General features: G+C 47.5%; 5 protein-coding genes across 25 annotated transcripts in view; 3 read left to right on the forward strand and 2 right to left on the reverse strand.

Annotated features, from left to right (window-relative positions):
- Nucleotides 1-4,450, forward strand: part of LOC118716398 (retinol dehydrogenase 11) — a 13,630-nt gene extending 9,180 nt beyond the window's left edge. For all 3 annotated transcript variants that reach the window (XM_045579472.1, XM_036433543.2, XM_036433553.2), the window contains one exon: nt 3,083-4,450. In XM_045579472.1, the coding sequence (XP_045435428.1) occupies nt 3,083-3,185 (103 nt within the window). In that variant the 3' untranslated portion in view covers nt 3,186-4,450. The remainder of the gene's footprint in view (nt 1-3,082) is intronic.
- Nucleotides 4,451-6,702: 2,252 nt separating this feature from the next.
- On the forward strand, nt 6,703-36,751 carry VTI1B (vesicle transport through interaction with t-SNAREs 1B). Of its 11 annotated transcripts, XR_006741167.1 has the most exons (8): nt 6,711-7,197; nt 10,620-10,678; nt 11,826-12,017; nt 15,017-15,190; nt 16,929-16,990; nt 18,657-18,950; nt 19,272-19,513; nt 24,831-24,981. XR_006741167.1 is itself a non-coding variant. In XM_036433582.2 (6 exons), exons 1-5 carry the CDS (start codon nt 7,083-7,085, stop codon nt 16,207-16,209), a joined length of 645 nt encoding a protein of 214 aa, XP_036289475.1. In that variant the 5' UTR covers nt 6,703-7,082; the 3' UTR covers nt 16,210-16,220; nt 16,929-16,990. The 11 variants fall into 11 exon arrangements, 3 of the variants coding, with proteins under 3 accessions (XP_036289475.1, XP_036289468.1, XP_036289459.1); XR_006741169.1 differs by lacking the exons at nt 19,272-19,513; nt 24,831-24,981 and adding an exon at nt 35,674-36,751; XR_006741173.1 differs by lacking the exons at nt 19,272-19,513; nt 24,831-24,981 and adding an exon at nt 32,218-32,438.
- ARG2 (arginase 2) lies at nt 18,945-52,289 on the reverse strand. The gene is made up of 8 exons (XM_036433448.2): nt 52,102-52,289; nt 50,814-50,886; nt 29,917-30,094; nt 25,610-25,769; nt 24,651-24,745; nt 24,368-24,472; nt 22,509-22,645; nt 18,945-19,424 (listed from the first exon to the last, which is right to left on the reverse strand). Exons 1-8 carry the CDS (start codon nt 52,207-52,209, stop codon nt 19,219-19,221), a joined length of 1,062 nt encoding a protein of 353 aa, XP_036289341.1. The 5' UTR covers nt 52,210-52,289; the 3' UTR covers nt 18,945-19,218.
- Nucleotides 52,290-57,343: 5,054 nt separating this feature from the next.
- Nucleotides 57,344-65,480, forward strand: PIGH (phosphatidylinositol glycan anchor biosynthesis class H). Of its 8 annotated transcripts, XM_036433639.2 has the most exons (5): nt 57,351-57,631; nt 61,058-61,372; nt 62,004-62,087; nt 63,803-63,927; nt 65,375-65,480. In XM_036433639.2, the coding sequence occupies exons 1-4, from the start codon at nt 57,452-57,454 to the stop codon at nt 63,893-63,895; spliced, it is 672 nt and encodes a 223-aa protein (XP_036289532.1). In that variant the 5' UTR covers nt 57,351-57,451; the 3' UTR covers nt 63,896-63,927; nt 65,375-65,480. The 8 variants fall into 8 exon arrangements, with proteins under 8 accessions (XP_036289570.1, XP_045435491.1, XP_036289550.1 ...); XM_036433677.2 differs by lacking the exon at nt 65,375-65,480 and having other exon boundaries at nt 57,344-57,631; nt 61,163-61,372; nt 62,007-62,087; nt 63,803-64,414; XM_045579535.1 differs by lacking the exon at nt 62,004-62,087 and having other exon boundaries at nt 57,345-57,631.
- A 63-nt stretch (nt 65,481-65,543) lies between these two features.
- PLEKHH1 (pleckstrin homology, MyTH4 and FERM domain containing H1) lies at nt 65,544-119,792 on the reverse strand. 2 transcript variants are annotated; one of them, XM_045579515.1, is made up of 29 exons: nt 119,598-119,792; nt 110,462-110,619; nt 96,323-96,385; nt 95,276-95,425; nt 91,964-92,047; nt 89,665-89,746; nt 88,209-88,972; nt 85,107-85,185; nt 84,443-84,534; nt 82,882-83,032; nt 82,548-82,639; nt 81,716-81,826; nt 80,117-80,203; nt 79,619-79,780; nt 78,659-78,739; nt 78,168-78,350; nt 77,718-77,826; nt 76,965-77,077; nt 76,215-76,391; nt 75,774-75,871; nt 75,145-75,322; nt 74,470-74,625; nt 73,204-73,304; nt 72,389-72,530; nt 69,768-69,910; nt 69,514-69,643; nt 68,058-68,144; nt 67,831-67,977; nt 65,544-66,860 (listed from the first exon to the last, which is right to left on the reverse strand). In XM_045579515.1, the coding sequence occupies exons 2-29, from the start codon at nt 110,585-110,587 to the stop codon at nt 66,702-66,704; spliced, it is 4,047 nt and encodes a 1,348-aa protein (XP_045435471.1). In that variant the 5' UTR covers nt 110,588-110,619; nt 119,598-119,792; the 3' UTR covers nt 65,544-66,701. The 2 variants fall into 2 exon arrangements, with proteins under 2 accessions (XP_045435471.1, XP_036289510.1); XM_036433617.2 differs by having other exon boundaries at nt 82,548-82,690.
- Nucleotides 119,793-138,956: the final 19,164 nt, after the last annotated feature.

Consider the following 138,956-nt stretch of genomic DNA (forward strand, 5'->3'; position numbering starts at 1 on the left):
AGAATCCTAGATTTATTTATTTATTTATTCATTCATTCATTTTTAAAGAATTTAAACCTGTTTTTCTTTATTGTCTTCAGGACTGAAATATTATCCGTGGATTCATTTCTTTTTCTTTTTTTTTAAATATATGTTTTATTGATTTTTTACAGAGAGGAAGAGAGAGGGATAGAGAGTTAGAAACATTGATGAGAGAGAACCATCGATCAGCTGCCTTTTGCACACTCCCTACTGGGGATGTGCCCACAACCAAGGTACATGCCCTTGACTGGAATTGAACCCGGGACCTTTCAGTCCACAGGCTGACGCTCTATCCACTGAGCCAAACTGGTTTCGGCAGTGGACTCATTTCTTAAATAAGAAAAGACTTTTTAAAACTTTTTGTTAGTTTTGAATATACACAGTATTAGACAAAATAGCATGTTGAATTCTCGTATGCCCATAATCCAGCCTCAAAAACCATTACCCATGGTCAATCCTGCCCCATCCCAACCTAAAACCCCTCATGAAACAAATACCCTTCCCATATTTTTCTTAACCCATATTATTTTGAAGAAAATCCCAGATATTACATAGGATCAAATTCTTAGGGTGTTTTTACCTCTACCTTCAAGATTTTATGGAAATGACCTGAAATTTTAGAGAGTGGTCTATAAGTAAATTAAGATTGGGTTTGGAGGTAGGAAGTCAGATCATGAAAGGCCTATAATGCCAGACTGAGAAGAGCCACGGTTTTCAGTAGAGACAGACATCATCTGGTCTGTGCTTTAAAAAAAAAAAAAAATCCCTGGTGACTTTTAATGAATTATAAGTATCCCAAGTGAGAGATAATGAGTTTCTAATTTAGGGTAATGACAATTGGAATGAAAAGAGTGGTTAGATGAGAAAGGCAGAATTTTTGTCTCTTGTTGACTTAACTGAGTGAGAGAGTAGGGGAAGATTTGGTGACTTGGGTTCAAGCATGAGTTATTAGGAGATTGATGGTGATGTTCACTGAGACAGCATACATGAAAAATAGTGTGTATAGCTTCGGGTTCTTTGATTCCACAGCAATGGAATTGAATTCTAGCTAGCAAAAGCAAGAAGGGAATTTACTAAAATCTGAGGATGCTCCCTGGTCCGAAGAGAAGACGGAGGAGCCAGGCTGTAGTATTTGAATCATTTTTATAGCATATCGTAGCTTCCAAGGCACTTTCAGGCCTAGTGTGTCCTTTGCCCTTCACCGCGAACGATGAAGAGCGGGAGGCACAGTGCAGTGGAGGCTGCAGAGGCCAAGTCATTCCCAGAGGCCTTTGCTTCTCAGTGATGAGCTTTTTACTTAGAAATGGCAGGTGGTGCTGGTGAGTTCCTTAAACCTAAGCACTTTATTTGTAAGGCTTGTTTTTAAAAGCAGAGATTTATTTAAGGCATTTTTCTCAAACTTTGGTGCATTTAAGAACCATCTGGAGAACTGGTGAAGAACAGGTTCTGGGCCTCTCCCCAGAGATTCCGATTCAGTAGGTCTGGCGTGGGGCCCGAGAATTGGCATTCCTCACGGGTTTCCAGGTGACGCTCCTGCGGCTGCTCCACAGCCCGCACGGTCGTATTGGACATAGTGTCAGGGGCTTGCTTCACGTCATGATTTCAGATTTAGCAATTCAGCTTTTTACCTTTGGAATTTGCTTAGTATGTCCAGGAAGCAGTTTTCTTGAGGTTGTTAGTTTTAAAATTTGCTTTTTATGTTATTTCAAAGATTGTGATCTGTTTACTCAATCATTAAAATAAAACAAAAAACAGCCGAAACTGGTTTGGCTCAGTGGATAGAGCGTCGGCCTGTGGACTGAAAGGTCCCGGGTTCGATTCCCTAGGGCATGTGCCTTAGTTGCGGGGCACATCCCTGATGGGGGGTGTGCAAAAGGCAGTTGATCAATGATAATCTCTCATTGATGTTTCTAACTCTCTTTTCCTCTCTGTAAAATATCAATAAATATATTACAAAAAACAAACGGTTTTCAGAAATGTCCATTCTAGCCATAACGGCCTTTAAAAACAAAAAAAAAAACAAACAAAAAAAACAAACAAAAAAAACAAACAAAAAAAAACACCTTCATTGAATATCTACTGTGTTCCAGATGCAGAAAATACAAAACTGAATAAAAGTGTTATCTGTGAAAAAATTTTCTGGGTGGTGCAAAGTTGGGATATCGCCCTGCATTTAATGGAGACTTAAAATAACTAGAATTACAGCCATGAAGAGAAGGTGTATGAAACTCGGGGTGCCTTGCTACCATTTCTTTTCTGCTGTCCTCTTTTTCTTCTTTCATTATTTATGAAGCTGACTTTACTTTTTTTTTTTAGTTTAAAAATAGTTGGAGCAGAAATAAGTGTTTAGTGTTGTTTTATTTACCATTCTAAGTATCTGTGATCAATGTAAATAGCAGGTCTCAAGGTCCATGACACTGTACAAGATCCTATAGAATGGACCTTAGAGATTTATTGGAACAAAATGGGCATACATATCAAGCAGGCACTGATATTACAATTAAATATATACATACAAAGGAGAATATTAAGACTAAATGATAGGCATTTATATTCTGATCAGAGGTGGTCTAATGAGATCTAAAATGGTAATTACAGCCCGGCTGCTGTTGGCTCAGTGGTTGAGTGTAGACCCATGAACCAGGAGGTCACAGTTCAATTCCGTTTGATTTCTGGTCAGGGCACTTGCCGGGTTGTGGGCTTGAGGTGAGCGGGAGGCAACTGATCAATGATTCTCATCATTGATGTTTCTCTCTCTCTCTCTCTCTCTCTCTCTCTCTCTCTCTCTCTCTCTCTCTCTCTCTCCCTTCCTCTCTAAAATCAATTTAAAAATCTCAATGGGTTGAGATAATGCTCCAGAGAATGGTAGTTAAAAAAAAAAATAAATAAAATGGTAATTACATTGTCTCTGGGGTAAAGATTGGAGGATGAAGAGCTAGGACAAACACTGGATCTGTGAAGGGCCTAGAGGACAGGTCATCCCTGGGTTGTTTTTCTGTCCTATTCCTTATTCCCAGGCAGAGGACAGACTCCATTCTTAACCTCTCTCTTTCCCTTCTAGTGACTGCCGTGTGACGTGGGTCACTGCCCAGGCTCGGAATATGACAGTCGCAAGGCGGCTATGGGATGTCAGCTGTGACCTGCTGGGCATCCCTATGGATTAACAGGTGGTGGCAGCTGGACCCGAGAAGTGTGCAGCCGACTACTCAGTGCTCCCTGCCAAAATGATCCTCCTTCAGGGCGGCCAAAACCTGGAGCACAAAGGGAGCACACCTTCCAGACTTGGCAGCTTTCTGCCACAGCCATTGAAACGCCTTGCATTTGCCCAGATTGACTTTGCTCCCGTCCTTGCCAATTACTAGAGATATCACAGGACAAGTACCCCCTCAGGACCTGCAAGCTCATATTTTCCTTCTGAGACGTACTACCTAGGAGAACTAAGCTATGGCAGGGTTGATTTGTGGCAGTTTGGACTCGTTTCTACCCTCTCTGTTCACAGTGTATTGTCTCCCAATCAAACAACCTTCACCTGGAGCTGAACTCCAGGAGTCACAGTGGCTTGTCCCTCGCCTCTTAAGAAAACCATCATAGTGCCAACATCTGGATTCTTTCAGAAAATGTGACTGAATCTGGAATGTGGCTACTGCTCAGACATGTTCCCATGCCTAGACTGTGGAAGAGCTTTCTTTTCTAAGACGTTTGGGGGTTTGAGAGGATGGCAGAAATATGGGAGAAGGCAGAAATAAAAATGAAGCTTAAACTCTCATTTTCCTGCTATTTCTCTTACCAGCAAGGCGGTAATGAAAGGCTCCATTTAAGGAGGTAGGCCTCCTGGCATCAGTGACTGCCCCAGACCCATGGAGGCCCCCCTTTTGTGCCGAACTTTCTCTTTGGTGATTGTGGTTGAATGTTTGTGTTCTTATGTACTTTTGCAGTAGGGAGTGTTTTCACAAAATCTGAAATAGCCACAAAGGAACAGTATTAAACTGGACCCTGATGCAGGTAAATGATTAGAGATGGAGCAAGCCAGTGCCATCCAATCTTTGGTACAAATGGGTAGAGCTGCCAGGGAAAGCAGATTCTGTTATGTTGGTAACTACCCACCAAGAAGCACATGGATAGCAGGAAAGAAATTCAAAAATAATAGGCCTGGAAGGTAATGAAGGGACTAAAGGACTTTTTTTTTTTTTTTTTTTTTTTTTAAGTTGTTGATGGTAATATCCCACTCTAGAATTAAGGATGAGCACCCAAGTTAGCAAGGCTGATAGGGCACTGTCTTAAGCACTAGCCAACCAATGTGCAGAAAAAAATACCCTCAATTCCTTATTTAGCAAAATTACCTTAAGGACTGATATTGGTAGTTACGGTCAATTTAATACTCTTTTAGGATATCTCCTTACATATCTTAAGCTTAAAATGACTATTTGCTTAGAAAAAAAAAATCTACATTGCATTTTTTGTAGAACTTTTTAAAATGTGTTTTTGAATTTTTTAGAGAGAGAGGAAGGGAGAGAGACATTAATGTGAGAAACATTGATTGGATGCCTCCCTTTCGGTGCACGGGATGACTCTCAAGCAACTGAGCCACACTGGCCAGGGCTTATTTGGGGAACTTTTTATCAAAAGTAATGTTGCCAGCCGAAGCCGGTTTGGCTCAGTGGTAGAGCGTCGGTCTGTGGACTGAAAGGTCCCAGGTTCGATTCCGGTCAAGGGCATGTACATTGGTTGCGGGCACATCCCCGATGGGGGGTGTGCAGGAGGCGGCTGGTTGATGTTTCTCTCTCATCGACATTTCTGGCTCTCTATCTCTCTCCCTTCCTCTCTGTAAAAAATCAATAAAATATATTAAATAAATAAATAAAAAAAGTAATGTTGCCAGCCCTAACCAGTTTGGTTCAGTGGTTTGGCTCAGTAGATAGAACGTCAGCCTATGGACTGAAGGGTCCCTGGTTCAATTCTGGTAAAGGACACATGCCTGGGTTGCCAGATCGATCTCCCTGGGGAGCGGTAGTGGGGTTGGGAGGAGGAGATGTGTATGTGCAGGAGGCAGCTGATGTTTATATCTCCCTCTCTTTTCCTCTCTGAAATGAATGAAAATACATTTTTTTAAAAAAGTAATGTTGCCAAAGGAAATCTGAAGAATTGCTACTGTTTTCATCACTTGTTTATAGTATGTTATTCTAGTAAGATTTTGAGATTTTCTTGGACCAACAATTATATATATACTTTGGTGGGGAAAAGCGTTATAGGACCAAGTCTTCTCATATTTGTAAATTAATAATCTTTTTTTAAAATTAATAATCTTTTGTTGAAATTGTTTTGACTATATTTAGAAGTGGCCATTTTATGGAAAAATTGGAAAACTTTTTGTAATAGTGCAGTAAAATAACTGAATTAATATTTTACTTAATTTATATTGATGTCAATGACAAATAAAAAATTTTGATTATTTAAAAATTATGTTTTAATTTACCAGAATTAAAACTGTAAGAATTTAAAAGAAAGTTTAATTAGAGTCAACAGAAGAAAACAAAGTTTAATTATAGTTGAAAAAAGAAACACTTCATTATTACAGGTATGCAATCATTCTCATTCTAAGAATAATTCAAAGAATAATTTGTCCCAGAGTCTATCATACAGTCTCAATTGAAATGCCATTAACTTCAGTTGTGTGATAATTTGATCGTTCATTCACCCATTTCTACTTTTCTTTGGTGATGCTGTTCAAAGATTACTTTTTCCGCCCCAGGTTAGCTCTCCTTTTTGTATTGCCCCTTGTGTAACTGTGGGATATTATAGCACACTGCAGCTGACAATCTCAGGCTTTGCTCTGTCTAAATGCTTAATTTTAGGAAATGAACAAGTTTCTTGAATCAATGATTAATGAACTCAATCTAATCAAAATAAGGGTCCATCGCTTCTCGGCCTTTTGACTAAGATCAAGTGCAAAATAAGGGTCCAGGAGGTTAAAATTACCAAATCATCCTCCTGAACAAACGTTGATATTGTGGGCAGTTTTAAATATTGGACTCTGCCAAACATTTCATAACCGACTCCATAGGCAAACCATGAAATAGGTGAAAATAGGAATTTCCTTCCATGAAACCATGAAAAATCCTTGGAGTGCAGGAAAGGACTTGAACACGTGACACTTAGTAGGAATGAGACTTGAAGCCGCTTCCCCCTTGCTCACCATGTTATAAATTACCCAGGCGCAGAATGAATCTTTTAATCACCCACGAATGGCCTTGACCCTGCACAGTGACTATTAACATTAAACATCTGCTGAGTGCATATTTTGGGGGTCACAATGCCCGGTGACCACTTCGGAAAGTAGGTGTTCTCTGATTGCTTGACACACACACACACCCACACACACACACACACACACACACACACACACACACACACACACACACGCACGGCCACCTTTCAAGGGCTGGAAACTAACATTCGGTCAGTCAGGGGGGCCAAAGGTGCGACGACAAGATAACGTTAGTCCAGTCGCACGCCGACACCAAACCAATACGCTCAGCGTCACCCCTGGGCAGCAGAGGCGCCCAGGAAAGCACCGCGACCCTCAGCTCGTGATCTCCGGGTGGGCCCGCCCTCCCTGCCGAACTACAACCCCCAGCATGCACTGCAGCGTGCGCCCTACGCCGGAGGCCGGGCCCTGAGAGGGGCGGCCGCGCTGCCGGATCCGCGGTCCCCGCAGCCCCTCCGCTGTGACGCTGTCCCCGGGCCCAAACCGGGTGTCCCCGGAGGTCTGAGACTCCCGCCAGCTCAGACGCGCAGCCGGCTTCACAGGAGCCTCCCGGGCAGCGCAGCCCGCCCGCCTTTCCGTCAGGCTTTTACGCCCGGCGGCCCCTCAGGGATGGTGTGAAGAGGGTGGGCGTTCCGGCCCGGAGGCCCCTGCCGCGGCCCGGAAACGTCTCTTCCGGGGCGGCCCAGGCGGAGGTGGTCGCCGTGATGCCCGCGGGGCTGGGTGGCTGACCACCCACCGCGGGTGAAGCGGGCCCGGGCCCCGAATCTCGGCAGCCGCTGCTCGAGCGGCCTGCGCCATGGCCACCTCCGCCGCCTCCTCGGAGCATTTCGAGAAGCTGCACGAGATCTTCCGCGGCCTCCATGAAGACCTCCGGGGGGTGCCGGAGCGGCTCCTGGGGACTGGAGGCACAGGTGAGGGGGCCGGGGACTGGGGGGACAGGTGACGGGGCCGGGACTGGGGGGGACAGGGAGGGGAGCGGGGACTGGGGGCACAGGTGAGGGGGCCGGGGACTGGGGGCACAGGTGAGGGGCCGGGGACTGGGGGCACAGGTGAGGGGGCCGGGACTGGGGGGGACAGGAAGGGGGCGGGGACTGGGGGGCACAGGTGAGGGGGCGGGGACTGAGGGGACAGGTGACGGGGCCGGGACTAGGGGGGACAGGGAGGGGGGTGGGGACTGGGGGCACAGGTGAGGGGGCGGGGACTGGGGGCGGACAGGTGAGGGGGCGGGGACTGGGGGGACAGGTGAGGGGGCGGGGACTGGGGGGCACAGGTGAGGGGGCGGGGACTGGGGGCGGACAGGTGAGGGGGGCGGGGACTGGGGGGACAGGTGACAGGGCCGGGACTGGGGGGGACAGAGAGGGGCGGGGACTTGGGGGGACAGGTGACAGGGCCGGGACTGGGGGCGGACAGGTGAGGGGGGCGGGGACTGGGGGCGGACAGTTGAAGGGGGCGGGGACTGGGGGACAGGGAGGCGTGGGGGGGGGGACTGGGGGACAGGGAGGCGGGCGGGGACTGGGGGGACAGGAAGGGGGGGCGGGCGGAGCACTGGGAACTGGCCCCCGTGCTCCGGGAGAAGCCCGGAGTCCTCCTCGCTGCTCTCCTGGTGTTCCAGTTCCCCGTGTAGGGCTGACGGGGCCCAGGACCTCCCGCTGCCATGTAGGGTGCTCAGTGGTGGACCTCAGAGTGTGGTTTCCTTGGGATTCTTCATCCTCCAAATTTTTCTCATCTCACTTTCACTGTGACAAGTATCGGAGACTTCAAAGATTGGGTTTTGTATTTCAGTAAAATTGATTGTCCTCTGTATTTTGTTTTACATATTTAAATGATTATTTTCAAAAGAGGTCCATAGTTTTCAACAGACTGGCAGAGGGTCCGTAGCACCAAAAGGGTTAAGAACACCCAAAGGAATCATTGTTTTGGGGGTTGGTAAATATCAGTTTTGGAGGGGTTGGTCTTTAAAATCAGGATAGTGGCATGTAGGTGTGTGTCCTCTTAGGAACTTTTCGCTAGAGACTGTTTCCTGTCCCATTATTTCAAAATTCAGGTTGCTGCAAGCTTTGCCTGGAGGAGCTAGAGTTCTGTAAAATCTGGTGGAAGCACAGTTCTTTGTCTGGTGGATAAGTTCAGTGTCAGAGTTTGTGTTAGCTATGTGAGTTACCCGAAGGCAAATGAGTTGAATAGTGAGAGTGAAATTCATGCATTTGTTTAACTTGTATTTATTGGGAGAGGTTATTGGGTGCCTGGTTCAGCTCCAGATGCTGTTAATATTGCAAATTGCAGGGAAAAGATTTACAATCCCCATTTTAGTGGGTGGATGGTAATATACAATATAAATACTAGAGGCATGGGGGGAAAACCCTCCTTAGCCCGGCCTGAGCCCTCTCAGTCTGGGACTCCCAGTGGGCAATTGGACATCCTTAGCTTTGCCTGGAAGGCGGGGTTCCCACCACTGCCACTGCGCTGCCAGCTGTGAGCCCAGCTTCTGGCTGAGCTGCTCCCCTTGTGGAAGCAAACTGACCACCTGGGGGCAACTTCTGTGTTGAGCATCTGCCTCCTGGTGGTCAGTGTGCGTCATAACTCAGTTGTTCTGCCCTTAGGTTAATTTGCATATTAGCCTATTATTATACAGGACTGGAGGCCCAGTGCATGAAATTTGTGCGGTGGGGGGGGGGGGGGGGAGGCTCAACCCAGCCTGCACCCTCTCCAGTCCGGGGCCCTTGGGGGATATCTGACTGCAGGTTTAGGTCCAATCCCCGGATTGGGCCTAAACTGGCAGTCGGACATCCCTCTCACAATCTGGGATCACTGGCTCCTAACTGCTCACCTGCCTGTTTGCCTGATTGCCCCTAACTGCCCCCCCCATCTCCCAACCCCCTTTCCCCCCTCTGGCCTGGTCACCCCCAACTGCCCTCCCTGCAGGCCTGCTCACCCCATGCAGCCTGCTGCTCAGTCATTTGACCTCCCCTCGCTAACCCCCCTGCCAGCCTGGCAGGCCCATACAGCCTGTTTGGTGGTCTGTTCAGTTGCGATGGTCACTTAGACTTTTATATTTATATATATATATATATATATATATATATATATATATATATATATATATATATATATATAGGATAGGCTAAAGAGACCCTGTTAAGGGCAACACCGGCATACCTCGTGTTATTGCAGTTCTCCTATTGTGTTTATCAGGACTCCCTTCATCCTTTCTGCCATGTTCAATACCATTTTTACTATTGCTTAATTGCTTTCTTTATATTAACTTATTTCATGTAAAATATATTTTTTAATACATGAAGTTATTTAAAATAAAATTTTATATCACTACTTTAAATGGGAAATCTGTAGAACCTATCTACACGGTCAGAAAAATATAAGGAAGGCAAAACAATGCTAAGTTCGATGTCAATTGCTTTGAAGCTGAAGCCTCTAAAGACATACTAGCACCAAAAAGACGTGGTACAAAGGATTGAAAGAATCAATAGGGGTGACTTTCTCACTGAGTTGGTTTCATGCCACCACCAGTGGGTATGGCAGAGAAACAAGTGCTATAATGTGCTGCTTCCCCAATGAACAGAATAGGTGGGCTTTTATTGTATTTATTTACTTATTTATTTATTTAAAATATATTTTATTGATTTTTTTACAGAGAGAAAGGGAGAGGGATAGAGAGTTAGAAATATCGATGAGAGAGAAATATCCATCAGCTGCCTCCTGCATACCCCCCCACTGGGGATGTGCCCACAACCAAGGCACATGCCCTTGATCAGAATCGAACCTGGGAACCCTCAGTCCTCAGACTGACACTCTATGCACTGAGCTAAACTGGCCTTGGCTAGGTGGGTTTTTAATTTGTTTTGCAGAAAAGCAGTGGATGAGGGTTAAATAGAGAAGTACTTTATGGTGTGCATGAAGATGGGGACCCAGATTTCAGAAGCAGTATGGTTAAGCATTCTCATTGATGATATTGTGACTGGTCTTTCTGTTAGAATTGGGTAACAGTGATTAACTTAGACCTACTAGTATAGTGCTTCTTAACAGGGACACTATTGGCCTTTGGGGCCAGGTCATTGCTATGCAGGACTGTTGCAAGCATGGATATTCTTGTTCCCTGGGCACTAACTAAATGCCGGTACTAATATTCTTCCTTTCCCCTTCCCCCAGTCACTTTCATAAGAAGTTCCATACTTTCCTAAATGCCTTTTAGAAGTGATTAAAAACTATTACCCCCAACAAGGAAGGAATGGGGAGTTTATTCTACTCGGAGGGAATGGGATTTACAAATGTATGGAAGGAAGCAGGACTGAGCATTTGAGACTGGTGTTATCTTTTTCAGAAGAGAAGAAGAAATTGATCAGAGATTTTGATGAAAAGCAACAGGAAGCAAATGAAACGGTGAGAACAGAGAACAGGTTCTTGTTTCTTTTATCTGGTGTTCATCTTTTCCAAAACTATTGCTTATGACCTGGTCACAGATTAATTGCTCCTGCTTATTGATCCTGATTTTGATTATTTTTTTATTAAATGAGACCAGTTGATGGGAATGGGTATTGGGGGAAAGGGTTAAAAACACAAAATGGATAAAGCTGGAAGACTATCCCAAAGTGAGGTTTTGATAATACATTAAAAAAAAAATGTCCACCAAGATCATTCATTTTCTTTGTTAAACACACTGTCACAAAATATAGCTCACAGGTGGTTCTAAGTCACTTTCCTTTCCCTTTTAAAAGAGCACTGTGACTGGATTTGGCATCTTGGGTAAAACCTGCAAGGACGGGATGAGTTCCCAATCAGAACCCAAAGTTGTCAGAAGTTGGCCCGAGTTACTAAGCAGTGTAACAACTGCTTCTCTCTTAATCTGAGGCTTTAAATATAATAATAAAGCTTTGCTCTAACCAATTAGAAGAATCTTCTGTCTCCATTATGCTGTAGCTTTAGCAGACCCTTTAGAAGGTTGGGGCTAAAATCTAGGCCCCTAGTAGTACTTGGCAAAAATAGTGGCCCCTAGTTTTTGATACCCCAGCATAGACTGAGAAGAAAAATTCTTTTTAAACCAGAGAACTTCCTTATTGCTTGAAGAACAACTTCCCTATTTCAGTGAAGTTGTGAGAAGTTAAGTTTATCTGCATCCTTTTCTTTGTTACACATCTATTATTCTGGGAATCGAACTCTTGACCCTTCAGTCTGCAGGCTGATGCTGTAGCCACTGAGCAAATTGGCCAGGGCAGTTTTTTCAAGTCTTATATATGAAATAGAAATAATATTTCCTGCCTTGTTGATTTGCTATGAGGATTAAATGAATGCATATAAAAATGTTTAATAAGCTATAAGGTACTTGTTCATTTTTTCACTCATTCATCACATACTTTTTGAATACTTATTCTGTGCTTGATAGGCACTGGGCAGACAGCAGAGCAGTGGAGTGAGTGTGCCGCATGTGGTCCCTGCCCCCATGGAGCATATCATTGAGTACTTACTTTGGGTTGTCTGGAGTTGGATTAGTCCGAACCAGGCTGTCCTCTCACTGTTTTCTGCCTTCCAGCTGGCAGAGATGGAAGAGGAACTACGTTACGCACCCCTCTCTTTTCGTAACCCTATGATGTCTAAGCTTCGAAACTACCGGAAGGATCTTGCCAAACTGCACCGGGAAGTGAGAAGCACGCCTTTGACAGCCACACCTGGGGGCCGAGGAGACATGAAATATGGCACCTACACTGTAGAGAATGAGCACATGGTAAGCTTCAGTTGTCTTTTTCCCCTTTGGGCCTGTATACAAGAATTAACCATATTGTGAAGTACAGTTCATGTTACAGTGTATACTGCACCACACTCATTTCCCCACCGTCCTCTTTCCTGCATCCAGTTCTCCTTTTCTTGGGTGTTTATCCTACTGTATTTAATGTAGATATTTCCTCACCATATGCTTATTTACTTTTCTTTGCATCCTTTATATATAAAACAGGGCTTGGTATGTATCGGTGGTACGCAAGTGTTACCTAATCTTATTATATCTGAACTCTGTATTCTGACCCATTGATCTAGTTTCTTTCTCACATGTGCCCAGAAAATTCAGTTAGATTTTTAATTTATCAGAGTATTGTTACAAAATTAACACAAGCTTTCTTTTACATTTATATGATGACCCAGTAGCCCAGATACAGTAGAGAAGGCAGGATGCTTCTTAAGGAGGGGCTAATGCCTTGCTCTGTTGCAATAGGAAGAGAGCCAGATTGCCTCTTGCCTCAGAATTCTGATTTATTAAGTTAGACTGACTGGATAGAAAAATCGATATTCTGTAACTATCCGGAGAAGCTAGAGAGTTAAATTAATAAAACTTCACAAAGCTTAAACAATGTGTTGCTTTTGGGGTTGTATTCCATAGTGCAAAGTTGAAATGGCCTGGCAAGTAGCATAGGAGAGAAATGGAAGTGCAGCTTGCACATATGTAGAAAAGCTGATAGTACCATTTTAAACAAATCCCATTTCTTGATGCATCCTTATTATAGTTGAAGAGACATTCAGATGCTGCTGGCCTGACATTGCTGATGTCAAAACTAGAGTATTTGAGAATGGTGTAAAGTTTTTAGAGTTCACTTGTGAAAGGAGGGACTGGAAAAAGGCAAGCAAGGCAGGTGGAGCTTGTTAAAGAGAGACGAGAGGTGAAAGTAACTTTGGTCATTTATTTTACACACACACACACACAACAAAAAAGGGGGAGATAAGTCCAGAGAATAATTTTGCTTTAAAATGATGTTTCAGAAATTATAAACACAATTTAGATATATACCACTTTCAGTAGAATTATCTGAGATTGATTTATATCATCTTACCATCTTTTCCTATTCTTTCTCAACCTAATCAGTTGAAAACCCCTATCTTTTATTTTTAAAAAGCCTTATTCCTGCTTCTTTTAAGCTAAAGTACCTGAGGGTTAGTTTAACCTCATTCAGTAGTTTCCTCATTCACTGGTTCATATACCATGTATGAGGAATTTTTGTTACTTCTGATCTGGGAACCTGTTTTTGAATTTTTTTTTTTTAATGTTTATAGATTAGAGAGAGGGAGGGTAGGAGGAAAGACATCAATGTGAGAGAGAAACATTAATTGATTGCCTCCTGTAGATTGAGTCTGCAAGCTAGGTATGTGTCCTGACCCGGAATCGATCCCATGGCCTTTTGGTTATCGGGACAATGCTCCAACTAACTGAGCCACACCAACCAGGGCCCATTGTTAGTTTCTTGATGGTGGGATCTAGTGCTCAGAAATAAGCCCTGTGAACTGACCCCTTTTTAATGTGTGTGTGTGTGTGTGTATATATATATATATACACATGTATGCTTTAAAAAATATTTTAATTATTTAAAAGTATTTTTAATTACTTTTAATAATTTAATATTTGTATTTATAATTTTGAGAGAGAGAGAGATCTATCCATTGTTCCAATTATTTATGCATTCATTGGTTGACCCTGTATGTGCCCTGACCAGGATTAAACCCAAAACCTTGGAGTATTGGGACGGCGCTCTAACCAACCGAGATACCTAGCCATAGCTACACCCATTTCTGTCAGTGGTTAATTCCGGCCTGGGCATTTCCTCATGTCTTCTGTGCTTAGGATTATAGGTGGAGTAAAACTTTGATGGGGATTTGGGAAATTAGGGCAGCCAGGCCACTTTACTTGGCCCTAAATACCTTCTTCCCTGAAAGCAAGTCACCAGTGTGACCACTTAAGTTTTTTCAGTTTTTGTTTTCTGTTTGGCTTGAAGTGAAATTCTTTGGGGGCTTACCAAGAGTGTGGCCATAATGTGGCAGTGTCCCACCTAGACTTCTAATATGATTAGCTTATGCATGGTCCCTTAATCCTCAGTACCAATCAGGTAGGGCTATTCAGTGAATTTATATGTTCTAAGGCTGTAGAGTTTAGTTGGCTTGGTTGCTGCCCATCAGTTATAAGCTATTTGCATTTTTAAGTAGCTCCTACACCCCAAATCTGGGCCACTGTTTCTCAGAAGTTGCTAGTTCAGGAAACACATGAACCAGTTTAAACTGGTTTAAACTCATTACAAACAAGGGAAAATGCTCTGATGTTTTTAATCCTCCTTACCTTGCCTCACTTAAGTATAACAGGCAGTGCAGTGAGAGGTATGGTGATCCTGATTGGATTCCAAGTCCTGCTTTAGTCTGACCTTGAATAGGATCTTAGAGTTCATTACCATCCTTATATGTCTTAAAGAAAATTAGCCTAGTCAGCGTGGCTCAAATGTTGAGTGTCGACCTAGAAACTGGGAAGTCACTCTTTGATTCCTCGTCAGGGCACCTGCCCGGTTTTGGGCTCAATCCCAAGTAGGTGGCAAGGAGGCAGCCAAACAATAAAAATATATTTTAAAAATGATAGTAATGAAAATTAGTCGTGGCCAATGTGGCTCAGTAGGTTGAGTGTCCTCCTGTACACCAAGAGGTCACTGGTTGGATTCCTAGTCGGGGCACATGCCCAGGTTTCAGCTCTATCTCCAGTAGGAGGCATGCAGGAGGCAGCCAGTTGCTGTTTTTCTCTCATTAGTGTTTCTAACTCTCCCTTCTTCTCTCTCTAAAATCAATGAAAACATATTTTAAAAAATAATGAAACTTATTGCACACTATATCCCTTCTTACTGAAGAGTGTTCATAAGGATTGTGCTGGCAATTACTTTATAGTGGAAGAAGTCTAACATTTCTCTTTCATAATCCTGTCAGAATCAACTACAGTCTCAGAGGGTATTGCTTTTGCAAGGCACTGACAGCCTGAACCGGGCCACCCAGAGTATTGAGCGTTCTCATCGGATTGCCGCAGAAACTGATCAGATTGGCTCAGAAATTATAGAAGAGCTGGGGGAGCAACGGGAGCAGTTGGAACGTACCAAAAATAGAGTAAGTACGGGCGAATGGGGGAAGGGGCAAGAGTGGGTAAAGCAGGAGGGCCCATGAAACCATGCTGGCTTTTCCTGCCCAAAGCTTCAGCAATTCTGAATTCAGAGTAAATGCCCTCTTAGGGCATTATGCTTTTCTCAGTTTTTAATTTGCATGGCCGAGAGATCTCCCTTGGAAATAATTTTAGCTCTAAGATTTAGAGATCATTGGGGGCGGGGGGGAGAAAGACTGAAGAAACTTGATTTCTGCATTTCTATTCAAATAAACATAAGATTGCAGCCACTCCATCATTTTATTCCTGCATTACCACTCTGAGGTGTTGATTTCTCTTACATCTAGTGGGATATTCTGCTATTCTTATGAAAGTATCATCTGACAAGATCCTAGCTTTCCTGTCATTTAGAACCAAGGCTATCTTCCACATGTCATAAATAGTACCACTGACAATTTGTAGAGGTTCAGTCCTGGACTGTAGCTCTGTACTGTTACCTAAGGTAAGCTGGATCCCTGTGGGAAGCAAATGGAAATAGGCCAACGTTGGCTGTATTGGGGCCTCTAATCTATCACTCTAAAAGGCTCTGAAAACTAACATTCCTTTTCATACATCTGTATGGAAATTTTGGAAATAGTACAACTTGCCAGTAGAATGCTGTGCTCTTAACAGCACGAGGCAAATCTAGACGGAAAAACAGATACTGTGGATAAAATTTAAATGGGAAAATATGGTTCATTGTGGGGGTTCGAGATAATTTTCTCAAACTTCTTAATAGCTCTAATTTTCCATTCTTAAAATGGGTCAGAATGATGCCCTTCCCTCTGTGAAAATTCACAACAAAGTAGAAAATTTAAGGTAAACTCTAGAAAAGGTAGCTTACTTACAGACAGTTTTGATATTTTACTTTTGTACATACCAGGTGAATTGGCTGAATTCAAAAGCCAAGGAATGGTCTGAGATCAGCTTACCAAAGCCATTGGGGATTGGAGACAGATGGCAAGTGAAATATCCTCCAGCTATATAGATTAGTACCATGCAAGCAAAAGGGAAAGGTTTAAAAAAAAAAAAAAAAAAAAAGGCTTAAAAGGATTAATTCCTTTCAAGCCTTTCACAATTCAATGTAAGTATCTCTTAAACTTTAAGACTTAAAGGGATAAAGAAAAAAATAACCATATCCCAGGCGTGGTAATCCACCAGCCTGTGAAAATAGACTATAACTCAAGAGGCTCTCCTGGAGTTAGACTGCTGAAATTCAAATCTTAGATTGCTTCAGTTACTGGCAAGGTGTACACTTGAAGCCTTTCTGTTTTTGAATAGCCAAGCACGAGCTCTGTCCCAGAATTCCCTCACACAGCCTTGGGATATAATTCCTAAACCTACTTGAGAAGTTCTAGCAGGGGTCCTCAAACTTTTTAAAGTGGGGGCCAGATCACGGTCCCTCAGAGAGCTGGAGGGCCGGACTATATGAACTACTAATTCCTACTGTAACACCTCGGCTGCGCTCACTGCCCAAAAAACCTGGCAGGCCGGATCAGACTCCTCTGCGGGCCGCAGTTTGAAGACGCCTGTAACTAAAGTATCTTGTCCTCTCCAGTTTCTTCTAATTATACTCGGAGGCCATCTTTTAAATTGGTTTGATTTCAACATATCCTCCTTTATGCCCACTGTCAGTTTTGGAGTTCAAATTCTAGAATGTATACTTTTAAAAAGAAGGGGACAATAATCGCTATTTTCTCTTTTCAGCTGGTAAACACAAATGAAAACTTGAGCAAAAGTAGAAAGATTCTCCGGTCAATGTCCAGAAAGTAAGTTTTAAAAAATAGTCACAAAATTAATTTCCCTTAACTCTTATGCCTGTCAACCAAGAGTGTAAAAGCTTTAAACTGTGACTTGCAAAGGTTCTAATAAAGCTGAAGAAATAAGGAATATTGTCTTGTGTAGTTAAATATCCCAAGACAAAATCTTTTGATTTGGAACAGTGTAAACTTTGTCCTTTGAAAGTATATATATATATATATATATATATATATATATATATATATATATAAAATTTTAGAGAGGAAGGGAGAAACATAAATGATGAGAGTCATTGATGTGCTGCCTCCTGCACACCCTCTAGCTGGCAACCCAGGCATGTGCCCTGACCAGAAATCAAACTGTGACCTCCTTGTTCATAGGTTGTCATTCAACCACTGAGCCACACTGGCTGGGCCACTGAAAGTACTTTTATTCCCAACATTCCTTAGAGAAAACAGCACATAGGAGTAATACAGCTTCATATTTGTAAAAAGTTGATTTAATATTTTTTAGAAATATTTTTTTAGAAAATATTTATTAGAAAATATTTTCACTGCTACTGCTTAATACTTACTTTTGGCTCTGCTTGCTCTTCATGGGAGTCAATCCCTTACCTGGGAATTCTGTCTTGTTAGCAAAAAGTTGTTTTAAAAAAAACCCTTGAAATAAGTGCTGATAACAAAATGTATTTGGAGTAAGTGGTAGTATGCATGGTTCAAAATCACAATTGAGTCATGGAATTATCAGAAGAGTGAGATTTTCCTAAACAGTTGTAAATTCCTTATGGAATAGGGGGAAACCTTCAGTTTAGAGTGAACATGAGAACCAGAGATTGGATTCTTTGTATTAACAAAAGACAGTGGATTTTTCTATGAAGCTCCTATATTGCCTTTGTAGAGATACCCATGGGAAAAGAGAAAGTAAGAGAGATGCTACCCAGCTTCTGGTTACTTGGCACCTGTCCCTGTGCTGCACATCAGCCCTGGCGAGTCTGCCACAAATACTCCTCTAACATGCTCTCAACTGTAGTATGTAACTGATATGGCTCTATATATTAGATGTTGCTAACTTTGAAATATGAGTTAGCCTGGTTTCAGAATAGGTATATTTTTTCATATTATATTTAATATACTATTTTCCTAACTAGACCCTCCTAGAAAAGCTAGTTCTCAAGTGAAGAAGTAGCCCTGGTTGGAGCATCATCCTGTACACCAAAAAGTTGCATGGTTTGATCCTTGGGTTGGGTTGCGTTATTGGAGGCAATCTCTCACATTGATGTTTCTCTCTCCCCCTTCCCTTCCCTTCCCTTCCACTCTCCCCATTCCCCCCCCCCCTCTTGTCAATAAAAACATGTCCTCAGGTGAGGTTTTTAAAAAAATAAAGTGAGGTAGTAACTACTATTTGAAGACATTTTAGAATAAAAAAAACATTTTTACCTTTGATATAATCCCAGTTGTGGGCTCAGATCTCCAGTGTGGGGCATGCAGGAGGCAGATCGCCAGTGTGGGACGTGCAGGAGGCAGCTGATAAATGATTCTCTCTCATCATTGGTATTTCTATTTCTCCCTATCTATCCCTCTCTGAAATAAAAAATAGATTTTTTTTTTTTTTTTAAAGAATAGAAAGTAATAAGGTTATCCAGACTTCTGACTGTTCACTTGTTTCTGTTTGTAGAGTGACAACCAACAAGCTGCTACTTTCCATTGTCATCTTACTCGAGATAGCCATCCTGGGAGGCCTGGTTTATTACAAATTCTTTCGCAAGCATTGAACTTCCTGCGTGGAAGTGTTTGTGGACCAGAACTTTGACCCTGAGGGTGAATAGTGTTACAGATGTGGAATAAGTGTATTGCTGCTGTGAGCTAACGGTTCAGGATGCACTGTGTAGCCAGACTGTGGGAAGAGGGAGGGAAGATGGAAAACCAGCTAATGTGAAGAAACAGCAACAAGACCAGTGTGATAACCAAGGTAATAAATGCTGTTTATGACTTCTTTAAATTTACATGTACTCCAACATATTAATACCCCATGATTGCAAAAAAACCCACAAATACATTTACATTATTATCATTGGTCACCAAAATGGAGAGGGAAAGGAAAATTTACAATTGTGAGAATATGCAAATGTTCTTATTAAGGCAGTATTGACCCAGATGACCATGTAGTATCTGCCCCCTCAAACACCTCACAACTCTGGAATGCCCATTGTGATGAATGTGTCAGCATACAGTATTTCCTAAATTCTCACACGTTCTTCATTTTCTGATTCATGTGGTGAACTGGGAGTAGGAAGTTGGTCATAGACATTGTGCCCTCCTTCCCTTGTCTGACCAAAACTTGAAGCAATCACATCCACTGCCAGGCCAGCTGTAGCCTTGGCTTCTTCATCTGAAGCAGCTAATTCAGGATTAACTTCAACAAGATCCAGTGCCGACAGCAACCCTGAAAGAACAAAGTGTGACAAATCCTCAGAAAATCCCCTAGCTGCTGCTTTCAGTAAGGGTTGTACCCCCTGGACAGAATAAACGAAGGTAAAAAACCAACCATTTTCTACTATAACAGCCACTGTCAGGAAGCCCCTTATACCTTATTAAAACACTGCTATAATGCCCTGGCCAGTGTGGTTGGGTATTGTCCTATGCACCAAGAATTCACCAGTTCAATTCCCTATCAGGGCACATGCCCAAGTTGCAGGTTCAATCCCCAGTAGGGGGCGTGCAGAAGGCAGCTGATCATTCTCTCCCTTTCTCAACAAAACAAAACAAAACATTTAAACACACACACACACACACACACACACACACACACACACAATACCAGCCCTAACCTTCTGTGAATCAAAGTGTTACAGGTTCAATTCTGATCCTGGGTTGCAGGTTCCCTACCCTCACTGGTAGGGGAGGCAACCAATTGATGTGACTCACATCGAGGTTTCTCTCTCCCCCTTCTGCCTTCTCATTCTCTCTAAAATCAATGGAGGGAAAATATCCTCTAGTGAGGATTAACAAACAAACAAACAAAAAAACAGCCGAAACCAGTTTGGCCTCAGTGGATAGAGCATTGGCCTGCAGACTGAAAGGTCCCAGGTTCGATTCTGGTCAAGGGCATGTACCTTGGTTGCAGGCACATCCCCAGTAGGGGGTGTGCAAGAGCCAGCTGATCGATGATTCTCTCTCATCGATGTTTCTAACTCTATCCCTCTCTCTTCCTCTCTGTAAAAAAATCAAAATATAATTCAAAACAAAACAAAAAAGCATCAAACTACTGCTATATTAGAGTAGAATTGAAAGAAACCTTTAAGGTAATAAAATCAATCATCCCTCTTCAACTGACATACAAGACATAGCTGTCAAGCTTTGTGAAAGGAATAAAGAAAGGGCTTGGGAGGTTGTGGGTTAAGGAGTTCCCAACAAGTAGGGAAAATGTGTGCCATTTCCAATATTAAGGAACTTTCCAGATGCCTGCCTGCATGTAGCCAGAGCTCTATTTCCTCTTTTGACTCTGATGCTGTATCCACATACTTAAGGAACCATGTGCCCTGAAATATAGTTACTACTGCAGATCTTACTCACTCCTGCAGGTCTGAGCCTGAGGGCAGATTCTACACTTATTTCCCTGCCACCACCACCACCACTCCCTCACCCTCACTTCTCTGGGGTAGTTAACTTTTTAGTTGGGTATTCTGAGTGAAGTTAATCTACCTTTTCAAGAGTTATCTGAACAAACTAGTATTTGAGAATACAAGTATCTGAGAATATTTAGAGTGGCCATAAAGCCTGGAAACATGAGTGAATATTGCTAATGGTTTATTGGTATTACATTATAGTACACTAGAGGTCCAGTGCATGAAATTCACAGCCCTGGTTTCATCAGGAAGGATGTCCAGAAGGTTGTTCAGCTGTCCAGTCTAATTAGCATATTAAGCATTTATTATTATAAATGATATGCTCATTGCCATTATACCTATTCAGTGTTAGCAATGTATAGTTCAATGCACTGTGCAGAATTTTGGTGAGCAGCACATTACTGTACCACTTCAACCAATTCTTGCACATGCATATGCTTCTCTGATCATTTGTGTGTCCAAATTCCACCGACTAAAGCTGGGCCTTCAGCAGAGCCCAGAAGTATAAATATTATCTTAAAAAATATAAATATATATATATATATATATATATATATATATATATATACCCATGTTTCTATATTATTGCCACCCTGTAAATTATTTAAACAAACTACTTTATGTGTCATGATAGACAGTCATTTAGAATAGAGTAACACGATAACAGGAGAGAGGGTGTCAAGGTTTGACCATCGCCCATTCTAAGTATTAGCTGTTACTAAGCCCTGGCTCTAGTAGTGTCATTGGGAACCAAAACGGAGGTTTGAACTCCCAGGTTCATTTGCCACCAACCCAAGGATGATTAACGTCTAAGATTGTGAGCCTGAAAATGAGACTACCTTGCCTCTGTCAGATCTGATAGATAAGCATTATTTTCCTTTTTGTAGTGCCTAAGAGTCTAGTTGGCTCCAGAGCCAGGGAGACAATTTCTCAATTCCCACATCTATCCCAATGATCAAGGGTTTTCTATCGCCCTGGCTAGACCTTTCAGTCTGAGGCTTTATGCTATTTAAACCCTATTTTCATGAGATAATATTGAAGTATCATGTGGGAGTTGTTTAAATTTTGCAATTAAAAGTCATTTAAAATAACCTTAAAACCAAGAAGCTTTCAGACAAATGGAAACAGCTACCCTGCCTGGTGTTGGTTAGGGCCTCAGCCTGCTCACCAAAGAGTCTTGGGTTCAATTTCCGGTCAAGGGCAGGTACCTGGGTTTCAGGTTTGATTCCCTCAACCCTGCTTTTGGGGTGCGCATAGGAGGCAACTAACCGATGTGACTCTCTCACATAGATCTTTCTCTTTCTCTCCCTCCTTCCCTTCTACTCTATGAAAAGCAGTGGAAAAAATATTCTCAGGTGAGGATTAACAAAACAAACAAAAAAATTATTTTTTAAAGAAAGAAATAGTTTTGGGACAGTAATTCCTTGGTAGCCACTCTTGATAACCTAGCATTCATTATATTAATCTTTCTGTCAGCCATTTATTTTCCACTGTTCCTGTATTAAAGCTCCTATTAAACAAGCTCCAATATAAGACTTGCTCTACGTGTAGCTTTGAAATATCTCCAAGAGAAGCTTTAACTCCGCATTCCTAACTCCCAGCAAACCAACTTCTTAATTTAAGGTAAAAATTATAGCTAGTTGGTGTTGGCTTTTAATCTTAATGGGCCTTTGGACAGTTCAGATGCAAAGAACTGCATTAGTTTGGCAGGTTATTCTTGTGTATACTAAGTGTTTAAGAAGACAACTTTTTATTCACTATTACCTTAGCATATTTTGGTATGAGCCATATACAAACATGCAAAAACAGTGTTTACAATGACATGAAAAGTAGAAAAGACTCCTGGCAGACAAGAGGCTTCACATATTTACCTATATAGTGAACAGTTAATCACTACTTACCTGTGTTGTGTATTTCCTCAGTAATATACATGCCTTCTCGATAGGTCAGTCCCCCCATAACAGGAGTTCCTGTGGCTGGAGCCAGTGCAGGGTCAAATGCATCAATATCAAAGCTCAGATGGATTGGCCTTTGTCTTCTTGAAAGGAGAAGAATAAGAGAATAGTCATTTGCTTGTGCCTGAACATTCATGCTCCCTGCAGATGCAACTTCTTGATTTTGTTGCTGTTAGTCCTGGTACTTTGTTAATGCGTCAGATTTCCAGGTTTTCTATTTTTGAAGTTACTGAGTATTTGCCTATTAATTTTTATACTTCATTCGATCATAATTTTGCCATGTTCTGTGTGCCTCAGACTAATTCCACTATATATATATATATAATCAATAAAATACATATATATATGTATTTTATTGATTTTTTGAAAATCAATAAAATATATTTTATTGATTTTTTTACAGAGAGGAAGAGAGGGATAGAGTTAGAAACATCGATGAGAGAGAATCATTGATCAGCTGCCTCTTGCACACCCCCTACTGGGGATGTACATGCCCTTGACCGGAATCGAACCCGGGACCTTTCAGTCTTCAGGCTGACGCTCTATCCACTGAGCCAAACTGGTTTCGGCTCCAATTTATATTTTTGACTTAGCCTGAGAATTAAAGCCTCCTACATAACAATTGTCAGTAGAGAGAATTCTTCACTTTCATATAACCTTGGGCTCTGATAGATTCTAATTTCATTTGTATTACATTTGCTTTTATTCAGAGTGTAACAGCAGCTGAACTTAACTCTGACTTTAGATTTGAAATCTTTTTTTAAAATATGCTTTTATTAATTTTGGAGAGAGGAAGGAGAAGGAAAGGGAGAGAGAGAGAGAAACATCAATCAGCTGCCTCCTGCCCTCCTCCTACTGGGGATCAAGCCCAAAACTTGGGCATGTGTCCTGACTGGGAGTCGAATTGGTGACCTCTTGGCACATGAGACAATGCTCAACCAACTGAGCCACAACAGCCAGGGCTAGATCTGCAATCTTATCTCCCAATTCTAACTTTAATTTATCCCAGGTGTCCAATGACTGAAACTACATATGACACCTATATGCTCAACAACTAAATTTCTTAGCAGATGCACTGAGAAAATGCTCTTACTAGCATTTGATCAGCATTCACCTGCCATCTTTATCCACCCCCAAGTTTTGCTTAATATAAAACTTCTTTCAGTTGGCCATGACTAGTGTGGGTCAGTTGGAGCATCATCCTGTACATTGAAAGGTCACAGGTTTGATTCCGGTCAGAGTACATACCCAGGTTTTGAGTTTGATTGCCGGTTGGGGTATGTACCGGAGGCAACTGTTCGATGTTTCTCCCTCATACCTCTCCCTCTCTCCCCCTCTCTCTCCCCCTCCCCCCCCCCCCCCTCTCTCCCTCTCTCCCTCCCTCCCCCCTTCCTCTCTCTCAAATAAATTTGAAAGAGCATATCCTCAGATGAGGATTAAAAACAAAAAACTCCTTTCAGATGAAAAAATAGTGAGGCTAGGAAGAATGGTACAATTAGAACAATGAATGCTTCTCATCTTAAAGATAAGCATTAAAAATGGAGCTAAAGAGAAAATCATGGGAGAGAGAGAGAGAGAGAATCTGGGCAATAATTTCAAGGTAATCCCCTCACAACCCCAGAGGAAGAATATTACCTATGTTTCATATTCTCCCTTTCTAAATTATTTGAAATTTTTATACATACATGTTTTGCTTTTATTTGAAAGAAAAGCTGCTATCAAGAGAAAAACTAAAGTATTCTGCCCCCTGGTATCTGCTATATTACCCTGGGAACCTAGCGTAGACATCTGTTGTAGTTACTTACTTGCCAATCAGCAGATCGAATGTCTGTTCCATGACTTTCTGGATACCAAGTCTATCTATGTCTCTCATGGAAAAATACTGGATATCGTAATTCTTTAAAATAAAACTGTAGTGAGATAGAAAGGAATCGTTAGTTTAAATAGGAAGTTAGATTAAATTAAATGCACATTTAGATGGGGTTTTGTCTTTACAGTGGTCTTCAACAAGTTAAGGCAAGGACAACCTATCAAATGGGATGGAAGTGGCCAGATGGGCTCAAAGTTTAACCCTATATCTCAACTTACTGCTCAGGAGGGTCCACATCTCTTAGACCAATATACACAATACTTGGGGAAGAGATGCAAGGTTTGATCCAGGAAAATCCTGGGAGCTGTGGCACCTATGAAGAGAGAAGAATGAACAGGATTCATCAAGGATTTTTGGTCTCACCAAGATAATCACCATGTGCTTCCCATTATATGCAGTTTGCTTTGTCATCCATCTACAAGATATGCTTAAGCAACACAAGACACACCTGATCTGGGAAGAAAATTGATACAAGTAGAAATGATTCAGAAAGGCAACTGAAGAACACAGTATAGCATTCTCAAGCAGAATAAAAATTTCTTCTCCTAAGGTGGTCTTGGTTTCTCATTAACTTACCTAAATAACAGGAATACTGCTGATTAGCCCTTTTCATATTACTGAATTATTTACAGATTGGTTCTTGGAACATAATCCAGTTGTCATCCTCAAGTTGCTGACAGCCAAAACATGAATTCTGCCTAATGAATAACCTTTGTTATTCCTGCTTAAACTTGGTCCCTCACTGAGGGGAGGAATAAACAGATTCTAGTCTATGCCTAGACTCCAGTGTCTTTTGAACAGCCTAGAAAAATATTACCTAGAGGTATTCATGTTTTTACTTGGATTCTAGACAAATGCGTCTGAAAGTGTGGCCTGGGAGCCTGTAACCAAGAAGTCCTCCAGCTGTGGGTGTATTGATCACTAGAGTTACACAGTACCACCTTCCTTTCTTAGATGATTATGAACCCCCAAGAGCAGGGACCATCTTTATATCCCTAGCCATGTTTAAATTCCTAGCATCTAACAGACTGCTGGCCCATAATAATGTTCGATGAACAAATGAAGGTATTGGAAGCATTTCTACCACTGGCAACCCATCCTTCACAGAAATCTTAATGAACTGGACCCTCAAGCCCCTGCAAGCCATTCGACTTTCTTTTCATCTTGGCCTACTGACCTTGTCCTGTAGTTCTCGGAGGAGAAAGGAAACGGGCTGTCCATGGAGACATCCAGATGAGGTGGTGAGGGGTGTATTAATGTCAGCATGGGCATCAACCCAGATCACACAAAGGTCTGGGCAATGTCGGGCATGGCCACTAATGGTACCAATTGCCAAGCTGTAAAGAACAAATATAGATGACCCTTGAACAACAGGTTTGAACTACATGGATTTCTTTCAAAAATACCTGTAACTATTTTGTTGTTGTTTGTTTTGTTAAACATTCTCACCTCAGGTCTTTTTTCCATTGATTTTCCAGAGAGGGAGGGAGAGAATGAGAGAGAGAGAGAACGTGATTGTGCCCCAAACGGGGCCAGGGATCAAGTCTGCAGCCGAGCCGAGGTATGTGCCCTTGACCAGAATCCAACCCAAGACCCTTCAGTTCACAGGCCGACGCTCTAACCACTGAAACAAACCGTAATTATTTTCAGTCCACGATTGGAAGTCTGGATGCAGAGGGTAAACTATATGCATTGATCTATACCATTAACATTTTAGATAAAGGACTTGAGTATCCACTGATTTTGGTATTGGTGGGAGGGCCTTGGAGCCAATTCTTTGAAGATATCAAGGGACAACTTAAGTTTTTGATGAGTCAAACGTTTTATTTGGATTTTTCAACTGTGCAGGGGGGGTGGGGGGGTGTGTGCCCTTAATCCGAGTTGTTCAAGGGTCACTAGTCTCCAATAATCCTCAAGGCCCTCTGCTTGGCACACATCACCAATAACAAATGTCCTCAGCCAATGCAGCTCATACTTTGTCCTCGGGGCAAAGTCAGGGCTCCAGACCCAGGCAGGATTCGGATGAGACAGAGGTTAAGTGAGTTAGATAGGGAGAAATGGAAGGCTCTACACTAGGGGTGTCGAACTCAATCAGAGAAGGGGCCAAAATCTAAAATCCAGCCTAAATCTCGGGCCGAATGGTTTACTGAACAGTCATAAACTGTCATTGTGATGGAAACGCAGCGGAGTGCAGTGATGACAGCGCAGTGCGGGCCACATTGCAAGGCCTGGCGGGACGGATTTGGCCCGCGGGCCTTGTGTTTGACACATGTGCTACACGTTCAAAGCTGACCACTGGTTATCCCCTGCAGTGTGACAGACTGCCCCAATCCCTAAAATTTGATCCAGAAAGGGACCTTAAATACTTGTTCAAGAAGGAAATCCAATTAAAGGATGTGGTCTATATATAACAACTCATAAATGCCTCTTTAAGGGAAACCAGGGTGATATAATTATCACTTTCAAAGAATTAGTTACATTAACTTTTAAGTCAGCCTTATAGCTTTTAAAAATAAATGATACTTTCTAAAATGAAAAATCAAAGTTAAGAGCAACCCAATTAAAAACCTCTTTTAGAGCACTGAATAAAATACAAGTTTATTTGCATGTTATATACATTAGTATGACATTCAATATCATTGTTTCTGTTTTTGCCTTTCCTTATCCTTGGTATCTTCTTACATTAGCCAGCTGTCCTGTCTCAGCTGTAGAAATATAGCAAATGAGCCGAAACCGGTTTGGCTCAATGGATAGAGCGTCGGCTTGGGACCGAAAGGTCCTGGGTTCGATTCCGGTCAAGGGCATGTACCTTGGTTGCGGGCATATCCCCAGTAAGGGGTGTGCAAGAGGCAGCTGATCGATGACTCACTCTCATCGATGTTTCTAACTTTCTATCTCTCTCCCTTCCTCTCTGTACAAAATCAATAAAATATATTTAAAAAAAAAAGAAGAAAGAAAGAAATATAGCAAATGAAATAGTGGTTGGAAAGCTTCCCAACTTCTATAACCAAAGAATTTGACATAGATACGAAATACAGCTTAAGCATCTTGGGAACTAACTGTAGGCATCCTTCTTGGTCAGGATAGAATGCGACAGGATTTTCACCTGCATGCCCCACGTAGGGCCTTTTTGAGGAATAGCATGGTCCAGTGCTAAAAGCAGTGGATTAAGTCAGAATGCTGTGTTGTCTCCTCCTCTCCCCCCTCAGGAAGAGGTGTATGATCTAGGATAAGTCATATAATTTCTCTAGACTTCAGTTTCCTTTTCTAAAAGGCAGGGATACTAATCTCAGTCTGTTTAAGTCAGAGTTGGCTTGATGATTAAGTCCATACTGTATGTTGTATATAAAAAGAACAGTGACCCTAAAACTTCCTATTCCTCGCCTGGCTGGTGTTGCTCAGTTGTTGGAGGGTCAGAGCATCAGCCTTGTGCACCAAAGGGTCTCAGGTTCCATTCCCAGGCAAGGGCACATACCTGGGTTGCAGGTTCTATCCAGTCCCCTCGCCCCAATTCCATCAGGATGAACCAATCAATGTGTCCCTCTCACATTGAGGTCCTCTCCTCCCTCCCTCCCTAAAAGTCAGTGGAAAAATATCCTCGGGAACAACAAAAAATTCCTCTTCCTTTAAAATGTTCAATAGCTGTTCAGGTTTTATACTCATCCCTTCCTGTCTAGAATCTTCCAGATAGAGCTTAGGTTTTAGTACTAAATAGGAAATTGGGAGCAGTGACAGGGTTGCAATAGACAAAAGAAAAAGCCAAGGACTATGATAATCATATTGATAAGCAGTCTCCAAACATTGAGAAAATGATTAGACATACAATATAAATGAACTTTGAGAGCACTAAGCTAAGAGGCAGGAGACCTACACTCTGGTTGATTTAATTACATCTCATTAGAGAACCTGGGACTACTTTCTTATTCTATCTAAAATTTTATTCATACTGAAGAATCTACCTGTTTTCCAGTTGTAACAAAGATTTAACTTCTTTTAAGTGATCTGAAAAGCTCTCTAAGCATCTTAAGGAAAGTTGCTAAAATGGAACTCAAAAGAAAAGTGAATTGCCTATTGGATCTGAATCCCAACTCTACTTCTTGGCTGTAGACCTTGATTAAGTTATCTAACCTCTGACCCTCAGTGTTCCCAGCAGTAAGTCAAATAAAACTATATTTGCTTCACTCGCGTCATTATGATGATGATTTACTGAGAATATATATATATGAAGTGCTTAATACTCCTAGTACTTTAATGCCATTTTTTTTCTTTCTAACAAAAATTACCATTTCTTAGCTCCCCTGTGAAATCTTGACTACTGTCGTCCAGACTCATCTCTGAAATTCTGTATAATTTAATTTCTTTCATTTCATGCATATTTATTTCATCTAGGTCCAATAAGTCACAAGTTTCCCACAATCCCTTGAGAACACATCAGAAGAGTGTTCAATACAGTATATGCTGATTCACTAAGAGAGGAAGAATCTATTGTGTCAGTCACCTAGTGTCAGTTACTGTGGAGATAGAGAATGCATTCATATGACAAGTGTGGAATTTGGAACAAACCTATGAGCAGAAATGCTTTAAAAAAAAGAAGACCCAAAAAGTCCAGCTTATGCTTCCAATCCTCCCAATAGCGAAATGAAAGTCGTAAGACAGTTTCTTAAGAAAGCTTTCTAAGAGGAAAGCATGAAACACTGGACTGTGTCTAAAAGCTTTGCATAGTTTCCTTTGAACTCGTCCTCCTACTATACAAAATAAACTACATGTACCTCCAGCTCATAATCTTCGACATCAAAATGCTATTATGGCCCTAGCTTGTTTTGCTTAGTGGATAGAGCATCAGTCTGAGGACTGAAGGGTCTTGGGTTTGATTCCAGTCAAAGGCATGTACCTTGGTTGCACGCTTGCTTGATCCCCACCCTGGTCAGGGCATTCGTGGAGGCAACCAATCAATGTGTCTCTCTCATACTGATTTTTCTCTCTGTCTCTCCTCCTTTCTTCACTATCTCTAAAAATAAATGGAAAAAAAATCCTTGATTAACAAATAAAATAAATACAAATAAATAAATGCTTATTTTTTAAAATGCTGTTATGCATTGTTAACTTTAAAAGTCAGCCAGATTTCCCCCCAGGAAAATGGGTTTCTTCAGGAACAACAGAATTGTAACCCCGAACATGTAACCGTGGTGGACCACATGCAAATTTACTAAAACAAAGGAGAGGGAATTATTTTATAGAGGGGGAAAGAAGTTGGAAGGACTGTTACAAAGAGTTCCTGCTGCTGTGCTTTAAGATCAACTGACAGGGCATGATAGCTTTTACTTCTGGCCTCTCTATTTCATAGAGTTTCTGCTTATTAATTTTTTCCCATCATACCCCAAAAATTGTGAGGGCTAGTTTACTCAGGAAACTGAGACAAGCTCATTGATTAGCCCAGAGTACCATGCAGTGTAGCCCCACCACCACCACTGGCTCCCAACTTACCTGTGGTCTCCTCCCACTGTGACACAGCTGTAGCCACCTGATACTGCTCTACTAACTACCTCAGCCAGCTCCTGGTTGGCGAGGCCCACCGAGCGAGGATTTGCTATCAGGTTGTTGTACAGATCATCCTTAGGGACTGGAGTGAAACTCAAATCTCCAAAGTCCTTTAGGTGGCAGCCTAGAAACAAGTGGAGCATGATAAGATTAATTGGAAATGGTATTCCAACTCTTATTGGCCTGGGCCAGAAATACCGTAATAACTTGTGACCAACCTCATTTTGTCTCGGTAAAATTCAAAATGTAACATGACTGTCAGGATGACCTCCTAGAAATCCTGTGGGGTAGATCCTATCAGGAATATCATTTTGCAAATGAAGAAAGGTTTTGGAAAATGAAACCCAGAAGTGTTAACTGACATTAACAATCACGAAATTTGGAGCAATTAAACCTCTATCCCAGAGTTATAGCATGGAAGTAAAATACCAACAGGATTTAAAGTTAATTTAGGACAAAACTACACATACAGAAATTTTCATGTTATAAACTAGGTCTCAAGGTCACAAAGCTGCTAAATGCCAGAATCAGGAACAAATCCAGGTCTTCTGCCCCCAAAGTTTGTATTCTTGACTATGCAGTTGTCTCCTAGAGTCCCACTTAAATATATATATTGATTTCAGAGAGAAAGGGAGAGGGAGAAAAAGACAAATATCGATGATGAGAACTATAGATCAGCTGTCTCCTGCACAACCCCTACTGTGGATCAAACCTGGGATCTTTCATTTGGCAGGCTGATGCTCTATCCACTGAGCCAAACCAACTACGGCCCAAAGAATCCCTCTTGATTGTACCACTTTAAGAACTAGACAGTCCTCTCTGAAGAACCAACAAGACAGTGGACATGGAGCTGGAGCAGAAGCAAACCTTCCGTGGTGTGCACCCTGACCCACTGCTGGATATGGCCTCCTGGCAGCTTCACGGTGACAGCTGCACAGCACCCGGCAGGAGAGGCTGAAGCAGCATTTGAAGCCCCTGCACAAAGCCAACCAGGAGAAAGAGGCCAAGGTGAACACACCTGCGGGACAGGATCATCCTGCAGGGGACAGTGGACAGCGTGGTGGGTGTCTCCATTGGCAAGACCTTCACCCAGATGGGATTCAAGCCCAAGATGATTGACACTACCTGGGTGAGTTCTCCATTGCCTACGAAGCCCATGAAGCAAGGCTGGCCCAGCATTGGAGAAACCCACTCCTGCTTCATTTCCCTCAAGTAGCTTGTTCAGCCAATGAAGGCACTGACTTCTCTTAAAAAAAAAAAAAAAAAAAAAAAAAAAGAACTAGTGATATGTTCTGACAATAAGCTGTAACTTTTCCCCACCAAGGTTTCACATATTTCAAAGAACTGGGATACCAGTCACTACACATTAATTTTTATCTTTGGTGTAAACACTAGTCTTTCCATCTTAGCCATGTTTAGGATGAGGACTAAATAATCTAACTCTATCAGGAAGAAATCTGAATTACCAGAGAACAGAACATTACCATAGATTGTATCCTTAAGGTCCTGCTTAAACTGAAGTACAGGTACATTGCGGGAGGAGGGGAAGTGGTCACAGGATATACATCTTTTTTCTTTTTTAAAATATATTTTTATTGATTTCAGAGAGGAAGGGAGAGGCAGAGAGAGACAGAAACATCAGATGAGAGAATCATTGATCAGCTGCTTTCTTCACATCCCCTACTGGGGATCAAGCCCACAACCCAGGCATGTGCCCTGACCAGGAATCAAACCGTGATCTCCTGGTTCCTAGGTCGATGCTCAACCACTGAGCCACACTGGCTTGGCAGGATAGACATTTTAATATTTGCAGAAATTTGTGATGAAGATTTGGATAAAGACCAGCATGGACCCACCTTGATCAACTAAGGGATCACCATTAAAAGGGATACTGGAAGCAAAACAGAAAACCTTATCCTATTTTCAATTAAAGAATTCAGCTAGAGTTCTATATGTGTCTTTTGGTCACTGAATTTTTAAAAATAATTTTTTAAAAGGCCTAGAACTAGAGATGATCTGGACAACTAAATAGAAGAAAGGGGGAAGGTGTTGAAATAGGAGAAGAAAAATATGACAAGAGACCAAAGATATTAGGAACCTAAAGAAAAAAAGACCAAATAAAACATCTATAAAAATCAAGGAAAAAAAGCCATGCATAAAGTCATTATGCACTTTACTAAATCTCAAAATATGCAGGACACTTTAGATTTAAGAGAAATGAAGCTTTAACTTTCAAACTAATATCAGATCTTGCCATTGTTGACAACACAGTCTTGGGAAGGGCAGATTTTGAATGGCAGTATCTACTCTTGGATGCTTCTACTTCCACATCCATGTTTATATCAGCACCTACTTAAACCGCATCAAACATTTAGATTCATACTAGGTTTAGGATATCAGGGCATGTCTGATGTTTTATATGGGTTGTATAATTAATAATGTTCATATTAAATAATTTTTGAAAACTACTTTTAACTCATTTAATCCTTTCATGACCAAGAAGTAGCACAAGGAAATTAAAGCAATCAACCTGGTGGGTAAGTGACAGAACTTGAGGAGCACTCAAGTCCAATCATGGAATCTAGGATGCAGACTCAGAGAAGTATGACAACAAATAATACTTGACTATTATTTACTTATTAGAAGCTGTGGAAAGCTTAAAAAGGAACCTAAAGAGAATTTGGTGGTCTTCTAACAACATTTCAAGGAAGAGACTGAATTTCCTAAAAGGATTCTGGTCATTAAATATGTAACTGTGGAGTGGATCACTAGATTAACTCACAGGCTGGATAATCAGTTCTTCATGATTATGCAACTCCATTTTCTCTGATTGCTTGTTCAGGGAACAGGCCTCTGGTTATTTAGTTTCCCAGTTGCCTTCATATAAGAAAGAGGGCTTCCTGACAGTGGATCCTGGAAGGCTGTTGCTCACCATAATTACACATATGCATTTGGGGTTATACATCATGGTTAGCATGAATCTCTGGGTCAGAGAGCCTGCTAAACACTGCACATATCAAGAGTTCTGGTCCCGACCGGTTTGGCTCAGTGGATGGAGCGTCGGCCTGCAGACTGAAAGGTCCCGGGTTCAATTCCAGTCAAGGGCATGTACCTTGGTTTCAGGCACATTCCCAGTAGTGGGGGGTGATACAGGAGGCAGGTGATTGATGTTTCTCTCATCAATGTTTCTAACTCTATCCTCCCTTCTTCTCTGTGAGAAAATCAATAAAATATATATATTTAAAAAAGTTGTGTTCATGGATGATCAGACCCCCCTGAAGGGATGAATGTCTTGAGAGGCCTTATCTGAATAGCCTACCCTGTATAACTCCCAACTCTGCTCTTTCATTTCCACAATAAGTTTCAGGGAACAACTAGGGAAAATGAGTGCTAAAGGAGTGAAAGGAAATTCAGTGACAATAAGGGTGTTCAAGGAATGACTCCTACAACAAGTAAAGTTAGTACCAGCACTATGCTAACTTTCGTTGTTTTCTTTCTTTACTGGTAATAGAAATTTTTTGTAAAATTGGTAAGTGCCTAAGGGTGACAGTCCACTGTCCTACTCTCTAGGCTTGACTACTCTATCCTGGAAGACCTTTATGCACAAACATAATCTGTACTGTTATTTTATTTTGTGTACTATTCTTTTAAATAAAGTTGTTAGAGTAGGCCAAACTGCTCTAATGAGTTCTGGCTCAAACTAATGGCTCAAACACAGTAAATTGGCTTCTTGTTTATTTAACATCCAGGTAGATATTATAGGTCAGCAGGAGGCTTCCCTTCACGCAGTGATTCAGAGACCAGACTTCTTTCACTTGCGGTTCTGCCACGCCTAGGGTCCCAGGTTCAAGGCAGTGGGAGAGGAAGAAGAATTGAGAAGGCACACCTCTGCGTTTAAAGGCCCTGCTCTAGAAGTGACATATCACTCCTGCTCACATGACATTAGCCAGCAAGTGCAGGTCTAAGCTATGTCCAGAAGATGATTATAATGGATTTTGGCAGATAGCAAAATGAGTTCTGTTAAATTCTATTGCCATACCTTTTTGTTTAAAAAAATAAATATATATATACACATACACACACACACACACACACACACACACACACACAAATATATATATATATATATATATATATATATATATATATATATATATAATTATTATTATTACTTAGAGAGAGAGGAAGGGAGAGGGAGTCAGAGAGACATCCATGTGAGAAAGAAACATCAATCGGCTGCCTCCAGCATACCCCCAACCACACCTCCTCCTGGGGATTGATCCCGCAACCCAGGCATGTGCCTTGACAGGGAATTGAACCAGCAACCTTTTAGTACATGGGATGATGCCCAACCGAGCCACACGTGCCTGGCAGCTGCCATAATCTTTAATAACTAAGAACTCAAATATTAAAGCTTATGCTATGGATCCTAACTATGGTAATCCTAACCTCTAATCATTACAGAGCTGAATCAGTGAATATACTATGCCATCCTGCCACAGCCTCTTAGGAGCTTTCTCCTCTAACACCTACTGTTCCCACAGCATTGTAGCACCCAAAGGACTAGTAGAGTAGAGCACAGCATGGGTTTCTAAAGATGAACAAGGACCTGAAAAAAGAACTGTACATTCCATGTTTGGAAAACAGTTAAGCAATTTAATAGAAATGAGAAGTCTGCATATTGGAGCAATGCAATAGGTTGTAGAGAACATGATTTGCAACCCACAGGCCAGAGTTTCTGAGAAGTGAGGCGGCTACTGGGATGTTGTTTTTTTTTTTTTTTTTGTAAGTGTCTAAATGAACTGAGTAATAATGAAGCTATGACTTTGTCAGAGTGGTGTGGCAAATCTAGTTCAAAAGGCACAAGAAATGGTCTTAATTTTTTTTATAGATTTTTTTATTTTTATCTTTAATATATTTTATTGATTTTTTACAGAGAGGAAGAGAGAGGGGTAGAGAGTTAGAAACATCTATGAGAGAGAATCATCGATCAGCTGCTTCTTGCACACCCCCTACTGAGGATGTGCCCGCAACCAAGGCACATGCCCTTGATCAGAATCGAACCCGAGACCTTTCAGTCCGCAGGCTGACACTCTATCCACTGAGCCAAACTGGTTTCGGCTAATTTTTTTTTTTAATCCTCATTCAAGGATATTTTCCCCATTGATTTTTAGTGAGAGTGGAAGGGAGAGGGAGAGATAGAGAGAAACACTGATGTGAGAGAGACACATCGATTGGTTGCCCCTGACCAGGGCTAGGAGCCTTCAGTCCACAGGCTGATGCCTTATCCACTGAAGCCAGAGCTCTACTCATTAATTTTTAAAGAATCTTAGAGTAATAACGAAAAGAGCAAATATTATAAACATGGGAGGAATGTCTGCCTGTCATGCTTGAGGGAGCTGTCCCTTTCTTAAACTTTTTTTGTGCTTCAAGTCAACTCACCTGCAAATCTAAATCAGATGAAACATAATGTTTTGTTGTTAATCCTCACCCAAGGATAGACAGACAGACATTGATGTGAGAGAGAGACATCAACTGGTTGCCTCTCGCATGTGCCTCGACTAAGGTTGGGGATCGAACCCATGACCCTTTGATGTGTGGGCTGACGCTCTAATCACTGGACAAAACCTACCATGGCAAGACAATGTTTTGTTGTTTTTTTAAGATATAATGATTTATTACTGCTCTTTCCTGTCTTATAAGAAGGCACTGTAGGACAGAATGAACCTGAAACTGCAAGGAAGCTCGTATGACAAACAGATTTGGAAACAACTTGAAAGGGCTCTGCTTTTTGACACACAGTGGGGCCAACCAAAGCTCTGCATAGACTGACAGCCTCCGTGCTTCTCTCCCAGTGCTGGTAATAAAAATACACCGAATACTATTAGGATCTTTTAGGCCCAGGTGTCACCTTTGGCCCTGATAAACATCTCCAGGCTCCACTGGAGTGAAACGAGAACACAAGTGCATCAACAGAATGATGCAACCATCTGGTAGGGAAGAAATCAAAACAGTCCTACCTGACCTTAGCAGTGTGTGCAGACAGCACTTCTATTTAGGGTCCTGATCACTAGTGAATCCCGCAAGAAGCCAGGGACAGGAAAGAAGGAAACGGAGGAAAAGTATCTGCCTCCACACACCACACTATGCTAGCTACTTCACAGATGGCTGCTAATCTTCACACCCTCATGGGTTTCACATACTTCAGACGGAGAAATTCAGCAGTTAAATAGCTCCAACTGGTTAGAGCCTGAGTCACCCTTTGCTTGGAAACTCATAGAAGACACTGTTACAAGTGAGCAGGCATTTGTCATTATCTTAAAGGTAACTCCACTACCCCCCTACTGCTCCAAAGGCTCCCGGTAAGTCGAGAGGGATGGGCTGACATGGGATAATTGACGGAGCCCCAGGTAGTCCACGGGCAGAATAGTGTCAGGGCCCATCAGTGTGCAGTTTTTTTGTTTGTTGTGTTGTTTTGTGTGTGTGTGTGTGAGTGTGTGTGTGTGTGTGTTTCAGACTGTGCCTGAAATAGAATAGAGTGTTTATGACTTGTCAGGAATAACAAGTCAGTGAAACCTGGAGAAAAACAAAGATGCTGAGATCTCACTTGGTGCTGAGAGACTAATAATCCTAATGGCTTTTAAAATTACAGACTCAAACACTCTGTAAGACAGATCTAGCTCCATGCAAAGGGAATTCTAATCTTTTAAAGGACTGCTACTGCTAATTCTTAGAACTCCAAAGCTGTGCCTGGAAAACCAGTTAATTGAAAACCAAGCTGCAGTGTTCCTGGAGGCGGTCTAGGAAATGGCCACAGGCCATTCAGTCCATTTGAAGTAAAATTGCTCTTATCCCTAAAATGTGATTTGGGTAAGAACTTTTGAAGAGACTGTTATTTAAGGTAAACTCATTTGGTGTCTACCAATAAAATGAAGAAGTCTGAATTTTACTTAGTTCATTTAACTCCCTAAGCTGTACAGTCTCATGAAGTATGTGTTGGGGTATCTAAAAATCAGTTCGTTGCCCAGCCCGTGTGGCACAGTGGTTGAGCACTGACCTATGAATGAGGTAGTCACAGTTTAATTCCCCAGTCAGGGCACATGCCTGGGTTGTGTGCTCAGTCCCCACTGGGGGATGTTCAGGAGGTAGCCAGTCAGTCAATGATCTCTCTCTTTCCCTTTCTAAAATCTCAACAAAATATTTTACTTTGCTTCCTCAGGCCCAGTCTCCAAAATGTTTGGTAAGAGGTCATATCACACAAGTACACATATTTGTTCTAGGTCACTCCTTCATAGTTCCTGAAAAGACTCCAGCCATCACTCTCAATATCTCCTTCCTCCCTACTCTGCCCTCCTGTTGTCTCTGCAGCAGCTATGCGTTGTCAGACACGGAGAACACCACCGTGGCAGGGGGCGTGGTACTGAGAGCTCCAATGACAAACGGATTTGGAGCCAACTTGAAAGGCTCTCATGTTTGCCTTGCAAAAAAAGCAAAGCTCTGCATAGACTGACAGCCCCATTGCTTCTCTCTCAGTGCTGGTAATAAAAATACACGGAATACTATTAAGACCTTTTAGACCCAGATGGCCTTGATAAGAAGGTGGCCCTGGGCATCCTGGCCAGTGATTTTGGACATGTCCACTTAACATATGCCACAGTTAAGATAACTGATATCAACATGGTGTTAATAAATGCCTTTGCACAAATGTGATTCTTGAGTAAAAAAAATTAACTTGAAAACTTCACTCCAGACATGTAACTGAGATGACTTGCAACACCATTTAGGTTCCTGATAATTGCTTCTCCAGCTACATCTGTCCTTTCCTGAGGAGAACAGAGTATCACTGTCTGAAGATAGGCTTAATAATGTATGCTGCTATGAACCAAACTCATGTCAACCCTCTGAACAACGATAGGTCAGCATGAGTCAGCTCGGTCTTCTGCAGACTGTCAGCTGACGGTACCCTAGCAGCCTGGTTCCAGCGCAGGCAGGATGGAGTAAGAGGAGGGTTTCTTTGGCTTCCTAAGTCACTACAACAAAACCAATGTCCCTCTTTCAGGACAAGATGGCCGAGCGTCACTGCAAAATGATCTGCTGACAAACTTCAAGCTATTCCAATGTCTAATAACCACAGGAAGAGATAGCAAGAATGTGATCCTTTTTAAATTCTTGATACTTGACCTTGTTCCAGAAAGGATTTAAAGGGAGATGCACCAGGCTAGTGACTATAGCTCTGCCAGTTAACAGTCCAGATGTGTAGCTCCAGGCCTCAGACCCTGGGCTAGCATCATGATGTGTGTTCTTCAAGAACCTCACATTGGAACGCATTCCATACTACTCTGGGCTGAGAGCCGAGGGCTGCAAACATCGCCTTTTGCCCATCCTGCCACAGTGGGTCCAGTGCCACACGAGATGCGAAGGAAAAATTCCAGGCCCGTAACTTCTTAGAAGAGTCAAGATGTCCAACCAAGTACAGTTTCTAAGCTTGTCCTACCTCAAGGACAAGGCTCGCTTAACGCAAAAATAAACCTTGTTACATTTGTTACAAGGATTAAGTAAGAAAAAAGCACATATATGCCAAGAATTACATATCAGTGTAACTGGGTAAGACATCTTTGGAGTTTTTCTCCTGCAGGGGAAAAACATTCCCTTTCTTCCCTTCTAGGTTCTTAGGCTGGTTAAATCAACTCCCCAGACAACTGGAGAAGGGGGAGGGTGATTGGGGCTTCAAAGGGAAAGAAGACAATTCACAGGAAGATGGGAAGACCCAACTTTTAGTAAACAACTGTTTGCCATCTAGGCAGAAATATAGGACCTTGGACTTTGCACAAACAGGACCTCCCTCCCGCTGGCCACACCTAGCCCATACTCTTTGCAGTAATCTCTGGTGATAACTCTCTTCCTGGACCAGGCCTTCTCTCTAAATTCATTTGGGTAGTTAAAGGGGAAGTGAAAAGCTCTTTCTGAGTCTTCTGAACCTTGAATGACTTCAGCTGGAAGTAATAAACATGCCAAAGAGGCAATTTTGGGGAGGCTTTTTCTGAACCCCTTCACTCTCATCCGACCCTTTTTCTTTCCCTTGAAACTGATGGTGTAATCTAAGACTTCCCAAAACATGTTTGTAATAAGACTGTCATTTTAAAAGTTAGACTTTTGGGTAAGAATTAGAAAACAAATACAGGTACACTGATTTCTCATTGAAATGGTTCCTAAAGAGTTCAGCTGTCACACACAACTTGACCAGAAGGAGGAATTGCAGGTGAAAAGGGACTCTGTCGTAAGTATGATCAGTAGCTAGGGTAATCTGATCATAAATTGTTAGCTAGGAAGATCATGGTGGGTAGTCACACCCCAAGCCTATAAAATTCTTATCTTTGCTTTAAGCAATTCCTGTCCATTGTTCTTGTGCATCTTAAAATGACAGAAATCTTTTCTAAGCTTTCTTCCCACCCTCAAGGGAGAATATCTTATTAACTATTCTGCAATCCAATCATCGAGAGACACTCCACCTGACTTTCTCCTACCTTCATGTTATCTTTCTTACATTCACTCAATTCCAAATGTATTAAAGCAACTGCAAAACTGTCATTCTCAAGAGCATTTGAGATCTTGCTTCTCATCACTGTCATCAGTTTGACTCAAATAAAACAAACAAAAATCTACAGGTATGGAGACAGCTAATTAAATCTTAGGAAACCCTAAGACCTAACCACAATGTCACACCCTGCTGTGACTCAATCCTTAAGTCACACAAGAAAGTGTTTTCTACTTCTCTTCCTATTCAGTGGTCCTGACCTCGTGGGGCGAGGAAGAGAGCCAGGGAGATTCCGTCTCTCCTCAAATCTGAACATTGTCATCCTTATTCTATTAGCACACACTCCCTACCAAGAGTTAGGTCATTCATAAGGAGCAAATTTCTTAAACCAACCACAGTAATTCCTTAGGTTCTGGGCCTCTGAATTGTGTTATTTTGGATATTGAAGGAATAATGCAACAGCTGTCTAAATAACTAGAGGTCAGCCTTACCTGAAGCAGTTATAATTAGCTACTTAGGTCCTGGTTCAAAAACAAGTGTTTAAAAAGGGAGCAAATGAAAGATGAAACAGAGGGCCTGGAGAACGGGACCAGGATATTGAAGAAGAACCCTGCCGGCTGCCTTCCAGAGGTGAAGGAGCCCGCGTGCTGGGGTGGACACACCTTTTGAGGGGAGGAGAAGGAAGGGACGGGGCTTAGGGCACTCAGCACATGCTGATTGGTGGTTTCATATAAGGCACATGATTAGGGACTGAGGAATCGGGGGCTTAGGGTATTTGGCAGGTGCTGATTGGTGGTTCAATGTACAGTCCAAATAAGGTGCCTTATTAGGTGCTCAGGAATGTCCGACTGCAGGTGGAGTTTATATTATTTTCTGTCCATCAATTGGGGGAAGGACGGATCTATCAGCAAAAACTGGCCATTATCACCTACTAACATTTATCTTGAAGAATTTAATCAACTGGTAAGAGTTAAACAACATGATATATGAGAGTTATTCTTTGAGTCATACATTCTTAAAAATCTGGAAAACCAAATGGTTTCTAAGAGCAAATCATTTTAAGAAAAAGGAAATAGCCGAGACCGGTTTGGCTCAATGGATAGAGCGTCGGCTTGGGGACTGAAAGGTCCTGGGTTCGATTCCGGTCAAGGGCATGTGCCTTGGTTGCGGGCACATCCCCAGTAGGGGGTGTGCAAGAGGCAGCTAGTCGATGACTCTCTCTCTCATCGATGTTTCTAGCTCTCTATCTCTCTCCCTTCCTCTCTGTACAAAATCAATAAAATATATTTTTAAAAAAAGAAGAAAAAAAAGAAAAAAGAAAAAGGAAATAGTGATCTGGGCCAATCCCATAGGTCACATGTGAATGAAATGTGAACGAAAGCGAAGCTCTAACTCTGACATGTTTAGTGACTGAAAGTAACCTAAGGGGTGATCTGAGCATAAATTACTATCTGGGAAGGTCACGGTGGATAGCCACACCCCAAACATATAACTTATTTAGTATATCTATTCCTTAAGCAAACTCTGTCCGTTGTTTCTGTGCTTCTAGGTTAACACACCTTCAAAATGCCAGAGTAATCCTTTTTTTTAGACCCCTTGTAAACATGACCACCCTCAAGAAAGCGAAATCTTAACTATCCTGTAATAATAAAAGCCTAATATGCTAAGTGTCTGACAATTCATTGACTGTTTGACCAGCCGCTATGATGCGCACTGACCACCAGGGGGCAGATGCTCCGACTGTTAGGTTAGCTTGCTGCTGGGGTCCATGGGTCAGACACGCCCTTGAGCCCTCCTGTGGTTCCTCCCTGGCCCACCAACCTTCTGCAGTCCCTGATTGTGCACGGGGCCTCTAGTCCTGTAATAAGAAACTGCAGCCTGGCTGGTGTGGCTCAGTGGTTGAGCATGGACCTATGAACCAGGCCCTGTCGGGTGGGGCACATGCCTGGATTGTGGGCTTAATCACCAGGAGGGGGGTGTGCAACAGGCAGCCAATTGATGTTCCTCTGTCATCAAAATGTTTCTATGTCTCTATCCTAGGCAGTAGTACTTAATGTTTCAATCTTTCTATTCTAGACAATATTTAATGGCTGATAACATCATTTCTGGTAGAAGTGTAAACTGGCTATCTATGAAGCAGAACTGCTGGAGGGGGTGGGGGATGGAGATTGAACCTAAATCTGACCAAGGATCTCGATCCAAATACAATTTACAGGAAATACAGAGGACAAAAGAACAAGTCATAGGTTGTCGAGGATGCGACCTGCAAAATCCAAGCTGAGAGATTCTGCAGACACATGACCTAGTTTCCTCTAGAAATAAACTGCAAGGAAGAAGGAAATAACAGAGGAGGGACCTATAAAGGACCTAAAAGATAGCAATCAATATGGAACTTACTTGGATCCCAATTCAAATTGTAAAAATAAACATTAAAAATGTAAGTTAATAGGGTATTTTTAAACATTAAAAATTAACTTACATTAAAAATTTTTAATGTAAGTTAATTTTTAATGTTTAAAAATAAACATTAAAAATGTAAGTTAAAAATGTAAAAATAAACATTAAAAATGTAAGTTAATGTGAACATTAAAAAGTGTAAGGGCAGATACAAATTGAACAGACTTTACTTGTCCCTATTGAAATCAGACCTTCTCCCCGTGTGCCCCCACCCCCACCCCGACTTTGTTTCAAAATTTCTCTTTCTGTCCTTTTCAAATGCATGTAAATCTTTATAATGACTAAATGAGCCCTTGCCAGTCTCACAACGCAAGAAGGTTTCCTCAAGGATCTGGGAATCATCTTTTTGAAATGCAAACATCTAGCCCTCCTTTCCCAGTCCCTATCCTATATAATAAAGAGCTAATATGCTAATTAGACTGGACAGTGGAATGACCTTCCAGAAAGACCAGTGGGCAGGGGGTCGGGCCATGACGCAGCTGGGGCTGTGAGGGCCAAGGCAGCCAGGACTGTGAAGGCCTAACCTTGCACGAATTTTGTGCATCAGGCCTCTAGAGGGAGAATAATAGGCTAACTTCTGTGGGCACAAAATGTAAGAATTCTTTAAAACTTATCCACAACACCTTTGTCACACCTAAAAGGTGGTGGGTGCCTTGCTCCAATTTGCAAAACTGCCTCCCCTGTTAAGATGAAAAGTCTGTATACCCTTCATATAAATGGAATCAACTAACACAGGTGGCCACTCGAATTTCCTTAAGTTAGGAGGCACTATATGTGACAAAAGGTACTATCAAGTTCTCTTACTGGAGGACCAGTTATCATTTATCTTGAAAACATCTAATGTCTTGTACCCTCTTGGCTATATAAATGAGTGGATTTCTTTATCTTTGTAATCTTTTAGCAGATTGCCTGATTTAATGCTTATTCAATATAAACTGTTTTCTTTCTCTACTTCTTGAAGGGGTTTTCTCAATTGGGAGATTTTTTTAAAATTATATTTCCCACCCTAGCCATTTTGGATCAGTGGATAGAGCGCTGGCCTGCGGACAGAAGGGTCCCAGGTTCGATTCTGGTCAAGGGCACATGCCTGGGTTGCAAGCTCGATCTCCAGTAGGGGTGTGCAGAAGGCAGATGATCAATGATTCTCTCTCTATGATGTTTCTATCTATCTCTCCCTCTCCCTTCCACTCTGAAATCAATAAAAATATATTTTAAAAAATTATATTTCCCCAATGCTGGGTATCTGATATTAACTTATTTTTGGTAAGGTAAAAAGGTATTGTGGATAAGTTTCGAAGAATTCTTGTATTTTGAAGATAATAAAATATTTGCAGATGAAACTATATGGTGTTTGTGATTTGCTTCAAAAGGTATGGTGGTAGAGTAAAAAACATTCCTGTGTACTGATGACTGATGTTGAGAGATATATGTATTAAATTCATGATGCTACCGTCTCTACTATTGTTATGTTTGAACACTTCCATAATAAAAAGAGAAGATACATGGAAGCCAGCTGGTGTACAGGTATGGAGCTGGGCGGGGAAACACGTGTTGGAGACAAAGCTTTGGACATCAGCATATAGGAGATAGGAAGGCCGTGGAAATGGACAGTGTCAGCCACACAGCATAAAACAAGAGGATCAAGGACAGAACCTTGAGGAACACTAACATATAAGGGAGGGTTAGGAAGCAGATCTGGCAAAGGAACCCAAAGAGTTAAAACCAGGAGAGAGAGGTGTCAGTTTAATAAGGAAGGAATGATTAACGTTTCAAATAAGGTGAATGGAATATAGCTAGCTGGTCTCCAACCTCAGCAAAACCAGTTCCATTGCAATAATAGCTCAGGACACTAGATTATAGCAAGTTGAAGTGTGAAAGGGCAGTGGAGAAACAAGTATGGCAGCGAATGGAAGGTGAATGGAGAGAAGTTGAGAAACGAGGGGCGAGAAGGGATAACAGCAGGAACAAGGACCCTCAGAACACAGGAGGGTAATGGAACTAGAGCACAGGGAGATGATGTGTCTAAGCAATATCTATTCTTCCCTTCTGCAGAGACAGGAGTTTTACTTGGGAACATGACTAGAAGAGAGACTAAGTTCACCACCACCTTCTGTAACTGGTGTGGCCATGTGACCCGTTAGGGTCAACAGGATAATCTGAAGTGTCCTGCAGCAACTTCTTGGGAACATTCCTTACAGGAAAGCACAAGTTCTCCCTTTGCTTGCTTCTTCGTTCATTCTTCCATCCTGCTGCCAGAACTGAGGTCAGAGCCGTCTTGGACCATTAGAGCCAGGCCCGCTGCTAGCGCAGCACGGTAAGAATCTAGGTCTGGACTTCCAGGAACAGCTGCTAAACCAGCTCCGGCTTCTCTGTAAACTCTCTTCACCGGAGAGTGAAATGGACTATTTTTCTTAAACCTCTATTTTGGGCTCTGATTATCATGTGCAATTGCACCTACCACATTGTCATGGCCATATGAGAAGAAGCTACAACCTCAAGTGATTTTCCTTGTTCTTCATACATTTCTATTCTAATTTACTTTTAAATGTTCCTTTTTTATATTTTAAATTGTGGTAAAATACACATAAAGTAACCATCTTAAACTATTTTTAAGTGGTATTAAGCACATTCATCATTGTTCTGTATCAACACCATCTATCTCCAGAACTCTTTTCATCTTACACAAAACTGACATTTTGTACCCATTAAACAATATCTCTCCACTCCCCATCCTGCGAGTCCTGGCAACCACCATTCTACTTTCTGTCTCTATGGATTTGACTATTCTAGGTATCTCATAAGTAGACTCATCCTACATGTATCTGACTTTTTGAGAGTGGTGTATTTAATTTAGCACAATGTCTTCAAAGTGCACCTATTCTATAGCACATATCAGAATTTCCTTCCTCTTGCAGACTGAATAATATTCCATTGTATGTATTAACCACATCAATAGACACGTGAGTTACCTCCACCCTGTGGCTATTACGGGTAAGTTGTTATGAACATGGGTGTACAAATCACTTCGAGACGTTACTTTCAACGTTTGGATATATGCTCAGAGTGAAACTGCTGGATCATACTTTTCATTTTTGGGGGAACCACGATACTGTTTTCCATAGAGCCTATATCATTTTACACAGGACACAGAGGTTCCACAGCTCCACAGTCTTACCAACCCATGTGCTTTTTTACTCTAGCTATCCTTATGGGTATCATTAACTTGCTTTTAACAGATTAAGAATTACATAATAGCAAGAGCCTAGTACATTGTCTAGAGAACATGGTAAATGTTAGATGTGCAACAACTTTGAAATAAAAAGATGTAAGTTAAATCATTTGCTGCTCATATAAGCAGGAAATAAATAGTTATATTGAAATTTAATAACAGATTTGCCTATAATCAGGCACATCTTTGGTGATGGAGGCCTTTGCTAAGGCAGGAGCAAATTACCAATTCCAGAAGAGCTTCATCACACTCAAACAGAAACCAGCACCCATGAGCAGTCACTCCCTGTCCTCTTCTCCCCCCAGTACCTGGGAACCACTAATCTACTTTCTGTTTCTATGGATTTGCCTATTTTTGGACATTTCATATAATGGAATCATATAACATAAGGTATCTTTAAATACACAATACTTTTCTTTTAAAATGTTTTTTATTGATTTTAGAGAGAAAGGAAGGAAGGAGAGAGAGAAAAATCAATCTGCTGCCTCTTGCACACCCTCTACTGGGGACTGAATCCACAACCCAGGCCTGTGCCCTGACAGAGAATTGAACTATGACCTCCTGGTTCATTGGTCAACACTCAACCATCGAGCCACACCAGCCGGGCATTATGTGGGAACTTGGAGATATCTTTAATTAAAACTGTAAGCTGCTGTTTTTAAGTCATCTTAAGGAACATGATGCTTCAAAAATCAAAGCACCAAGAGAACAGAGAGTTGTTAAAACCCAAAGGGACTAAAATATAACCCTAAATGAAAGGACAAAGAAACTGTAACCTAATGAGTTATATTAACTTTCAAGAACATTGTGTAAAGTTCTAGGGGAAAAGCAAGCAAAGAACAAGAATTTATTAACAAAGACGTTTGAAGATTTCAGACCAAATTTTTTTAATTGATGTTTTTGTTTCTTTAGAGAAAGTAAGAGAGATAACCATTTGTTGCTCCACTTGTTTATGCATTCATTGGTTGATTCTTGTACGTGCCCCAAGTGGAGATAGAACCTGAAACCTTGGTGAATCGGGACAATGCTCTAAACAACTGATCAACCAGGCAAGTCTCAAAATTCTGTTTCTCATTGGAATTGTAAACTGTTTTATCATCAATCAGGATCTTTAAGCTTCAGGCAACAGAAACCTGTTCTGGCTAACTCCAGCAGAAAATCAATCTGTTTCATTATTGTAATTCCTAGAATCTTTAAGTAGGGCCTTAGAGGGCCCTACCCTGGTTTAAAGGCCACATTGTCCAAAGGCAATCCATCACATTGCAGGATGGTACAGTGAAGATGCTGCTGGTGCCTCCACTACCTGGGAAAGGCAGCTTGCATGGACAGAAGCTACGGACCAATCACTGCCATCATTGCCCAACACAAAATGAGTTATTTGCTGCCCCTTTTCCTTGAAATTCGAATCAAAGTTTAGATAGGTGCTTCTGGTAGTGGAGCCTCCATCCAGTACCCATAACCCTATCTGCAATGAAAACAAGGTGGAATTTGGGTGGAAATAAGTCTAAGAGGTAGATGAAAGTCAAATTATGGAGGACCTATCCTCTTGGTGGTTATGTGTGAAACACATTCCATTAGTGATCAAAGGACAAATACCAAAATGTAAAACCATTAAAAGGAAAAGATTTAGAAAGATGTATCTAGCACAGCCTGAGATTTCATTGTTTTTTGGAGGGGCAAATTATATTTTAAAGTAGGAAGCTTTAGACCCAATTAAAAATATATAAATCAAGGTCAATATGACAAATTAGGTGGTATATGATTCTAAATTTTCTCCTTCTAATATAAATATTTTGGAGGAGTGCATGACCGGACTCTGCAGACAGAGATCTCGGAGTGTGCCTAGGCAAGAATTCTTACCTGTGCCTGCTCATTCTAGAGGTCCCTGGATCTTTCTACTGCAGGCACTTCAGCATAAGCAGTGCCCAGCTTGTGAGATATCCTATTCGTGATGCCTAGTGTGGGGGCAGAAGGAACTTCCTCTACCTTCTAGGTTCTTTTGGTCATACACTCCTCCAAAAATTTGAAGAAGAGGAATACTTCCCAATTTTGTGAGGCCAACATTATCCTGATACCAAAACCAGGCAAGGATAACACACACAAAAAGAAAATTACAGGCCAATATCTGATGAACACAGATACAGAAATCTTCAACAAAACACTAGCAAATCGAATACAACAATACATTAAAAAGATAATGGATCATGATTAAGTGGGGTTCATTCCAATATATGCAAATCAATTAATATAATACATTAACAAAATAAAAGATAAAGTCACATGGTCTCATCAATAGATGTAGGAAAAGCATTTGCCAAGATATAACACCCACTTATAATTAAAACACTCAATACAATGGGGATAGAAGGAAAGTACTTGAGCATAATAAAGGCCGTATATGACAAACCCTCAGCTAATATAAACTGAAAGCTTTCCCTCAAAGACCAGGAATAAGATAAGAATGCCCATTTGTGCCACTGTTATTCAACATAGAACTGGGAAGTCCTAGCCAGAGCAATTAGGCAAGAGAAAGAAATAAAAGATATCCACATTGGGAATGAAGAAGTAAAGCTGTCACTATTTTCACATTCTATTAGAGAAAACCCTAAAGACTCCACCCAAAAGACTATTAGAAACAATAAAAATTGCAAGATACAAAATCAATATACAAAATCTTCTGGGTTCCTATACACTAACAATGAAATATCGGAAAAAGAAATGGGGAAAAAAATCCTATTTGCAACTGCAACAAAAAAGGGTGAACTAGGAACAAAGGAAGTGAAGGATCTAGTCACTGAAAACTGTAAGACACTGTTGAAAGCAATGGTAGATGACACGAAGAAATGGACATGTATCTCCTGTTCACCAATTGGAAGAATTAACAGTTAAAATGGAGCGGAAAGAACACATGTCTCAAATTGGGACAAGTAAATGGGAATAGATGTCCCAAATAGGTTGGGATAGCTCCCCAGTGACTTCCTGAACTCCAGGACTCTTGGCCTGGTCACAGTGGCACATTAGATAACTGTGCCAGAGGCTGTCACCTCTTTTAAGTACCACAGGGAGATCAAATTACCGAACTATAAGAGGGAGACCTTAAACTATTAACCTTCCTTTACAGCTCTTTCTCCCCCCCACACTCATTCTACTTTAAAGAAAAAGGGGCAAATGACCACGGCTGGCAGTACTTGACCAGAACCAGGAGCAAAGGCACTCTGCCTGAGCCTTGCCAGAGCCATGGCCTCTTCGGTTCCTCCTCTCAGGGTCTCTTTAAATAGTCCAAGTAAGTGGATACTTGAAAGAGGACCCTCTGAGTGTGCCTACTGAGCCCCACACCGGGTCAAATACATTCACTCCAGAAAACAGGAAGTTTTAACTATTGCCATGGCAACGTGGATAGGCGCGACATTAGAGCAGAGGGCAAACAACAAAGGGATTTGTGAAAGTTAACCTTTCCGTGGGTCTTCTCTCCCTTGAAACTTATGCATATTGCTTATTTGAAATGCTCGAAGAACTTAAAATTTTTGGTACTATTTCTGAATAGAGCTTTGGAACTTCTCTGTACTTTAACATGTTCCTGGAGATTAGCCCAACCCCAGGCTGGAAATCTGCTGAGTGCCACAATCTTATTAATATGCAGTGAGATTCTATTTCTGACTGCTCACCAGCAGTCTGGCTACCAATTGGGCTACCAATCAGCTACCAGGTAAGAATATAAATAGTAAAACTAAAAGTATATATATTTTTTAATGAAAGGGAAAACCAAATAAATTGAAGCTTCCCCATCACTTTACGTTGAGCATAACAGAGGAAGCATTATGGTATTTAAGGGAGAACAGCTGCCCCAGGGTGGAGTGGAAAAATACCATGAGCTGGGACAGGAAAGGAGGTCTGCAAGGCTGAGGAGAAGCTGCCCCTGCCCCTCCCCCTCGCTCAGCAGCCTCCGCTGAATGCTGTCTCCTGTGTGAGGCTGAAAAGGTTCTCTTCAAGAGGCAGAATCCAGCAATGAGCAGGCAATTCGAGCAATGCCAGACCCAGTCTATCAGATGGGCTGCACAGGTTTATCCAGTGTTAAAAAACAGTGATTGCCAGAGATTGCTTTTTTAAAAGGCAGAATGTGGATAGCTGATATCAAGGGACAGTATCCTCATTTATAGGCAGGAATAAAAACCTCCTCCATTAAGTAATGTGTGACACAATTAATACTAAATCTTACCGATTTATCTTTCATCTTTGGTGGTGAACTTGGAGAATAAAATGATTAAGAAAGAGACCCTATTGCCCTAGCCCTGTGGTCGGCAAACTGCAGCTCGAGAACCATGTGCGGCTCTTTGGCCTCTTGAGTGTGGCTCTTCCACAAAATACCACGACCTGGGCGAGTCTATTTTGAAGAAGTAGCGTTAGAAGAAATTTAAGTTTAAAAAATCCAGCTCTCAAAATAAATTTCAATTGTTGTACTGTTGATATTTGGCTCTGTTGACTAATGAGTTTGCCAACCACTGCCCTAGCCGGTTTGGCTCAGTGGATAGAGTGCTGTTGGCCTGCAGACTGAAGGGTGCCAGGTTGAGGGCTCCATCCCCAGTGTGGGGTGTGCAGGAGGCTGCCGATGGATGATTTTCTCTCATCATTGATGTTTCTGTTTCTCTCTCCCCCTCTCTTTCTCTCTGAAATCAATAAAATATATTTAAAAGAAAAGAAATAAGACCCTATTGCCCAGCAAGCATGGCTCAGTGATTGAGAGTAGACCTATGAACCAGGTCATGATTTGATTCCTGGTCAAGGCACATGCTCACCTATTCTGTATTACTAGCTCCAGAATCTATAGCTTCCTGCTACCATGCCTTTTGCACTTACAGCTCCGGAAAAGCTATACGAATGGTCCTAATGTGAATGGAGAAAATGGCTCCTAACATCCACTAGAAACACTTGGGCTGGCTAAGGAAGAACCTTCCTACTATAAAGATAATTTAATGTCCCGTTACTAAAAAAAGGATTCTCTATTACTACATAAATGGCCTTTATCACTGGGTTCCACTGACTTCTGCTCCTGTAAACTTTGAGTACCATACTAATTACAAGAATGCAACTTTACTTTTGAGTACCCTGGGTGTTTGTGAAAAGCACTTGTTTGGTAGGGCCAATAACCCAGACTCTTCCACTGAGTCGCGTAGGAATCAGAATTTTAAAAAAATAGCACAAGTGATTTTCATAATCAGAAAAGTTTGGAAAATACAGATCTAAGGCTCTGCTTATAGTAACATAAAGCTATTAATCCTCGGGAAGAAATGAATGATTCAAAGAGGTAAACTGGCCAGACTGATGAGTCATAAGCACCTCATGAGTGAGTTGGGAAAGTCAGAATTTCAGGGGGAAAGATTGACGGCACAGTTATGGTTGGAGCTAGCATTCTGAGCACCGCTTTGCAGTCATTAGCAGCTTGTTCCAGGCTCTGCCTCCCTGCCTTCCACACACACTTTTTATTGCACTGAAGACTCCGAGAGATCTTAAACTGCAGGTGGAATCCGACAGAACATGAGAGACACATCCCCAGTGAGCGCACAGCTGACACTGTGCCTTCCCTGCGTGTGCCTCCCTGCACAACATCTCAGAGCCCCCACTTACCCAAGTTGGAGAGCCTTTTCATCAAGCCAGCTTCTCTGATAGCAGCAGGGCCATATTCCACTCCTTTTCTTTTCTGTCACACGAAACACACAATGAGACGCGAGGGGAGATGATTGAAAAGAAGACAACTGTAGTTCGCAAAAACACAGACATCTGCTTATACTATACGGGATGGATCCGCCAGGAATGTATTCCAAGAGACCCCTGTGGATGCCTGAAATCGCAGATAGTACTGGACCCTAGGATAAAGTTTAACTTATAAATCAGGCACACCACTAGACTAACAACAATAACTACTAATAAAATAATTATAACAATAAAATAAGGGTTAGCTGAGCAAGCAGTGCCGTATCTCGTATGATAACTAAGAAGTGGGAGGTGCCTAGCAGCATGAACCCTCGGGACAAAGGATCCTGGACAGGACAGAGCGGGACTAGCTTGAGACTCACTCATCACAGATGCTCCCCATAGCTGCGATTTTAAAACTTGTGAAATGCTTATTTCCAGAATTTCAATGTAATGTGTCTGGACCACAGTGGACAGTAGGTCGCTGAAATATTTATTGGAAAGGGAAACCAAGAGAGGACGGCTGGTCTTAGTTCCCAATAGAATCCTCTCAAAAGCCTGACATTATCACTGTTTCCACCCGAGGCCTGGTTCGTTCACACGCTTGCAGGGCAGGAGGGGAAAACAACCATCCCCGGAGCCGCATTAACCTTCCGAGCCCCGTGAGTGAAGGGCAAGCGGGACGACAAGACGGGCTGCGCCAGGTGAGGATCTGTGGCGGGCGGACGTGGCTGGCAGGCCGGGTCCCTGGCCTCTCCGCCGGGGTGTCTGTCTTCCCGGAGGGGGGAACAACAGCCTCTCCCGTCCGGCCGGCGCCAATTTCCTCCCGTTAATGCTCCCAGGACGAATCCTGGATTCTTAGAAACCGCTCGCTTTCACCTCCTCTCTCTCTATTTTACACGGGACTCAAGCCGGTTTCCCCTCCTCCCGCCCCTCCAAGGACTCCCCTCCCTCCTCCTCCTCCTCCATCACCCTCAGCTCCGAAGCCCCCGCCGAACCGCACTCAGGATTCCCTCCATCCCCGCCCGCCTCTCCTATTTTCTATAGTAAAAAAGAAAAAAGAAAAAATCCCACGTGCCCTCCCGGCGCCCAATCGCCGGAACCACTAGGTCTCCCCCGCCACCCTCTCCCCGGTTCCTCGAGCCCCCACCCCCACGCCCTCCGCTTCCCCGGCTCCCGCGGGCGGCGATCCCGGTGCCCGGCGCCAGGTCCCGGTGCTCACCTGCCCCCGGGAGAACGGCGCTCCGATCACGGCCACGGAGTGGACGGACCTTTTCAGGACCAGATGCACCGGCGCCCGCAGACGCGAGAGGCTGCCGCGGACGGACATGGATGGGCAGCGCGGCACGTTGCCAAGCGACCGGCTGCTCCGCGCGGCTCGCCGCCCCGAGTGAGCGCCGCCGCCGCGGCAGCCGCGCTCCCCTCCGGAGCCGGAGCCGCCCCGACGTCACGGCCCCGCCCCCCTCCCGGCCGGGCCCCCAACCGGCCTTCCGCACACCTTCCGCAGGCTCCGCCCACTGCCCCTGCCATTCCCCCCCGCCCCCCCCTCCGCCCAGCCCAGCGGCTCTCCATCCAGGGAGCCCCAGCGGCGACACCGGGAAACCAGTATCAGGGCCTGGCCATTAAGAGATGGTTACAAACAGGTGTGTCCCTTCGTGGGTAGCGGCCAGTTCTCCCCGATCAAGGAAAAGGGATGGCTAGGCTGAGATTGGTCTCACCTGACCCTAAGGGAGTACTCTGCCGAGACCAAGCCTGCCTGCTTCCACCTGCTCTGGTCCATCTCAGAGCTCAAGGTCCAAAAAAAAAAAAAAAAAAGTGCTTACTTTTGGGAATTGAAGGCTAGGAGATCAAACCTAGATCAGAGCTCTCTGGGCCAGGTGTATTAATAAAAATCCCACCTAGTTTGGGTGTTTTGGATGGGGAGTTTGGGATTTATGTTTTCAATTCTTTACCTGAATAATGGGAACACTGAATTGTTAAAAAACCAAACATAGCAACATATCTGGGCTAGCTGAAAGTAACAATTAACTACTAGAGTATTAGTTATCTTATATAATAAAAGCCTAATATGCTAAGTGTCTGGTTGTCCAGTAGGCCATTCAACCAACCAAAGGGTAATATGCTAATGATATGCTAAGGGCACTCAACTGCTTGCTATGATGTGCACTGACCACCAGGGGGAAGATGCTCCAACAGGTACATAAGCTTGCTACTGGGGTCCAGCTGATCTGGACTGAGCGAGATGGGCCAGACATGCCCTGGAGTCCTCCCGAGTCCCTCCCTGGCTGGCCAACCTCCTGCGTCCCTCCCCACCCCGATCCTACACCGGTGGGGTCCCTTGGTCTGACCTGTGTCCTCTCGCAACTCAGAACCCCTCAGGGAATGTTGGAGAGCACCCCACTGGTGCACAAATTTGTGCACCAAGCTTCTAGTCTATAATAATAAAAGTATAATATTCTAATTAGACCGGAGGTCCTCTGGACAAAGCCAGGGCTGCAAAGGAAGCCTGGGTCCGGGTGCCAGAGGGAAGCCAGTGCCTGCAGCCAGGAGAAGGAAGGCCTACTCTTGCATGAGTTTTGTACATTGGGCCTCTAGTCCTATATAATAAAGAGGTAATATGCAAATTGAACCTCACACCCTCACAAGATGGCTGCCTATGATCAGGCCAGCAGGGGGGTGAAGGACAACCAAACAACTGAATAGCAGACTGCATGGGAGGACCAGCTGGCAGAGGGGGCAGTTGGGGGTGACTTGGCTGGCAGGGCAGGCAAATTAGGAGCAATCAGGCAGGCAGACAGGTGAGTGATTAGGAGCCAGCAGTCCAGGATTGTGAGAGGGATGTCCGACTGCTGGTTTAGGCCCGATCCCCCAAGGGTTCCCAGATTGGAGAGGGTGCAGGTTGGGCTGAAAGAACTCCCCTCTCCCCATGTACGAATTTCATGCACTGGGTCTCTAGTATTTGAATAATAGTAACCAACAGTTTCTTTCTTTTTCTTTAAATATATTTTTTATTGATATTTTACAGAGGAAGGAAGAGGGATAGTTAGAAACATAAATGAGAGAGAAACATAGATCAAGTCTGCAACTAAGATACATGCCCTTGACTGGAATCGAACCCGGGACTCTTTTTAAAAAAAAATATTTTATTGATTTTAAAAAAATGTATTTTATTGATTTTATACAGAGAGGAAGACAGAGGGACAGAGAGTGAGAAACATCAATGAGAGAGAATCATCAATCAGCTGCCTCCTGCACATCCCCCACTGGGGATGTGCCCACAACCAAGGTACATGCCCTTGACCGGAATCGAACCCGGGACCTTTCAGTCTGCAGGCCGACGCTCTATCCACTGAGCCAAACCAGTTTTGGCTTATTGATTTTTTTACAGAGAGGAAGAGAGAAGGTTAGTTAGAAACATTGATGAGAGAGAATCATTGATCAGCTGCCTTTTGTACACCCCCTACTGGGGATGTGCCCGCAACCAAGGTACATGCCCTTGACCAGAATTGAACCTGGGACCTTTCAGTCCGCAAGCCTACACTCTATCCACTGAGCCAAACTGGTTTCAGCGAACCTAGGACTCTTTAGCCCTCGGGCTGAGGCGCCATCCACTGAGCCAAACTATTGTTAGGGCAAAACCCAACGAAGTTTCTTAGAACTTTTAACCCTCTAACAATTCCATAAAGTACAGTAGCCCTTCCTACCCTCTTCTTCCCCCCTGCAATCCTTGGTTTTGCTTTCGCAAGTTTCAGTTAACCATGGTACAAAAAGATTGAATTGCATGTCATTCTGAGTTACTGATGAAATCTCCACCGTCCTGCTCCATCCTGTCTGGGCTATGAATCACTTCGTCCAGCACATCCACAGATGAATGATACCCACGCGTTAGTCATTTAGTAGCCGTCTCTGCTATCCGATCAACTGGTCCTTATTGTATCATCACAGTGCTTGAGTTGGAGTTACCCTTATTTTACTCAATAATGGCTTCAAGTGCCAGAGTAGTGATGCTGGCAATTCGAATATGCCAAAGAGAAGCTGTAGAGTGCTTCCTTGGTTGGCAAACTGCGGCTCTTTGACCCCTTGAGTGTGGCTCTTCCACAAAATACCACGGCCTGGACGAGTCTATTTTGAAGAAGTGGCATTAGAAGAAGTTTAAGTTTAAAAAATTTGGCTCTCAAAAGAAATTTCAATCATTGTACTGTTTATATTTGGCTCTGTTGACTAATGAGTTTGCCGACCACTGCTTTAAGTGACAGTTAAGTACTATGTAGAGGGGTCTTGAAACATGTCCCCGGAGATTAAGGGGGACTACTATAGGGACTATTTTAAATGCAAAGAATCAGGATCAGATAAATAACTTTCCCAAAGTCACATAGCTTGGAAGTGGCAGAGGTCTGGGACTCCAGATTCTAAATTCTTACTGTGTCACCACAGCTTGTATAATTCTGGACTTTCGTCTTACCAAAATAATTCTTTAATTGATTTTTAGAGAGAGGGGTGTTAATGTAAACACCTGAAAAACATTCCTGATGCCAAGTTACATGCTGCTTTCCAAATTATTTCAGAGGTCTCCATGGCAACATCATAACTCCAAGCCTCTGTAGTAGTGTCAGGCAGTATATTTATTTTGGGGATAAATTGTATTCCTGTCTCCCCCTGCTGGTTTAACAAAGAAATGTCTTTGAAGCCTTAGCAAAATAAAGCAGCTATTACTGATAGGCACTGTTGTTGAAAGTAGGGTCCCAGACCAGTAGCGTCAACATTTGCATACTTGTCAGAAATACAAGTTACTGGGCCCTACCCCAAGCTTATTTACTTATTTAATTCTGGGGATGGGGAACCAGCAACCTAAATTTTAAGAAGTTCTCCAGGGTGGGGAGCTGTAGGGAGCAGTAGAGATGTGGTCAGGGATTCAGTCACTGTTACTGCCACACTTGCTCAGATCCTTGGAATTATTTTGGTACCTTTCTCTTGCCCATCACCACATCCAATTTATCCCATTTCCTATGTTTTCTGAAGTTAGTATTCGCACAGACTACCTCAGTATCTCCTGGACTATTGCAAAAATCACTTTTTGAGCACTTACAGGGAGTCACCAGATTGACCATTCTAAATTAATCCTGCATGTCACTTCCAGTGGCTTTCCACGGTTTAGTAAGAGGTAAATTACTAATTCCTCATTAATATGCATCAGGGGAGTGATTAGTAAATTGTTATGTTACTATTATTCTTTAAAATTAAATTTATTCTATATATCTAAAATATCTTATAACTCATTAAAAAAAAAACACCAAAGTTCAAATAGCAGGTCTTCTTTTAATTTTACTTCAGATAGAGGAAGGAAGAGGGAGATGTTGATTTATTGTTACACTTATTTATGCATTTATTGGTTGCTTCTTTTATGTGCTCTGACCAGAGATTGAACCTGCAACCTGGGCATATTGAGATGACGATCTAACTAGTTGAGCTAACTGTCCAGGGCCCTGGTCTGCTTTGATTTTCAAAATGGGCATTTATTTCAAAACAAGTTATTAAAGATAGCATTCTTAAAATATATATATATATATATATATATATATATATATATATATATATATATATATATCAGAGAGGAAGAGAGGAGGAGAGAGAGGTAGAAACATTAATGATGAGAATCATTGATCAGCTGCTTCCTGCATGCCCCCTACTGGGGATCAAGCCTGCAACCCGGGAATGTGCCCTTGACCAGAATCGAACCCAGGACGCTTCAGTCCGCAGGTCGATGTTCTATCCACTGAGCCAAACCGGCTAGGGCAAAGAGACCTCCTGGGCAGTGAGATCCCAAACCCTTACCAAGCCCTACAAGACCCTCCTGGACTGACCCTTGCCTATACCTCCCCATCCCCAACTGCATTCCCTGGGCGTCAGCCTCTTGGACCTTTATTCCTCCAATAACGCCCCCACACCCTGTTTCAGCCTTAGGGGCTTTGCTTTTCCTGTTCTTTCCGGCAAGTTCCTCCTCCAGAGATCCCACCCAACGGTCTGCTCCGCACCCGAGTCCTGACCGCCCTGCTGAATGTCATCCCTGCGAGTCATATATCACTGCTAAGAGCCCCCTGAAGTTATTTCCATTTTGTTTCTGTCACCAGGAAGGACGCTTCCTGAAGGCAGGGACCTTGACAACATTGTTCCCCTCAGCACCCTCCGCTCCTGAATGAATGAATGGATGAATGAATGAATGAGTACCTGCGGACTGTCTCCTTGGGGCGTGCTTTGCCTTAAAAACAGAAACCAATTCATCGAGACAAAAAGCCCGTTAATAGCGGCTTTAAGCTGCCCGCGGAGCGGCCGGCCCCCTGGGAGGCTCTGGAGTGGACAATCCTAGGAGCGCAGCCCCGCGGGAGCGCCAGGAACGGACCCAACGAGACCGCCGCGCCGGCTCGGCGTGCGGAACTGAGGCTGCGCGGAGCGTGAGGGGGCGTGGCCACCCGCCTCCCGGAAGTGGGCCGGAGGCCGCCAGAGGACGCGGGCGGGCGGGAGGCTGGGGAGGGCGGCCGCGGCGCTGGGCCCCGCGGGGTGCGTGTCCTCCCGCCATGGAGGACGAGCTGACCTTCTCGGACATCTACGGCGGCCGCCTGGCGCTGCTGCGCCGCTACTACTCCCCGTCCTGCCGCGAGTTCTGCCTCAGCTGCCCGCGGCTCTCGCTGCGCTCGCTCACCGCCGTCACCTGCTCCGTGTGGCTGGCGGCCTACGGCCTCTTCACCCTCTTCGAGGTAAGGCCGGGCCGCCCCTCGCTGCCGCCGGGATGTTGGGAGGGTCTGAGGGGTCGTGGGGTCGAGCCGGGACCTCGGCGTCAGACCCTCCCGCAGTCGTCGGGCCGGCGGGCGGGAACTGGCTGGCCCTGGGGACGCCGTCCCGCTGCTGGACAGCTCTTTCCATCCCGGTTAGTGGAGTTGGTGCCCTGAACTTCCTCCCTCCCTTGGATCGCTGCTGTGCTCTCGTTCCACCCGGTGCACAGCGGGTCCTTGCACGACAGCCTAAAACTTCAACTCCCATGCGCCGTGGAGAGCTGTTGGGTTAATCGTCCTCGCCCATCACTTCCCCTCCTCGGGAATCACTGCTCCCCGCACCTTATCTGTAGCTGCGCAGAGACTGTTGCTGGCTCCACGGTGTCTGTGTGTGTGTGTATGTGTGTTACACACACATACAGACGTTATTTAAAAAATATATATTTTTTATTGATTTTACACAGAGAGGAATTGAGAGGGATAGTCAGAAACGTCCATGAGAGAGAAACATTGACCAGCTGCCTCTTGCACATCCTCCACTGGGGATGCGCCCGCAACCAAGGTACATGCCCTCGACCGGAATCGAACCCAGGGACCCTTCGGGCCGCAGGCTGATGCTCTATACACTGAGCCAAACCGGTTTTGGCCAGACGTTAGTTAAGAGCTTCACATGGACAGTTCTTCCTAATCTCTGCTTTTTCAAGGCAGTCTATATCCCCCTCCTCCCAACTGCTTCCCCAACTTCAAGTACTTTCTAAAGAATCAGGACATTTCAGAGATGGGATAAAGAATTATGAATTTCCAGACCATTCCTGTTGTCCCAGATGTTTTCACATCTCTAAAAATGGAATTAATGTCTGCCATGCCAGCTCCACAGTATTGTGAGGGTCATGGACAGTGGTTTTGTGACTGCCCTCAAATAGAAGGAATCACCCTCATTGTCTTTTTCAGTTTCAGATGTAGTGCCCTGAATTGAATGTTATTTCAGGAGTGATCTGGTGAAGAGTAAGCACAGCAGTACTATCCTTTAATTTGGATGTTGCTCCCATTACTGCGTCCTTTAGTGCATCCATTAGCTTTTTTGCCACTCAAGCATAGATATGTGTATAATAGGACTGTCTAATTTGAATCAAGTTATATCTAAAAGTTTCTTCGTAAGTCAGTTAAGTTGCCAGGACAGTCCTGCTTCTCCCTCCCCTCCTCCCCCCCAAAAAGATTTAATTCCGTATAAAAAAGAGGTAATATACAAATTGATATTGCAAAAGATGGCTGCCTATAACCAGGCTGGCAGGGGGGTTAGTGAGGGATGACCAAATGACTGAACACGAGGCGGCATGGGGTGGCCAGGCCTTTGGGGGCCGTGAGGGGCAAGCAGGCCAGCAGGAGGGGGCAGTTAGGGGAGACCAGGTCAGCAGGAGGGCAGTTGGGGGCAATTAGGCTGGCAGGGGGGGGCAGTGAGGGGTGACTAGGCCAGCAGGGGGCCAGTTGGAGGTGACCAGGCCAGCAGCAGGGGGCAGTGAGGGGTGACCAGGCATGTGAGCAATTAGGAGCCAGTGGTCCAGGATTATCGGGCCTAAACCGCCAGTCCGACATCCACCAAAGGGTCCTGGATTGGAAAGGGGGCAGGCTAGGCTGAGGCTGACTCCCCCGACCCTGTGCACGAATTTTGTGCACTGGTCATGTGAGGAGGGAACAGATACTTATTAAATGACCAGTAGAACATCAAATCGAAGATTTTCTTTCTCTCTTTTCCTTCCTCCCTCCCTCCCTCTGTATCTCTCTAAAAATAAATTTAAAAAGTTTAAAGGAGGGTATTTTCAAAGAAAATCAGAACTGGTTAATAGTTAAAGTGGTAAAAACATATCTTATTCAGAAACCATTGTGATGGGAGAAAAAAGACCTCAGTATAGAATTGGACTCAGTTCTGAATACAGCATAGACAAGTGGGAAGATATAGTTGAGGAGCAGGGTGGGAGTCAGTGGGTGAGAAATTGCTAAAAGGAAACATCAGGAGCTAAACGGACTCGACAGGATTCTTGTTGAAGACCAGCCAGGTGGGAGTTCTCTCTAAACTGACTTTGCAAGATTCTTGCTACAACTGGGCAATGCAGGCCCAACAATGATGGACAGCAGGGTCAGGGGCTTAGAAGAGCTTGACTAGAGTTAAGTCAAGGAGTGCACCTTGTCAGTGACAAAGAATAATAAGACTCTCCCTGCCCTCAAGGACTGACAGTCACACATTACTGAATTTCTTTTGATTCCAGGTCAGTGATTTTTTTCTGGTGCCATCCTTCTATATAATAGCTTTATCGAAAAAAGAAAACAGTGCCTCATGAAAGAAACACACATTAATAGAAAAACACATTTCAACATCAGAAATGATGAAAAGTTTGTAAATGTGTCTTAGAATCAAAGAAATAAATGCTATCTTGAGCTCTTAACACATCAGGTAGTCATATCAGCTCATCAGTCAGCCTTATATCATTTAGTCACAATCCAAAACAACTAAAACCTAAATGAGAATATCTGTTATTTAACAAAACAAGACGTCAGGAGGTAGGAGGGCTCTAGAGGTCATAAAAAGCTCAGTAGATTGGTTGTTTTTTTTTTCCATCTTGGTGTATTCTACTTGTCTTCAGCCTAGCTTTCCACATGGTCTGACAGAGTCCATAGTAGTTGCAGATATCAAAACGTCAGGATTGCCTGGCCAGTGTGGCTCAGTGGTTGAGTACTGACCTATGAACAGGAGGTCACAGTTGGATTCCCAATCAGGGCCCATGCGTGCTTTTAGGCTTGATTCCCAGTAGAGGTTGTGCATAAGGCAGCCAGTCGATGATTCTCTCTCATCATTGACGTTTAAAGCTCTCTCTCCATTTTCCTTTCTCTTTCTGAAATAAATAAATACATATTAAAAACAAACAAACAAACAAATACCCCTCAGGATGTAGGGACCTAATCTTCCTTAGATCTTTTTTTAAGATGGACTTGGTTTTCCAGAAACCCCTCCAGGAGATCTTCCCTCACATCTTCTTGGTCAGAGTTGTGTCACGTGTCCATTTCTAGCCGGAAGTGGGAACCAATCATGATTCATTCCAAGTTCTATTAGGAAGGAGGAGTGGTTGGGTTGTATCTATTACACTGTGCTAAGCATTTTGTTATTGTTCAGTCTGTGATTTTGCACTACATATTATTCTGAGGGAGAGTGCGAGGAAAAGGTCTGAGTCCTTAAATTGCAATTTTGGAAGAAAAATCTCTGATGGTGGGTATTTGCTGATAGAGGTTCTCTTCCACAGATGAACCCGTTTGTTGTCTGGATGTATTTCATCATATGCTTTCATAGCTCTGCAGAGCACAAGTGAAAGTGATTTCCTCTTCCTCCATGCACGTTCCTCTTACCTGTTCAACTCCCAGCAGAACAAAGCTTTTCCTGCATGGCCTAGAGTTGACTCACTAAACAGTGGCATATGCAGAAGACCATCTGGTAATCTTACTGCCGGTGTCTGGCTCTCTCTTCAGAACAGCATGATCCTCTCTGCTGCCATCTTCATCACCCTCATAGGCCTGCTTGGTTATCTCCACTTTGTGAAGATTGATCAGGAGACTCTGTTAATCATTGATTCCCTGGGCATCCAGATGACTTCATCCTATGCATCTGGCAAAGAAAGCACCACCTTCATTGAGATGGGCAAGGTGAAGGATGTCATCATTAATGAGGCTATTTATATGGTAAGTATGTAAATGGTACCACAGGCCTCTTTGGAGGCGTAGCCCATTGAGTGTGCCTGGATTTGAACTGTTTTAGTACCTAAAGTATTAGATGTCAAGAAATTAAAATTTAGGACTCTGCTCCAGTACTTGCAGTGTTTTCTTTTTGGGCTGGCATGTCTAAAAACATAAAAGTAACTTATATTGAAAAAAAAAATATGTCCTTTTATATTATTTATTTTTAGAGAAGAAAGGGGGAGGGAGAGAAAGAGATATTTGTTGTTTTTCCACTTATGTATGCCTTCATTCGTAGATTCTTGTATGCGCCCTGACCAGGGATTGAATCACAACCTTGACATATGGGGATGATGCCCTACCCCAGTGGAGCTACCTGAGCAGGGTGTCCCCTTTTAAAGAGACACAACAGGTTCTCATGGATAGGGAGTCAGCGTTTCAATTTTATTTTCGGCTCAGCTTCAGAATAATCTCTGGTGGTGATTGTTGCATGAGAATGTACTTATCCCTCACTTCAAAAACTATGAAGTGTTCTTCTTAGAGATAACCATTTATGAAAAAGTTTTAGCCGTCCCTTGAAGAAAAAGAAAACAAAATGAGTTTCCCTTAGATCTCTATTTGGTGTGTTTTCTTACAGCAGAAGGTGATTTACTATCTCTGCATTTTACTGAACGATCCGATGGAACCAAATGGGATATCCCAAGTAGTACCGGTCTTCCAGGTGAGCACAGAACACTTGGCTTAACTTTCTTCTCCAAAGAAATCCTCTACCCTCCCTCCACTCCTCTGCGTGTCCACAGCTACTTCTGTACAGTAGCAGTGTAAACTTTTGTTGTCAGGAACATCTGAGGATACCTGACGGCTATTTTTAGTGAGAATTGGGATTTTAGTTCTTTTAAGAGCTCCTTTTTGAGGCAAATATAGGCTTTCAGAAATATTACAAATTTACATATATTTTAGGGAAAAATAGATAGCAACTTCTGCCTGCAAATCACTATTCATCTCCTTGGGCTCTGTCAGTCTACCAATATGATTTTATGTAGATGTTATTGATCTACACATACTGTTATACACTGTTTTGCACCTTGCTTTTTAAATTTGACATGCATATTTTCATGCATCTACAAAAGGCCACTGTACTTATTAAATAATTATACTATCATGTTAAGTATCAGTTTATTTAGCCACTCTATTGCTAACTTTTGAAATCACATCCAGGGTATTTTTTGCTCTTCTCTTATAAAAAACCACTTATATAAACATAATTGTAATAAATCCCTTTATAAGTGTATAATTCACATATACAGTTAACTGCCTCACTGCCCTGTTTCTCAAAGGATTTAAGGCAGCTGACCTAAAATTCTTTTGCATTATAGTTCAAAATTAATTTATTAAAATTTATGATAGCTTCATGGATTTTTTAAAAATATATATTTTATTGATTTTTTACAGAGAGGAAGGAAGAGGGACAGAGAGTTAGAAACATTGATGAGAAACATCGATCAGCTGCCTCCACTCTCTCTACTGGGTATGTGCTCACAACCAAGGTACATGCCCTTGATCAAACCTGGGACCCTAGAGTCCACAGGCCAATGTTCTATCCACTGAGCCAAACCGGTTAGGGCCCTTCATAGATTTTTACAGTATTTGAGATTTGGCTCCAGAGATTGGACAACTTTATATACTTTGGGGCAGAGCCGCGGTTTGCCGCTCTGTTGACTGAGTCTGCCGATCACTGCTTTGGGGGGATTTGTGCTTTTCTAGTCTTGGCTAACAATGGGTATAGCTTTTTTAGTTTAGTATGTCAGTAAAGGAATTAAAATGTTTAAATTTGTACCTCCTTAAAGACAGGGACTTTTCGTATTTCTTTGTATCTACCTATTACTATTTCTTGTTTTAAACTATCCGTACCTCCTCTCTTAGTCAAGTAGAATCTAGATACTGACTATGTATTTGTAACAATTTACATATTTGGTTAGCAAACATTTATTTATTAAATATGCCATCCTCATCTTTTTCCCATTCTGTGACTTTCTTTTAACTCAGTTGTATTACATCTCATTATACACAGTATTTGTCAATATACAGTAAATTACGCTGCCCTTCTTTTCTCTGAGGACTGTTCCACAGCTGGTGACACTTCCCAGGAGGGTCTCCTTGTTAATCCTCATTCTTGCTCGTAGATGGAGATCATGAAATTTATAGTTTACAAACTGTTGTTTGAGAACCAGCTTTTGAGAATTCACAGGCGGGGCTGCGGGCTTCATAAGAGACTCTTCAGCAAGGTGCTGAGGCCTGAACTCTGCCCTTCTGAGCTCCCGCCAGTGCCTGCAGACCCCTTGGTGTGGGTGAGAGATTGAAGTTGCACATGGATGCAGCACTCCTCAGCTCCCCCTTGTTCACCTTGACTGTGCCTTTCTTCCCTTTGGCCTTCAGAGTGCCAAGCCCCGGCTGGACTGCTTGATTGAAGTGTACAGGAGCTGCCAGGAGATCCTGGCACACGGGAAAGCCACACCCACAAGCCCATGAGCTCCAGCATCCAGAAGGCCAGTACTGTCTCCGTGGGAAGTGACCCCTAAGCCCTTGGGCTGGTATATTCTACTATATTCAAACATCATGTGGACACGGTCCTAGGAACCAGGATGATGTGGTGGATCTGAGCCAGAGCAGGTGACTGGAACTCAGCTCATGGTGTGATGTTGAGCAAAGTGTTCCTGGTATTTCAGTGCTCCCCTCCTAAGGTATGTGTATATTACCAACTGAGAGGAGACCTTAAGAAACGGTATGTCAAAGGTCATGTTGACAGAGCACTTGCGAATTTTCTAAACACATTCAAGTTTACTTTTTGTTGAAATTTGGGGAGCAAGACATTGGGAAACTGATGTCAGATCTCTTGAGAAAGATAATTTCCAGATATATAAAATATAGTCCAGCCCTTCAGGCACTGGGTTAGTGGGAAGAAATGTCTTACAAAAGACTAGACTTTGTCCCCCTATCTCCTTTGTCTGTGTAGGGTTAAATATGACTCTTAATAAACAGGTCTCCTTCATAAACATGCACAGTAATTGCCTAGTTCACAGACATCTGCTTTTGACTGACAAACATGAATGTGGCATTTCAGTCAGGGTGTGAAGCACATTAATACTCTTCTGTTGCTCAAAAACTTCTTTTGCTAGGAGAAATGAGACAAAAGTCTAGACAGAAATTCGACTTTGGTTTCCAGGAACATGTTAAAGAAGGATAAACATGCAAAGTATAGAAGCCTTTGTTGGTGGGACAGTTTCTTCTGTATAAAATTCATAAACTAAAGGAGGATTCCTGAAGGATTGGGAAGACAGGGTGGGGAAATAACTTAGCTCCTAAGTTCAGTATGAACACAACTCCATTCTCCCTTACTTTTTTGGAGGGATCCTAATTTTTTTGTTTGTTTGTTTGTTGTCACTTAAGGGTATTTTTTCCATTGATTTTTAGAGCGAGTGGAAGGGAGGAGGGGGGAGAAAGAGAATGAGAGAAAAACGTCGATGTAAAAGAGACACACTAATTGGTTGCCTCTTGTACATGCCCCGACTGGGGCCAAGGATCAAACCTGTAACCCAGCTATATGCCCTTGACCTGGAATTGAACCCTTTGGTGTATGGGCTGCCACTCTAACCATTTAGCAACACAAGCCAGGGCAGATCCTAATTTTTTAAAAACTCCCAGGTAGATAATACTATCCTCATGGGCCTTCGAGACACTCAAGTATCACAAAACCAGAGTTGTCATTTCTGCCTTTCACACCAGCCCTGGAGGGGTTCTCCAGAAGCCTGTGTTATGTGTGATGTGTTGATGTGTTCCAGGTAGGAATGTCCCAACTAAACCCAAATGCTGGGCAAAAGGCAGGAACAGAAATATTTGACCAAACACAACAGGCAAATTTTTAAGTTGATAACTGTATGAGCCGAGATGATGTAATAAATATCCAAGTGGCCGTTGGCAGAGAAAAGGTTCCCCACCCCTGGTGTAAAGGATGAAAGGGGAAGCGTGTAGCAGCTGAAGTGCTCACATAAACTAGTTCCAGCCGAGTGGTTCTGCAGTATGCAACACACATTCTCACATGTACACACACACACACTCTCACACATACACACTTTGCCAGGGTAAAATGCTTCATTCTTGGGTGCTCCTGTTAAGACCATACAGTTTTCAGCACTTTATTGACAAATGGTAAGACTGTCTTAGAGCTATGAAATAAAACTCCGTTTCTGATGTTGGGAAATCAGAGTACCAATGAACTCCTTCGTCTTTCTTTGTTAGGGGAGGGTGGCAACAATGATCATCTCCTCTGCACTCAACAGAAGGTCTCAGTGGGTAGGCGGATACTGGCATCATTAGGAGGGCAAAGGTGAAAGCTACATTCAGTTTCTGGGACAGACATCACATGTCCTCTGTCCTCAAACTCATTCCCAGCAGAGGTTCGCCAGACGTCTTGAGGGGCAGGTCCAGGCCTACAAGCCCGAAGGGGTCTCCTGTTTGTGACTCATTTTGGTGGCTCCCACAGTAGCAAAAAGCAGGGAAACAGTGATGGCCACCTTGTCCTACAGCAGTGAGCACAGCCTTCACAGAGCCCCGTCCAGTGGTTAAAGGAGACACGGGGAGGCCAAGTTAGATCTGCCCTGCCTTAGCTTGTGCCCCCGTGGGCTTAGTCCAGTGTGAGGGACAGCAGCTTCGACCTCAGCAGGGAGAGCTCCTGTCCCTCATCAGAGACAGGAGCTGCTGCCGGAGGGAAGGGGCACTGCAGAGCGCCTGTTCTGGCAGCAGAGGGACAGACCTCCGCTCCTTTTCCTCCAGCCCCGCCGACCCCCCTCCCATCTGTGGAAGGAAGTCTCTTTCTAGTGAGTTCTAGACTTTTGTCAGAGTTGGGGTGAATGGGAAATTTTGGTCCTCAGAATCTGAGGATGTTGGGCAAACTTCAAGTATAAATCCCCACATGAGAACCGTACACAGTATAAAGCAGATTCGCCTCCCTGAGGGCGGGGAAAGCTCTGACTTATGGCACTGACACAAGTCAGAGCTCCCTGTCTGTGTAGAAGCAGGCAGAATCCAGAGCTCAGTACTCTTGTGGGGGAAAAACTGGTTTTTCTACTGGGCCTGGCTTCTTAAAATTGGGCCCTGAGACATAAGGCACCTAGAGCATAGAGGCTCCATGGACCCTGAAATACACACTTCACAGAACCAGCCAGGCAGGCTGGGGAGGGTGTTGGACCCATCACAGTAGTGTCATGCCCCAGGGTTTGTATCTCCCACCCCAGAGGCGCCAGTGGGGGCGGGGGCGGGGGCGGGGCAGAGGGAACGTTCACGGCAGCGGCGGCCCCTTGGCAGCTCGAGGGAGAGACGCGAAGAGCTGCTGCCCAGCCAGCTCCCAGGGCTGGGCAGCAGGGGGCTTGGCGGGAGTGGTCACAGTGATGGAGCAGTGGCTCATGTAGCTGGCCATGAGGAGAGTAGCCTCTGCAATCTAGGAAGAAGCGGAAACAAAGGGCATGAACTGGCCTTGGCTCAAACACGGGCTTTGTCTCTCCCTGGCTATTACTCAGGACGCACAGCCTTCCTGGGCTTCAGTTCCTTCCTCTCTTAAAATTCCCACCTGGGAGAAATCGTCCAAAGGCGGTGTTACTGTGGTTCAGAGGCCCAAAGAAATGGGCGCCCATTGGCCTGGAGGTTCTGTGAGGTGCACAGTCTTTCTCTCTGCCTCCCACCCCCAGCAGGTGGCACTTCCTTTCTGGCTAGCTCCCCGCTGGGGCAGAGGCCTCCCTGGAGCAAAGGGCTGCCTGTCTTCTCCTTTGGCAGAGGTGTGTTCAAAGGGGGAGGAGATCTGGCAACCCCCAACTTTAGGATCAAAGCAACAGGGTTTCCAGTGAACTCTCAGAGGGAGTCAGGAACCTATAAATGAGTCTTTGTAAGTCTTACTTTTGCTAGTCAACATTTCCTGTGGGAATAAAGCCCTTAAGGCAAAGGAGGTCTCTGGGCAGAATTCAAGACCCGGAAGACGGGAGCATGTGCAGCCTGCCCCACTTTGCGACTAGTGTTGGGACAGCAGAGCCCACAACGGATGGACGGATGGGGTGAGAACATCTTGAGGGGGTAGCTGCCTTGGACCTGCTGCAAGGAGAACAGTGGGTGAGCACCCAACTCCAGCCTGCACGGGGCGGAGGTCTGAGGGCAGGAAGGACCGATGTGAAGGGCACAGGAGCAGCTGGCCAGCGTGAGTGCCCTCCCTAGCGAGCCCTGCCTGCCTGCCCAGCGGTGACTTCCGAGGAACTGCACCTGAACCCTTTGGAGCCGGGATTACAGACAAGGCCGAGTTTCCTTTGGGGCAGGGCTCTTCTAGGATACGGTCACAACCCCAGCTTCCTTTCTCAGCTCCAAGTCCGCCCCTTCCTACAGGACAGCTCAGAGCCAGATGTTCCAGGAGCTCTCAGACCCACCTTAGGAGCGGCCATCCGGAAGGTCAACTTGTCAGCCTGGCCTTTTCCAGAGCTCTGGTCTGGAACGGATCTAATCACAAGCATGAAGTCATCCCGGCAGCCACCGAAGGTCGTCACTGAGGAGTAGGGGTAGGTGACACGCACTTGCTGTGGGAAAGAGCGAGTTAGTCCTGGGGAAACTTTCCACCTGCCTCCCGAGCTAGGAACCAGCCCTCTTCCTCCCTTACCATGGTGTTGTGGTCCAGGATGCTGACTCCGTCCTCATTCACAGCAATCCACACCAGAGGGTTCTCCTTGGAAGACAGCGGCACAGGCTGGGGAAACAGGAAAACCCCGTCAGACACACCCACAGCGATGGATGCTGAACCACGAGAGCTTTGTGAGGAAGAAGGCACACTGGGATCTGCTAGGCAGCAGTGATTTCCAACCTTGTCCTTATCTTGGAAAACTTAAAAGATGGCCTCGTACAGCATGCTGGAGCGAACAGGAGGCATCTGGCCTGCGGGCCCTGGCTACCTACTAACCATCCCGAGTGGGAGGAGATCGCAGCCTAGCCCGCCACAGCCCACCGACTGGGAAGCTCAGTGCGCAGAAGAGAGCACCCCGGGCGGCTCTGTCTGAGAGCTTTCTCCCAGCTCTCAGACACTGACGGCACCCCACCCACAGCCTTTCCCAGCCGCAGTGCATCTTTCTTCAGTCAATTTCACAGGGACTGTAAAAGAAACAGGAAAGCAAGAATGCAATCTTAGCCGAGACCGGTTTGGCTCAATGGATAGAGCGTCGGCTTGGGGACTGAAGGGTCCCAGGTTCGATTCCGGTCAAGGGCATGTACCTTGTTGCGGGCACATCCCCAGTAGAGGGTGTGCAAGAGGCAGCTGATTGATGACTCTAACTATCTCTCTCCCTTCCTCTCTGTACAAAATCAAAAAAATAAAAAAATAAAAAAAGAATGCAATCTTAGGGGCGATAGGCCCTACCAGTAAGAAAAGCGGCTATTTAGTGGACAATTCCTGGTATTTTCGCTGCCAGCAGTGCAGTAGGGTAGTCCTTTAAAGGCGGGGGAGGTAAGCATGCCACCTTTTTCAGAAGCTTTCCTCAACTTCCCAGACTGAGTGGTACCCTGTGTTACATGCCCTTATAACTAGTTGATCCTATCTCCTCCTCCCACCCCCCCTCCCCCGGGGTAGCACTGAGAAAGAAGTCAATAAAGGAAAGATGAGGGACACCCAGAAAGAATCCTGGCCCCCAAAGCAATGAATCAGGACCATGTGCTCAGGACCATGGAAATGGCAGGTCAGAAATGGGTGGAGAGATAGCGACCCCTGGTGGTTGCTCGTTTGCAGGCAGGTACTGCAGACTAGACTCAAACATGACCAGATAGGAACAGTTGCTTCAGAACCGTGGTTGACAAACTTTGGCTCACGAGCCACACGCAGCTCTTTGGCCCCTTGAGTGTGGCTCTTCCACAAAATACCACAGCCTGGGTGAGTCTATTTTGAAGAAGTGGCGTTAGAAGAAGTTTAAGTTAAAAAAATGTGGCTCTCCAAAGAAATTTCAATCGTTGTACTGTTGCTATTTGGCTCTGTGGACTAATGAGTTTGCCGACCACTGCTCCAGAAGATACTTAGTGCATTCCTGAGGGGGAGGTCACCACTCCTTCCACTGGAAACCACTTGCACTCACCTGAGCAGCAAAGAGCTTAGCACCAAAGAAGGCCCATTTCCGGGCCACAGTCAGGTAGATGCGGACGCACTCAGGAGGGGAACAGCCTTGCAGTGCTGCCCACTTTGTGGTCAGCTGATCTACGAGATGTCTGGATGGACAGAGGGAGAGACATGGTGCCAGTGAAGTGCCAACATGTCTTCATGGCAGCTCTGAGACCTCCCCAAGCCCGCAGCCCGCATCTCCCACAAGACCCCGTAAGCCCTGCAGCCTACCTCAGCTGCTCAGTGGGTGTCCCGTATCGGTAGCGCCTGGGGTAGAACCTGTCCAGCACCTGCTGCAGGTGGTGCTGAGCCTTGGAAGGGGGTGTGCCCCCAGGGCTTGGCGAGAGGTGCTTCTCCAAGTCCCCAAACTCCACCTGTGATAGAAACACATGGAATCACGAGTCAAGAATCTGGATATGGTGGGGGTGGGGTGGGGGTAGGCTGTTGAGAAAGGTGTAGTACACCCTCTCTTTTTTTTTTCTTTCTTTCATAATTTGACTGGGGAGGTGTGAATGGATGTGAAAAAACACTTCTTGTGAAGTGGCCCTTTATCTCGTTTCACAGACACTAGAGATAAACAAACAACCTTAGGGTCCTGGAATATTAGAGATTATCTAGTCCAGCTTTCACTTTCCAGTTGAGGTTAATTGCCTTATCCAAAGACACAGTTAGTTAGGGGCAGACAGGGAAGACAATGTTGAAATCCTGGCTTCCAATCCAAAAATATGGGACATGGGATTGAAGATGCTCCAGGTCCTCGAAGAACAGTTTTGTTCAATGTCACTTCATTATAATGTTGACGAGATGTTTTGCTTAAAGCTGTAGAACCAGTTGACGATGCTAAGTGGGGACTGACTGACTTTAGCAGAGTTCCAAATGTGGCCTTTGGAGTCAGACACCTGGCTCAACTCCCAACTCTGCCACTTAACAGCTTTGTAACACTGGTCAAGTTACTTAAACGCTCTAAGCTTCAATATCCTCACCTATTATGTGGGGATGAGAACTAAATGGGATAATACATCCTATATATAATAATAAAAGGCTAATATGTAAATTGACCAAATGGCAGAATGACGGGTCCTATGACACACCCTGACCACCAGGGGACAGACGCTCAATACAGGAGCTGTCCCCTGGTGGTCAGTGCACTCCCACAGGGGGAGCACTACTCAGCCAGAAGCCGGGCTCACGGCTGGCGGCTGGCAAGCGCAGCAGTGGTGGTAGAAGCCTCTCCCACCTCCACCCACCTCCATGGCAGCACTAAGAATGTCCCACTGCCAGCTTAGATCCACTCCCCACCTAAACTGTCAGTTGGACATCCCAAGGGCTCCCAGACTGTGAGAGGGCACAGGCTGGGCTAAGGGACTACCCCCATTCCCCCGCCAAGTGCACAAATCTTGTGCATCGGGCCTGAATACAAGTGGGCCTAAGTTGTCAGTCAGACATCCCCTGAGGGCTCTCAGACGGCAAGAGGGTGCAGGCTGGGCTAAGTAAGGTATCCCCCACCCAAGTGCACGAATCTTGTACACTGAGCCTCTAGTATAAAATATTTAGCACAGGGTTCTCTATAGAGTATTTAATACATGTTTATTATATTAAAGACCAGTTATTAGAGGGAAGAAGGAGAGGGAGGGAAGAGGGGAGAGAAAGAGAGACATTGATGTGAGAGGGAAACATTGATTGACTGCCTCCTGCATGCACCTTCCAGGGATGGAGCCTGCAACCCAAGTATGTGGCCTGTCAGGGAATTGAATCAACAACCATTTATTTATTTATTTATTTATTTATTTATTTTATTGATTTTTTTATAGAGAGGAAGGGAGAGGGACAGAAAGCTAGAAACATCGATGAGAGAGAAACATCGACCAGCCGCCTCCTGCACACCCCCTATTGGGGATGTGCCCGCAACCAATGTACATGCCCTTGACCGGAATCGAACCTGGGACCCTTCAGTCTGCAGACCGACACTCTATCCACTGAGCCAAACCGGTTTCGGCTGAATCAACAACCTTTTAGTACATGGGATGATCCCTAACCAACTGAACCAGACAGGGTAGGGCTAAAGATCAACTATTATTATTTCCTCTTCTTTTTCAGCAAGTATATCTATGGGAACCATACAGTATCCCAGATAACCTTTGGCAAGACGGCCTCGTAAAGGTAACAAGGAGAAGAGTCAAATTCTGAATGTGTGTTCCTTTCCTAATTCTAGTTAAAATGCTTGACAGCTTTAAGTACAAATGTTATTGTATATATTATGTGATATGCATTAAAAACATACTTAGAACAACAACCCTGTGGGGGTAGGTATGGAGGTATCTTTGTTTTCAGTCCACAGAAATGGAAACTAAGCCGAAACCGGTTTGGCTCAATGGATAGAGCGTCGGCTTGGGGACTGAAGGGTCCCGGGTTCGATTCCGGTCAAGGGCATGTACCTTGGTTGCGGGCATATCCCCAGTAGGGGGTGTGCAAGAGGCAGCTGATCAATGTTTCTCTCCCATCAATGTTTCTAAATCTCTATCCCTCTCTCTTCCTCTCTGTAAAAAATCAATAAAATATATTTAAAAAAAGAAAAAGAAATGGAAACTATAATAAAGCACAGACAAGTAAAGTAATGTGGCCAAGACCTCAGAGCCTGAAGTGGCCAGGACTCAAACCGAGGCGTCTGGATTCCCGCCCAGAGTTCTGCATGCAGCCATGAGGAGCTCTGCTGGGTAAGGAGCCAGGGCCAAGGCCACCCTCTCCTCTGGCACCACCCATCTGCAGAATCTCCTGCTCCAGGCTGTGTGTCGCATTCCGCCTGCGAGTCCAAAGGTGGTGCCTGACTCTCCTGATTCCCAAACAGACCGTACCTGGGCCATGAGGGCAGCCATCTCCAGAGCCAGCTCCTTGTTAACAGGAAACCTCCCTGCCACGATCTCGCCACTGGTCTGGAAGGCAAGCAGCAGACGCTCGCGCTCCGTCTCCCCTTTGACTTGACCCCGAAAGTACAGCCTACAGGGAAGAGGGCGAGAAGCCAGGTCAGCCGGGATCCCAAAAGGACGAGGTCATCTTAGCATCTGTTTATCTTGACTCCCAAAGAAAGAAATGACTCTTTTTATGCCATCTGTAAGCCCACTTTCTATTGCCTCCAAAATATTTAAGCAAACATGACACAGAGCCCGTAGTTCTCATGGCAGCTGTAGCATGTGGTTAATTCTGGATACACCATTAGACTTACGGGATCTGGTACCAGGAATCACAACTTATTAGGGAACTGGATGAGTTAAGAAGCCAAGAGACTAATGGAAACTATTTGCCTGGAGACAGCCTGGATGGAATTTTCTTACTCAAATTGGTAAAAAGTCAGGATGCCTACGGCTATGTTTCCTGGAATTGGTATAGGAGCAGTGTATTGCTAGCCTTAAATTTAGTGCTCATACAAAATCTCACTCTCCTAAGGTAACACATGCAGCCATCTCATGAGGTTGGTCTGTTTTCTTGGCATGTTTGTGTGTGTGTGCATGCATGTGTGTGTACATGCAGTATGGGGACTGAGAGCTGAGCTGCCCAGTCGGCCTGGCTCCCCAGCTAATGAGTGCCATGCGGTGCTGTATCTGTGGGCCTCCTGCCTGTGCACCCTGGACACAGCCCTCACCCTGGCCCCACCCTGGGGCGAGCTCAGCACCTGCTCTTGTACATCAGCCTCACGACACGCGTGCCACCCTCGGACTTCCTGGAGTGCAGCTCCTTCAGGGCTTGTTCCCACTTGGAAATGGCATCGCAGATCTTGAAGAGACAAAAGACAGAAGTCAGCAAAGCACGCTGTGGGGCATGAGGTCCAGACAGGGCTGGACTCGGGCAGAGCAGCAGGGCAGAGTGGAGTGACTGTCCTCCCTGGGAGGATGACCTTCGGGGCCAGGACCCCAGGTGCCCGGGCTTCCTCACAGACTTGGCGTGAGCAGCAAAGCAAGGCTTCCCCTATTGGCCTTACCATCTGAGCCCCACCCATCCTCGGGCAAGGCAGGCCCCAGTCAAAAACCATGGCCTCACATCACCAGCTCCCTTTCCATCCCTTCCCACTCTCTTCTTCAGCAATGTGCCCAGTGGCCTGCTGCATGGCCAAGCCTTGCAGATGCCCCGACATTTACAGAGAAGGCGTGTAGCACAGTGTTTCAGGCTGGCCCAGGACGACAGGCCTTGTCCTGCTGCCATAAAGAGAGCAGACAGCCGGGACTGGTTTGGCTCAGTGGATAGAGCGTTGGCTTGGGGACTGAAGGGCCCCGGGTTCGATTCTGGTCAAGGGCATGTACCTTGGTTGCGGGCATATCCCCAGTAGTGGGTGTGCAAGAGGCAGCTGATCGATGACTCTCTCTCATTGATGTTTCTAACTCTCTATCTCTCTCCCTTCCTCTCTGTACAAAAATCAATAAAATATATTTAAAAAAAAAAAAAAGAGAGAGCAGATAGACCCAAACCCTCCCGCTCATCAAGTGCTACAGCACATTCCCTCAAACACTTAACGCATGCCTCGGCTCTAATCTCAGACCACAATACAAGATAGTCCTCAGTCCCATTCAAGAGCCTTTAATACCCAAGTACCATAAGGGCCTACTTCCTAAAAATGTGGCTGAACCTGTAGGCACAGCATAGGCCCTGGCAGACACAACATCCAGGGACGCTGGGCACGCAGGTGCCCACCCGTGTCCCTGTGTGCGTGTGCACGCGTTTGCGCCCGCGTGCACGTGTAACCAGCAGGCTCGGACGGGCTGCTGCTGAGAAGTGCCTCCTGTCCCTCCCACACCAGAAATGCTGGTTAAGGTTTAAGGCTGGCATAGAAGGGGGGGGGGGGGGGACACAGCCAGATATCTAGCAGGACAGGCTTTTCCCCACCAAAACCCCGAAGCCAGGCGGCAGGTCAGCGGAGCTCAGGGCTCAGCGGGGAGGCCGTCACCTTGGCGCTCCCCTGCAGGCAGTGCTCCAGGGCCCGGCCGGCCGGATCGTCTGTGAACAGGGCAAAGCCGGAGTGGGACGGATTTCTCATGCCCGTCTCCTGGTTCAGCCGCTGGAGGAACTCATCGACCGTGGAGGAGCCGTCGAAGCCCACCACCTGCAGGGAGAGGGTCAGCCCCGGGGGCTCGCTGAGGGACGCCCCCCAGTGCTCTCGGAAGGGCCTGCGTCCCGAGGGGGGAAGGCCTGCCTAAAAGGAGCAAGGGCGGGTGCAAGGGCCAAGGAGGCGTCCGTTCGGGATTCGCACGCAGAGGGTGCATGCCCCAGGGAAGAGCCCGCCCCCTGGAGACGAACCCGACATAAGCCCTGGGTGCCCTTTCCTGTCACTTTTTGGGAGGCCCTCTCATGCCATCTCGGTCAGTGTCTCAGTTTCCTGTTCACACAACGGGTTCAGAGATGTACTTCCAGGACATCAAACAGCAAAGCGCTTTTTCGATTCAAGCTCCTCCTGCCATGCTGGCACGAACCGCACCCCTCTCCCACCCCGAAGCCCCAGGCCCATTCTTTGGCTGCTTTGCTTATCAAGAACCTGCCAATCCTGAGGAGGCTTAGCACCCGCCTGGCCCTGAGGTACTCCCCTCTGGAAGAGGCTCAGGCCCAGGCCCACGCCCGCCCTCACCTGGTAGGTCCCGTTGGCGAAGTGCACGGGGATGCTGAAGGGCAGGGAGTGGTGGAAGGGGTTCCGCAGCAGGATGGACACCACCTCCATGCGCGACGGCCTGGCCTCCCGCTCCCCCGTCTGCAGGGCCCGCTCCACGGCCCGCTGGCAGTAGGTGGCATACTGGCCAGTCTCACTTCTAAAAAGACAGGGGAGGAAGAAGGGAGTACCATGGAATCCACACCTCCCTGCCACCTCGGTTCCCGGCCCAGACCCGGCCAGGACCACGTCAGCCACCGGGGCAGGCTGTGAGCCAAGTCCTGAAGCTGGGCCTGGGGTATTAACTTGCCATTCAGGGCCCATGTGGACATGGCAACAGAGAACGGCACTTTGGGAATAACCCGGAGGCAACAGCCCTCACCAAACATCCATGCGCACGTGACCTGGTGTGCAGAAGCCCAGGCCTGCCCAGACCTCCGCGTGGGTGTGTGTGTTTACAGCCACCGGTGAAGTCCCCATGGCCACTGAGCAAGTCTCAGAGGGCGGGGGTGGGGTGGGGGTGGGGGTGTTCGGACCCCATTCCCCCCGGAACACGGAATCGTGCCGCCACGGGAGTGAAGGAGCAGCGGGGGGGAACGGCGCTCACTCACCTGGGGTCTGCGTGGCGCTGGAGCTGCTGTTTGATGTACCAGAGGAAGGGGTGCTGAGGCAGGAAGAGGGGGGCGCACAGAGCCAGGAGCTGCCAGCACTGCAGGGCACAGGCGGCGTGGGGTGAGTGCTGGGCCCGCACGCCCCGCCCCAGGGCCCTGAGCTACAGAGCCTTCGGCGCTCTCTCCACCCCGGAGCCCCCGCCTTCTCCGGGTGCCAGAGCCAACGGGGCCAGGCTTTGACCAGAAAGGCAGCCGCACAAGCCGACTGCACACAGACCTCACCCGAAGGGGCACAGGGAGGGCAGCTGTCCCGAGGCAGCTCTGTGCACGGCCCCCTGGCCACCAGGCTCAGGATACCCGCGCAGTCACCTCCTCCCACTTCCCGCCTCCTGGGCAGCCCTGGGCGGTGGCTCCTGCCCGCTCCTCCCCGGGAGCCCCTACCTGCATGAGGGAGTACTTCTGCGGAGGGCGGCAGCTGGTCTGCTTCATGAGCTGGCAGTAGATCTCGCTCTGCAGCTCAGGGTGCACCAGGCACACCTGCAGGGCCCTCTGCACCAGGGACACGTGGTAGTCCACCGAGGCGGCCTCCACAGGCACGTTGATGAAGAGCTGGCAGCACTGGCAGGGACAAGACAGCGGGCACCGGCAGGGCTGAGGCCATGGACAGATGGGCCGCCCCGGGGCTCACTCACAGGGAGAATGTTTTTAAGAGGGAGCACTGCCTGGGAGCACTGTGCTTGCCGGGAAGGCTACCTCAGGCTAGAATCTTTCCGTCTTTAAATGTTTCTATTACATAAGCAAGACAGACTCATTTTCTGAAAAGATAGAATATTCAAGACAGGCACAAAGAATATTCTAAAAGAGGCCAGAATCCCTCAGGTTCAGAAACAACGTAGGCCTGCTTTTTCCTGTCCATCACAGGAGGCGGGAGCTCAGGGGCCCGTTTCACAGGCGCTCCCCCAGGCTGGGAGTGAAGGCCCAGAGCTCCCGTCTCCCTGGCCTACAGGACGTGGTGGGGACCCTGTGGGACTCCCCCCTCCCCCCCCCCCGCCTCCTCGGAGATCCTTCTGTGGGCCACCCCCTAACTGCATGCTCTCCTCACCCAAGGATCACCATGGGGGGCAGAACTGTGGGGGGCAGAGCCTGGGCACATGGTTCAGGCGTGGGGCCGGGGCTCCCCTCCCATTTTACCTTGAAGAGCTTGAGGGCCTCGGTCTGCAGGGCCTCGGAGGGCAGGGTGGTGAGGGACGTGTGCAGCCCATCTTTGCTGTAGCACAGCATGGGGTGCCTCCAGAGGGGGGAGTCTGCCAGCGGAGAGCAGCGCGGTTAGCCCTGGTGGGAACTCTCCTCCCAACCACCCCTTAGGGTTTAACGTCTGGGGCCCATGGCGGCGCTGGGTTTACATCTAGAGTGTGGGGCTCACAAGCACAGCTCACAGGAAGGCGGCTGCGGCTCTGCTCCTGGGGCTGCCACAGGGCGAGTGTGCGAGATGTGAGCATCTGGGTGCAAGCGTGTGTGTGCAGGGGAGGCCGGACGGAGGGGTGTGCCTCAGCCTGGGATAAACCAGCTGTGGCTGCAGTGGAGGGGGTGTGGTATGTGCTGTCTGTGCCTCTGGCTCCTCGGAATCAGGAGCAAAATAAAGATCCAGGAGCCCAGGCTTAGGGCTTCGCTTACTACAACCCTCACTATAGATTCACCAGCTACCCCCTCCATCATGCCTTTCCCTGCCCGCAAAGCTGCAGGCGACAAAGCAAAACATTGGCCCAGTCCGAGGGGTCGCCTCAGTCCCCTCGTCGGAGACGGGGCCTGGAGCTTGGGATGGGGATGCCCTTCTGCGGCTCCGACGGTTTTAAAACAGCATCAGGGCCCAGCAGTGCTTTCCTGGCCAACGATTACCCAACCACCGCCTTACAGCCCAGGCTGAGCCAGCCGAGCTTGCCTCACCTGGGTCTCCCTCCTCATCCATCAGTTTGCCAATGAGTTGCTCGTAGGCGGTCCCCACCTTGGCGCTGCTGCCCCCTGCGGCCACGGTGAGGTGATAGAGCCACGTGTCCTGGAAGAGGACAAAGAGCCGTCTGCTGGGGCTGGGCGGGGAGGTGGGGCAGAGCTCCCAGGGGCTTCCTTAAAGGGGCCAAGCCCAGGTGGGGCTCAGCTGGCTTGGTGAGCAGAAGTCGGGGCCACCAGTGTTGGAAAGACCTGGGATCGAACCCAGGTTTCTAAGCTGTGGTTCTACCTCAGGGAAGAGATGGTCACTGGGAACAAGTCCACGAAAGGAATATTCCCAACCCGGGACGCTAGTTGCCAAGATGTCCCGGAGGGAAATAAGCATGAATGTGGGGGAAACGGGGGGAAAGAGAGAAGGGGAGACGAGAAGCACACAGGTCCATCCCTTGCCTTCTCATGCTTGGTGCCAATGAGGAGGTAGGTGGGGCTGTGCTCCGGGGGGTGGATCCCCAGGGTGCAGTGGGAGGAGAGCAGCCGCCCGGTGCCTCCGGCCTCGTAGTCCTCGTCGGAGTCACAGGACCGGTCCACTTCCTCTATGCGCGCGTCCTGCACAGGCAGGTGGCCCAGGGGTCGCTGCGGACATGAGGCTTCGGTGAATGGGGGGAGCCGGGGGACAGGGGGCTCCTCTCTCGGGCCTGCAGGGCTGGGAATCGTGGGTGAGGACAGACACAGGAGGAAGGGAGAGGAGAGCTCGCCGGCTGCCTGCTTGGGGAGCTGCGGCCCAGCCCCGCCGTGCTGTCGGGGCCATGCCCTGTGGAGGGAGCCCGCCAGCTGGCGCTGCCCTGGCTATGGGGTTACGGGGTAGAAGGGAAAGTGGAGCCCCAGGAGTGGGGACGGCGGGTGGGGGGAGAGGGGACGGTGCTGTCCGAGGCCGGGAGTACCTTGTCCTCGTGGCTCCGATAGTAGAAGAAGGTTCTCCCGACGAGAGCACACCAGACCAGCTTGGAGTGGCCATGCTTTACCTGCGAGGCAGAAACGAGCTGGCATCCCCAGAATTAGGGGGTCTGGCCAAGGGCAGCCACAGGGAGGCAGACGTAAAAGCCCCCGGTCCAGCTCAGGTCCTCAGTGGAGATGCCCAGACTCCCCGAGGGAAGCGGCCCTTTCACAGCAAGGGGCCGCGGTGTGCCCCAAGGCACCCCCCCGTCCATCCCAGCGAGACCAGGCCCATCGGTGTCCCGTCCCAGGAATGTGACTGAGGAAGGACCTGCCTTAGCAGAGGCTGGAGTAGTCAGAAAGCTGAGAGAAGGGCAGGGCAGGGAGGCCAGTATAAAGGGTGTGGGAACAGCAGATGCACACAAAAGGGGCCGAATGGGACGCAGAGGCAGAGAGAGAGCCACAGCTCCTACTGAGCGCGCTCCGACTGGCCGCTCTGCCTCCTGGCGGCTGTGGGCCCAGGTCCCACTTCCTTGTGAACGTCCTCCTAACTTGGGGTTAACATGTACTTCTCCGCTCTCTGCAACCAGAAGAGCCCTAACTCAACCGTCCGCAGGGCCGGCCTGGGATGCTACACGTTTTTAAGAGGCCATACCCACCTCGCTTAGGTCTCCGCTTCTCACTATTCACACTGGCGGGTTCAGGTTGGGTGGGGGACTCCTAATGACCTCAAATGGGCACATTCCTTGGTCTTGAGAATAGCTGTTGTTCTAACAACCCCTCCTTTCTCCCAGGGAACCATCCCTCCCCTGTGGGGTCAGACGGTGTTTGAAGCCAACCAGCTAATCCCTGCGAGGAAACCCCTGGAGGAGCCGTGGACCAGAGGAGACCCTGTGGCCCTTGGCACCCCCACGCCTGAACCCGACTCCCAGAAGGCCCACCTTCCTCCCCACCAGCCGCAGCCATACCTTGGTCAGCCAGCCCTTCACGGTGGGCCTGGTGCCCCCCTGAGGCAGGGCCGGCGGCCCAAGGGCCTGGACCTTCAGCAGCCTCTGCAGCACCCGGATCCACTCCTCCAGCAGGCAGGGCGAGTCCGCCGTCAGGTAATAGGTTTTCTTCTCAGAGATGAGCTGCGCAGGAGGGGGTGGGGCGGAGCAGGGGGAGACAGGAAGGTAGAGTAACAGAAACTGGCTCTGGGTGAAACAAACCCCAGCGCCCATTGGGCTGTCCTGCTCCCCACCCTGGTACTCGCCACCCCTTCTTTTCCTCCTTGTCTGCTCTCCCTGTCTCTCTCACCTTCACTCTCGCTCCCATTCTGTGTCCTCTCCCTTCCTCAGACTCACAAATCAGGGCCACACCCAGGTGTCTCTCACTCGTGCGCGTGTAGCGCCCCCTCTGTAACCACCACAGCCGCATCCACACCAGCACCTCCTGCCTAAGGTGCTAGCTGTGAGGACCCTGCCCACCTGGAAGGTCTGTGCACCCTCCTCTCGAACAATCTGGCAACGGGAGTTCAGTTCCACCTGCCCTTGGGGTTTCCGGATGATGTCACTCTGTAAAGAAAGGAATGCTCTCACTCTAGGTCATGGCAAAGGAGGAAGTGATTCCACGCTTTCCCGGGCTATGCATGCTGGGTAACGTGTTCTGTGTCCTGGATCTAGCCAAATGGAGCAATGGTGAGACCTGGGTCCCTCTGACCCAGCTCAAAAAGCATAGATTGAGCCTGTATTTCTTTCCTTTTAAAAAAATACTTTAAAGTAACAATCATTATTGTTTTGTATTAGTGTCAGGTGTACAGCGCCGTGGCTAGACAATCACAGGCCTCACAAGGTATTCTGCTGGCATTTCCTATACCCACCTGGGCCCACACCCCGCTACTGCAGCACCCCTGTTCTCCCCAGGCTGCACTTCACGGCCCTCCGACTGGTTCCCAACGACTGATCTGCACTTTTCAATCCCTTCACCTTTCCTGCCCAGCCCCTCCCTCCCTCCCTCCACCCCGAACCCTCCATCTGTGCTCTGAATCTTTAAGTCTGTTTCTGTTTGGTTTGTTCATTTATATTGTACTTTAGATTCCACATTTTAGCAAAAACACGTGGTATTTGTCCTTTTCTGACAGACTTAGCTAAATACCCACTAGGTCTATCCATGCTGTCCAAATGGTAAGATTCTGTCCTTTTTAGACCGAGCCTTTAAAGTTGGGTCTAAAGCCACTAAGTTATTATTAAGCTGTAAGCCTTTACATTTTTTTCCTACTACATTCTTTATATCAAGTGTGGCAAATAGGTAGCTTATATATATCACCATTCCCATTTCCAGTGCCACTGCGGGCATTACTAATCGATTACAGCATGCCTGCCTATTGAGCAATCCAGGCCCAGAATCCTTAACAAGGTGTTTGAGACAGCCACGACCAATCAACAAGATTTGCACAAGACACAAGGCCCTTTTGCCCTCCTTAAGACATAAACATTGGTTATTGATCAGGGAGGGCCTGTCAAAATAAGTCCCCATGTTCAAGGCTCCCTAATTCCGAACAGTGTTAGGAAGGATGGGGAGAAGGCAACGGGTTCTCCTTTTTTAAAATGTTTTTACTGATTTTAGAGAGGAAGGGAGAGGGAGATACAGAAACATCAATGATGAGAGAGAATCATTGATCGCTGCCTCCTACACACCCACACAGAGATCAAGCCCACAACTGGGCATGTACCCTCACCAGGAATGGAATCATGACCTCCTGATTCATGGGTCAACGCTCAACCACTGAGCCACACTGGCCAGGCTGGGCTCGCCTTTTAGAACGGTCCTTTTACAGAACCAGGCAAAAGAAGAACTGGGCTTCTGGAGGAAGGCGTGTCCAAGCCAACTCATCTAGGACTGCCTTTGTCTTCTCAGTGTGAGAACCAATGACCAGCCTCGGGTCTGGGTGTGGCTCAAAGCCTCTCCCACCTGCCAGACCTCTGCCCGCTGGCATGGGCCACCCTGCCCCTCCTCCGGCTCTCCTCACACAGTCCTGGGGGGAGGGGAGGTCCCTTAGACGACAGGCCTGGGGGGGAGGGTCTCACCGGGGACTTGTAGTACAGGATCTGTCCCTGCCTCAGGACGAACCAGCGCCTCTTCCAGGTCTTCACCCGGCTGCCCATTTTCAGCAGGTAGCCCGACTTCTCCAGAGACTCCTGCAGAGGGGAGGGGTACAGAGGGGAAGGGCGAAGAGGGGGACTCACTGAGGTGTGGACACCACACAGGCCCACAGAGCCCAGCTGAGTCACTGCTTTGTCACCACTTAGAAGAAAAAAATTAAGTACCTACTGTGTGTATTTTCAGGGCTAAGTAAGGGTTCAGGGAGGACTACATCAAACATGGGTGGCCCTGCTGTGGGAGAGTCCTGCTGGCTGGGGAGCACACCTGACCATGAGCAGGCGGCTCACAAGGGAGAGACCGGCTGTGGAGAGGGGCCTTTGGAGCCAGGCTTTCCCTCAAAGATGAGCCAGGAGGAGGAGGAGGGCCACTGAGGCCGCAGGGAAGGGAGATGTTTGGGGAACAGTGGGCACATCCATCGGGCTGGGGCGGAGGGTTCGGGGCGGGGGAGATTCAGACAGGGCAGCTCCGTGGTGTGGAGCAAGGGCTGGGGATGGGATCGGGCTTTACGCCTGGCTCCGGAGAAGCATGTCTCTGAGCCTCAGGCTTCCCATCCGCAGAATGGGCTAATAATCCTGAGAGGACAGCTGAGACAGTTCCCGAGAAGCACGGAGCAGGGTGCCTGGCACACCGTAAGGATCAGGATGCAGCTCCCAGCACCCCGGCGTCAGCCCGGAGCTAGAACGAGGTTCTGTGTGTAGCCCTGGGGCTCCCACCCCGCCCGCCTCAGCCCCACCCGAGGGGCCACCCTCAGCTCACCCTGCCCAGGCTCGGCCCCTCCGTGGAGTAGGAGGAGGTGCGCTGTAGTTTGTGCTCAGGCTCTGAGTAGTCGCTGTCCAGGGAGCAGGCATCTGGGGGGATGGCGTAGTCGCCCTCCGAGCTCAGAGAGGACATGGAGACACCTGGCCAAGGGGGAGGGTTCGAGGCCTGTGTCCCAGGCCATCCAACCCCAGCTCCTCACCCACCCCGGACCCCCAAGTCTGGGGCTGAGGGACTCGGGCGGAGTTCATGCAGGGACCCCAGGCCCGGCTGCCCAGGGGAGGAGGTGAAGGGCCCCTTGCTGCCCACATCCCTCAGCTCCCCTGCTCCGTACCTCTCTTGATAGCCCGGGGGCTGCCTAGCCCGCTGGTCTTCCTGGGCTCAGAGCAGGGCACCGAGCTCTGGAAACTCGCCTGAGAGCTGCAGTCGTCATCGGACCCAGAGGACTCGTCCACGAAGGGCACGGTGCTGATCTGCGTGACTCTCTGCAAGACAGGCCCTGCCCATGCAGCTCAGGCTGCAAGACACCCCCGCCCCAACCCGCACTCCGGCTCCAGGCGCTCAGGGTGGGCCAGCACCGCCTGTCTGGGCACAAGGACGCCACCACCCAGCCAGGCCACCCACCAGACAACTGTCCCTTCCCCACCTTCCCCCTTGGGCTGATGGGGGTTGGCGGTGGGGGTACACCATCCTTTGAAGTCCCCAAAAGAGCTGCCCCATCCCAGCTGAACACCTAACCACTGTGACCCCTACTCCCTGCCGCTAGCGGGCCAGAAAGCCACACCAAGCCCACGTGTGAGGGCAGGGGCGTCACACATGTGCGGGGACTAGGACACGAGGCCACCTCCACTGACAGGCGTTGACTCAGATTGCCCCCCTCCGTGCTGGGGAACTGCGACGAGAGGGCTCTATGCAGTGTGACGAGGTTTTTTAGAAGACAGCTCGGCACCGCAGGTCAACTCTAAAGCCCACCTCTAGGCCTCTGTCCTCGGAGATAATGTGTACGGAAGTGCACAGAGATACAGGTGCACAAGGACGCTCATCACCCCACTGATTGTAGAGAAAAACGGAGATGTGTCCTAAACTGTCCATCGGTGGAGGTCGGTTAAGGAAGCTGTGGGCACCTGTGTGAGGGCACTGGGCAGCCTCACACTGGGGACTGCGTGAGGGGTGTGGCAGGAAGGCCGGGCACACGCTGGGAGAACAAGCAAGGGGTAGAAGGACACGTCGTGGGACCCGTCGGTGTGCGTGCACCTGTATGTGCGAGGGAGAGCGCGACCCTTTGTGGACGCATCTGTAAGCGCGGCGGAAGGCCTCGCGGAACCAACACCGGACCGCGAAGGACAGCGCCCCTGGGCGGGAGTTAGGGGGAAGCAATCCACTTTTGGATTTTTTATTCTTCTATAAAAAGTTTTACAGAGTATGCCTGTTATGACTTCAAAAACCAATCATAAAAGGAGACAAAAATGCTGCCCTTTTGTATGATTTTTGTTTTAAAGAGTGTGGGGATGTGCGGAGTTTATGTGGGAGTGTACGTTTGAACATGTAAAAAGTCCTAAAAGGAGCCCCACCCTCCAGAACATGCATGTGACAAGATGGGGGGGGGGGAATCAGGCGGAGCAGCCATAGGCTTAACTTTTCCCCTTTTCCTTTGCTCACAAACGTATTTATTCAAATTTTGGTAAATGTAGAACTTTTCTACTGGAGGTCTGATAAAGATAATAAAGCTAAAATGGCTTACGGTGTGGGCTGCACTTCTTGCCCAGAGTTGTGTGTGTGTGTGTACACAGAAACCTGACCCTGGACCCCACTCCAGCCACTGACTGGACAAGGAGCCTGGGGGCCAGGGAATGGACAGGAGTGGGGGGCAGCCGTCCTCGGAGAGCAGTGCTTACCCCCTTCAGGACTGTGTAGACAGGCACCGAGCAGTTCTTGTAGACAAGGCCTGAGAAGGGCCCAGGAGACGAAAGAGAGGGAGGCCTTGAACCTGGAGGGGCAGGGAAGGGGGATGAGATGAGCTCCAGGCCAGGGCCCAGGACGGGTGTGGGGACATCGGAGGGAGGAGGAGGTGAAACAGCACCCCGGGAGCAGATCTTAGGATAAGGGCCACGGCAGTTACCTGTCTTGCACCAGGTGGCGCTCACAGCCCGTGGGATTCTGTGGCTGGCCCGGGACTTGGGAGTCTGTGGTGGGGATGGGCCTCCCTCAGGGGCCTCAATAAATGAAGGTACTAGGGCCTCTTCCACCCACAGCCTTTCCTGCAGTGCAGGCAGGAGGCTGAGCTGGGGGACCCGCCTCTAAAGTCCCCTCCTGCTCTCTGATTGGCTACAACACGGTTCAAGGCCACGCCCACCCAGCAGGTAATGGGCTGACCCTGCAGTTTCCTTTTCTCTCTAAGGCAGCCCTGGCTGTGATTCCCCTGAAACCCACCTGAAGGGGATGGGGTGGGGGGAAGTGGAAACGGGGTGCCAGGTGACCAGAGCCCTGGGTGTTGCCCAGAAGCCTCTCCTCCCCCACACATCCACCCTGACCACCATGGGCACCCCGCTTGGGACTCACCGAAGCAGGTGGCACTATTCCGGGGAGGCACGTCCGAGAGACACATGCCTGACGTGGCCACGGCATAGATGCGGCTCTCCTGGAATGAGAGGTCCCTGGAGGGTCAGAGCCCGCCCCGGCCCCTCCTGGGTGTGGGGAAGAGCTGGCTTTGCAGGCAGCCAGATCTGCATCTAGGCGGGCGAGTTACGTCACTTCTGGGCCTCAGCTCTGAAATGGGGGTAACAAACTCAGGTGTTGTGAGAATCCAATTATATTATTAATGCCAGCAGCTCACACCCGGACTTTTAACCTGTGCCCAACAGCTCCTCACCTCTCCGACCCCTCCCTTCGGGGGGGATACTCCGAGGGGAGGGGTCCGTGGCCGTGTCTGTGAGCCTGACCCATGTCCCAGCTCTGGGGTCTCAGGCTCTAACCCCTAGAAGTGGGGTGTCAGCCATGAGGGAGTCAGAGCCCTGAGGTGAGGGCACGGCCCTTGGTAAGCCAGTTTGGAAGCCGGGACACATGTTTTCTCTACAGTAATAACGTCACATCATGGTAGGTTTCGGTCCGACCCACAAAGCCTGTGTACCCTACTCAAACGGAGAACCCCACATACAAGCTGAAGGAGACAGGAATGGGGAAAACCCACCCTCAACTCCAGCCTCTCCCCTGACGGCCCCACCTTCGCTTCCGCATATCTCTGTTCTCCAGTCCAGATAAAAGGACAACAAAGGCCCCCTCAGGTGACTGGTGAGTCACCATGACCTGAGAAGGTCAGCGCAGGGGGCAGGGCAGTAGGGGAGGGCGGGGCTGGGATGAGATCCCCAGATTAGGGCCTGGGAATGCTAGGTAAGACGTGGGAGGCAATGAGGGTGCCCCAGGAGGGGCCCTGGGGTGGGGCAGATACATTGGGACCAAATAGTAAAATCAGGCCTCGAGAAGAGAATTGCTGTCAGTAGTGGCGGACCAGGAAAAAGGGAAGCTTGAGGAATGCAGGTTCACCATGATCTAGGGGTTTAGGCAACTATCACTGAACTAATAGGAGTGTTTCACAGAAGGTCATCTGATGCCTCACAAAGATGACTGGGGAGGTCCATAGAAAATGGGCTCTGCAAACCCTAAATTGGCGAATAGATTATCCAGCTCCCTCAGGTGGGATGGCCTTGTAATTCTCAGTCCTGATGCACCCCCACCCGCCCCACCGCCCATGGTCACTGCCCACTTGGTCTCACCTGAGAAGAAAGGCCGGGTGCCCTGGCCACTGTGGCTTCCTAAGCCGATGGGAGAGCCTGTCTCAGGGCCTGGGTGGAGCTAAGCCCCTCGCTGGTCCCTTGCTGAGTGCCCCTTGCTGCCCACCTCGGCTCTAGGGCTCCAGGAGCACTTGTAATGACAAGACCTCAGTGACCCTGAGGAGGGAGGGATGGTTCCCATGGCGTTCCAGCCTGGCCTGGCCCTTCCTCCACCTTGTCCCAGCTGCCCCTTCGCTCCTGGTCCACCTGCTGCCTCCCTCCTTGCCCTTCCTGTGGCCCTGCCAGGACCCTGGGCTCCAGGGGCATCTCAGCACTCCTTGGCCTGTGGGCCTCCTAGCCCTCCCCAGCAGGTGTGTCCTGAGCCATCCAGGTCCCCCTGGGAAAATCACTGCTAAGCACGCAGCCCATAAGCCTGGGGTGTGAGGCCCCATCCTGACAGGTGGGCCTCCCAGGCAGTGATGTGTGTGTGTGTGTAGTGCCACCCCCCCGCCGGCACACAATTCCCTGTGCTGCCAGGAGCCTGACAGACGTCCCAGTGCGTGCAGGGGTCAGACCCCGAGGGAGGGGCTGACAGCTATTCTCCGATGACCGCCAAGAAAGAGGCAGGAAGCTGGAGAGTCAGAGCCAGGCTCTGGGGGCCGTCCACCACCACTGGGAATAATCATCTTTTTGTGCCTAATTTTGCAACTTGGTGCCAATTTATCTGCCCACTCCAGGCCCTTCCTGGAACACCCTCGCTGCCTCACGTGAGGGTGTCTTACTTACAGCCTGGTCCCTCACTAACGACTACGTGATCTTGGGCACGTAACTAAGCAGGGAGAGCAGTTCCCCAACCTGGAAAGAAAGCAGTTCCAACTCCCTGCACACACAGGCAAGGAGTCCGGGCCTGGGGCGGGCTCCGTGCTCAGCTTTCGACATCCATGATCTCATCTGGCCCTCACCACGGGCCTGTGCAGCCTTCGCAAGGCCCATCCCCACCCCCTTCCCATTTAGTGGGAAACGTGAGACACGGAAGTGGAGAGAACAGAACCGAGTACGACTTCATGGCCCCACGGCCCAGCTCTACAAAGACTAGTGTGTGGCTGGGACCGGTTTGGCTCAATGGATAGAGCGTCGGCCTGCAGACTGAAAGGTCCTGGGTTCGATTCCAGGCAAGGGCATGTACCTGGGTTACGGGCACATCCCCAGTAGGGGGTGTGCAAGAGGCAGCTGATCGATGATTCTCTCTCATCGATGTTTCTAACTCTCTATCCCTCTCCCTTCCACTCTGTGAAAAATCAATACAATATATTTAAAAAAGAAAAAGACTAGTGTGTGGCAGTCTCGTCCCAGCGGTATCCCCACAGCACAGTGTCTCACCCTGTGGTGCAAGGGAGGAAGCCAAGGCTCAGAAATAACAACAACCGACACTTCCGTGCCACTTCCGACGACCCACTGCTGCAAGTACTTGTTACTACTAACCCCGTAACCCCATAAAGCGGGCACTATCACCCCCCTTTTACATACAGGGAAACCGAGGCATGGAGGCTCAGCCTCAGAGGCAGTGATTCAACCCTAGTGATGTGATGTTGGAAGCCCACGCGGCACCGTCTCTAAGCGCCAGAGGCCGAACGAGAAGACGTGCACGCCGCCCCACACACCACCATCGTGGTGAGTGGCACACGGCGGGCGCTGGCTTAGGACACTAGAGCTGGCCTTGCCCAATCCCCCCGGAACCCCCGCTCTGCCCCCGGCTGGCTGGGAGCTCGGGGCAGGCCCCGGGGACCTGCTCCCGGAGGCACCATGAGGACCCCCTCACCCTGCTCAGTGTGTGGCTGTGCTGAGGACGCTGGTCACCCTGTCAGCCCGGCCCAGCCCCCCGGCGGCCTCTTACCCAGGACGGGAACCGGTGCAAGGGGGGTGTGGGCGGCTTGCTTCCCAAATCCACTTCCACCAGCTCTGCGGTGGAGACCTTCCGGCTCTCTCGCTCCTCCTTCCTCCCGGCTGGGGCTGGCTCCTCCATCTCCATCTTCTCCGGCTCCCCCTCGGGCTCTGCGGGGGCCGCCCCCTCGGGAAGGCCGGCGTGGGGGAGGGCGGCCAGGGTCCCGATCTCCGCGCTCGCCACGGGGCTGGGGCGCTCAGGGCCCCCGGGGGGCTGGCTGTGGTGCCGCTTGGCCAGCGGGACGCTGACGCAGGGGGGGCCGGGAGCCCGCAGCTTCGGGAGGGTCAGGCTGCAGCCGGGGCCACCTTCCCGGGCAGAGGTCTTGGCCCCCGGGAGCGGCCCTCCCTGAGCGGTGGCCAGGCCCTCACCCCAGGACGACAAAGCATGCCTGGGGGAGCAAGCCTTCAGGCACAGCTGGCCAGGAGGGCCCTCTCTGCCCAGACGAGAGGGGAGGGTCCTGGCCTCTGACGGCCCCCCGGGGGGGCGGGCCGCGGTGGCACTGAACTCCTCCAGGCCGCTCCTCGCCTCAGGGACCGGGTCCTCGCTCTGCGGAGAACCTGGGGCGGGGGCCGGCGGGGCGGCCTTCAGAGCGTCCGGGGCCTGAGCACGGCTGTCCTGCCCCGTCAGCGGGGCCCCTGGCCCTGCGGGGACAGAACCCTGCTCTGGGGTCTCCTGGGGGGCCACCAGCAGGTTCTCGGAAAGCGCCATCTGAAGAGCTACAGTTGGGACAAAAGCAGGCATGTCGAGAGCTGTCTTAATTCAGCCCACACCCCGACACACACACACCGGCACACACACTCACACACACCGGTACACTCACACACAGCGTACACACCGGCACACATACACACACACACACACACCAGCACACACACACACCGGTACACACACACTCACACACTCCGGCACACTCACACACACACAAACACACACACACACATATACTGTGCATGCACGCACGCACATACACACGTATACGTACACACACCATGCACACACACACACACACACACACACACACACACCAGTACACTCACACACATATTGGTATACTCACACACACATCGGTACACTCACACACAGCGTACACACCGGCACACATACACACACACACACACACCAGCACACACACACACCGGTACACACACACTCACACACTCCGGCACACTCACACACACACAAACACACACACACACATATACTGTGCATGCACGCACGCACATACACACGTATACGTACACACACCATGCACACACACACACACACACACACACACACACACACCGGTACACTCACACACATATTGGTATACTCACACACACATCGGTACACTCACACACAGCGTACACACCGTACACGCACGCATGCACGCAGGCACGCACACACACGCTCACACTGGCCCACTTACCTTCTAGGGCCTCTTGAAGGGCTGCCACCTGCTCCACCAGGCGCTGATTACAGCTTTTCAGCTGCTGGTTCTCCATCTCCAGCTGGGCACACGGAAAATGGAAGGTTTAGAATCCTCAGCTTACCGCTTTAGACATATCATTCACAGCAAGCTTAAATCCTTTTTAAAGACCAAACCTTCGAAAAGTGCTGCCCTGAGCTCCTCCCTTCCTCTGGGCTATCCAGTCTCTTTTGGGATAGAATTCCATTTGGCAATCCCTGCCCTTTTCTTTCTAGTTTCATTTTTAAGCTTTTTAAAATTGTGAAATACACACACACACAGAAAACTGCGTAGCACATCAATGCACAGCGTAACAGATGATGCTGAAATGAACACGCAAGTGGCCACCATCCAGGTCAAGGAATTTTCCAGCCTTCCACCACCCTGGCTTGCCCTTTTCCACTCACATGTCCCTTTCTCCCCAGAGACAACCGTTCTTCTAAGTTTAAGAGACTCATTGCCTTGCTTTCTGGGTTTTACCATCTAAGTATGAATCCTTACACATATCGATTCTTAAAAAACGTAGTTAATCCTCACCTGAGGGCATTGTTCCATTGACTTTTAGAGAGATTGGGGGGGGGGGGGGGGAGGAGACACACAGAGAGAAACATCAATGTGAGAGAGACACCTAGATTGGTTACCTCCCGCACGTGCCCCAACCAGGGCCAGGGAGTGGTCGAGCCTGTAACCGAGGTACGTGCCCTTGACCGGAATCAAACCCGGGGCCCTTCAGTCTGCAGGCCAAAGCTCTATCCCACTGAGCCAAACAGCTAAGGCCATCTGGATTTTGTTGTGCCCATTTTTGAACTTTATATAAATGGAATTATACAGCATGTACTTCTGTGTCTGGCTTCTTTTGAACAACACAATGTCTATGAAATCCATCTTCATGGTCGCTTCATTTCTTAACATTTTTTTTTTTTTTTAGTTTTCACTTGAGGATTTTCTCACTGATTTTAGAGAGAGTGGAAGTGAGAGGGAAATATCGATGTGAGAGAAACACATCCATTGGTTGCCTCCTGCATAAGCCCTGACCGGGGTCCGGGCTGGGGAGGAGCCTGCAATCGAGGTATGTGCCCTTGACCGGAATCGAACCAGGGACCCTTGGGCCCGCAGGCCAACTCTCTATCCACTGAGCCAAACAGCTAAGGATGTATTTCTTTTAAATGAAATCCAACATTACCTTTTAGCAAGAGGTCAGGGCTGTGCAACCATCAGCTCTGTCCCCAAGAACCTGTAGCCTTGCAGATGACCTGAGATGTATGTCCATCGAAGGGGACAGATGACCCCCTACAGGTGCGAGCCACATGTGTCAGGACAGAGGGGAACAAATGAGCTTTTATCCTTTCCCAAACTTTAATTCCTTTTCCTTGTGTTTAAAAGGTTTTTTATTGTTTCTGTTTTCTGTGTGTGTGTTTTTAAAAATATATATATTTTATTGATTTTTTACAGAGAGGAAGAGAGAGGGATAGAGAGTTAGAAACATCGATGAGAGAGAATTATTGATCAGCTGCCTCTTGTACACCCCCCTACTGGGGATGTGCCCACAACCAAGGTACATGCCCTTGACCAGAATCGAACCCGGGACCTTTAAGTCCGCAGACCGACGCTCTATCCACTGAACCACACCAGTTTCCGCTGTTTGTTTGTTTTGTTAGTAGCACTGTAGTGCCTAGTCCCTTAGTTTCCTAAACAAAGCTATAGCAAGTGCTGAACTAGGAAGATGATGGCATTTGTGGAAGCCAGGGCTGTCCGGGGCTTGGGGGGGGGGGGGGGGGAAGAATGGAGTTGGTGCTGAATGGGACCTGAGTTTCTATTTGGGGAGATGAGACGTTTTGGAAACAGACTGGGGTGATGGTTGTGAAAGTACCTGATGCCACTACAATTTACACTTAAAAACCAGCTACAACGGTGCAGCTTACGTGTATTTTTAAACATTAAAAGGAATGGAGAGGACAGAGGAGGAAGTGGAGAGAGCGGATGGGAAGGACCACGTGTGTGCCTCTGTGGGAACTGATGCGACTCTACAGAAGTGAGGCTCATTGCTTTTCCCCAAACTCACACACAGCACAGAGCTGCCCCGGCCACGACAGAGGAAGGGGAAAGTGAAGTGGAGGGTCTCAGCATTTAGGTTGAAAGAAGGGCAAATGATTAACAAAGTGAAGGTCGGTCCAGGCCCCTCACACAGGAGGCGGAAAAAGGCTGAGGGGAGTGAGCACTCATGTCCATCCCAGGCTCCGGGGAAGAGCGGGTGACTCACCTCTGCCAATTTTAGGGTCACCCATTCCTTGATCTTGGCAGCTTTTTCTTGAACAGTTTTTGCTTCCTCAGCTCTCATCTGCTTCTACAAGAAAGAGAGGACCATCAGTTAATGACAACAGCCACTGTTTCAGTGAATAACTGGAGGTGGGAAGCCCTGAGAAGAAATATCAGGTGACTAACAGAAATACGTTTAATATTAGAAAAAAATAAATTCACTTATGAATACGTTTAATATTCTTTAAGTGGGAAAGGCCTTTCTAAGCATAGAGAAATCCCAAAAAGTCATGAAGAAAAAAACGAATAAATCTATACCATCACTCTAAGTTACTATCTGGCCAAAAAAGAAAAGAATCCCTTAAACAAAATCAAAAGATCAACTGGAGGGTGGTTTGCAACACATACAAAGGTCTAATTTGAAATAAACAACCCAAAGGATCTGAACTGGAAGTCAACAGAAAAAGGAGGCAACAAAACCCATAAAAAAGCTGTTCGTCCTCCATCATAATTTTAAGAAATCTGATAAAAAATGAGACATCGTTTTCTTCTATCAGACTAACACAATTTCAAAGTTTAATATTGCCCCAAATTATCAAGAATGTTGGAAAATAACCCTTCTGACATGAACTGGCTACGTCTTTTGGGGAGCAATTTGAGAATATCTGTCACGTTTTAAATGCACATATTATTGAACTAATAAACCCCCTGCGCTCAGGAATCCTCAGCTGCAATTTGATAAAGCAACAAAGACAAAAAAAAAACAAAAAAACTCAACACTGAAAATCACCAAATTTCCACAAATAAGGGAGAAATAAACACAAAAACAGGATGCTGCGCTTGGCTACACAAGACACGTTCACCATGAACAGTGGCTAACAGGGAGGAGAAGGAAGGAAGGCAGGCAGGCAGGCAGGCAGGAAGGAAGGAAGGAAGGAAGGAAGGATGGATTGGGGACAGAGGGAAAATGTCATTTTATGCTCTTCTTACTAGACTCACGTATTATCTTGGCAGTTAAAAACAGAAAATAAATCTGAGTTGGCACATGAGAACCACCATCCCCACAACATAATCAAGAGAGCACATCAGGTGACAGAAAATCGAGGTGTGTACGAGAAAGCCAGCAGCCGGGCTAGGAGGAAAGGCAGGCTTTGGGGCTCTGATTCTGCCCCTGAGGCTTCTCTGCCGTGGGCACCTGACCCTCAGGCCTGCAGGTCACCTCCAGGCTGGGGGATGGCACAGCTCCCTCCTGGGGCGCTGTACCATGACCATGAAGTCACAAGTGCCCAGCCCGGTGCCAGAGGCCCAGGTAATCAACCAGTTCTACAGCGAGCACAGTGCCCTGACCTAAATGCACGGGGATGCGGGACCTTCTGCAGCAGCTTAGAGACCAGCAACACTGTTTGGCTACACTTCTGGGCAAAACTACCTCATCAATATAGGATGGACACACACTCCAAACAAGGGCTTCTGTGCAAGTGAGATGGGACTATGGAAATGTCCGACTCAACTCACAACTGCAGAGCTGGAAGGACCTTAAGTTAAGGTCATTAGGTTAGGGGCTTGCAAACTGGCCCACAGGCCAAACCCAGCCTTACGCTTGTCCCTGCCCTCACCACCCCTCCCTGGACCCACTCTTTCAGCCTACATTTGGAAATAAAGTGTATTGAAACCCAGCTATGCCCATTCAGTTACACGTGGTCAACAACGGCTTTCGCGCTGCCACAGCAGAGCTGAGGAGTTGCAACAGAGACCATGTGGCCCAGAAGCCGAACGCCTTTCCCACCTGGCCCTCTACGGAACAAGTCTGACCGACGGACCCCTGGCGCACTTGGACACGGAGGCCCAGGGGGGTGAAATGCCTTACCCTGGCCCGCTCCTGGCACAGCTGGGACTAACACCAGCCTACTGAGGGACAGAGCAGCATTCTTTCCAGCCTGATCTTGACCTATTATGACTGCAAAACAACCTTTTTTCTGACCTAAGCTCTGCCTAGGACTCTGACCCAACAATTTCTGACCTAGGACTCTGCTGCCCAACAATTGCCAGATCTGACACTTCTATGAACGGCTCAAGAGAAGAAATCTCAATCTCTCTCAATCTCTCTCTCTCTCTCTCTCTCAGCCTGATGACTGAAAGGTCCCAGGTTCGATTCTGGTCAAGGGCATGTACCTTGATTGTGGGCACATCCCAGTAGGGGAGTGTGCAAGAGGCAGCTGATCGATGTTTCTTTCTCATCCATGTTTCTAACTCTCTATCCCTCTCTCTTCCTCTCTGTACAAAACCAATAAAATATATTTAGAAAAGAGAAGGAATCTCTGAAATCCATGGGAGCGGATTAGATTCCATGCGTCAGAATCCTATTTTCCCATGATTTTTCAGGGACACCGGGTGCCCCGCAGATTACAGAGGACAGGTCAGTGAACGCGGGCGAAGGATGGCATGTTTGCCCATGACGGTGGGAAGGCCCGGCCAGGACTCGCTGGGACCCTTACGGAGAGGGCCCCTGTGGGAAATTAAGTCATCGGGCCCGCGGCGGGGTCGTGTGTTGGAAAGGACGGAGCTCGGGCACCAGGAAGAGTTGGTGGGTACGGGCCAACGGCGGAGGGAAGGGACAGAATTAGAATGAAGTGAATGAGACTGTGAAGGGGAGGAGGCTGGGCAGGGGGCGCTGGAGGGGGATGCTCCAGATGTCGTCTCCGGAGCAAAGGTGGGACTGTAGCTGGGATACAGGGCAGTGGCCCTCCTGGGCTCCCGTGTGCTCAGGACAGGAGGCCGCTTTTCAGAAGCAGCAGCAATGTATGGACTCAGGACCACGGAAAGACTCTGGCCAACCAAGGCCGCTGGGACAGCTCTGCTGCTCCGATCCTCCAGCCCAGGGTCAGGTCCCTCATGCGGGCAGGGCGCATGCCAGGGAGGGGAAGGAGCGGCTCTCCTTACCAAATACCAACCGCCGGCCTGACACAACGCACACACCGCCTGACCGCCCTCTGACGTATTACGGCCCCTATATCACTGATGTGCAAAACGAGAAGCAGTGACGTAGGTAACCTGCCCGCAGCGAGAGATCAGCAGGAGCGAGAGGCGGGACTGAAACCCAGACCAGCCTGCCTCCAAGGTCCTTTTCCCACGGTATCCCCCGCCTGGCTCCTAGGGCACCTCCCAAGAATGAGATCGTCCCAGGAGAGAACAGGCTCAAGAGGGAGTGGGCACCCCACCACCGGAGGGTCAGGCAGAGCGGCTCCGCTCAAGAAGCTGGGCCGGTGGGTGCAGGTGCTGCCCAGGGCGCGGGCGCTCCGCTGCGCAGAGCCCTTACCTGCTTTTCCAGCTGTGCCTCCAGCTGGCCGATGCGCTCATCTTTGCCCTGCACGGCCCTGAGCAGCTCCTGGTACTTGCGGTGCAGGCTGCCCGCGGAGCCCACGTTCCTCAGGTTGGAGAGCTTCACCTTCTCCTCCATCACACTCACCTAGAAAGGACCGGGCATCTCACAGGGCTGGGATGTGCTGTGTGTGAAATGGCCACTAACTCGGGAGGAGCCACTTCCTGATACCCCAGCCCGTGACTCCCGGGCAGAGCAGTGGGGCCCATTAATTCAGTGGCCATTTAGTAAGCCTCATTTGGGCCGGAAAAAAAAAGAAGAAATGACAGGGAGAAACAGGTGGGTGTTGGGTCCCCTAGTTCTGGAGCCCTGGTGGGGAGGAGGCAGGCAGGACAGACAGCCCTGGAGAGGAACTGCTCCCGCCTCCCTGTGGCAAACATTTGCCACTCACGGCATGTCCATGGCTTCCCAATATTTCCAGCCTCTGCAGTGAGAGGGGCATGGAATTCTGCCCGGTCAGTGGGCCTGAGAGGAAGGACACGTATTTCTGGGCTCAAGCGTTTAAGAGTTGGTGCACAAGCCCCCGGCTCTCTTTCATTGCCATGGCAACCAAGGAGGCTGCATGCTCCAGGTGGCCCAGCTAGAGGATGGGGAGCTCCATTAGCCTGGATCCCTGAATCCCCGTGTGGAGCAGAATCCCCGGCGCACTCTCCCTGGAGAGCTACCACGAGTCAGAACTAAACGTGATAAACTGCTGAGATGTCAGACTTAGCTTGTTATCTCAGCATAAAACCTAGTCTATTTGGACTAGTCCACTCACCCACTCCCTGCCCTGACCATTAACCAAGCACTCATTCGCACCCACAGGGAGCTCCCTGCACCTTAGTTTGTTCAGCAGTTCTGACGCATGACTGCGGGTTCTCCCTGTCCCTGTAAGCTCATCCGTGTGATGAGCAGGTCCACATGAGTTCATGGGAAGGGGCAGGAACAGCCAATAGTCACCTCCCCTGCACACTCTTCTCAGTCCCCTCTCCCCCCCATTACCTGGGTCTCCGCGTTCTCTGCCCTCTGCTCAGCCTCCTGCAGCCTCTGCTCCAGCTCCTGCATCTGCTCAACCAACGACACAGAGGACATGTGGGTGAAGTGTCCCTACTGAGCACAGGACATAAGGGCACGCCAGTGAATTGTGCAGACCCTCCCCAAGGCCAGGCTGGGACCGCCCATCTCGAGTGGACTCGAGGGTGTCTGGGTAACACGTGGCTCCGTACCCTGAATTCACGGGAGGGGAAGAGCCCAGGGAGCTGTCCTCCTGCTGGGGGAGGAAAAGCCTTCTCCCCCTTCCTTGTGCACGGTTTCCAGGGAGGGTCAGCAGGAAGGCCGTCACTCTTCTGGAGGCACCTCCATCCCCAAGCTCAGTCCAACTCTGGCCTCGTCCCCCAAGCTCAGTCCCCCTCCGGCCTCCTCCCCCTGAGGCCTCCCTCCCTCAACCCTGGGTCACCAACAGGGACCTGCCGCTGCTCACCCATGTGCCTGGCATGGAGCTGCCACCGTGTCATCAGTGAGAACGTTCCTTCCCACCTTGGAAAGAGCTCACTTCCTGGCTGGGGACAAAGACTGCCCCACCCTGACTGTAAAGGCATTCACAGATACCATCCTGTTGGATTTCTTTCATCTTAAAGAAGTAGAGGGGCTCATGACACATCTTAAAAATTCTATCTTGCGCTAAAACCGGTTTGGCTCAGTGGATAGAGCGTTGGCCTTTGGACTGAAAGGTCCCAGGTTCAATTCCGGTCAAGGGTATGTATTTTGGTTGCGGGCACATCCCCAATAGGGGGTGTGCAGGAGGCAGCTGATTGATGTTTCTAACTCTCTATCCCTCTCTCTTCCTCTCTGTAAAAAATCAATAAAAATATGTTTTAAAAAAAATTCTATCTTGCTATCAGTAGAGGCATGTCATTCAGGCCTGAGGAAGCTGGAAATTCTGGGATCTTAAGCCATCCGGCCTAAGCACAGAGACCCATGTCCTTATATACAGACGCCTGTCAGGGAACCAGACCTCAGTTGAAGTCTCAGGGGCTGCTCAGCAGCCTGACCCACAAGGCATCTCGGCAGCTTTGCCGGTTCATGGGTTGGCGAGTGGAGTGTGGCTGCATTTCAGCTCCCACCTTGCCCCCTGCTCAGGGCTCGGCTGTGTGCTGTCCAAACCACACACCATCCCACAAAGGCCCTGTAGAAGCACAGCTGAGTCATACATCCAATTCTCTCGTCAAGCGCCACACCACATGCCAAGGCCTAGTCCGTCAACGGCCCTGCCCTGCCCTGCCCTGCCTGGGAGCGACACATATGCCTTAAACATACATCAGAGGCACCGCATCCAGCCTCGTCCTCCCTGAGGCTGGGCAGGCCTTGCTTTCCAAGCCCTAGCCCCGCGCTCGCCCACCCATCTCTGCAGATATGGCCTTGGCTCCAGCTACTCAACCTCTTCCTTTTGGCCTGGACCCCGACTTGATAGTCACCCGTGAACTGAGAGATTCCTTTCCTTCCCCAATCTCTATGCTTCTCGGCTAAAATTCTGCTTTCTCTCCCTGATTACAGGATGAAAGAGGAGGAGCTGAAATGCAGCTCGTACTTGAGAACCTGGGGCCCCTCTTTCCTCAGGGCAGCCCTGCCTCATCCATTTCCCCCCTCTTTTTTGGGATGGGGGAGACACAGATGTTTTCAGTGCCCATTCCCTTTGAACGGGTCTGATGTTCTCAAGTAAAACTTCAAGATTTAGAACGAAATGCTCCTTGGGCTCCCAAGGGACAGGGCCACCTGGGACAGGTATTCATGTGCTCAGGCCAAGGGTGCCTACCTACAGCTCTTCCTTCCTCTCCTGGGTTTGATAATCATGACCAAACCTCTCAATTCAAACCTGATTTGGCGGGTTAGTTCTGGCCAGACACAGGCATCAGAGCCAGATGATCTTTCTGAAACCAAACCGTCCTTGGGCCTGTCTTACGGGTGTCCCTTGACCTTCAAACATATGCTTGCAGCTACAAGGAAGATAAGAGCACAGCAAATAACTTGATGGCTTCAGGGTGGCTGCCGAACACAAAAAGAATTCTGCTTGGTGGGGGGGTGGCTGACACACAGTGGTGGCCCATAGTGACCAGGTTAGTACACCCCCTGCCGCAACCACCACCACTACCACCACCACCACCACCACCACTCTGACAGCGGATCCCACTGGGCCAATCAGGTTCTCTCTCCCAGGAATCTGAAACCTGGGATCGAGAGACCAGAGACAAGAGCCAGGAGACTGCCTCTGAGAACATACACCAGCTTCCCTGCGTCGCGATCACGAGGTAGTTCCTTCAGTTCTGTGAGCCGTCCCCGATCCTCCTAATGCAGGCCCTGCTGGCTTAAGCCAGCCAGAGGTGGAGTTTGCCCTCGTCAGAAACAAGTCTAAATAGAATACAGTGAAATACTGAACAGGAAGGCTCTGGATTCCTGACAAGTCTCCTGGATTGACCGCTAGCCGAACCATGTAGATCGAACATCTGCTCTGTAGCTCAGAAGACAGAGGTTTCCCACAGGGAGTGGGAATTCCTATGGCTGGCCTGCAATGCCCGTTGGATATTTTCTCACATCGTTGGATGGAGAAACTCGTCTTCCTCCTTTACAAATGGAGAACCGAGGTAGCGTGAAGAATAGAATGAACTGAGTCCCACTTCCCAGCGAGATCTTTCCATTTGGGCCGAGAGTGGCCAAGGACACTGGTCAGAGCCATCAATCACTCCTATTGACAACATCAAGATTCTAATATCCCTTCAAAGTGCGCTATCACCCAAGCAGAGAGGAAGGAAGGTCTCCGCCCAGCCCTGGGCCAGCTGCCCTCAGGGCTGTGGATCCACCCAGCCGCTCTTATCGTCTCGGCAGGGACGCTTGAGACTCAAAGCATTTTGTATCCACCTTCACGCTGGCGCCTTCTTTTTCCTCTGAAACTAGCTTCTGAATGTGGAAAACGTTCTGATCATCCGAAATGTTTTAAAAAGAGTGTAAGAACCATCTACGCATCCATCACTGCACTCCAACTATTGCCAAAACCCGGCTGTCCCCGTCTGATGAGAACATGTTCCACGTTTCCCTCCATTTTTTAGGAAAACACATTTTCCCCATTGCCGTTGAAACAGCCTTCGGTGTGTCCATGCCTGCATCAGCCCCTCACACGATGGCAGATCACTCTTCTTTGTACTGGCTACAGGGCCACACCTGGAGCCCTGCACGCTGGAGTGGGTGGGCCACCCCGCCCGCGTCCTGTTTCCCCCCTCAGAGGGTGCTTAGGCCCGTGTCCTCGGCTGTCCTCCAGCAGCGGAGGTGTCAGGTGCAGGCGGCTGACTCTCAGGCAGGATCCGCTTTCACCAGCTGCGGCGTGCACATGAGACTCACCAGCCTGGGAACTGGCTGCAGTGCCCTGATGCAATGCGCTTGGCCCCGAGCTGGTACTTAACCCCTCGGTGATGCAGCCAGTGTGCTGAGCAGTGGCCTGAGCCAAGAACCATGCCGTCCTGGGTCTTAGCTTCCCTTTGAAAAGGAGGTTCGATGCCCTTACCACTGCCTTGCGCCCACTGGAGAAAACGGTACAGGTAAGCACGAAGGCTCTGGAGCCCGACTGGCTCTGCCATGGTTCGGCTTTAGATAAGCTTAGCCTCTCTGTGCCTCAGTTTCCCCACCAGTAAAAAAGAGAGTTGACGCGATCCCCCCCCCCCCCTCATTCTCCCAAAGGGTTGCTGCTGTTGAAAATCACACAGGACACCTCCTGTAAACTCCTGTGTACAACCTGGCACTTACCCAACAGGTTACAGATAGCAGCTACTTGCTGGTTTTTCTTTTAAAAAAATATATTTTATTGGTTTTTTTACAGAGAGGAAGAGCGAGGGATAGAGAGTTAGAAACATCGATGAGAGAGAAATGTCAATCAGCTGCCTCCTGCACACCTCCTACTGGGGATGTGCCCGCAACCAAGGCACATGCCCTTGACCGAAATCAAACCTGGGACCTCTCAGTCTGTAGGCCGTCGCTCTATCTACTAAGCCAAACCAGTCAGGGCTACTTGCTGCTTTTTCATACATGAAGATGGCACTTGGGACCAAGCACAGTTTGGCTGGGACAGGCTGTTCACCTGTCATCTGGAATGACTAGTCATAGGGCCTCCTTCCTCTCTCCAAAGTGCCCTGGTTTAGATGGTAACTTAGGACCCATTTACAGAAAGGATGGCTTTCAGCCAGAGGTGGCCAACCATTAGCCTACAGTGTCTTGTAAGACCAACAATGCTGTGGGCATTAGCCGACACAGACATAGAAAAGACAGGCCACTTCTATGTGTCTGGCACTGGCTCACGTGCTTTCCATGTATTAATGTGTTTAGCTTTCATCCCGAACCTTGGAGACAGGTACTATTACCCCTATTGTACGGAGAAGGAAAGTGACTACAGCAATTAGGTAACTTGCCTACAGCCACACAGCTAAGAGACAGAGCCAGGATTCAAACTCAGGAGGACTGGCTCCTGAGTCTACTGTACTGGCAGCCACTGTGCCTCTCCCGTGTCCCGGGAAGAGCCGCATTCCACAAACAAGGCACGACTTCAGCTTCTCCTGAAAACTCAGAAGGTCTGGACACACTAGGGTTATATTTTCTTGTGGCAATAACCACTCCCTCCTCTAGCTGTAGCACATTCCCTTGAATTCTCCCCGGAACCCACTGTGTCATGTATCTAAGATACCTGCAAGCGTTTGAGTTTGCAAACTCCAGTTTTAGCTGTTAAATCTGCTTTAATCAAAGATAATGGTTTTCAACTTTATTTTTAAAGTAGATCTTTTCTTTTATTCAATTAAAATCACATGTTTTTTCTCAAATATATAAAACTAGAGGCCCGGTGCACAGATTCGTGCGCTGGTGGGGTCCTTCGGCGTGGCCTGTGGGAATCGGGCCAAAGCCGGCAGCCCAACATCCCCGGAGGGATGTAGCAGTGCAAGAAGTGGCAGGTGTCAAAACCGGTTTGGCTCAGTGGTAGAGCGTCGGCCTGCGGACTGAAGGGTCCCAGGTTCGATTCCGGTCAAGGGCATGTGCGTTGGTTGTGGGCACATCCCCGGTAGGGGGTGTGCAGTAGGCAGCTGGTGGATGTTTCTCTCTCATCGATGTTTCTAGCTCTCTATCTCTCTCTCTTCCTCTCTGTAAAAAGTCAATAAAATATATTAAAAAACAAAACAAAAAACAAGTGGCAGGTGGCCGGGGAGGAGCCCGAGCCCGGCCAGGCACCACACCATTCCCGCTCCTCCCAGCCCCGCTGCACCTGCCATCACCACTCCGCGGCATGTTCCATGTGCAGTCTCCATGTGTGATGCTGATGCACCCATGGCCACGAAGCAGCCGTGGGCTCATGCTCAGTCAGTCCCAATGTCAGTCCCAGTCTGGATGGGGGAGGGCGCAAAGGGGGAGTGTCTGCGGGAGAGGCTTGCACCCCCGCAGCTGCACTTGCCCCTGCAGCTGCACTCGTTGGTCAGTTTAGTGGGGTCCCAAAGGTGTGGTCAGTTTAGCGGGGTCCCAAAGGTGTGAGTACACTGACCACCAGGGCAGCTCCTGTGTTGAGTCTGTCCCCCAGTGGTCAGTGCACATCATAGCGACCAGTTGGCCGGTCGCTTAGGCTTTTATATATAGAGATACACGACTGTGGGGCTGCCCTGGTATCTTACTATAGATGAGGAAGGAGAGAAAGGGTTCTGAATCTTGTCTATAGGTCCACTGGTGCCCCCCAGAACCTCCTCTGGCACATAGTTCTCGAGGCATCCAGAACTAAGACAGTGGAAGGGGGCCCTGGGGCAAGGCCCCGGCAGGAGTTCCTGACGGTAGAGCTCAGATTTTCAGGGCTGGAAAGACCCACGTGGGCTGTTACAGGCAGACTCCTGGGCTGTGCCCACAGAGGCTATTATGTAGGAAGTCTGAGGACAGGCCAGGAATGTGCTTGAAAAGAAAATCCCAGTGATCCTGATGCAGGTGGTCCCCAGACCACATGCTGAAAAACACGCGACTAGCCACAGGATGCAAAGCAAGCTAACCGATTCCTTTGGGGATGCATCCCTGGGCCAACCCCCTTCAGCACCCGGCTTCTGGAATGGCTTCACAGGAGTACAGAAATCTATCGATGCTGTGATTCCTGAGAAACACTACCTATGGTGGATTTTACAAAAAATGGGGGACAAGGAAAACAGTAAAAACTCACTCTCTCCACCCCATCCCCCCACATACATGCACATTTATACGCATGCTCACACACAGTGAATAAACATCCTCAAAGGCACCTGCTCTCCAAGCCAATCAGATCTGTCAGCACAGAGAGCGGCTAAGGCTGGCTGTGACGGCTTTCTGCAGTCTTCTACACATTTCCACCAGTCCTCACAGTCCTGGTCCTCCCCTTTCCTAGTACCTGGCCCTTCCACACATTCTGAGGTAGTGAAGGATGCTTTTCCGGCCCCGTGTTCTAGCCATACATTGCGACACGGGTGCCTGAACTGAATCGCTGATTCTGTATAATCCATAGTCTGAGGTGGGGGGGGGGGGGGGGGGGAGCAATGTTCATTGTTCTTTTGTTTAAGGAAACTGAACCATTTATACGTGTGTGTGTTTTAAAAGCCCCGAGTTACAAATTGTTGATGTATAAATATAAAGCTGAGTACCTGTATTTCCAAATTTTGGTTGATGAAATTAGTAAGGGATTCTATTAAACAGGAAGAGTACATGGTTCCACTGGAATGGGACTTGGGAAAAAGCTGCTCATTAAAAATATGCCAAAAAATGAAAATTATCTTATTACTTATTCTTTTTAAAACATATATATTTCGTTGATTTTTTACAGAGAGGAAGGGAGAGAGATAGTTAAACATCGGTGAGAGAGAAACATCGATCAGCTGCCTCTTTCATACTCCCCACCAAGGTGCATGCCCTTGACCGGAATCGAAACCTGGACCCTTCAGTCCCCAGGCTGATGCTCTATCCACTGAGCCAAACTGGTTTTGGCTCCAGTTTCCCAGTTTTAAATGGATCTGACCGCCTCTGTGACTTCTCCGGCACATGGGGCAGAGGGCTGGAGACATGCCTCCCGGGGAGCAGGGCAAACTCAAACCTTGGACCTTAGCTCTTCCCTTGACTCCTGTCCTGGATGGAAAGAGAACCCCCCAATTCATCCGGCTCCGGAAGGGGTGGCCCTGCAGCCTGGGTGTTCGTGATGGCAGCACACCAGACCCTGAGAGGTCTAACAGCAGAAACAAAGTTTTACTACCGCCTCCTCGCTCACCCTTCCTCTCCTCTCACCCCTGGGGGAGGGATCATCTGGCAGCCTGGACACTTTTTCTTTAAAAACATTTATGTTGGGCACAGATTACCCCGTGTGTGGACTGGCAGTTCTGCAAGAGGAAGTCAGGTACGAGGAGGCTGTGTGAGGAAGGAGGAAGGGCATGTTTCCAGGCCTGAGCAGCCAATGGGCGGCATCTGAGCCCAGGCAGGGCATGTCCCCTGGGAAGCACCAGGCTTGGCTGGCCCTGCAGGACAGCCACAGTGAATGCACGGCCACCAGTCGTCCAGCTCTGCTTCCTGTCCACACAGGTGAGTGTGTGGAGAGGTGGAGGGGCAGACTAGTGAGAGGCTGGCCAGAGGAACCCGCTGACCTGGCTCAGCAGGTTCAGGTAGGGACTGATGATGACTGACAAGCAACTTCTGGGAGGAGGGACAGACAGGACCTGGGCTCAGCCTCAGCAGGAAGTGCCCAGGTAAACCTAAGCATCTCTTCCTGGGATCTGAAACTTACCTTGATGCAGTGTGGAAAAGCTCTAGGGAACTGCTGAACCTGTCCTATTGGGTTGGGGATGACTGTAGGTGACAGGCCCAACACTGAGCAACATGGTGTTTATGGCCCTAACCGGTTTGGCTCAGTGGATAGAACATCGGCCTGTGGACTGAAGGGTCCCGGGTTTGATTCTGGTCAAGGGCTCATGCCTGGATTGTGGGCTCAGTCCCCAGTAGGGGACGCGCAGGAGGCAGCCAATCAACGATTCGCTCTCATCATTGATGTTTCTACCTCTCTCCCTCTCCCTTTCCCTCTGAAATCAATTTAAGGAAGGGAGGGAGAGAGGGAGGGAGGAAAGAAGAAAGAAAGGAAGGAAGGGAGGAAGGAAGGGAGGGAGGGAGGGAGGGAGGGAGGGAGGGAAGAGGGATTCCTGCCAAGAGGTTCAACACTTTTTCCTGAAGTCTCAGCCCTCTTCCTTCCTTATGTCTCCCAAGCCCATGAGCCCTACTCAAGATATCTTTCCCCCCTCTCCCATCCCACCACCTGGTCTTTTCTGCCCTGTGTCTGCATGCTTCCCCTTTCTGTACCCAAGTCACACTCCGAGCCCCAGCATTTTTATGGGAAGGCATTCTAGTTAGATGATGACCAAAAACAGCCAGGAAGAGAAGAGGCTGATATGAAAGATCAACCTACCCAGACCCAAGGAGCTGTGGAGAAAGATGATATTCATGAAAGATGGTGTAAGGCCCCTGGGGAGTGGGGACACTTCAAGCATCTCTCCCTTTTCAAATTCAATTCAGCTTTATTAATGAAAATATTAAGCTCACACATAGTTTAAATAAAGCACGACAAAACCCACTGTGTGACCATTTGTCAAAATACACATGACGAACACTTAACAAGTGTCCTTGTTCTTCTGATATAATGATCTGATTGCTGTGCTTTCTTTGACTTTCAGACTGAGGCTAATTATTTAGTAAACACAGATGAACAATAATTTTATGCAATTAGGGATAAGTGGTCTATATGTACTCAAAAAAAGATGTCTTATCATGAAACATTTCAGGCCAACAGAAACATGCAGCGAATTAGTTTTTTTAAAAAGAGCATGTATCCACCATTCAGCTTTGTCAGATTTTCTCTTTTGCCAGAAATGTTTTTCAGAAATGGACCACTACAGATAGCCGAGGCCTCCTGTGGGCTTCTCCCCAGTGCTGCTCCTCTCCTCTGACATTTACCGTTCATCTATACCCCTGAACAACAGACACTGCCATTCTGCATATTTTAAAACATATACATTTTATATGTATATCCTATATAATAAAAGGCTAATATGCAAATTGGCCCCTCGGGAGTTTGACCAACTGGGAATTCAACCATTTGCTATGATGTGCGCTGACCACCAGGGAGTGTCGTGGAACAAAGGAAGGCCCTAGGGCAGCCAGAAGGCTCCTATTGGCCCTGATTGCCAGCTAGGCCTAGGAACCCTACCCATGCACAACTTTCATGCACTGGGCCTCTAGTATGTATATATATTATATACACACACACACATATATAGTATATATGTGTGCAAACACACACACACACACACACACACACACACATCTATATCCTTTGGACTTTTAAAAAAGTATATTTTTATTGATTTCAGAGAGGGAGAGGGAGAGAGAGAGAGATAGAAACATCAATGATGAGGGAGAATCATTGATCGGCTGCCTCCTGCATACCCGCTACTGAGGACTGAACCCAAAACTTGGGCATGTGCCCTTGACAGGAATCAAACCCGGGACCTTTCAGTCTGCAGCCAACGCTCTATCCACTGAGCCAAACCAACTAGGGAACTAGGGTTTCTTTGGACTTTTTTTTGTTCAATGCTGGTTTTTGAGATTTATTGACCTTACACATGTAGCTCACTTGATTTATTCTGAACTGCAGTATTATATCCCATTGTACAAATACACTCAATATATTTAACCATCCCTTTTGGTAGACATTTATAATATTTTCAATTTTTCATACATCAGTGATGCAATACTCATTCTTGTATATGTCTCCTTGTGACCAATATATCTGGATTTATTTCTACTTTTCCATTTTGTGTCATTTACTCCTCTTTTTTCTGAACTTTTTTTCCTCTCCCTGCCTAGATTTAATAGACTTCCTTTATTTCATTTCCCTGCTCAGCTGATTTGAAAATTATGTAATCCATTTGTTATTACTATTATTCTAGACTCAAATTCTAGACTTACAGACTGCTAATTGTTCCCCAGCTCTGCTCCCTGTCTGTTCTCTTTTCTCTCATATAAATAGAACTTCCAACTTAGCAGAGCGCATGGTTGGCCAGAAAAACTCTATACTGTCCAAGCTCCCTGCGGCTGGGAACCGAGTTTTTACCAATGGGATATGAAGGAAGGATGAATGCAACCTCCAGGTCATGCACTTAAAAGGAAGGGGCTGGTGGATACCAGGATAAACCACCTTCAAACATACAGCAGGTACCACCTTGAACTAGACTGCTTCTGTCTGAGGTACTACATGAGAAAGAAAGAAGCATCTGACTTGCTTAAGCCATCGCTATTTTGGGCTCGTTCTTACAGCAAACTACGATCTAGCTCACATGTGTCAAACACAAGGCCCGAGGGCCAAATCCGTCCCGCCAGGCCTTGCAATGTGGCCCGCACCACGCTGTCATCACTGCACTCCGCTGCGTTTCCATCACAATGACAGTTTATGACTGTTCAGTAAACCATTCGGCCCGCGATTTAGGCTGGATTTTAGATTTTGGCCCCTTCTCTGATTGAGTTCGACACCCCTAATCTAGCTAATACAGTAGGCATGGCTTTAAAAAAAATTATCTCACTTACCCTCATTCTACTTCCTGAATCAAGTTTGGAAATTTTTAAGCCATTATTTTTTTAAGTATAGGCTCTCCTTCACTCCCTTCTCCACTTCTGAAATCTTATATAGGATCCTGTCATTCCAGCATCCATGTCTCAGCCTCTCCTTCTTTACCTCTCTGTGCGACATTCCGCACAATTTCCTCAGGTCCGTATTTCCATTCATTAAGTCTGTCCTCAGTGGTGTCTAATCTGGTGTTTATCCACTGAACATTTATTTATTTATTTATTTATTTATTTAACACTTTTCCTCAATTTGAGAGAGGAAAGGAGGTAGAAAGAGAGAGAAACATCGATCTGCTGCTCCACTTATCCACCCACTCTCATTGGTTGATTCCTGTATGTACCCGACCAGGGATCAAGCCCACAAATTTGGTGTATCAGGGTGACCCTCGAACCAATGAGATACCCAGTGAGGGCTACCTACTGAACATTTAATTTCCATGAAAAATGTTTTCACTTCTAGCAGTTCTACCTGCTCTTTTTGGATAGTGTCTTATTCTTGTCTCATGTTTTTAATTACTTCATTATGTCTTCAATATTTTGAACTCATTTATTTACAGTATCTTGCCAACAGTTCTATTATTATTAGTCCTTGGGGGTGGGGTCTAGTCCAGTCGTTTATTGTATATGTGGACTCTGACTCACTGTACATTGGTCTCTCCATATTTAGTCATTTTAGATCATATATTCATCTTCTCTGAGGTTCCCCTGCCCCAATGGGGATTCTGGGTCTGTTTCTATAAGGTCTCTCAGGGGTACCTATAGCCCAGGTCTTAGGGTTCCTAAGTCACACAGATAGTATACATTCTAGTGTTAAACCAGTATCATCAGGTTCTCAGGGCCTTTTTTTTTGCCCAGAGCTGTGGCTATGTATGAGAAACTGTCCCGCCATCTCCCATCTCTGTGGGCGGGCGGATGTTTCCTTTGCCACCTTTTCCTTAGGGTAAAGCCTTTAACAGGCCTGACTTCACAGGGAAGGTTCGGTGTCAGGCCCAGCTCCCACATGGCCAGACCGCACTGCTATCTCCACAGATGCCAAGACTCAAGCCTCAAGCCTTTCATGACTCAGGCCAGTCACACACCCCATCCCACTCAGCTGCCAGAGTTGCAGTCCCACGTGGGCTTTTCCTCTTTATTTTGCCGGCTGAGAGTTTCCCTTTTTTCAGTGTGTGACTTCAAACTGAGAAGGGTAGTTTAAACGTTTAATGCAGTGTGCCCAGGTGTCTCATAACGGCCACTTTTTAGGTTATTTGTTGTCCATATAACCAAAAGGAGGTCTCTTCCCTCTGAGATGTGCTTAGACCCGCTGGCTGGTCCCCACTGATCTTGCCTTCCCTGACACACCTTTCCCAATAACCGTAACCTAAGGCAAGGTTTCCTAGCTTTGCAGTGTTGAAACCAGTTTCGGGAAGCTTGTTAAAAGATGCAAACGAACAAGGAGATGCGGGTCAGGAGGGTTGGGGTGGGGCCCAGGAATGTATCTGCTTCACAGGCACGCCAGGTTTCTGGCACAGGGGTCCAGAGAATCACCTGTCCAGGGCCTGCTTCCTGTTCCCTGCGGTGTCGGATTCTACCCTTTACGTTTGCAGCGCCTGAACCATCCCCGTAGGAACCCTGCCAACCTGTTCTGCAAAGCCGAACGAGATGGCAATGCCAACAGGCCCAAGGTTCACGAGTTCTAGTCCTGGCTAGTCCAGAGCCACTCCCTGCAGCAATGAAAAGGTCGAGGTGACGCCAGAAACTTATCTTCCCGGGCTCCAGGTCACGGGCCTATTCCGAACATAGATCGCTTACTCATCCAGACATTGACATTCCTTGGAGAAGGGCGGGGTGAATTTTACTTCTATGCTATGGAAGAAGGGTTTGCTCAGCAGATGGATACTATCAACAAAACTATAGAAAGATTGGTTGATTCAGTTAAGACTTTATATATATTTAAGTGCAGGTGTCTATTCTCTAGATGGGTTATGCTCCAAAGAATCAGCCATTTAGCCCGCCCAGTGTGACTCAGTTGGCTGAGTGTTGGCCCATGTACCTAGAGGTCCCCGGTTCGATTCCCACACATGCATGGGCTGCCAGCTTGATCCCCAGTAAGGGGCATGCCAGAGGCAGTCAATACATAATTCTCTCTCATAGATGTTTCTATCTCTCTCTCCCTTTCCCTCCCTCTCTCTCTAAAGTCAATAAGAACAACAAAAACAAACAAACAAAAAAACCAAAACCTCAGCCATTTAGAATATATCTTCCCATAGAAACATTATAAATGGCAGTCACTTTCCCAGACCAGCCCACCCAAGTCTGTAAAGATAAATAATTGTACCCATTTAAACCTATTCTATGCCAGAACCTTTGTATATGTGATCTGGTAAAATTCTCAAAATAACTCCAACAGGCAGACATTTGTGCCCCTGCCATAGAGGTGAAGGGACTTGCTCAGGGTCACAGGGCCAGTAAGTGGCCGAGCCAGGTAAGCCTGGCTCCAAAGCCTGTGTCCTTGTCACCAGGAAAGCAAGCTGCCTTCCTCGGCTCCTATGCTCAGTAGAGGGTGAGCAGCAGGATGGAGGTTTCCAGTCTTCTCTCCTAAAACCTCCCCCTCCCCACCACTGAAGAGATGTGAAGGGAATATCAGAACCTTCACTGCAGCCACATGTGACTCAGGGTGACAGAGAACCAAGATCTGTGTCACTTCATCGGTGTGCCCTGCGAAGAAGCAGAGCAGGGAAGAATGCCAGGTGACAGCTTGCGATACTGCTTTGATTTTGGTCTTAAAAAACAACAACCAAGAACTACCTCGGGTGGTTTCCTTTTGCATGTGTGAAAAACATCTTATTCAAAGCTCACCTTCCTACAATGAGTAGTAAGTAAGCTCTAAGGATCAAATGCACAGAATAGTGAATGCAGACCACAGGATCCTATCCTATATAATAAAAGCATAGTATGCAAATTGTCCCCTTGACCAGAGTTCAACCGGGGGGCGGGACTGACCAGGGGAAGGGAGGGAGGCCCTGGCGGCAGTGGCAGCAGGCAAACGGGGGAAAGGGGTGGGGAGGGAGTACCCAGCTGGCAGCCGGCAGCCGCTAGGGACTCTCCCAGTGCATGAATTTTGTGCACTGGGCCTCTAGTTGCATTATAATCATCAAACTTGCTCCGAGACTAGAACTTAATTATTCCAACCACTGAAAAGAAATGACAGTTGTATAATGTGATAGAGCTTCTAATCGGCACCATGATGGCAATCATATTACAATATATAAATGTGTCAAACTAGCATGCCGAACACCTTAAATGACACAATGTTATGTCAAATATATTTCAATTAAAAATATATAAATAAAATATCCCCCCCCCCCCTCGCTAAAAGGAAGATCAGCCTCCCCAACTCTCGCCCTCTGACGCTGGCCCTCTCTGACTCGGACCTCCACAGTGAGGGCAGGCAGCTCTCTGGCCTCCAGAACTCACCTTGTCAGAAAGCAGCTCCCGTATCTTGCTGGCTTGCAGGCGGAACCGCACAAGCTGGGTTTCCAGCGCCAGGTAGCGTTTCTGCCAGTCCATGCTGGTCCGGGTCTCTACCTTGGGCTCAGCCATGATGGAATCGACTTCTGGATATTCAGGGACCCCTGAGAACCAGCACACAGAGAGAGGAAACGACAAATAAGTGTGGGAGGAAGGGTTAGGTGGGGAAAGGAGGAGAGGAGACCAGAGGAGGACGGAGGAAACAGAGCTGGGGAGGTAAGTTAGCCCCTGTCCCTCTGTCCCATGGGCCCCGTCGTTAGCTCAGTGCATCACATCTTACCATAAGTCAGTTGAGCAACTTCGGGGGATCACAAAACCCAAGAAACCAAAACAAGAACCCAGTATCCTTTTTGCAAAAGTGAAACGTGGGGCTCGTTCATTTTTCATTCAATAATTCCATGTAACAAGATTTTAGCCAGACATGTTCTAAGCACCGGAGATGCAAAGATAAATAACAGAGGTCTCTCGTATTTGCAGTTTTCAAGAAAGTCTAACTGCAAAATTACAATGCAGTCACAATAGCTAATCGGTATTCAGAGAAACAGGAGCATGGAAATGGGGCCGAATGTGGAGGTGTATGAGGGGGGTGATGAGCTCAATCAGCAAACTGAAGGCAAAACTCTGTTTTTCAGGTTAGTCCTGGTTCTACTATAGCTATGTAGATTTCAGATGGGGACACATGGAAAGAAAAGGTAATGCTTTGAATCCCCTTAACTGTTCTATTTGGCTGGGATTTTGTCAGTTGTTGTCATGGAATGTTCTGCTCTGGAACAGATTCCCATTCTTTCCTTTAAGTTATGAAATGAAGACCAGAAAATGGTAGATATTTTTGCTGCAGCTGCTGGAGAAAGCCACAAATCTTTGGAAAACCCTTTACACAAATTCAGAACAAATCAAGTAGATGACACCTATAAATTCTCCAGTCAGGGGAATTTACCCAGAGGTCCCCTGAACATCTTTTTCTTTTTTAAAATAAATATATTTTTATTGATTTTTTACAGAGAGGAAGGGAGAGGGATAGAGTCAGAAATATTGATGAGAGAGAAACATTGATAAGCTGCCTCCTGCACACCTCCCAATGGGAATGTGTCCACAACCAAGGTACATGCCCTTGACCGGGATCGAACCCAGGACCCTTCAGTCCGCAGGCCGATGCTCTATCCACTGAGCCAAACCAGCTAGGGCCCCTGAACGTCTTTCAGAGAAGATAAACTAAGTTGGAATGAGAAAATGAAGGATGTATGTGTGCACATGAGAGAGGAGATGCAGGCACAGGTGAGCACAGAGGAGAGAAAGGCTGGAAGACAGAGCCACCGCGGGACTAACAAACATACCAAAAACCCTTCTAAAGCTATTAATAGTTATGTTTGGCAACCAGCGTAAACTTGGCCTGTCCCAAACCATGACATATGATAACGCAAGTATTAGGTGATTTTAAAGAATGATAGTTCGTTTTCTTAGGTTGGCATTTTTAAAATGTCATCTGTTTAGAAATACATGATTTATAGTTACAATGATAATGTCTGTAATTTGCTTTAGACCATTCATGGAGGGGGTGAAGAGTGGTGGGAAGGGAGATATATGAAATAAGATTTATCAGAATGTTAATTTTTTAAAAATTTTTTTTATTTTAGAGAGAGGGGAAGGTTAGAGAGGGAAAGGAGAGGGAGAGGGAGAGGGAGAGGGAGAGAGAGAGAGAGAGAGAGAGAGAGAGAGACATCAATTATCTGCCTCTTGCATGCCCTCCATTGGGGATTGAGCCTGCAGCCCTGACTGTGAATCAAACCAGTGACCTCTCAGTGCACAGAACTGCGCTCAACCCACTGAGCCACACTAGACAGGGGCATCCAAATGTTCGTTTTTGAAGCTGAGTGACGGGTCTATGAGGGTTCTTTATACTGGTCTCTCTACTTGAATACATGCCTGGAATTTTCCGTAATGCAAATTTACTATTTTGTTAACGCCTCGCCCCCTTCCCTTTCTACAGGAGCCACATGGCCTCAGAAAACCCAGACACCTCCTGTACGGTCACCAAATACTGCTCTTACCCTGGTGCCCCGGAGAGCCTGTCCTCAGTGGACAGCCACCAAAACCGATTCTCACCTCACACGTGACTTTTGTATTTTTCTCCCATTGCACACCACAAATAGCAATCATTTATTGAGTCCGTGCTGTATGCCAGGCATGTGTGCTCTCTAGCGCTCACAGCCCATGAGTTAGGGGTGGGCACTAGTCCACAGTCTGAGGAACTGAGAGGCTGGCTGGCTTCCACAGCGTCCAAAGCTGACCCTCATTCCAAAGCCCCGGTGTTCACCCCCGGTGCTCTGTCCCCCCCGGGAACCTGGACAGATTCTCATTTCACCAAGAGTGGGGTGGACTACTAAGGATGAAAGAAATATCTTATAAGATCTTTCAGGATCGTTGGCGCTAAGCAGAGCCTATATTCCAGATTTTCCAGTTCATGGTCTCAACTATTCCGACACCATGAACTCCCTAAGCCCAGGCATTTACCACGCGTCCCGACGACTCACTTAAAAAACAGGGCCAACAGGTCCATAGAGAAAGGCCCAACAATGACACCACTGACAGGTCCAGTGTCCGAAGGCTTTTGGTTCTGGGCTGCTCGGAACACTGGACGTATGATCTCAGCCCCGCGCTGCTGCCGGAACTGTCATCCCACACAATCCCGACATTGTGACCTCCCAGCAATCCCCACCTCAAAGGACCGGACCAACAGGAACGGGCAGGAAGACAAAAGACAGAAACAAAACATAACCTTCTGAGCGAAAAGACAAAACAGAACTTGTGGGGCCTCCAGAGAAGGCCCTGAGGTGTTGCACTTGCTTTGCTTTGCCCTTGAAGGGAGTTTTTGCTTTTCCTTAGATTAAAAAAAAAAAAAAAAAAAAAAAAGGTCATAGATCTGAACCTGGGATCTGAACATCTTACACCTAGCCCAGGGCTAAAGAAATCAGCACCCAAGTAAAACCAAGGGGCAGGGAAACTTAATTGTTTTGTGGTGTTGAAAGAGGTTGGTGGATTTTAATTGCCTCTTATTAATTGTCAAAGCTGAGGCTCTGGTTCCACAGAGGAGAGTAGAAACCCAAATGATCGCCATCGCTGGGGCCTCTGGAAAGAAAATAAACACATCCTTGGCCTCTGCCTAGCCCCGACACCAGAGATCACACCTAGACCGAGGGAGTGCTTTCCCCAAGCCAGCATCTTCCTGACATGGTTTTGAACCAGTCAAGGGCCTGCTAACCCTCTCCCTGCCTTGGGGGGTGGGGGGGTGGGGTGTCCTGGCCAGGGGGCTGGCACCGTGCCAGGCTTGTCTCCACATGGGAGGAGAGCTAAGCAATTTTGAAACTCATCTGGAACAAGATGCCTGCTGACAAGCACAAGGCCCGGAGGCTCTTTCCACAGAAGCAGGGGGTCCAAGCAGCAGCTATAAAACCAGAGACGCTGCCGAAGCCGGTTTGGCTCAGTGGTAGAGCGTCGGTCTGCGGACTGAAAGGTCCCAGGTTCGATTCCAGGCAAGGGCATGTACATTGGTTGCAGGCACATCCCTGGTAGGGGGTGTACAAGAGGCAGCTGGTCGATGTTTCTCTCTCATCAACATTTCTAGCTCTCTATCTCCCTTCCTCTCTGTAAAAAATCAATAAAATATATTAAACACACACACACACACACACACACACACACACACACAAAAAAAAAAAAAAAAAACAACCAAAAAAAAACACACACACACAAAAAAACCCAGAGATGCTAAAAGGAGATACCAGTGAGTTGGATCCCACCAGCGAAGTCACCTTGCTCTTCTACTTCCCCATGAAGATGCACAAGGACGAGCAGAAGTACATACATTTAGAGAATGGCCCTTCACTTCTCAAAGCACTGCCACCGGCGATCTTTCTCTCCTTGCCCTCTCCATATCCCCCAGAATCGGGGCAGCGAGCAGACGAGAAGACTCATCCCCTCTGTGACTTGCTGGGAGACAGAGCTGGGCCGTAGCAGAGTCGGGCCAAGAATCCTCACCTCCCAACAGACAGAGCCTCCTCTTTCCATGGAGATGCTTCCGCAGTGACGGTGGAGTCTCACGCTCCTACCAGGCTAGCCTCACACACACACAGCTTCGATGGCAAAAACAGACGCGGGAGGGAGAGAAGGGACATGAAACCGGGACAGAACCAAGCTCAACACTTATTTCATTTTTCCTTCTGGAAAGCTTCAAACGCACATAAGGAGAACAGCACCATAAACCCACAGGTACCCTCCGCCCAGCCACAGTTATCAACTCACGGCCACTCTTGTGAAACCAGTTCTCCTGACTCCCACCAGGGCCCAGCGTGCTACACGGCTTCGCACGTGAGAGGCAATGACTGCCCCGGCTCGCCCGGCTCCGGGCTCCCTAAGTCCCCAGCACCCGGAGCGGCACGGCCACAGAGCGGCAGAGAGAGGCCTCGGAGGAAGACTGGATGGTGAAAAGAGGACTCAAAGTTACTTATCAGGTGACCCTGGGGCCTGCATCAAAGAAAACAAATTTGACCTGGGATGGCTCTGGCAAGTTTAGGAATTTTACCAGAAATTGATAAAATGTTGAGATTAAATTTAATTCAATCAACTTTTTTTTTAAAAAAAAATCCTCACCCGAGGATATTTTTTTTTCCCCATTGATCTTCAGAGATTTAAAAAAATATATATTTTATTGATTTTTCACAGAGAGAAAGAGAGAGGGACAGATAGTCAGAAACATCGATGAGCTGCCTCCTGCACACCCCCTATGGGGATGTGCCCCAACCAAGGTACATGCTCTTGACAGGAATCGAACCCGGGACCTTTCAGTCCGCAAGCCGACACTCTATCCACTGAGCCAAACCGGTTTCGGCTGATCTTCAGATATTTAAAGGAAGAGTGGGAGGGAGAGAGGAGCGGGGAGAGATATAAACATCAACACATCGACAGGTTAATTCCCTCACGCGCCCCAACCAGGACCAGGACCAGAGGTACAAGCCCTTGGCTGGGAATTAAACACAAGACCCTTTAGTCTGTGGGCTGATGCTCTAACCTCTGAGCAAAAGCAGCCAGGGCTCAACCCACGTTTGTTCAGTGATTCCTACGGGCCATGTGGGGCCCATAAAGATGAATAAAGATCGGTGGCCTGTGAAGCTAAGGCCGTGGTCGGCAAACTCATCGGTCCACAGAGCCAGATATCAACAGCACAACGATTGGAATTTCTTTTGAGAGCCACATTTTTTAAACTTAAGCCTCTTCTAACGCCACTTCTTCAAAACAGACTCTCGCAGGCCGTGGCATTTTGTGGAAGAGCCACGCTCAAGGGGCCAAAGAGCCACGTGAGGCTCTCGAGCCGTAGTTTGCTGACCACTGGGCTAAGGTCTACAGGCTGGATATCCTGTATTCAGGAACTCCTCTGCAAAAGGGGCCATCAGTACAAGAGCCTAAAAGGAAGAGGTCAGAGGTCGATGCGTCAGAGGGTACAGGGACCCTGCCCTGAATTTCCACTGGGCTCTCCCGGCACCCATGGTTCCCTCCGGAGCGAGAGCACCTTCTGGGTTTCCACTTGCTAGTGATGGGCCACTACCACCTTCTGAAAACGCTCCCCTAAATTAGACTGGTCACCTGCCAGCTGTGAGAGGAGGAGCTCGGTGCCCCCTTTCTGCGGACGGTGCCCCAGAGGGGGGGGCCAGGACAACCAGGAGCAGCGTCTCTTGAGAACAAAACCAGCCGGAAAAACAGCGAGGATCGTCATTAAGATCCCGGGTTCTGGGGCCACACAGGCCTGGGTTTGAATACTGGCTCAGCACTCACTCCTCCTGTGACCTTAAATCACGTGCTCAAGTTCTCTGAGCCTCAGTTCCCTTTTGAAATCGAGGGGAATAACACTTGCAATGGAGGCTAATACTATTAGGATGAACCACACAGAGTTGGCCATTTCACAGACCACCTTCTGCTGGGTGTTTTTGAGAATTAAAGGAACTATCACTGAAACCTGGCATACAGGAAGCACTCAATAAATCAACGAACAAAGGCAAGCCCACCGTGCCCTGGGCATATGAGATGGGCCCTCAGGTGTATCACCAGATCCATCTGGAAGAGGTCAGGGGATTTTTTAAAAATGACTTTATCTCTTTATTTTTGAATGCCGAACCAAAAAGGTAAATGATGAAAAGTAAGATTTCTTCCTGCCCCTGTACTTCATTCACAGTTCTCCTCAGAGGCAACCACTGTATGGGTTTCTGTGTCTTTCAGAGATAGTCAGTGTATAAACAAGCATTCATGTATATGTTGCATGTGCGCGCGCGCGCGCGCACACACACGTAGCATACTGAATTTAATATAACCTAGAGATCTTCGTGTATTAATACACACCTCTTCCTATATCAATACACATTTCCCCTCCATGCTTTTTAACAGCTTTATTGTATTCTATTGTGCGGCCACTACATGATCTTACAGACATGTGCCACCTAACAACGCTTCAGTCCGGGAAGAAGTGCATGCACCACGGTTCTCAAAAGATAATGGAGCTGAAAAATTCCTCTCCTTAGGTACGTCACTGTCGTCTTCATGCACATGACTCATGTGTTTGCAGTGAAGCTGAGGTAAATAAACCCACGGCACTGCCAATCACAGAAAAGTGCAGCACATACAATCACGTACAGTCCATCAAACTGGGTGATAACAACTATGCTACCGGTTTATGTATTTACTACACAATACAGTTTTATTGCTATTTCAGACTGTACTCTTTCTACTTATTAAAGTCTTTTCATGGCCTCACTTGGTCATGTGATTGACTTAATCTCATGTTTTATATAGTCACATGCTGTCCAGGCTTATAACCTAGGACAGGGGTCAGCAAACTCATTAGTCAACAGAGCCAACTATCAACAGTACAACGATTGAAATTTCTTTTGAGAGCCACATTTTTTAAACTTAAACTTCTTCTAATGCCACTTCTTCAAAATAAACTAGCCCATGCCGTGGTATTTTGTGGAAGAGCCACACTCAAGGGGCCAAAGAGCCACATGTGGCTCTCGAGCCGCAGTTTGCTGACCACGAATCTAGGAGCAATAGTGTGTAGTAAGCTTACCACCTATTTTTGTTTAAGTGCACTCTGCACACAAAGAAATCGGAAAATCGCCAAACTCGCCAACTGCTGCATTTATCAAAACGTACCTCTACCCACTGACCCACACCTGGCTGGTGTGGGTCAGCGGATAGAGCATCGGCCTGTGGACTGAAAGGTCAAGGGCATGTACCTTGGTTACCCGCACATCCCCAGTCGGGGGTGTGCAGGAAGCAGCAGATTGATGTTTCTCTCTCATCGATGTTTCTAACTCTATCCCTCTCCCTTCCTCTGTAAAAAAATCAATAAAACATATTAAAAAAAAAAAACACAAAGAAAAACATACCCCCATCGTTAAGTGGTGCCTGGCTGTATTGTTTGAAACCTTTTGTTAAAATAAACAATGCTGCGATGAATATTCAATGAGTATACACATCAAGAATATAACAGAAGGATAAAGTCTTAGAAATGGACTTGCAGGGTTAAGTAATTTACATTTTTAAATGGCCAAATACTTTGAATTGCCCTCCTTTCAAGCTATTCTAATTCATACTCCAGCCAACAAAAAAGTGCCCATTTCTCCACAGAGGAGGGGAGGGGGCGGTTGTGATTAGTTTTTGACTGAAGGGAGGGAGAGAGGGCTCTGCTGGGCTGGCCTGAGCAGCCAGGCTGCTGTGAAGTCACCTGGGTCTGGAGCACGAGGCCCCTGCCATCAGCACGCAGAAGGCACTGCACCCACAAGGAGCACAGGCTCTGCACACGGATTCCCGCCTCACAGAGACAGGAAGGGACTAGGAGGAGGCGTAGAGTGGAAGGTACAAACTTCTCCCTCTGGGCTGGCGATTCCTGAAGAGGGCAGCGGCATCACATCTCCTCAGCTGCTAGTGTTAATGAGTTGGGGAGCACAGGGTGCACCCCACTGTAACCCAGCTCTGAGCAGGCCATCTCCGCCATCCCCCCACCCCCACCCAGCAGCCTACTGGAGGGAGGGTGACTGGACTGTGGCCCAAACCCCTTGGAATTGAAGAGGCTTGGGTTTGGGTCTGGCCTCTTCCACTTTTTAGTTATATCAACTTGGACAAATAATTTTTCTGGGTGTTTCCTCTTTTGTAAAATGGAGATGATACTATGTAGAAACACGGGCATCGATGTTTTATACAGTATTAAATGATGCTACCATATACAGTGTCTGGCCTGTATCAGATAGTCCCAAAAAGTCTGATGAAGGAACCCCTGACTTTTCCGTTGACATTGTTATTAAAATGATATTTCCAGCAGAAGTTTTAGCTGGAACTATGGCTCTGCATCTGGAAGAGTTTTTTTTTGTTTGTTTGTTTTTTATGAGGTGGATTCCTAGCAAACGCTTATGGAGATGTCCTGGCGGGGAGAGTCCACAGAAAGCGGCTTCTACTCTCAGATGAGGGTCTTCACGCCTCTGCCGCCCCCCATGGAGGCCCCCTGGTCCCCAGGGACCGATTCCTGTCTCTGGGTGTCACTGGACGCCCAGCTGGTTTTCTTTCCTGCACGCTGACCTGCCTCCGGGAGCCCTGAGAGAACCACGGAGAAATCACAGCAGAGGAAAGAAACCCTGAGAGGAGGTGGGCAGGGTAGAGGGAGGGACAGAGCACAGGCAGCGCGGCGGAAAGCCTGCAAAAGGACGCTCCGATCCGAGGGCCCCTCCCGGGAGCAACTGGATCCAGCCGGCCCCACACCCCGGGTCCCCACAGAAAGCCTGCCCCTCGCCTCTCGGTGCGTCGCCGGGCCGGCCCCGCGGGCTCCGCGCTCCCGGCGCCCGGGCGCTGGGCTCCAGGTGGAGAGGCACCTGCTCCGGGACCGCCCTCCGGCCGCCGCGGGCAGCCGGTCCCCCGCCCCGCGAACGCCCTCCGGGCCCGCGCACCTCCCCTCCGCCCGTCCCCGTCCCCGCTCGCGGGGGCGCGCGGTGCCGCTCACCCCGGGGGTCCCCGCCGCGCGCCCCCCGCCGCGCCCGCCGCTGACCTCGCGTCGCTCCGGTCCGCCGCGGCCGCCGGGTCTCCGCTCCTCGGCAGCAGGGGTCGGGGTGGGCGGGGCGGGAGAGGCCGGGGCCGGGAGGGGTGCCCGCGGGCCGGCCGCACAAAGGCGAGGCGAGGCGAGGCGAGCCGCACCTCCCCGCGCCCCATTCAGCGCTCCGCCGCGCCCCCTCCGCCCCGCCCGCCGCTGGGAGGCTGAGCGCCGGCGGCCGGGCGGCCGCGGACAGGAAGTGACCTCAGCAGCTCCGCTCCCACCTCTCCGCGCCGCCCGTCCCGTCCCGTCCCGTCCCGTCCCGGCGGCGGGGCCCGCGGGCGGGGGGCTCTCCCGATCCCCGTTCCCCAGCTCGCTGCCGAGGCCGCCGCCCGCTGCCACGAGGGCGCCCCTGGGTCGGGCCTGCGCCCCCCAAGCGCGGGACCCCCGCAGGAAGCGTGGGCGCAAGACCAGACCCCGCGCACCGCCACCAAAGGAGGCTCCAGCCGGTGCCTGGAGACCTGTGAAAACCTTTACGCCCGGATGTGGAAGCCTAAGTTCTAATTGCAAACAATCTGCCCCACGGGACCAAGATTCTGACTTGTAAGCTGGAAAGAAAAGAAAGAGAGAGAGAGAGAGAAAAAAAAAAGCCACCGCAGGCCAGGGTAACCTGCCTGCTTATGTATATGCTAGTGTATGTATAGATGCGTGTATTGACTTATTTAAAGGAGCCGGCCCAGGAGGCAGAAGGGCAAAGCGGGCATTGCCCTTGGCAGTTTCTTCAGGGCACCCTGGTTCTTCAAGGGCTTAGAGTCCCTCAGCTCACACCAGTATAATCCTACACGGGGGTGGGATGGGGAGGGGGGGTGGATCACTCAATTTTAGGGTAGGTGGGAATGGGGTGGAAACTTTCCTCCCCCAAGGAATGAACAGAGGCAAACACCACCAGCACCGGATGCTCCAAAGGGGCTTTAAAAAAACTCAGTCCAGGTGGTAGTGAAGGATCCCTGGCTCCACCCCAAGTTTGAATCTGAATCTCTGGAGGCAAGCTGGCAAATTGCCCGGCGAACACGTTTCCCCAGGTGATTCTCAGACACAGTTTTGGGAGCCCAGACATTATGAAAAGATGGTCCCAGTAGTTCAGGTGCCAAGGGGGCAAGGTCAACTGGGCCAATTGGACCCCTGGGGCTGAACTTGCAAATAGATTCACAGTCTGGGACGCTGGCCTCTCCCGTCCCCTTCAACACTCTGGAAATTGCCTACGGAAGCCCAGAAGCAAGTCATCTGCCATTTGTAAGGGAGATTCTTTCGTTCGTAGATTCATTCACTTTGAATTGTATAAATTTCAGGTAATACAAAAGGGCTCACAATGAAAGTCTTCCTCCCACCCTGTCCATTGCCCCCACAGCACTCATCCCCAAATACAACTATTTTTGAAAAGTTGGTATATTTATTTATTTATTTATTTTTAATTAAATTATTATCTGTGTACATATTTTACCATCCCCCCCCCATACATACCCACCCTTCCCAGAGTTTTGTGTCCATTGGTTGTACTTATTGGTATATTTTTTAAATTAATCTTCTTCTGGGAATATTTTTCCCATTGATCTTTAGAAAGAGTAGGAAGAGAGGGAAAGAGAGAGAAACACTGATGTGAGAGAGACACATTGATTGGTTCTGTCTGGTCTAAGGATGGAACCTGCAACCCAGGTATGTGCCCTTGACCAGAATCGAACCTGAGGCCCTTTGGTATGCGAGTCAACTTTCTAATCACTGAACTACACCGGCCAGGGCCATCATTAGTTTTGTTTGTATCCTTTCAAGATTATATTTATTCATGCATAAGTATTCATGTATTCATAAATGCATATGTATTCATATCCTTTCAACACTAGGAAATGTCCCTTGCTTTTTTTCCTTTGACATTACCATTTGTTGACTCTGAGTGTGACTTATCAGCCCAATTAGAGATGCTTTATTTTTAATGGTCCCCTAATATTCTTAACGATGGATATTTAGGATGTTTTCAATCTCTGGCTATTATATATCTTGCTGCAAGGACTGTCTTTGCACATACTTTTTTTTTTCTTTTTAATATATTTTATTGATTTTTTACAGAGAGGAGGAGAGAGGGATAGAGAGCTAGAAACGTCGGCCAGCTGCCTCTTGCACACCCCCTACAGGGGATGTGCCAGCAACCAATGTACATGCCCCTGACCGGAATCGAACCCGGGACCTTTCAGTCCGCAGACCGACGCTCTACCACTGAGCCAAACCGGTTTCGGCTGCACATACTTCTGGTATCTTTATGGTTTAATACCTAGAAGTGGTATTACTGGCTCTAAACACAATGGGAATTTTAAATTCCAACAGGTGCTGCCAACTTACTCTCAAAGGAGACTGCACCAACCTATACTTCTGTCAATATGTGTGTGATTGGCCCTTCATTCCCTGCCACCTCCCCCCACCCCCCACCCCCCAGGGAAGTGATTTTTCACAAAGAACATAGCTTTTAGGAAGGGAGCATTAAAATGAGTTAATGTGCACGGACAGTTTTAGAAAATTGCTAATGCACAGAAAGGCGCAAGAAAGCGTTAGAGGTTAGTTCCTTAACCACACTCCTTCGTGTGACTGCCCCCTGCTATGAGGTCGGTCTCAATCCCGGCTCTGTAAACTTGGCAAGTTCCTTAGCCTCTTTGGGACCCAGTTTCCTTAACTTTAATATGAGAATGGTAATGTCTCTCTCTGAACTATAGCAGATAAAAAAGTTATGTAAATTCTGGGGTCCAATTATTGTTCAATAAGCGATAGCTATTTTTCCCTCCTCAAACTTTCCTCCCAACTTTTATTCTGAAAATTTCAAACCTACGGAAGTTAACAAACCATTACCCATATATTCTGCACCTAGATTTACCAATTGTTAACATACTACCACTTTCTCTTTTTCCCTCTTTGTCTCTCACCTATTTGATAGTTGTACACAACTTTATCTCCCTTTTTCATACCTTTTTATCCCCCCTTTTACACAATTTTTCGACCTTTTACTCCTGAATATTTAGTATGTACCTTCCTAACATCAAGGGTGAACACCCTAATATCACACTTAGAATATTTGACACTGATGCAATATTATGTTCGATGCACGACATATTCTAATGTCCCCAGTTGTCCCAATAATGTTCTTCATAGCTGAAGGTTTATAGCTCTTCTATTTTTTAAAATATATTTCATTGATTTTTTACAGAGAGGAGGGGAGAGGGATAAAGAGTTAGAAATATCAATGGGAGAGAAACATTGATCAGCTGCCTCCTACATACTTTCTACTGGGGATGTGCCCACAACCAAGGTACATGCCCTTGACAGGAATCGAACCTGGGACCCGTCAGTCTGCAGGCCAACGCTCTATCCACTGAGCCAAATCGGTTAGGGCTCTTCTATTTATTTTTATTAGTTTCTACCTACTACTCACCAGAGTGAATGGATGGTTAGAAGAAAATGGGCTCGTCACCGCCTCTGCTCCAGCGAGAGAGACTCCCACAGCCCTAGACGCTGGCATTCGTTGGGGGTTGCAGGCAATAATCAGGCATGAGGCTGCTCACAGGCAGAAGTTTCCCATCTGACACCAGGATTGTCCCACCAGCCACCGCTGCTGACGTTGCCTCCTCTGCCTGACCCCAGCCACCCCGTGCTGGCCCCCAGCAACTCCCCCACCTCTTGCAACTCTGGTTGGGTTTCTGGTGTCCTCTCTAACAATCCCACTGGTCCCCAGTCAGCAGAGGCAGCTGTTCTGACTCCCAGGAGACCTGGCTCCTATCACCCTGAACCACCCCACCCCACCCCACCCCACCTCAGGAATGAATCCCTATGACCTCTAGGCTGGCGTACCCCAGCTGAAACCTGAAAATTCAGGGTTGGGATGACTGAGTCACTGTCTTTTTCCTGTGGTCTTTCTGTCTTATGGCACTTTCCATATGGCCCTTCCTGGAACTGAGGCTGAGAGTCAAATTGTGGCCAGACAATGACATCAACTGACTGACACCTATGTCCCCCTGTTCTCTCCTCCCCCCTCATTTATGGTAGCTGACTTTTAAGTTCTCCCAGGCGCGCCCCTCAATGCCCAACTCTGAGCTTGGATGAACCATCTCCTTGCTTCCTGGCTCCATATGTCCTGTTGTAAAGGGAGAAATGATTTCGTCAGCCCAGCTACCTTCAGGTCAGAGGATTTGGGAGCAGGAGGAAAAGGCAGGATTGTGAGGGAGTTACCACAGCAGAGGGGGACTTTGTAAAACTGAAGTGAAGAAAAAGCCACCTTGGGCCCCATCTTGGGCTGGTGCTGTAGTGGGAGAGGGAGGAGAGCAGGAAGGGTTGAGGGAGCAGGGACCTGGGAAGCCTGCTGGGAAGGCTCTGACCCCCAGACCCCTGCAAGGATCCTTGGAGATATGGTACCCACCACACCTTCAGCTCGTTCCGCTTGGTGTTAGCTTCCTGTAAGTGGCCTTACAGCAGAGCAAGAGGAAGGAAGCCACCATGTTCCTGGAGTCCAAGGGTCACTTGGGTCATTGAAACCGAGGGCCTCCTTCTCTCTTCTGAGGAGAGGATGAGGCCTGGATGGCACTCATTGTGAACAGGACTGGGCCAACGTGGCCCTTTGGCAGTTGTCAAGCTCTTTTCTTTTTTTAGTCCTCACCCAAGAATATGATTAAAAAAAAAAAATCCTTTTATTGGCCAGAGAGTGAAACATTCCCCCTTTTTAAAAAATTTTTAAAAAAATTGATTTCAGAGAGGAAGGGAAAGGGAGAGAAATATAAAGCATCAATGATGAGAGAATCATTGATCAGCTGCCTCCTGTATGCCCCTTTACTGGGGATGAAGTCTGCAACCTGGGCATGTGCCTTTGGCCGGAATTGAACTTGGGACCCTTTAGTCCACAGGCTGATGCTCTATCCACTGAGCCAAGCCAGCTAGGGCTGATGTTACAGATTTTAGAGAGAGAAACATGGACGTGAGAGAGAAACATCGATTAGTTTGCTTCCCGTATGCACCCTGACCTGGATTGATTGAACCTGAAATTCAAGCTCATATATTTGCAGCCACTGGAGATGAGAGGTGAATGGAGGCCATTTGTCCCTTCCTACAAGTAGGATATTAAAAACAGCCGAGGCCAAAGTCTGGCAAATATACAAACATTTATTAGCAGGCAGGCACAAAAAGCCCCACAATCCTCAAGGGAGCCGGAGAGTTGGCCTGTCTGGTTTGTGTACATCATTCATGTGAGGGCCCAAGTCATCTTCCTGGCTATCTCCATATTTTGAAAACCACTTATTTCACCAACAGAGGATTGTTTCTAGCATCCCTCAAGCACATTCAGCCCGCTGGGTAGAGTTGGATGACGGTTGAAGTGTTTATGTAACCACCCTCCAGAGTATGGATTCCTGATGAGAGTGCTTCAGAAGCTACCTAACCAACCACTCTAGGGCTGAGCGGAGAGTCGGAGTATATACACACACCAGTGGATTAGACTGAATACATTACTGGTTCTGTGCCTGGTTCCTTAGGCAGCACCGTTGGAAAGAATGGGACCTTGAAACTGACCAGACCTCAGTTCAATCCCAGCTTTACCATTTCCGTGCTGATGTAATGGGGGGGTGGGGGGAGGGAGGGACGAGGGGGCTTGCATAAATGCTTTCTGCGTTCTTTGTAAAATGGTGACAGTAATTCTTAACTGTTAGGGTTGTTGAAAGCATTCAATGAGATAATATCGGGTCTAGTAATAATTAATGTCGTTTTAAAACATTCGTGTAAAATCTTGCTTGGCGTTGACTTGTATTGACAGAACCTTCAAACACGTGGTATCTACAGAACGTGTGAAGTGCAATTAACAAGTTTTTCTTGAAAAAGTTTGTGTTTGGTTTGGTTTTTGTTGCAAAACTAGGGCTAAGAAGATGGCGGATGAAGAGCATATTCGGCACTGCATGCTTTACGAGTTCCAATTAGGAAGAAAAGCAAGTGAGGCTGCAAAAAACATCTGTAGTGCTCTTGGTCAAGATGCAGTTAGCGCCAGAAAATGCCAGCGTTGTTTTGAGAAATTTCGCGAGGGAAATTTTTCGTTAGATGACAAGAGTGGTCGAGGCCGTGTGTCCAATTTTGATCAAGAAGCTCTTCAAGCTCTTTTGGTGCAAAATCCTCAAATTACCCAACAAGAGCTTGCGACAACTTTAAATTGTTCACAAAAAACAATTTCCAATCAATTGCATGCACTTGGCAAAGTCCAAAAGTTTGGAAAATGGGTTCCTCATGAGTTGACAGACAACAACCGTAATCAAAGAGTCACAATTTGCAGTTCGCTCCTCTCTCGTCAAAACCGTTTGCTGTTTTTAGAGCAAATTGTTACCGGAGATGAACAATGGGTGCTGTCTGTTAATTTGAAAAGGCGGCCTCAATGGTTGGACAAAAATGAGGCTCCGCAGCCCACGCCAAAACCTGACTTGCATGCGAAAAAAGTGATGTTGTGTGTTTGGTGGAATTTTAAAGGAATTCTTCATTATGAACTTTTACCATCTAACCAAACCATTACAAGTGCAGTGTATAGTGCCCAATTGGAAAGGTTAGCCCAAGCTTTAAGAGAAAAAGAACCTGTGCTGATTAATCGGAAGGGCGTAATTCTTCACCACGATAACGCACGACCGCATACTGCAAGAATCACTGCTGAAAAACTGCGCCAGTTGGAATGGGAAGTTCTCCCTCAACTTGCATATTCTCCTGATATTGCCCCTTCCGATTACCATTTGTTTCGTTCTTTGCAAAACTTTCTTCTTGGAAAAAAATTTAATAATGAAGAATGCCTCAAAAATGCATTGACCAAATTTTTTGCATCAAAATCACAAGAATTTTACAACAGAGGGATTAAAATGCTTCCTGAGCGTTGGGCACAAGTAGTAGAAAGCAACAGCAACTATATTGTTGATTAAATTTTGTTGTATTGTTTAAATAAATTCGATTTAAAAAAAGTATTAGAAAACGACATTAATTATTACTAGACCTAATAGAATGCCTGGTACAGTAGCAAGTTCTGTAGAAAGGGTAGCTTTTGTTTCTCCTTGAACAAATATTTGCTGGAGGATTAATGTTTACCAGCTACTCTACTAGGTTTCCAGATAGCTGCTCTATTGCGTCAGAGGTGGTATCTGTTCCCAAGGCGCTCTCTTTGTTATAAGATTGCCATAGATAAGCAAGTTGGCCCGAGAGACAAAAAGAACTGGGAGGACTGGGGATATGTTTGTTTGCTAATTCGTTTTCCCCCATGTCCTGGCCTTTCTAGGGTCCCCATGTCCCGTTTGTTTTCTCTGAACTGGGCTCTGGGCTCCAAAGAGACCCCTCCTGACTCACGGAGGCCCCCCTAAATGAAGCACCCCTTCCTCTGTCCTCAGGGCCTGGTGCTGTTGCTGTTGGAAAGAGAGCCAAGGGAAAGAGGGAGAGGAAAGAGAAGAAGGAGCCCTGGTCAGTCCTGGTCCAGCCCTCTGCCCAGAGCGAGGGGCAAAGCTTGGGAGCCCCTGTTATAGAGGAGTCAGGAGGCTAGTTCTGCTGATTCTCTAGAAGCAGCCAGGCAACTGCTCAGCAAGGCTCAGAGTCCCCACCCAAGTGGGACAGGGAGGGCGGTGATCAGACATGCCAAGTGCAGGGTGCATGGTGGGAAGCAAACGAGGTGGCCCAGAGACAGGATTCTGTGTGTGTGAGTGTGTATGTATGTGTGTGTATGTTGGGGGAGGGAGAGATGTCCTAACTTTGAGCATGGACTCTTTTTCCCCTTATTCCTTCAGTTGCTCATGAACAAATATTTACCATTTCCCAGACACAGGGTGAAGAAACACTGTGACCAATAAGCTCAGGGCACAGGCTTCCTAACCAGGCGTGCCTGCCGTTGGATCATCCTGGCTTTTCCCGGCAGGGATCATGGGGAAGAACAGATGTAATGACCACACATATCACTGCGAAGGATCTGTTCGGGGCAGCTGTGGGCTCTGGAGCCAGAGAGCCAGGTGGATGATGGGGGTGGGGGTTGGGGGAGGTCAGGGGGAGGATGTTGTTCATGTGTAAAGCAGGAAACAGAATTCTTTCCTTAGGATGGTTGTGAAGGTGGCAATAAAGGGTCTGCCCTAGTGTCTGGCATATGATGGGCACCTGGTAAGTGTTATTAAATGAAAGTATTAATGGGGTAAAGGACTAGAAAGATGCTCAAAGACTAGGGTCTTGGAAACTAACAGAAGAATGGGTGGAAGGGGGGTCTGGTGGAGGAGGACTCCAACGAGAAGGTAGGCAGTGACTCTCCATCTAACCTCACGTCGTAAAACCCTGGGGACACTGATTAGAATATGGATTCAGACTCTGGGCGTTGGGATCAGTAGGCCTATGGGTTTGTATTTTCAGGGTCCATAGGACCAGTAGGGTGCCGGGCAGTGACTGGTTTGTCATTCATTGTCTCTAACACTCGGTGATCTCCGAGAGCAACAACGGTGGAGGAACACAGGGTAGAGCTAATGTAATGACAACATCCATCCGTGGAAAATGATTTGTCCAGTGCAGCTGTGGGCTCCCCAAGCAGGAGAGAGCCAGGAGGAGGGGGGAGGGAGAGAGAGAGCTCAGTAAGGGGAGGTGAAAAAGGGGCAGAGGGGATGGCAGGGAGGGAGACATGGGAGCTACGTTGGCAGCTGATGGAACTCGGGAGAATGAGGACTGGGTAAATCCAGGCTTCTCTGGCTGGGATTCTAGATCATTTTACCAATTACAGCATCATGGTTTTCAAGCAGCTGTCTTATCTCCATCACAAACAATGGCTGCTCACAGGAGGGCTGGGCAGGGCCCAGATCCAAGAGGCAGGCTGGTTCTAAAGCAGCTGGGAGAGCCGGTGTGGGAAGAGACGCCAGCTTCTGAGAAGCCAAGGAAACTCAGGCCAACCAACCAGGGAGCTGGTTTGGCACCTCGGCTCCTTTTTCTGTGTCATGTGAGTAGCAGTTCCAGACACTTGAATTCTCAAGGTGACCGTGTTTGGCCCCTGGGGTCCTACTTCTAGAGTTCAAATCCCAGCTCTGGCACCGAAGCTCAGTACTGGCATTTAGTGAGTACTCAATAGAGGCTGGTCATTATTATCTCTTCCCCGGATGACAAACCCGAGCTGAGAGAAAGAAAAGTCTTCCTCCCACCCCTACTTTACCCCCACACTCAGTTCTGCCTGAGTTTCCCACTAGCTCGTCCCAGAGTCAAGCAGTGTGAGAGGGCTGGTGAGCCAGGGTTCTGCTTTCATACATTTAACACATGTTTGGGAAGTGTCCACTGTGGGCCAGGATGCAGGCGAGGGAGAGTGTGGAGTAGGTGGCTCATGCCAGGGCGAACCGGACCTCGGAGGGCCTCCCTGCCTCTCCTCCTGGAAGCAGCTGCTTCACCTGACAGGAAGAGGCCTTCAGCCTGGGGTGGGGACCTGCACGTAGGGCTGTGAGACTGTTTCCTCTGCTTCAGAGATGCATGCATCTCTCCACAGGGTGCCTTCCAGGCTGAGCGGTTGCTAGAGGAGCGAGCCAACGAGCGCTCCAGGATTCACAGAGAAGGGAAGACAGGAAATGCCTGAATAGATTCAGAGGACGTGACCATCGCAGCTCTTGCCCCTCCCTTCCCTCAGTGTCTTAGTGTGAAACCAATAGGTCTGTGATCTCCTTTGACCAACCAGGCCTTCATCTTGTGCTTCTGATCATCATGCTCAGGTTCAGGGTTTTTACTGGAAGTGTCAGGGCTCATATTCTGTTGGGAGTTCTCTTTGCTATCGACCCTTTTTGTGAAGTGGGGGTTAGTGCAGATGACATAACCTTGCCTTCCCTATCAAAGTCCTGGTCATGACCATTGACCTGGGACATCGCAGGCTATCTCTCAGCGCCATCTAGTGGTCAGGGTGGCTTTTCTTTGAAAAATTTTTTCAGTCAGAATTGACACATAATCCTTCCTATCTAATAAGGAGGGAACATGCTAATTGACCGTCACACTCTTACAAAGATGGCAGTGCTCATAGCCAATAAGGAGGGAATATGCTAATTGACTGTCACACCCTCAAAGATGGTGATGCCCACAACCAAAAGATGGCAGTGCTCAGGGATGGCGGCTGCCCAGCTGCCCAGGGCCAACTGAGGTTTAGGTAACCAGGGCTGACCAAGGCTTGCAGCAGAGGTGTGATGGGGGCGTTGCCTTCCCTGATCATCAGGTTGCCTCTGGCCCCTGAGAGCTTCCAGACTTGAGAGGGAGCAGGCTGGACTGAGGGTATTATATGAATTTCGGGTGTAAAGCACAGTGATTAGACATTTATATTAAGTGATCACCCTGATAAGTTTAGTACCCCCCTGTCTGACACCTAGGATGGCTTGTTTTCTTAAAGGGCCCTGACCCCAGCATTTCCACTCCCATCCACACTTAGGGCCAGATCTGTTCCCTTCTGCTCTGACCACAGCGTGCTTTAGTCACCTCAGAAGGTGGTTAGTGGGCCTTTAATCTCTGCCTAAAGTGGAGGCTTTAAACACTGCATACTTTGTTCCTGTTCAATTTTGCATAATTTTAGGAGAGAGAATTGGAAAATCTCACCATAGTATGACTGGGGTGAAGTAGGGAAGATGGAAAGAACATCTTCCCGCTTCCCAGCTCTGGATGCCTGGCTCCAGCAATGCACAGACCACCAGCTGGGCACTTATTCCATGTCACCCAGTCATGCCATATGGGCAAGGGACTGGAAGAGTCTCTTCTGGGCAGAGTCCAAGCCATGGACTAAGGATCACCTTTGCTTTGCCACAGAGTAAGTGAGAGGGCATAGAGCTGGAACCAAACTGCTCAGCGCGGGATAGTGAGGGAACTCACAATCGGGGAGCTTTGTTCACGTGGGAGTGAGACTTGGAGTTTACAGAGAAGTGGTGTGCACAGTGTACCTTTCCAGAAATGAATTTCCGCATATCCAACTTCTGAGTTTTGTGAGCCACATCCAAAGGAGGCACTACTAGTCCTTTTCCCTTTACGGAATGGAGCCCACCTAAAGGAACCAGGTGGTGTCTACAGACAGGCCTCGTACATAAGAAGGGAGATGGGATGGAGCAGAACCTAGCTTCCTAGGGTAGGAAACTGACAGGCACTGCTTTTTCCAAACACTACACATTGTCCCACTGGCCAGTGGGGACACCCTCGGTTGTCTTCTAGAATGATCTGATCCTGAAAGCAGGAATTTCCCTGCAGGGCATTAGGATCATTCCTATGTAGATCCCGGTTCTCTGGAACAAAACATATCCTTGTTTGTTTCTAAACAAAACATTAGTGTTGAAATAAATCCACCAGGATATTCAGAGTAAGAAATTTCTCTAAATACATTTGCCACTTGAAGCAAGTGAGATAGTACTGTGCAGATGCAGTAATGGTCCTGAGATGGGAAGTCATTTATAGAGGTGAAGATCACTAAAATTTTCTAGGACCTTGCCCTCCACTTAATTATATTACTATTATTTAACATACTTTTATTGACTTCAGAGAGGAAGGGAGAGGGAGAGAGAGAGAGAGAGATAGAAGCATCAATGATGAGAGATTCATCAATAGGTTGCCTCTTGCACACCCCCTACTGGGGATCAAACCCACAACCAAACCAGACATGTGTCCCTGACCATAATTAAACCCTTCAGTCAATAGGCTGATGCTCTATCCACTGAGCAAAACCAGCTCAGGCTCTCCACTTTAAACCCCTGCTTTCACTGACATGGTTTTAGGATTCCTGTGTCCTTTCTTGAGCTACATCATTCAATATTCCTGACAGTGTGTGTGAGCAGAAGGACGGTTGACAGGAATATATTGTCCCCAATATTTATTAGCAGCAATAATAACAAAATAGAAAAAAAGACACAACTTAAATATCCATTTATTTCAACCTACCAAGTAAATTATTATGATTCATCTAGAAAATAAAATACTTTGCAGCCATTAATACTTATGTTGAAGAATATTTAGTGACATGGAAAGATATTTATTACTTAATTTCAAGTGAAACAACTTCTAGAAAAGTATGTATAACATGGCTTATTTTATGTAAAATGGTATATATATATATATATACATAACTAGATGTATATCTATGTATATAAATATGGGTAGAGTATTTTTTTCCAAACATTAACAGCAATTATCTTTGGGTATAGAAATTTGGTTGAATGCTTTTAGTTTCTGCTTTGTCCTTTTCTATATTATAGAAATGTTTTATAAGGAGTATGAATCATTTTTTTCTAAGAAAGCTATTAAAAATGTTTTATAAGTATTGATCTTACCAGTAAAGTAAAAAATTGAAATTCAGGGAAGTTGAGAAATAACTCAATAAAGCCACAATCTGCCCATCAAAGAGTCAGAATTTGCCCTCAGAACTTTCTATCCCTTATGTTTAATGCCATTTCTTTGGAATAACTGCCTTTAACTGGTTAAAATCTTGGGAAGAGATATGGCCAGTGGAGACCTGGAGAAGTGGGGGGGAACCAGTGTTCTGATAAGAGGGACTCACATTGCTGGATCTCTGTTACCTCTTCAGAGCAATTAAGCTGTGACCACAACAGCGTTACTGGATTCCTATTATACACCATGCTCTTGTGGTCTGGCCGTTGTCCAGGCCTTGAAGGAGCAGACACAAGTCTGGAAACAGAGTTAAGTTGGGCCTAGTTCTAATCCAGATCCATTTTACATCCTTCAAGGGAAATGCCGCATTCAGCCATGTTCTCCTTTTGAGGAAAGAAGGAAGATGAAGCTAGTTGGGTGTAGTCCAGAGGCCTGACTTTGTGAGGTTCTGAGAGGGAGCAGGGCGGTAAATGAGTTCAAGGAGAAGGTCTGGAGCCCGTCTTCCTTCCCTACATCCCTTCTCATTCCCCCATACCCTCCCACGTTCCTCCACACCCCACCACTGCAGCATCGGAGACCCCATGACCCTTCCTTTGACATACCTAGCATCTGGAACACCAGTCAGCTCTATTCCAAGTGGGCAAGAGGCCGTTAGGACAGGGAGTGGGACCCACTGGGCCCTGTCTTCCTAGAACACCAACTGGGATTGAGATAGTAAAAGCTCAAGGACATGCTATAGTAGTTATCTCCATCACAGAAACGCCCAGAAGGACACTTACTGGATGGAGACGAGGCCCTGAGCAACCGGTTCCCTTCATCGGCCATGCCTCTGAGCACAGACACGCGGCTGCAGACAGGGCACTGAGCACTTCCATGTCCTTCTGCTGTGTTAGTGGAAACTCCACCATCTGCCCTTCCTGTCCCTACACCCATCGCCTGTTCTCCCTGGGGGGTTACAGTCCTCTGTGCCTGACGTGACTGCCCACGGATTTGGAAAAGTCCACCAAAGATGGCATTGCCCCCTTCCTAGGACATAAGAGGAAGGACATAAGAGGAAGCAAACCTTGACCTACACTGTGGGCAGGGAAGAGGGGCAAAGATCCTTTGGACAGAAAGAGGTGTGTAAATGTGCAAATACTGGTCAGTTCTGAGCCAAAGCCTGGGAGTTTTCTTGACAAATAGAGGGTGGGAGATATAAAGCCAGACGTAGAAATAGCCCCATCATAGAACACAAAGCAGTCATGCACCTCCTTCAGCATGGGAGGCGCAGCCTTAAAAGCAGTCCCTGGGAGTGCGAGGTAAGACCATCATGAATTGTTCCCATCTCCCTATGGCAGTTCTCAATCTTTTTACCTGTCTGACCCTCATCCTTAGTACAGGACAGGACACACTAGTGGTTTCTGAGTTGGATAGCGAGTTCTTTGCAACGGCGCAGCACCAGGGAGGAGAAGACACTAAATACCTACTTGTTAATCAATTAGCGTCTGAGACTAACGGCAACTGGAGCAAACAAATTCCCCAGACAAGATAGAGTCTCTGGGAGCATTCACCCATCGGGCTTCTGCAGCCTTTCCTGAAGGTGGCAGAATTCTCCCAGAAGGGCCTAGATGAGGAGGGAGAAAAGACTGGAAACGGGTTTTATCCTATCCTCCAGGATGCAACCTACACCCTACCCCACCCCCAGGCTGGGCTGCCTCTCAGCCAGCTCCCGTGGGAGAAACCTTTTGCCTCAGATTTACAAAGAGAAAGATTATTCCACTCGAACCCATCCCAGGACCTAGTGGGACCAGGCACCGAGACTTGGATGAGATGTCTACTGATAGGGCATCTTAACCTGTTAAAGTTGCCAAATCCCCAGATATCCTTCTGCAATCGCTGCGTCTGGCTGAAATTTCTCTTTGAACTGATACAGCGGAGTGGGGAGGGCACACAGTGTCCCCAGGGGCAGCAGGGCTTAGATAGCGGCAGGAAAGCCATTAGTTGCAAAGCCTCTCAGAACCAGGCTCCCCTCAACAATGCCCCTTTGTCCCTCCTCAGACGACTTAAGCTCCTTGTATCCTGGCAAAGGGAGGCACGAAGGGGAGGTGACCAGCCTGGAGTTTGGTTTCTAATCTCTAGGGCAGAAATTCTTTCAAATTTGCCCAGCACTTCGGCTGACTGCTGAGTTGGAAATGAGAGCAGCTGGGGAGTGGGGGTGGCTCTCCACATGATTCCCAAGTTTCATAATCAACTCGACCCTTACCCCCCCCCCCCCCCTCCCCTAATTTACAACCCTCCCAGTCAAACCCACACTTAGAAGGAAGGAGTAGTGTAGTTTCCATTTTTGTTCATATTTTTACTTTAATTTCTTTAAGCATTGGCCTCCCCCACCCCTCACCTCAATTTGCCGCTAGCCTTACGAAATTGCATTAATTTCCAGGGCTGTCTTTGTGCACACACGTTAGTGTCTTAATGCTTTATGGATGAATTCACACGGTCACAGAATGGTGAGGTCTTCATTTCCAGGCTCAAGGTGTTCATGAATACTGCAGAGTCCTATCCGCTGTATTTTCTTCTGATGACTACAAAAAGAGGGAGGTCATGACTTTCAAATATCCCCAAGGCAGGAATATTCTCTGAGAGCTATGTGCAAGTACATACCCCTTTCCCACACGGACAGAGGGACAGCAAACCTTCCTGATAAAGCTTTAGTCAACTTGACCATTTCTCCCAGGTCTAATTCCTCTTTCCTCCCTCCACTGATGCTCCCTTCAAACCCTCAGAGGCAATTTGTGAACATTCAAGGACATCCTTAACGACCTTTTGCACTTCCCAAGGTTCCCTCATTCCTGGCCTGCCTGTCTCCAGTGCCAGACCAACCCCAGAACAAGCAGTGATTTTGTTCAGCCATCCGTGCTTTCCTGTCCCTGCACTTTTCAGAGCTTCCTGGTAGCTGCATGGTTCAACTAAGGCAAACTTGACTCTTTCACACTTGAGCAGAAGGGATAAAAAGATTGAAGTTGTTCTGGCAGAAGAGCCCTGAGCCCTTTTCAAATGCTTCCTGTTGCCTGGGCTCCCAAAGCTGTCCAGGTCCTCGCCTTTTCAAGTGTATTTTGCCAACATTCTCTTGAGATCCACGAGCCACTTGATCATATGCTTCCAATAAATTCCTTTCAGACTAAAGGTAGCTAAAGCTGGCTTCTGTTGCTTGCAATCAAAGAATTCTAAATGATACTAGTTCACACATCTTAGCCTCTTTCCTTCCTGTTTCAAGAAGTGTCCATCAGTAGACAAGTGGATAAAAATAAAACTATGGTACATTTATACAATGAAATACTACTCAGCCATAAAGAAGAAGGAACGATTACCCTTTGTTATAGCATGGATAGACCTGGAGAGCATTATGCTAAGTGAAATAAGACAGTCAGAGAAAGACAAGTACCATATGATTTCACTCATGTGAAATCTAATGAACAAAATGAGCTAACAAGCAAAACAGAGACAGATTCCTAGGAAGAGAGCAGGCTGACAGCTGTCAGGGTGAGGTACAGGGCTGGATGAAGTAGCGGTGGAGGGACTGAGCAAGAAAGAAAAAAAATAAGAGAAAAAACTCATGGACACGGACAACAGTGGTGATTGCTGGGGGAGGGGGTTAGGGGGAAGTGGAGGACAGTAGAGAGGGGATGAGTGGTGATGGAAGGAGACGACTTGGAGTGGTGAACACACAGCGATGTGCTGTGGAACTGTGCACCTGAAACCTGCTTTGTGAACCTGTGTCACCCCAATAAATTCAATGAAGATGAAAAAAGGGCACTCGTACAAAGATACTCCTCCACTTTCCAACTCCCACAAATTACCTTGGCAGTAAGTCCACTCTTACTGCCAAGACCATGTCCCTAGTTTTCGAAAGAGAAGAACTTTTCTGTCCTTTTAAAAGGCAAACCATCCATAAACAAGTTGCTCCTGTCCGCCATTAGTAAATTTCTTGATGACTTCCAGGGGAAACAGAAAGATTTCTGCATGCTTGTTAGAGAGCATGGGTTCCCTCCGGGGGCCTCCCCCGACCCCCCACCCCCGTTCTCTCTCACCAGCTCTTTCTCCTGTAAAGCTGGTCCAAATGATTTCAAACTCAAGACTGATTTTGACTCCAATGCCTCCCTGCTCTCTTTCCTAGCATCTGGGACAGACTATACTTGGTCTCTCTTGGCCCCCTATTTCCTTGCTCCCTCCTTACCAGGTTTTTCCCAATTTGGCTGCCAGCCAGTCCCTCCCCTGAAATCACCCTCATGATCCACATCACTCCTGACTTACAGTCAGAGGGCAACCCCGCAGGGAACCAGTCAGCACTAACAAGTGCACAGAAAGTCATCAAGAAAATTATCCGGAGAAGAGCAACCCCTTCGCGAATGGCTTACTACTTCATAGAAGGGTAGGAACGTGCTTGTCTTACAGAAAATATGGCTAAGATTCTAACACGTTGAGAGCACTGTGGATACTGTGAAGACATTTGAAAGACTCTGTTCCCTGCTTGGTGAAGGGAACTAACATCAACTGCCTATTGTGGCAGGGACCTTTAAGCATGTCCATGTGCCTGGCACCATGCTAACTAACCAACATGAATCATCTTACTTATGCTTGCAATGGTTATGGGCCTGGTTATTTTTAAATACATATATATTTTATTGATTTTTTTTACAGAGGAAGAGAGATGGATAGAGAGTTAGAAACATCAACAAAAGAGAAACATTGATCAGCTGCCTCCTGCACACCCCCTAATGGGAATGTGCCTGCAACCAAGGTACACGCCCTTGACCAGAACTGAACCTGGGACCTTTCAGTCCACAGGCCTATGCTCAATCCACTGAGCCAAACCGGTTAGGGCTGGGCTTGGTAATCATTGCTATTTCCATTGTTCAGATTAGGAAGTAGGCTCTCGAAGGTTAAATAGATTGCCTTAAGCTATCTGCCAAGGATGTGGAGTCTGAATCAAATCCAGGTTGCTTTGACAAGACAAGAAGGCAAAGGAAGGGCTGGCATTTGTTGGGGCTTAGTTTGTCTCAGGGCCCTTCAACTTGAGTCTGTATTTGAACCATTATCCACCGTTACTGTGCCTACCTGCATCCAGGGTCACCCGCCTTATCTGTTCACACAACACCAAAGGAATGTCTCAACCGTCATTGGGTGGAAAACCAGGGGAGCACTCAGTGCATTTTTAGGTCTGATTCTGTAGCAGACTGCTCTGCCTTCATCTTACTTGAAATCTTCTCAGGGAAGATAGAAAGGACTGTGGATGGGGTGTCATTGAGTTTGAACTGCATGTTGTATAACTTTTGACCAAAACATATAATCTACCTTGTTTTCCTCATTTATAAAACGGGGGGAAAAGGGGGGGTAAATAGCTACCTCACCCAAAGAGAGAAGATATGTCAATTGTAAGGCATTACATACATTTTTGTTAGGAAGAAATGATTCCTAATTTAGGAATGAGGCAAACTCAGGTCATGGAGTTACATCCATGGGAGAGCTGGACAAGGTAGGGACTGGCTGATGCCTTAGCTCCTAACTCTTCCTTCTTTTTGGTTCTGTAACTGGCACCTTGGCTTCTAAGGATGAAAATATATATATGAAAATATTTTCCTAGACTTCAACGTTTAATTTTTATCTCTGACTTTAAAAGAAAGTCAGACATTTTATGGGTCCCAAGATAGGGTAGTTACTAGGTATTGCACCTCCCGTGCCTCGTGGGTCAGCCACCCTGAATTCAGATCTTCTGCCGTTCCGGCCCATTATGCTTTCCTCTGTGCAATGCTGCCTCCCAGAGTCTGGGAGGGAGCCACGCCAGCTGCTGGTCACAGGCTGAGAGAGAACCAGAGCCGGAGAACTGGGCCTCCAAGGCAACAGACCACAGGGAGGTCCTTCTTCAGCAGGTGGGCTTGGCGGCCAGATTAACTAAAGCCACTTCTTGCCAAGATTCTCCCGAGAGAGGACCGTCTCCTGCCTCTTCGACAGAGTTCTAGGGACAGCCCACCTGCCTCACCGTAGCCTGGCCCTTCCTCTCCTCTCCCTGCAGAGTGATCCTAGCAGGAAACACATTTCTATGATCAGAGGCCGGGGCTGAGAACCTTGTATGCATTACGCTGTTGAGTCATGAAAACCTACTTACGAAACAGGCCATACTGTCTCCATTTTACAGAGGAGGAACTAAGTCAGGGAAGCCAAGCGCTCTTGACCCTGACACCACATGGCTGCTATGCACTTCCTCCATGGGTTTGAGAAACTCGACAGAATGCCTTCTGCCCCCATTGAAAGAAAGACGAAGCCAGCTCTAGAAAGGGCGTCAATGGGACGGGCTTAGAACTCCTTGTCCGCCTCACTCATCTCTAGTTCAGAGTGCACTTTTGAATATCCCCACCAGGCACAGGAGGTCGATGGAAGACCCACGGCCCCATCGGGCATTTAGAGGAAGACACAGGATCCCACTAGGTTCAGACGGTAGGAAAGCAGCCCAGCTTCTCACCCAGAGTGGGGTAAGACCAGCCGGGTGAGCCTCAGGTTCCTTTTCTTAGAAGACTCCATGCTGCCTGAGACCTCTGAGAACTCCTTGTCGCTGTGGCATGCAATAAAAACGGGGAGACAGCTAGGAGAGAAGCGGCAATTGGGAAAGGGCACCCCCTCTGCACCGCTTATTTACAAAAGGACATCCCAGAAGGCCTTGTACATTTTTTAAAACGTCCCTTTCTCCTGGCTGCAGCACCCCGTGCCAGGACTCAGGCTTGGCGTGGGGACATGGGTTGGGTTGCATTCCCACTCCCTGCTCAGCTCTTTTTTTTTTTTTTTGTAGGACCTGAACTAGGCCCTGACCTAGGACCCACCAGAGGGGCCTGCCTCAAGTCAGGGCCCTCTGTCAGGATTCCCCACAGTCCGTCCACATTCCAGAATCTCCAGGCTTTCCAGATGACATCCAGTATTTTCTACCTTCCAACAGAAGAATCTAGATGGACCTCAGAC

The sequence above is a fragment of the Pipistrellus kuhlii genome, unplaced genomic scaffold (genome assembly GCF_014108245.1).
Source record: "Pipistrellus kuhlii isolate mPipKuh1 unplaced genomic scaffold, mPipKuh1.p scaffold_m20_p_1, whole genome shotgun sequence".
Classification (NCBI taxonomy): domain Eukaryota; kingdom Metazoa; phylum Chordata; class Mammalia; order Chiroptera; family Vespertilionidae; genus Pipistrellus; species Pipistrellus kuhlii.

What these genes read in the sequence shown, in the direction of transcription:
- PIGH (XM_036433630.2), top strand. Translation starts at nt 57,452, where the DNA reads ATGGAGGACGAGCTGACCTTCTCGGACATCTACGGCGGCCGCCTGGCG. An exon ending in GCCTCTTCACCCTCTTCGAG is followed by an intron (nt 57,632 to 61,057) that starts GTAAGGCCGGGC and finishes TTCAACTCCCAG; the next exon opens with CAGAACAAAGCTTTTCCTGC. An exon ending in TTAATGAGGCTATTTATATG is followed by an intron (nt 61,373 to 62,003) that starts GTAAGTATGTAA and finishes GTTTTCTTACAG; the next exon opens with CAGAAGGTGATTTACTATCT.
- ARG2 (XM_036433448.2), bottom strand. Translation starts at nt 52,209, where the DNA reads ATGTCCGTCCGCGGCAGCCTCTCGCGTCTGCGGGCGCCGGTGCATCTG. An exon ending in TCCGAGAACTACAGGACAAG is followed by an intron (nt 24,746 to 25,609) that starts GTCAGTAGGCCA and finishes CTCTCTTCATAG; the next exon opens with GTGCCACAGCTCCCAGGATT. An exon ending in TGAGGAAATACACAACACAG is followed by an intron (nt 19,425 to 22,508) that starts GTAAGTAGTGAT and finishes TTGTTCTTTCAG; the next exon opens with GGTTGCTGTCGGCACTGGAT.
- VTI1B (XM_036433566.2), top strand. Translation starts at nt 7,083, where the DNA reads ATGGCCACCTCCGCCGCCTCCTCGGAGCATTTCGAGAAGCTGCACGAG. An exon ending in CTGTAGAGAATGAGCACATG is followed by an intron (nt 12,018 to 15,016) that starts GTAAGCTTCAGT and finishes TAATCCTGTCAG; the next exon opens with AATCAACTACAGTCTCAGAG. An exon ending in TGGAACGTACCAAAAATAGA is followed by an intron (nt 15,191 to 16,928) that starts GTAAGTACGGGC and finishes TTCTCTTTTCAG; the next exon opens with CTGGTAAACACAAATGAAAA.
- PLEKHH1 (XM_036433617.2), bottom strand. Translation starts at nt 110,587, where the DNA reads ATGGCTGAGCCCAAGGTAGAGACCCGGACCAGCATGGACTGGCAGAAA. An exon ending in TCCTGTACTACAAGTCCCCG is followed by an intron (nt 80,204 to 81,715) that starts GTGAGACCCTCC and finishes CTTTCTTTACAG; the next exon opens with AGTGACATCATCCGGAAACC. An exon ending in TCCTGGACCACAACACCATG is followed by an intron (nt 67,978 to 68,057) that starts GTAAGGGAGGAA and finishes TCTTTCCCACAG; the next exon opens with CAAGTGCGTGTCACCTACCC.